Source organism: Cololabis saira, chromosome 4, assembly GCF_033807715.1.
Source record: "Cololabis saira isolate AMF1-May2022 chromosome 4, fColSai1.1, whole genome shotgun sequence".
NCBI classification, from domain to species: domain Eukaryota; kingdom Metazoa; phylum Chordata; class Actinopteri; order Beloniformes; family Belonidae; genus Cololabis; species Cololabis saira.
In genome coordinates, this window is record NC_084590.1 from 37,976,891 (window position 1) to 38,104,683 (window position 127,793).

The 127,793-nt window shown below is 39.7% G+C and overlaps 2 protein-coding genes across 2 annotated transcripts; both read left to right on the forward strand.

Annotated features, from left to right (window-relative positions):
• The first annotated feature begins 11,671 nt into the window (after positions 1–11,671).
• On the forward strand, positions 11,672–34,421 carry wdr95 (WD40 repeat domain 95). The gene is given in 28 exon segments (XM_061720574.1): positions 11,672–11,739; positions 12,089–12,341; positions 13,323–13,376; positions 13,452–13,535; positions 13,675–13,740; positions 15,198–15,372; positions 15,375–15,418; positions 15,501–15,586; positions 15,716–15,792; positions 15,867–15,928; positions 18,350–18,419; positions 18,914–19,150; positions 19,234–19,340; positions 19,620–19,771; positions 20,059–20,161; positions 20,260–20,377; positions 20,440–20,508; positions 20,610–20,664; positions 20,740–20,785; positions 21,034–21,084; positions 25,145–25,295; positions 25,415–25,510; positions 25,611–25,669; positions 26,359–26,491; positions 26,622–26,661; positions 26,987–27,075; positions 27,830–28,014; positions 34,293–34,421. Coding segments are annotated over 28 exon segments (2,859 nt in total).
• Positions 34,294–110,479, forward strand: b3glcta (beta 3-glucosyltransferase a). The gene is made up of 15 exons (XM_061719686.1): positions 34,294–34,576; positions 46,123–46,166; positions 58,479–58,518; positions 71,993–72,102; positions 84,051–84,127; positions 84,525–84,636; positions 85,829–85,965; positions 86,068–86,131; positions 86,838–86,969; positions 89,290–89,359; positions 92,422–92,535; positions 102,223–102,322; positions 102,746–102,865; positions 103,635–103,779; positions 109,540–110,479. Exons 1-15 carry the CDS (start codon positions 34,513–34,515, stop codon positions 109,705–109,707), a joined length of 1,497 nt encoding a protein of 498 aa, XP_061575670.1. The 5' UTR covers positions 34,294–34,512; the 3' UTR covers positions 109,708–110,479.
• Positions 110,480–127,793: the final 17,314 nt, after the last annotated feature.

A 127,793-nucleotide genomic window follows, 5' to 3' on the forward strand; every position in this document is an offset into this window, starting at 1 on the left:
CAGCAAGGTGCAAGTCTCCACATCTGGAGAAGCCCAAGTCCTTAATCAGACTGGTCTTTGTGGACTTTTCTTCTTTTTTTATACACTTTATTTTTCTATAATGTGCCACACCATAGTGACGTTCAGTATAACAATAACAAAAAAACAACTAAAATACATATAGACATAAGACAGACACCAACCTCAACATGTACACGAAAACGAAAAAAATATTAAAAGGACATATCTAAACAACAACAACAAACAAAAACAAAACAAAAAGAGGCATAACATGCCTTTAAATACTTTCTAACCGCCCTGTTACCTCCCTCCCCTATACATCCCTTAAACTTCACTTTCGTACTAAAATTCATATCACAAATCCTCATTTTCAACGCCCGGGCAGGCGGGAGAGAGGTTTGTCCGTCAAGACTCTTCTCCCTGGCCCTGCCCCTTTTCAACCTTTCCCCGACCCTGCACCTAACCTGGGACTTGCTGATTGGGCCAGAGCTTCGGGAGCTGCGTGCTGGCCTGCGGTCCCCACCCCTGGTCATCCCGTTGCTGCTTCCACCTGCCTGCTGTGCTGTTGATGTCCCTGACCCACCAGTCTGGCCCTCGGCAGGAGGGTCCCCCCTTATGAGCCTGGTCCTGCTCAAGGTTTCTTCCCTCCTAAAGGGGAGTTTTTCCTTGCCACTGTTTGGCTTAAGGTTTTTCTCCCACTAGGGGAGTTTTTACCTGCCATTGATTATGTAATAACTGCTCGGGGGTTATGTTCTGGGTATGGGTCTCTGGAAAGCGTCTAGAGACAACTTTTGTTGTATTAGACGCTATATAAATAAAATTGAATTGAATTGAATTGAATTGAAATTTCCATTCTTATTTCATAAACACAATACAACTAGAGGGAGAGAGGCGCACCATGAGAGCAAGTAGACAAGCAAGTACATGACAATACCTCCAAAGATAATAACTAAAAAAAAAAAAAAACGATAAACAAACAAAAAACATTAAGTGCTCCCCATTCAGTTGTTGACTCTTCCATATATCTATCCGTCAAATAATCCATTGACCGCCTCAGCATTAAGAGTACTAAGCTTTTAGGTGCAGTTAGATCTCTTCATGTCTTATACTATCTTAGTATTTCACCCCCATTTTTTATATAGCTCTCCCATTTAGCCCACAGCATGTGTCTCATTCGAAGATTTCCTCTGATTTTATACGTTAATTGCTCCACTGTGCAACCCCACTTGATGGGCAGGAAACTGTTGAAACTGGACACCAATCCGCATCTGATCCTCCGGGTCCTCTCATTTTTAACAGACAGACATCAAAGGGTTCGAGTCAATGGTCACCTCAGCTCATTAAAGTCACTTTCCACAGGAGCCCCCCAAAGTTCTGTTATCTCACTGGTACTTTACACACTATACACAAATGGCCGTAGGAGCACGAGTCCTGGCATAACATACATTAAATACTCTGATGACACTGTTATTGTAGACACTACTAACTCAGAGGGTCAGCTGCAGGCTGAGATGAACATTTTTGCACTGTCTGGACCTCACACCACCCAAACTAAGGAACTGGTTGTTGACTTTCGGAGAGGTCCATCCAACATCCCCACTCTGTCTGTCAACAATCAGCCTATAGAGAGGGTTGACTCATACAGATATTTGGGGACAGTAATTGACCACAAGCTCACCTTCCAACCTAACACTGAATCCATTTTCTCAAAGTGCCAGCAACGCCTCTTTTTTCTTAAAAAACTCCGTAAACTTCAAGTCCACCAATCAGTCCTGACAGCATTTTACAAGTGTTTCATTGAATCAGTTTTAACTTTCAACATAACAGCTTGGTTCGGATCTTTATCTAACATTCACCGCAATCCATTGAAAAAAAATATTACATTGAGCAGTAAAATAATTGGACAATGGATGCTTTACATTGATTGTGTGGTTTGTTTTTGTATCATCCTGTTACATATGTTAACTGTACACGCACTGATGCTGATGCTTTTACACAAATGAAGTTCCTAACGGATAAATAAAGTTTATTAGGGCCCGAGCACTTACAATGCGAAGGCCCTATTGTATCTGTAGGAATTTTTGTCGTTATTATTTTTCTTTCTTTCTTTCTTCTGACGAAAGGAGGGCCTTTTTGCCCCCCTAAACGTGCCCCAAAAGTCACCAAATTTTGCACGCAAGCCATGCCTGGCGAAAAATGTGATATTTAATGGTTTGCATTAATGGGCGTGGCAAAATGGCTCAACAGCGCCTAGAAAACTTTGTGCCTCAAGCCCCACAATACGGTGGCGATTTTGGTCTGTAAATTTTGGTGGGGCCATGCTGGAAAATCTTATGCAATCAGTATCAAGTGAGAGAAGGGACCACAGCACCTTTGACCACAAAATTGCAGCTGAATAATGCCATCATCACACAAACAGTGCCAATCTAACGACATATATTATCATATCAATAGCGTTACCAAATGGGCAGTGTTCAAGAGCTCATATCAAATACTCAAGATCGAAACAGCAACATGACAGCAATAAAAACACAATGCACAAGCACGACCGTGCACGAGCATGGCGTGTACGGCGCACATACAATACACAGCAATTAATATACAAAGCCACCACACAGAGTATACCACAGCCAAACAGCCATTTCAGCACCACAGACAGGTTAACAGCTCCATCAGCGTCGGGGAGCCCATGTGAGGTTGTGTCCCCCCCACACCCACACCCACACATGTATCGCCAGTTGCGCATTACACAAAGTCCACTATAATTTAAAGAATATACATGGTCAGTTCCACTATAAAAATCTGTTAGACTCACCGTTGACGATCACTTCTTGAAGAGGAATGATGCTCTGCGGTCCTTCATATGTGCAAACTTTTCCGTGACCTTGCTGTTAAAATCCAACAGTCCATGGATGAATTCATTTTCAATAGAAAGCATCGCCAAGGCGTTTAGTCTCTGCTGTCCCATTGTATTCCGTGTAAAAGTTTTTATTCTTTTGAGAGTGGAGAAGTTTATCTCAGATTCAGCGCTTGTCATCGGTGTGGTAATGATGATTTGCAGAAGTGACACTGTTTCGGACAAGACCTCCTGGAGGTTGTTTTCATGAATGGACTTCAGTAAAGAAAGTGCTGTATTGTTGTCATTGCTGAACTCACTGTGCTGGTAGAGGGACTTCAACTCAGTTTTCAGCTTCAGCTTGTTGTTTATTGGCCACAGTTTGAAAGCACATTCCAGTTCAGCCTTTGGAAAGGATTGCACAAATTTATGGAAAAGTCTGCAGTCAATGACTTTTGCTGCAATCAAATGGTCACTTTTAGTGAATCTGTCCTCCACTTGACTTAAGGCGATGTCACAGGCCTCTTTCATGACTGCAGCCGGGTTGGTTGTTTTCCTCCTTTTATTTCCCTCCTCTCCACTTTCTTGCGCAATCACATCAGCTCATTCCCTGAGTCGCCCAACGTTCTTCTGAAAGATGTCCATGGCCCGGTTGATGCCAGCTGCGTCGATGTCTCTTTTTTGCAGGACGCTGTATAATATGTCCACTTCTGGCATGAGCTCAGAAAAAAACTCCAAGAAGCGTAGAAATCTCGGTTCCTGCATGTGCATGGACAGACCATAGACCTCGCTGATGGTCACCCTGTCCCATCCCTCTTGTGTGCGAATGTTGTTCAAACACTCCTTTATCTCCTGACGGCGTTCCCACACAGCATTGACTGTCCTGCTTTTGAAATTCCATCGCGTGGCCGGAGGTCTGGGGATGCGCCGATCTGACGTCTCGGCAAGAGCAGCTGTTCTCTTTGGTGAGTTGGAGAAAAATGTGGCAAATGCAGACAAATCAGCAAAAAATACCTTCAGCTCAGATATTCTTGCTGAGCAGATCTGCTGAAGTATGAGGTTCAGCTGATGTGCGTAACAGTGCACAAAATGCGCATTTGGATAGCGCTCCTTGACCAGAGTCTGAACCCCGCGCACACTTCCACTCATAACTGCCGCTCCATCATACGTTTGTGCGCAGCACGATGACCATCTGTGACTTGCAGGACACATCCGTGGTCTCATCAGCCTGCACGGCGACAAAAGGTGCATTTGCCAACTGTTGAGCGATCTCATCTTTGTAGACACTGTACATGCAATCCAAAAGTTCATTTTGTATAATTGCTGAAGTCCCCTTGAAATAGGGTTGAGCATCGTAGTGGTTCCTCAGCCTACAGTCTCCCTCACACATCGTGTCAAAAATGCACCTGAAAATGTCGGGGTTTAAGGAGCCAGCAGACTCATCATGTCCACGTAGGGCAATTTCGCACTTGCCGCAAAGTTTAATACAGGTTAAAATTCTCCCAAGAACATACCTGTTTTCTTCCGTCTGTGTGTTGTGCTGTTCAATGCCACGTCGGTATGCACTGTCAAGCTGAGATGCAATATTTGCTTTCCCTAAAATACCTAGCTTGATGGCATTATCCACATGAGATGCACAGTGTAGCACGGCGAGTGCTACGGGGGCCGACCGACAGGACAGAGGACACAGGTTTCAGTGCAGGAACTCCGTTTATTTTCTCCAGACACACCCAAGACACACGTGCAGAACCTTCTCCCAGCAGCAGCAGCCCCTTTCTGCTGTGCAGCCATGACTTATCAAGCCAGGCAGGGTGGAGAGGTTGATTGGGGCCACCTGTGCCCTAATCAACCTGAGTGGCTGCAGCTCCTCCACCCTGCCACACACAGCTTTCGTGTTTTACCAGCCTTTCTGATAGATGTTTCAGATCGCTAAATCCTGTGGTTGTCCAGACGGTTTCCCCTCCGAAGAGCAGACAAGGAAAGCAGTAGAGAGCCTTTTTTGACGAGCTCCCGGTTAACCAGAGTTTCCTTTTGAACCATTCCTTATTAAATGTCCTCGTTCTGTCTTTTCCGGCTTGACAAATGGTTAAATCATCCGGTCGATGTGGTCCCAAAAGTTTTATTTCCAACTTCTGCTCAATTGATAAAGTGCTAAATCGCACACTCACCAAATAGTCAACTTCATTCATTTTGAAAGAATGAAACGTCACCTATCAATCAAAGTACGTATTAGCCATAGACGGTATTAGCCGAGCTAGCATGGCATGTGCAGAGCCCACCTTTGCTTCAGAGCAGCCAATGAGAAGTGCTCTGGGGCCCTGAGCTCCAGGCCCCACTGTCGTAACTAATGTGTGCGCTGTACACGAGCACGCGCGCGCAGCAGTTCACCAGTTCACAACATTACAGGCAGAGGTGACATCTCCGCTGTGCCCCAATGAGCGGAAACAGAGGAGGGGCTGGATCAGGCAGGGCGAACTATTTACACACAGTTACACTACAAAAAGTGTCAGCAGATGAAATTAAGTTGCATCAAATGAAAACTGCGGACATTTCATTGGAGACAAATTTATTATGAACTTATGTTTAATGACACATAATCTTCCCCTGCGCAGCAGCGCCCTCTGGTGGTGCCGTGCCCCACCGGCCCCTAATGCAAAGACGCCATTGGTCGCAACTTAAAGGTATAGTCAGTAATGTTGGAGAGCTAGCAAGATTTGAAAGTGGCACCTCCTCTAAGCCCCACCACCTCAACCCCCTCCCGTCAGCGCTCCGTCCAAAGCCACGCCCCCACAAACTTTGGGGAACGCGCATTTGCAGGAGTCAACAGGGCAGAGGAGAGCAAGTTTTCCAGGACATTTTGGACGGCACATTTTCATGTTTATTTATTGTTATTTATATTTTGTCATATTTGAATAAAAAATATAAAACGATAAATGTCTTTCCTTTACTATTTCAGCATAAACAAGCTATTACATTTCTCACCTTCTTACATGCTAAATGAATAATGACAACGAATGTGGTATAACACTTTGTTTTATTTAAAAAAATACAAAATAGAACAATCATAAATACTATTTTTACACAAGTATCTATAGTTTTGCCACCTCTGGGTGTCAAACAATCTGTATTTACACAAGAAAAGCTGTGTCCAGGGACAGCTGACAGATCAGGCTTTGCATGAGGTGTCATATAAATATTTTCATGGTGTCTGAAAATATGTATACATATTTTATTTATTTTTCATTTCCTGAAATATCTTACAAAAAAATATTGAACTTTTCCACAATATTCAAATTTTTGGATATGCACCCTGTATTTTAGATCATAAGTTATGAAATGGATTTTTCAAATGACCTTTTCCACATAAGTATGTTAGCACTTCATGATCAAGCTACAATACTGTAAGAAAACTCACCTAGCCCTCTGCTGAGTTGACTCTGCAAAAGCTCCTGCGTTGATGGGGCAGGGACACCTGACAGAACCCCATGTTGACGCGGATCGTCAGGCCTCTTTCTTGCGGTCCGTGGCAGACCCCCAGTAGCGGACAACCTGCGCCACAGAATCGCACTTTGGCTTTCTTTTTTTAGCCTTTTTAGCAGGGCGAGCCGTTACAAGTAACGCTGGAGGTGGTATTTTTGGCTGCGTTTTCTCTGCCATTCTTCAGCAAACGTGACTCGAGTGTGTGAAGTTTTCCGGCAAGATTTTCGGCATGACGAGTGCGCGCATGGGACAGAGGGGGGCGAGGGCGGGACTTAAAATGAAGGAATCTGGTTAGTTCTTTCCCCCCTGCCAAGCCTCTGGTCCTCTGACCAATCCGTGCCATTCGGTGCGCAAAAAACAGATTGGTCAGAGTTTTTACAGGATTAAAGCTGTCAGAGAGGTCAGATTTTTTTCTTTCCTTTTTCTGAACACATTATTCACTGGCTACTCTCAGGATGGAAGGACCATTTCACCGAGTATAACAATAAATGTTTTTGAATATGATTACAGACTATACCTTTAAAGAAAAGTCTCTTGGCGCCATGGCCGAAACCGAACGGCTTCGGCCATGGAAGTCGGCTATTTTTAATTAATTGCGTAATTTTGGCGCAATTTATGCCATTCCTTCGGCAGTTAATACGGCCCGAACCGTAAAGTGCACCCAGGTGTGTTATACATCAAAATATGCGTCTCCATCCTGCGACGACGCGCATTACTTTTCTCTTTCAAAAGCGTTACCATCCGTGGCGACGCTAGACGCTAGACGCCCCCTTCATCTGATTGGTCCATATTTGATAGTTCCCCAAAAGTCACCAAATTTTTGCACGCAAGCCCTGCTTAACTTAAAATTGTATACATTAATATAAAACAATAGAAAGAAAGCAGAACATCCATTGTGTAATAGTGCACATTTTTAGTGCAATAACAAAAGTGCAAACAGAAAGTCTGTAGAAAACATATTTGTGCCTCAAAGGCCATAATTGTAGGCTACAGTTGTAGTAAAACAGAAAAAAATTACTTGTGAACCCACAAGTTCAATGCCATTTTCCATTGGCATTTTATGACTATTTTTTGACTCTCTCAGTAATACGGGACAAAGTGCATCCCTTTTCAGCTCAATATGGGACGCGTACTTTAGTTTATAAATACGGGACGATTCCGTTTTTTCAAGGGACGGTTGGCGACCCTAGATTCAGATGACTTAATCCCTTTGGGAGGTTCCCTCGGGGAAATTGACATCTCCATCTCACACACACAGCACTGTCATTTACAAATCAAACACCCATATAAAGATAGTGACTGACAATCACTTACAAACTACAATTATGTGCTCATAGCCTGATCTACCTTTGCTGACACTGAAATGCTGTGGACATTCCTATGGAGGTAATTCCTAACGTCATTTACTCTATGCAAACGTCAGTTAGGTCACTGCAAACGTCAGTTAGTCTATGAAAGGCTAAATGAAAACACAAAGGGGAATTAAAGCACATTTATTTTTTTTTAAACATTTTCAGTTTATATACACGTTGATTGTCTTCAAGTGAAAAATTTACATTTTCTTTTTAATTTGTCATTTTCACTCATGTGGCTCTCTGGCATTCATGACTGGTGACACAGACGTGTGTTTCTTCAGCTGAAATAACTTTCAGAACTCGTAACTGAGCCCCATCCTGCTCCTCTTTAGGAAAGTAAATTCAGTTTCACATTTTTAGAGATATTTAAACGAAGTCTTCCCTTTTTGTGCAGAAATGTTTTCTCTCTCGTTACATCCATCAATCTCTGATTTGTTTTTCCGAGTTTGTTCCCGTTGTTGCCACTAATCTCGCGAGAACTGCCACCCAGGCTACAGCAGGTGGCAGTTCTTGCGAGGCTAGTGACAATTCAGTTTGCAGTTTAAAAATGATTATACTGTATTAAAAAAGGGTAAATTTACGGGAAAATACTAATACAGGAGGATGGCGGGAAAGAGGGTAAAATAGTTTCCCGGCCAAAACGGGAGACTTGGCAGGTATGATGTGATCTGTAAACTGCAAAATGTTCTATCTTATTCCAGTAGAAGTAAATAGTTTCAGAAAGTAACGGACAGTAACAACAAGATGTGCAATATCTTTATACCTCATACACATCCTACCTGCTTTTTTTTTGCACTGTTTTTTTTTCTTCTTCTCGTACTGTATGACTTTTATTTTTATTCCAATGTATATACTGTTTATATTTTTTAATTATATTTTTTTACTTTTTTCATCCTTCTTTCGCTGCATATGTGTGTTGAGTGTACTGCTGCTGCACAAAGCGAATTTGCCCACTGAGGGATGAATAAAGGACTATTTAATCTAATCTAAAAGTAAACTCCAAATAAATGTAGCATTATTAATGACATCATTTATCATGATATGTCAATACTTGCATTTATTTACAGTAGATAAAAGGGACATATAAAAATTCCCCTTTTCAGATATAAAACTACATGTTTAAGTTGTAGTTTTTAACTTGTTAGTGAATACAGAGAACGCAGAAGCCAGACTGAAGTAGTTTGGACATGTGTAGAGAAGTATTAGTGAATATGTCGGCCTAAAGCAAGGGTGGACAATTCTGGTCCTCGGGGGCCGGTGTCCTGCATGTTTCCGATGTTTCACTGCTTTTACACACCTGATTCTAATTAATCATCGTCATCAGCTCATGGTGCAATGAAGAAGGGAAATACCTCTAATACCTGTAGGACACCGGTCCTCGAGGACCAGGATTGCCCACCCCTGGCCTGGAGGAAAACCAAAGAGGAGAGTTATGGATGTAGTGGAAGAGGACATGGAGTTAGTTGGTGTGAGACAAGAAGAAGCAGAGGATAGGGGGATGGAGGCAGATGATTTCCTGTGCCTGAAAGGAAAAGAAAAAGGAAGAAGGAGCCTAAAGTGACCTAAATCTAAAAACATGTTATTCAGTGAGCCATTCAGATTTGCAGATTGATTTATATTGATTACAGACCAATATCAGAGTAGAATTATCAAGTCTCCTCATCGTTATCTAACTTCATATCATGCTGCATTTTGTTGAACATCAGAAATGTGTAGTGCAAAGCTGTATGATCGGGCTCAAATTTGGCACAGTCCTTGGCTGAAGGAGCTTGAGGAAAGTCAAGTGTCTGACTCCGACTGATAGAGACATTTCATTGAGATCTCACACAATTGTATCTGCCTATTAAAATTTTCCTTCTATGTACAATGTATATCCATCCATCCATCCATCCATCCATCCATCCATCCATCCATCCATCCATCCATCCATCCATCCATCCATCCATCCATCCATCCATCCATCCATCCATCCATCCATCCATCCATCCATCCATCCATCCATCCATCCATCCATCCATCCATCCATTTATGTATATTTAATTATTTAGAAGATATATGTGATAAAGTAAATGTATTATAATGAATAGATAAGTAAGCTATTTTATTGTTCTAGTTTTCATACTATTGTGCTGAGTAACAAATTACTGAGATCAGCTTATAACGGATAAAGCAACAGCTAAAGATGAAAATTGTCACACAAAATCCTAGGATTTACACTTATCTGGTGAACTTGTCAGAAAACCGTAAGACAACTTTTCACCTAAACAGAAGGGTTTTTCATTACTGTGGAAACAACCATTACTCATGATTTCAAAACTAAACAATGATCCCTAATGGCTACCAGAGGTTAAACCTTAAAGGCATTTAAAGATACAATTAGTACTTCACAAATGAAACTGACTTAATGTTTGGATTGCCTCATTTTTATTCCATCTCGGTTTACTTTAATCCGAGGAGTTATTTATATTATGGTATGTTATATGATTTTACAATTGGCTGTGATACATTGCATTGTACATATGACATTATACTTTCCACACATTTTTATCTCACTCTTGTAAATATACTTCAGTTTTCGTTTCCAGTATTGCCACCATTGTTGTAGAGACGCACATTTAAATTCCTCAGACATGCCTCCTGGTTCTTTAGTTCCTCTGGGCTGCTGGGAATGATTGTACCCAACATGAGAGAGACTTGTCAAGAACACTTAATGTTACAGAAATATAATCATAATGATCATAATGCATATCCCTTGATTGGATCAGAAGCATCAGGAATCAACATAATAGTGATTTCCATTTGGGTCACAGGAGAGTTGACATGCTCTTTTTAAAATAGTTCTCCCATTTTTGTCAAACTATTTTAGACTGCTGCGATTAGTGTGTTTAATTTTTGTCATGTTTGCACTGATTAAAAAAAAGAAAAAAGGTTCCTCAGAGAGTGCTTACGGTCCTATATTCTGTTTGGAGATGGCAAACAGTGGTGGGATCCTTATTAAACATCTCACATAACAGAATTTGTCCAACAGCCAAATTTAGCTTCAGAGACCCTGAGCACAAAGCAGAGAGCAGGACTGAGCAGGAATGTCCCTGGGACATGTCTCTGTCAAAAATCAGTAATCCGCTGCTGCTGAATGTTTCTACCAGTAACTTTGGTCATAAAAAATGTTCAATTAGTTATAATGTATAAATATTAGGGTACACAAGGGGTTAACAACAGATTTATTTTTTTATTTTTCTTACTGTCCACCTCCAAAACACATTAATATAATAGGATTTACCTCTTTTATAAGCACTCTGGATGTTAGTGTTAAGACTCATCAATAAACTTTTGTCTGTGTCCACAAAGATCGTGGCTAAGAAAAGGAAGGTTGACATTAGGGTTTATTTTAATGATGAAAGTGGCTTAGAAAAAAAAAACAAGTTTCTCACAGTAAACAATAATGACAGTGTGCCAAGTGTTTCCCTCACTGTTCATATTGTTTTTATCATTCTAGATTTTGGAAAGTCTTGTGCAAGACTTTTTTTTGGGCTCCAAAATATGGGGAAAGTGAAACAGCCTCATCTGAAGTGCAGTGCTGACCAGAGTGGGCATGAAGCTGGCTAGAGCCACTATGAACCCTACTGATTATCCGTTTGGCTTCCAAGTAAGTAAGTTTTTGCTGGAATATGGTATAAAAAACAATATCATACATTTTAAATTAAACGCCTCACAATCGTTCAGTATATTGTAAGTTTTGAGCATCTTTTAACATGTTCCGAAAACGGGTTTCTCTCTGCATGTTCAGAGTCATGTTTTGAGTCTCGTAGCCGGAGTTGTCACTGTTGGTTCCCTAGTTACCGTGACGTAACTAGGAAACCAGCTCAGGTGTAATAGTAGAGTGAGTGTCAGGTAGACGGACGTTGGAGCTGTGGGATCAGTGTCTCCTTGGAGTGAAGAAATGTTCAACACTTGATTATTTTAATTTTTACAACACATATAAATACAGGGATTATCAAGAATGCCAATGAGGATAAAGGTTCGCTCCTCCTCAGCTTTGGGAAGATTAGAAACACGTCATGTGACCAGGTATTTTGTATTTTCGGGTCACCTCTTTAAATGTAACATGTTTTTGTTCAATGTTATTCTGTTTCAAGTGTCTTTTTAAGTTTTAATATTTTAACTTAGAGACAATAAGAGCCAAAGATGAGGCCTTGCCTTTTTTCTTAAATGTTTGCTGTTGTCATGATGCTTGCGCACTGAGAAGTCATGCAGGACGTCTGGCCATATGAGAATTATAATCACATTACTAAGATTAAACATGTAATGGTAATGTGAAACTTCTAATGTCAGAGTTTTAAAAGTGATGGCTGAGCTTCTTTCATAAACTTCAAACAAGAGCCATGCACACATTTGACCAAAATGTCAAATTCTGCAGCATCCTCTCTGAAGCAGGAGGTGCAGCGGAGGGAACGAGAAACATCCCCGGGTCACCGGGTCAAGCAGGGAAAGCAGATGACTTCTCAGCACATCGGTGGCAGCATGTCAGCGAGGACAAAAGGGAACAACCTGAATGGTTGGCGCGAGAGCTACTGAAACAGAACAGACGGAGACACTCAGTCACACTTGGAGAAAAACCTAAACTCATCAGACCACAGCAGCACAGCATTTGTTCCATTCGCAGCCTCAAGGTAACAGTTTCATAATTCAAACTTTTATGAAGAGAAGTCAGCCTTTTTATTTATATCTATAAAAAGGTCCACATGATATAATGTCATTCTCGCCAGTCTTCTTTTCCTGAACCCACACTTTTAGAGTTTCTACTTTTACCCTGAAGATGTCACTAGAGTGCCACAGTGCTTAACCCGACCAGTTTACCCCAACTAGTAGAAGGGATCTAATGTAATGCCAAAAAAATTACAATTTAAATTAGGTTGAGGATCAATTTACTAGTCTTGACAGCCCAGGAAGGCTGAAGGATCATGAGAATAAACATATCAGTTGAGCCAACTACTTAAAAGCTCTGTCTAATAGATTCAGATTTGAGCTTTCAAGCTGACAGGAATGATAGAAAGATGCAGAAGGCCGTGTGTTGCAAATGCACCAGCTCCAGTTTGTGGGTTTCATTTGCAGATGTCTGCCACACTCTCCTGCTTAATGTAACAAGCAATGTGCCATAACGGATTAGGAGGAGCAGGCTGAGGAGTTCAAAGTTGTGCAAAGTATTTGAGTTTATGTGAGTTCTTTCAGTACTTCCATCACCGATTAAGCAGTTATCGCCCCAATTCAGGGAATACTGTGGGGAAACTTCAGCTCTGGTTACATCCTTGAGGAATTAGGCTGTTTATCCATATTTTTTTTATTTTTTTATTAACGGTAGATCAAAAAACTTAATGGATCAATGACCAGCTGCTAGGAAACTACATTAAATGTAAGAGGAACCATTACTGCAGAGGAAGTGACCTGTTATGTGGTTCTGATGGAGTCAGTTTCGATTCATTAATAACCAAAGTTGGAGCTAACCATTAACTATAAAATGTTTATCGTAAAAATACATACTGAAAACAAAAGGAAAGGGCATTTCACGAAGTTTTATTTTGGTTCTTTAACATACCGTATATATAATCATCATGCATAATAATAATTATCAGTATTTCCCCCTCCTTATCAAGATCGATGAGAGGACGTCACTCAAAGACCTCCAGAGACTAAAGATAGCTTTTGAGGTAAAGTGAAAACTCCATCTCTTTTTAAAAACACCATCTGTTTATTCATATTTGACTGTACTCTTTCTTCTAAAGGAATTTGATACGCATGGCTTGAGAGGCATTGATGAAAGGATTTTTGAACACATAATGAAGAAGTGCTTGGGTTTGCCCAGCACGGTGAGACGCACCGACTCTTCTTTAAATAGCTTCCTTTCAGAGTTTCTGTGCAAGTTTCTAGTGTTTGTAATTACATGATTTACTAAGTAAAGAAAAAAAAAGTCATTTTTCCTTTATCTATTTTCTTTGGATCGCACAGAGCAAGACACAGCTCCACGAGTTATTTAAAAAGATTGATCACTTCGATCGAGGAACGATTTCATGGGTGAGATGATATGTATGCTGTATTTTTTGCTCATGAAGTCACTTTCCTTGTTTATTTTTGCATATAATAACCAGGAATCTGCAGGAAAGAAGCTTGGCTCCCATGATCTGCAACAGGCATATTTTTTGCAAGTCATAAATCAGTCAGGATTTGTGGAACAAGTGCTCTGTTGACTGTGCACACTGCATTTGTCTTGTTGTAGCCCTCTAATATGGTGTCAATGATTTTGAGCCAGATTTACTATCCTGGGCAAATTAATGTGCGGTCTCCATCCATTTTAATCCTGTACAGGGTCACGGGGGCCTATCCCAGCTCTTTACAGGGGAACACCCTCGACATGTCCTCAGTCTATCACAGGGCCACTTAAATAGACAAACAGCCATACACACTCACACCTACAGGCAATTAAGAATCATCAATCAACCCAACATGCATGTTATTGCACCGTGGTGGAAAGTTCTCAAATAAAATTATTGCTTGTGCGATTCTCTATTTATGTTGGCGAGGTTTTAAAACTATGCAGATCTACAAGGGACGGCTCAGGCAACTCTTTTCAGCATCGACCAAAAACATCTGCCAGCAGCAGATTAGTGCTGAGTTGTCAAGAAACAGCTGTTGACAAAACATGAGGTTGGAGCTTCTTTTCCAACAGGGACCATATAAGCACAAACTTGATTAGCTGTTTAACTTTTTGACTCAAAAGAGGAATAAATAGCAGTTCCACTGAAATTATGATGTGTCTATTCAAACAAAACACACAAAGGAAAAACACGAGGATGTTGCATGACTTGTTCTTGTTCAATTTTCCACATTGTTTAACATTTCTTTCAGCAAGCAGCAATCTAAAAGTTCGGATGACCCTTTTATTTGGAATTCATTTTTTCAATAATGGAAAATTTCAACTTTGCCACATTCTCTCCACATAACTGCGACAGCTTTGTCAAAGTTGAACACCTGCTTTTAGTTACTGCAGTAAATATCAACAAAGTTGACAGGGAATTACAAGGGCAATGTTTAGTAACTCAGTCTGCAGTGATTTGTTTAATTAATCCAGGAATGAACTCTGAACTGGAGACGCCCATGAGTATACCTGAAACAGGACCAGGTGCAAAAACGTGTCCAGACCTGTCCATAAGTCCAGATGTCTAGAGCTCTCAAGTTCTCAATTACTACTGCAGTACAGAATCAACTGGTCTGTTAATCTGCACCTTTGTCTTTGTTTGAATGGTTGAAAAATGTATGATGTTAAAACTGTCTTAGTTTGTACATTTGTAATGTATAAGAAATCTTTATATATCCGGTTTAAGATCAGACTGGGATTTTACTTTCGATTTTTAATGCAAAGCCCAAAGCTATTTAAATGCATGTATTGATAAAATAGCGATGACAGTCCATGAACCTGCAGTGTAGACTAAATGAAAATATGAAGATCTCTAATGCACTGTAATATGATACAGGGTGACGTCTGCACACATGTGCTGCAGCAGTATTACGAGAAGGAGGAAGCTGTGAGACGCAGCAAGCAGGTGGCCTTCAGGCTGCCAGCCACCATGAATGCCTGCGGTCACGGCGTTCCTATTGTCAACATCTGATCCGTTGGTGACGACACCATGTTAACAGTGTGTGAAGATGGGTTTGGAGTCCTGAACTTTAACCCCAGAGGACCAAACATTTGTTTGTAGGTGTAAATATATGTAAATGTCTTCTCACGTCTTTCAAAATGTCTCATTTGTAAAATCAAAGTTTGTTTTTTGTTGCAGAGCAAAGGAACTGCTAAGAAAATATCAAAGTGGGTTAGTGATTTTGCTCTGATGTTGAAGTACAACAAGTTGATCATTGGAACCGGGTAATGACAAATGGTGAAATAAAATGACATAGCCTACTGTAATTAACTATCATTGATTCATTTTGTTTAAAGCACGTTCAGATTGTTTTGTCATCATTGAATAAAGTGTTTGACTCATTTCTGTTTCAGGGACAGAGAGATCCAATTTTATGATCTCTCCACTTTAAAGCCTTGGCATCAGATCAGTGCCCTGGACACAATACCTACCTCTAACTTTAGACTAGGTGAGCTGCGACATTTTAGACAAGCTAAACCATTTTCAACACATAAATAATCATTTTCTCCTTGTACTGTAGCGACACTGGCCATGACAAATGCTGCATCCTGTATGGAGACACAGAAGTGGGTCCACTTTAAAAGCTTACTCCAGTTATCGACCAAACATATTCAGCCGACACACTGAAAAGGATCATTTTATGTTTGTGTTGCAGGATTTGTGACCATCATTTTTATAACCTCTGTTAAGTCTGTCCTCAGGTAATTTTGCTTCTAAACTTTGTCTAAAGTAATTAATGGTGTGGAACTATGGTGAAGACTACATGGTGAAGACAAATCCTTTTTAAATAAACAAAACAAAATAAACTACAGTAACATAACAAAAGTGCTGTCTTGTTTTGTGTACTTCTCAGATCATATTCTTGCCAGGTTAAAACCACCAACTTTCTACACAGTAATAAGTAACGCTCTTAGCAACATTTTATAGAAAAAAACACATCAACAATGCCAATTATTTAAGTGGTTTTACTATATATGAAACTACATATATATATGTTTATATATATAATTATATATTGTCTGCTGTATAATTATATTGTCCCCAGTACAAAAATCCAATCACTAATGAGTCAGTGGTCTCATAGTGCTAACTAAGCCTGGATAAGCCTGCCACTATAGGCATGGATATATGGCAAGTGTTGTGTTATTTTGGGCATCCAACATAAAACTTGCAATGTGCCAACTCATTCAGTTGAACACAGCAATTCACCTTTTTAACGCCCAGAAAGGGAAAAGCCATAATAAATTGCTTTGATTTTTCTAGCTTGTCCCTTACCCTTCTTAGTCATTCAGTTCTTTTCAGGTTGGTATGAATCAAGAATGACCTATTAAACATAGTTGAGCTGTGAAAAAATATCCACACAAATATCATTTGGAAAAATTTCATTTAGCTTTTTGGTAAGTCCTCTTGTAGTTTTTCCAGATTTAACAGTGCGTTGTGATCCTTCCACACGCTACGTCCGGCCAGAGAAGCCCCACCCTGTCTGGTGAAAACAAGCGGCCTGCTCACTCCTCAGGTTAAGGAGGAGACCTGAGCTCAGTGCAGGACCTCCCGGGGTTGGTAGAGGATGGGCAATGCCCACCGTAGCTTAGGTAGAGCACTGGGTGATGAAAATGGGGGAAAAAATCGATAAAAAAACCCCCAAAAAAAACAACTTAATTTGGCATGCAGAGTAAAGGCTCTTTAAATGCTCGTCAAGTCAGGATATAAACCCACTTAACATTCTGCCATCACCACATTTGAATGTAATGAGGTCAAGGTGATCAATATTTCAATCACCAGGCAAATTATTTGTTTCTTATTGTTTGAAGGTTATTCATGGGCCTCTTGGCAAAACCCCAGCAGCAGGCATTCGTGCTCTTTTTAATTAAGAATAGCTTCCATTTGGCTTCTCTGTCACAAAATATCGATTAATTGAAAGTTGCTGTTTATTTATAAGATTCTTCTGTTTCCACAAACAATTTCTGGATTGCATTTATAGTGCAATCATTGGCTACATTTGATCTCTCATCACTCACTTTGGCTGAAAAGATTATTGGTGCTTCCAGGCGTCTCTTGCGCTTTTAGTCTCTTTAAATATGTCAGGACTTGTATCATACCCTTCCCCAGATTTTGTGCCAAACCACAATCCCTGCAGGTTGGGGTGTGCTGACTCTCAGTCATCTGGGTCATGGTAATCCTCAAAGGCTTGAATCAAGGCAAATGGACTTTCCTTTTCTTGGTTCTTGAGGACGTTTCACTTTCTATCCAGAATGTATCGTCTGTTTAAATTGACTGGAGGGGAATTTACAATTTATAAGCTGTTGCAGTCATATTGGGTCAGTAGAGGCTTCAGTCTGGCGTAAGATGGTTTGGTTACATGAATGAAAATGTGAACCATTGTGAAACTGCCTGGGTAGGAGAGTCACAGCTTTATTGTAAGTGCTTTATAGGGAAACCCTGTGGCCACACCCCCATTTATTTACTTATTTATTTTTATTTGACATAGATGGCTTCTTTAACTTATCTTTTCCACTGTCAAACGTGTACATTATTGAAGTCCAGTTGTCTTGATTCGAGTCTTTGAGATGTCCCTGCATGGCTAAGCACAATTATCTTGACCTAATTGGATGATTTCACTGGTGTATAATGTATGAAAACAGCTGTAGTGTGTACCCACGTAATTATGTGTAATGATTTAGGCACATTTGGACTCCAGGTATAAAGTCTGATATGAGGATGAACCAGAGCTCAGTTGCAACTAAATCATGTTGATGGGATATTTAAGTCTTTTGCATTTGACATAACACAAATTATGACAACAAAAAAACATTTTTTTTAAATGATTAGCCTGAAACAAAATGGGAACATGGGCAAACTTGTTTTGCTGGCATGTCTATATTTAATTTCATGCAAGTGGAAACTTAGAATATCTGCAAACATTGCAACAACTGGTTCTGCTAAGTGGTGCAGTTTTTACTTTTTCAAACTCTCCTCTCTTAACTTAGGCAAATTATTTCCACACTCTTCGAGCGGTTGTGTCCTCGTCAAATGAAAAATCTTCTTCTATTGTTGTAGGTAATTGCAGTCTTGCTTCTTTTGGGGGGTTTTGGGGTGCATGTTCAGCACATCAGCAAACAAGCCAATATTTTTTCAATGTTTTCATTTGTATTCAAAATTCATTCTTAGTTGTGGGTGCTGGTGTCTGCACTAAGAAAGACAAACAAATAATGATGCTTCCTGTAAACATTATTTAGTTTGGACTGTGCTGTGATTAAAGTCTGTTAAACATTAGGCGGCCTGCTTAGAGAGCTTTGAAGGATGACTCACGATGACGCATTTATCACACATTTACCGATCAATGGCAGTGTGTGTGTGTGTGTGTGTTGGTGACAAAGAGAGAGAGAGAGAGAAAATGATCACGCGGTGTGTGGGCCTGTTTATAACCATGGTCATTTATTCTAATAATGACTTACCCTTTCTCAAAAAGCTGGCTTTGATTGATGCTGGAACCACAGTCTTGTAAAGTGATGGTTTTCATTTAGTTTCTTTTTATTCTTTTTTCTCTCAAGGCTGCATGCTGCCTCCAATTGATTTTGTAAAGCAGCTGAAGGAGATCAGAGAGGCTTCCTGTGATGGTAAAACTAGGAAGAAACGGCTGTAAAGCTGGACTCCGCAGGCCCGAGCAGCGTGTGATCAGACTGTCTTCACCGTGTACAAAGGGGTGAAGACTTTTGACCTCTGTCACAGTTTGCTGGCTACTGCAGGCATGGACAGGCAAATACGCTTGTGGAATCCACATTTTTCCGGGTGAAGAACCAGATTTCAAGGGGGTTATTTTGACTCGAGTGCCATAGGCACCTTACCGCCTACTGATGCAGCTTCTCTCTGTAGGAAACGACTGGTATTCTGAAAGGCCACTCTGCTCCCATTTTCAACCTGTGCATCGCGTCAGAGGACGGCCACATCTTCTCCGTCTCCACAGATGGCGCAGTAAAAGTGATTCATGGCTTCTTTTATTTTTTATTTGCTACATCCATATAAGGACCCGATTTACAATGCACATTATAAATCCAATGCAACGTAAAACATATATAGCTGTGAACAAGTTACTGCAGGAATTAATAACAATGATCAAGTATTATAACACTCATGGGAGTCGGGCAGTACCGGTACCTTTCAATTATTTTTGTATGAAATCATTCTGTGCTTGAGTTAATTCTACCTCACTAAAACATAAAGTACAAATGTGAGTAAACCTTTGTGCTCTTATTTCAGATATGGCACATTGAGGACCAGTGCTGCCTGTGCACAGCAGACCCCAAAGCCAGTGGGCTATATGGCGATATACTTGCATGTTGCTATTCCCCTGCTATGAAATCTGTGTACATTGCAGCAGGCTGTATGGCTGTGCTGACGCTGAACTTAAGGTTTGTAGTCTTGTCTTTGTGGTCTAATCTCTTCTATTCTCGGATTCTATGCTCCGAAGATGTTCCTCAGGTGAACTAATTTAAGATCAATAGCTCATCAAACTGTGGAAAAAAAATAAATGGAAAAAGCAACAAAGGTAATGATTCTGAAGATTTCCAACTGGAGGATTTGACACCCCTTTTCTCTCTAAAAATAGGATTTAACTGTTTGTTTTTGTTCTGCCTGCAAACCTGACCACAGGGTGCTAAAATAAATGTTACTCATTAATTTTGTTTTGTTTTGTCAGGCCACGGCTTCACAGTCACTTCACTGAGTCGCATAATGAACCTGTAACGTGCTGCGGCTACAGCGAGGTGTTTCGCCAAGTCGTGAACTGCAGTGAGGGGTCGGTGAGTAAATGAGAGTTTGCAGCATGCTGACCGCCTCAACTCTGGAAACAGACACATAACTTGTTCTAGTCATTAGTTCAAGCTGTAGGTGGGTTTAGGTGGTGAAAGTATGGGATTTTGACACTGGGGATCAGATCTTTGAGTTTGGTGGAGCACAGGATCTGACCGGCATCACATGCATGACTTCGGATTCTAATGGGAGGAGGTAGGATACAGTATATGATATACGTTTTTTTTTTTTTTTAATTATATTCAATCACTACTTCATGGTATGTTTTGTGGAAGAGATGGATCCTTAAAGATCTGGAACTTCAACAATGGTCAATGCCTGAAGACATTAAAGAAGAGTAAGTATTCTAAGATAAGTTTTTATCGCTTTCTTCAATGAAAGAAGGTAACACCATTCTGAATGGTAACAGTTCAAAAAATATATTAATATTTTCTCTAGACAGTAAATGCCATGTGGTGTGCGACTGCATCTTTCTCAAAGTTCACAGAAATGTGTGAGTAATGATGTGAAATTTGGTCTCCATTATAACTTTAAATCCTTGCTGAGATTCTGCAACTTATGTTTGAAGCTTTATCATTTCTGTTGGAGGAGACCGGAAGATTGACATCTATGCAGTAAGTAACAAAAGACATAACTGAGAACATGCAGCATCTTTGTGAGTTGTATTTCTGAACCCTATTCCTATAATTTCTCCAGTGCCTTCTAAAACTTTTTCATGCAATAATGAGCCTATCATCAGAAAATTGAAAGAAAGGTTTTATCATCGTATGATGTTTCATAAAAAAAAATAAAAAATTGATTATTCTGAGGCATACAGTAAAAAAATCTGTTGTTTTCTGATTAAACGTCTTCATCTTGTCAGGACATTCCCGAGGATCCTCATCATGTCCAGCCTTCATGGCAGGAAGATCTGGTGAATATGAGCAAAAAACAGGCAGACCGAATCAGTAAATAAGATTTGTTTAGAGGTATTTTTGTGTGAACCTGCTTTTTATTCTTTCGTTTAGCTTGAAATAGGTATTTTCTGCGTCCTAAATTATAAACTATTTTATGCTCATGGGGATGAAAGTGTTTTACTTATTTATTTAATTATTCAAAGTTTTTTGCTTTTTTTTTTAGCATTTTGTCCATCCATCCATCCATCCATCCATCCATCCATCCATCCATCCATCCATCCATCCATCCATCCATCCATCCATCCATCCATCCATCCATTTCCTTATTTGCCATATTTGTTGTCAGCTAAAAGTTTGTTTCAAGCATTTTAGCTTAATTACAATGTTTAGATATTCTTTTAGCCAATGTTTATAGGAAGGGTTGTATTTTGGCAAGACAAAATACAACATTCATGGTGCGTTTGCTCATAGCTGTCCCTGCCTTACTCATCTTTTCACATTATACTGTGCAGCGGGGTGCAGGACAATGTTCTGTCCCCTGTGTGCCTCAGTTGCTGTTACACCTGAGGGGTTGTGAGAATAAAGTTTCACCACTTCTTATGTCCTCATATGAAAAAGACACACAGAGGACATTGTGCCTTGAGAATTTCCTGAGATTTGCTCGTACCCACTGGCTGGCAAGTTAAGAGAAATGTATCCTGCTGTGCCGCAACATCTAGAGAGAAAAATTGAACTGAGGCAATAAGATTACCTCTATCTTCTTCTCCAGATTCAATTTTGGAATGTATCTTCTTCCAATTTCCCTCTATTTTCCCAAACATTTGCATTTATCCAGGAACATAAACTGTATGTTTTTTCCGATGTCATTTTACTATCACTTATTATCACTATTGGGTTATGTGATAACTTATACATGAGAACCCAAAATCCTCTATTTAAAACCACCAGGATGTTTGTTGAATTACTAATGAAAATGTAGGTCAACAGCTTTTTACTGTCAAATCGACATCAGTTATCACTACTTCACTGAGCGCGGTGGCAAATTAATTGCTTAATTTGTATTCATATTTCATAGATTTTCTGACTGCACAAGAATAAATGAGGGTCAATATTATCACAATTTGGGTTTAGCGTGAACTACATCTCATTTTGTTGATGCTTACCTGTATCAGGTTGAAGATGAAGCTAACTTCAGCTGCAGGATAAACCACAGGTTTTAATGCCAGTGGAATAACCTTTAAGAGGTCACATCATTTTTTATTTTTTTATATTTATTTTAACAGCACAGGCTTCATTAAATGAAACATCTAACATCAAAAAAGCATGCTGTTCTGTAGGTTTTAGGTTTTTTGTTTTTGTACTTTATGAATCATATATTTTGTTATGTTCTACACTTTAGAACAAATATTATGTAAAATATATGTGCAAAAATATTATACAAATAATAATTCGAATATAATCCCCTGCTGATGTAACAGTGAACAAGATTCCGGTGATGCTGCTTTGCTTTCCGTGCACGTGTTATTTGAGTGCCAGCAGCACGGTGACAAAGACAGAGTGACAACACATGGATGTTCTGCTCATATAATGACTATAATGGTCTATCTTGATTTATTGTGTTTCAATTATTACTAAAAAAAAACAGAAGGTAAAACTGCTGTTATATTTGCCACTATTCTGCATATATCTAAATATCGGACAAACTCAGATTTGATGGTGAGGAAAACTAAGTATCGTCATTATTGACACAGAACAGATACTGTATCAAATATCCTCTAAATCCATCATGTAGTTGTTGCTAAAATAATCATGTTTCTCTCAAAGCAGCTGTAAAACACACACTCACATGCGTGCAAAACATAATTTTCTTCTGTTTTGAAACATTTATCAAAAAAAGTTACGCTTTCAGCTATCGGATAAAATTGTAATTTGTTTTGTTTTTTTGAAGTTGAATCAAACTATCAAAGTGATATTACAGCTTCTTTATCTGATTATTATGTGTAATGGGATCTGGATATCTCTGCCCGCGGGGCATAGTTCAGTCTGCAAAAGCTGCAGGAGGGAAGACAGCTTCTGAATGATGTACCAGACGAGGTGACTTGCAGAGCCCTTACATCTTTTTCAATATGACTAGTGGGATCTTTTATTCCAAAAGATATCAATTAAAGCCATAGAAGAATAACATAACAGTGGCCAAAGAGAAAAGTGACCTCTTTGATTATCTACAGAGGGCTCTCTTCAAATAGTTTTTCATTTATGACCTGCAGGACGAAGCTCAGTGGCTTGTTTTTGTTTTATGTATTGGCCTCTATTCCTTTAATCATTGAGCCTATTTTTCACCGAGAGTTTTTTTCTGCTCCTACAGATGGTCAGTGTTGTGTTGCATTTCATAAAATTTTTAAAACACGACCCAGTTGAGCTAATTATTTCACTTTGGCATGAAATATAATGGAACAGTTCCAACAGCCATCTGCTTTCCTTAATTTGGCTCCTGGTGTATACAGTTTCATGTTGGCAGTTTCACTCCAAGCAGATTTTCTCGTCGGGTCACTGAGAAACAAGCTCACACAGAAGAAGATGAACCACTTTGTATCAGGAATAATGTTTGACTGTCTGTGTTCTCGTGAGTTTGATATTGAATGAACTGTTAACGTACATGTTGCTCACTTGGATAAGTTGTTTAAAGCAGAGTGAAAACTCTTGTAAATTAATTTGAATATTTTTCAGACAGGATGTTTATTAGTTTCCCAACAGCTTTACTTCAAATCAACAGTTTCATTAAGGTATTAAGTAGCAGTCAGTAACCGTTTGGACAATAAGCTATTCTGTGAGTTGTGAAAACTTAAAGTTAGGTAAAGTTATGGCTCGAGTCAGATTTGAGTGGACTCAAGTGCTTCAAGTCAATGATTTTATTTTTAGTTGCTGCAGTTTTGAGGCTGATGCTTACAGCCGCCCGGATGAGCCATCCAGTGTCATGTGGCTTCTACGAGCCATTCAGATTCGGCGCATTTTCGTTATGTAACCAAATTGCAAACCACGCCCACAACTATAAAACCGTGTAACTGCATGCGAGCGTCCGACTATCGCGTCGCACTGCGTGACATCTGACGCTCTCTGTCCATCTCCCTCCAGCAGCTGCCACTTTATTGAGGTTTTTGTAGTGAAATGAGGAGGTATCATAGAGATAACTTCTCATTTCAACTAACTGGATCAGCCGTTCCTCATCCATGACTGTTTCCTACAGCGCTTTCAACCGGCTTTCAACGCCAGCGGCAGGAAGAAAATAGAAGCAGGGCGTCCGACAAATGTTCAGCTCAAAACGCCGCGGCGCGCTGCGGCCAGTTAGGACAGTCCAATAGAAAATAAAGCATTGGAATTGATTTTGTCGCTGACGCTCGCTCGCATCGCATAAAGCCTGATTTATGGTTCCGTGTTAAATCGATGCAGAGCCTACGCCGTAGGGTACGCCGTAGGGTATGGCGTAGCCTACGGTGCCCTACGCCGTAGGCTCTGCGTTGCTGTAACGTGGAACCATAAATCAGCCTTAACTCCACCGGCCGGAGCTTCCACCATTTTTTCGTAGCAGTGTATCGTGTCATTCGCGTCATCGCGTCAGGCAGCCAATCAGCACAGTGCCTCATTATCATAGCCGCCCCGCCCACTCAGAATCCCACATAGAGAATGAAGTTAGAAACGGTAAAGATAAAGACATGGCCCAGAGGCTGAATTTCTCATTTATTTAGAAAAAACAAGACATTCAAGGCTGTTTACAATAGACATTAAAGGTCCCCTTTAAGTTCAATAATTTAATTTGAAGTAATCTTTAAGTTACCTCCATTAGCATGATGAAATGTATATTTTCCATCTAGAAAGTGCTGGGATTTTAAAATGAGAGCATCTTCCTCTGCAGTAAAAGATGGCTCTATCATATCGCTTTGACATGTCCCCATATTTATGTAAACCGAGCTGAAGAGATACAAAAGAGACATTTTATTTTGTCCAACCCAACATAGGACTATGATTCTTTCACATCTAACTGCAAGACTCTTTTAGAGAGACTTTTCTGTTTCTCCTCAGATAAATGGCCATAAATTGGAGATCCTTTATGTGGTACAGTATCCCCCATCGCTCCTGGCCACTAGCAGCAAGGATGGAGAGATTATAGTGTGGGATCTGGTTTCTGGACATATACTCTGCCGGGTAGCAGCGCTGCACAAGAATGCTGAAGGTGATTTCGGAACTTCAAAGTGAATTATTTATATATTCAACTCACATGTTATCATAAGGTCTGATGAGACCAAAACACTGCATTTATCTTGTCTTTTTTCTCCTCTTTTGGTAACATAGGACTGGATGCAAGCGTTCCAAGCATAATTTTCCTGCAGAACTCCAAACTGCAGCAGTTTTCCTCAACCACCTTTCTCCTGTCATCTGGAGTCAGAGGTCAGTGCCACGAACAATTAGAATTACGCTGCATGATTGCACTTTACAATCTGACATGCTGGCTTTCATCAGTCTTAATCACATATTCCATCTTTTAAAGGCTGTGTAGATCTCTGGAATGTGCTCGGTGGAGGAGGACTTGTGAGCAGCTTCAAAGCTGTGAGATATTTTATATTTATTTACTAGGAATTTTAGATTTCTCTCCCTTTTGGCACTCCAGGAGAAGAGTTTTTTCTGTCTCTTGTCTCCCATAATTGATGAATAAAGAATAAGATCATTCATAACACAGTGTTTTTCTGCTTTGCAATGTTTTTTTGAGAACAAGATTCCTTCCTTGCAGGTAGGATAATGCAAATTGTGGACTCGACGGGTGCATGTGTGGACATTCGGGCAGTTCTTCATAAAGCTCTAACATACACCAATGGAAATCCTCAAAGACAGCAGAAATTATTTTACTGCACCATATGATGCAGGTAACATCAAAAACTAAATGAGTTTAGGCTTTGCTATTACATTCCCCAATGTGTTCAGGTACCTACCAGCTGTGGTTCATACGCTTTGATTTATTCATGAATGCTTTCTATGCTTGGATGTCTGGTCCTCTCTTCTTCTTCTTTTTTTTTAAATTATTTTATTTATCATATTATTTGGAAAAGGCTGCTATCTAGTGGAATATATTAACTATGTCTTCAGAGAAGGAAAGCTCATACTCCGGGGAGATTTGATATTGTTTGATGTCACGGTTTAAATTTGTCACTTTTGTTCTGTTTATTTGAGCAGAAGAAGAGACTCAACCGAATAATGACAAGAATATCTATTTTTGTCTTTTTTTAATTTGCATTACTCAGTCTAAATTTAATCAGAAGATAACAAAGCTGGTTAAAACAGGCAAGGAGACACTGCTGTACGCAGTTGACAGAACTGGTTACATTCACGTTTACAACATGGTGAGGTTCGACCCTGAGATCAAATCACCCAGAGGTTAGTTTCACAGTTGTTGGGTTTTTTTTTTTCAAAATCTGGCCCTGCAGTGAAACTATTAAGAAATATTATTTGAGAGCATATTTTCAGAGTATTTTTTAATCTCCATTTTTTTTAAATATTCCCTCAGCTGAAATCTCCTGGCGTGCCCACACCAGCATAATTACCGGGTATGTAAACACACAACGTGCCTTAGAAATGTATCCGTTCGAGCTACTGTATCAACTACTCTGCGACTGTTGTCTAATAGCAGTCAGACTTGTTGTATACATGACTTTGTTAGATTTATTCTTAAAAAGAGCCGTTTGTAGCAGCTCCCTCATTTGGTGTGCTGCTGCATGCAAAGGTAGTCTGTAGGAAGGTCTTACGCTGACAAGGTGAGACGCTGCCTGAGGTACGATGCCGTCAGACATTTAGACACACTGGATAATTAAAAGGGTTCTGCCAGAAAACACTTCCACACATTTCAACAAATGTCTCTTTATTCTGGTCCAGCCTGCAGATTGTTGACAGTGATCAAGTGGTGCTTACCTCATCCACCGACCATACTGTGCGAATTTGGAGTGCACAGGGAGAGTACATAGGTGACTATACACATAATACACTGCAGTCGCCATAGGCTATTCTCAAGGATATTGATGCTATTTAACTAGTAAGTTAAGCTGAGGCTCCTTGTGGTCTCCTCTTTCTGTACCTGCTCGCTGTGCATGTATCCTGTTAACCTCAAATGTCCGCCAAAAAGAGTTTACAATGGCAGCAACACAGTATATTTGCTCAGAAAAGGAGTAAACAACCTTCTTCTACGTTACTGGTATTGTAGTACCAAGTCAGGCTTTATTTTGATACAGGACCTATTGATCCTAACAGCTTGGTTTTAAGGTTGCAATGCATATTTCTACGAACAAATCTACCCTTACACAAACCAATCGCTGAACAGAAAACTCGAAGGATTCGTTTTGAAGTCCTCACACAAACGTTCTGCAGAGCTACAGATGATTGTTTTTAAATTGTGGCGACTGAGCAGATTAGAGTCTCAGCTTCAGGGATTCTGGTAGATGAATGTATTCATCTCTGGACAGAGCAAGGCTGATTACTGCACACCAGGTTAATCCCACTTATATTATCACCAATCTACTAAACATTCACACAACTTTTAAGATAACTGGTCAGAAAACAGATGTGCCAAATGTTAATTTATATCACAATCTTGATGTGTTAAGGATACAATTATTTTTTAACTACATTACTGCAGTTAGATTTCACCGTATCAAATTCATGCAGCTTCATAGAATACAATCTGGGACAAAGGTCCATTAAAATATTGTCCTCAATCTACAGGGACCTTTGGGCAGCGTGTGATCTGGAACGTCCACATCTCCTCGTCCTGGATGCATCCTCATATACCCTTCCAGGTTCTGACTGATCCACTTAGTATGCCGGATTTTGACTTTCTGAATGAAAAATCGCATCACTCAGAATCCATCAACCCTGACACGACTGAGGCTGATAGAGGGGAGTTAAAGGTGAGCCACATTATTTAAAAAATGATGATCTGAGACGCTCATCTTTTCGTCTCTTTTTCCTGCCGGTGTTAAACTGAAGCAAACGTCCTCTGACATCCATCAGTGACATCCATCAGTGACACTGACAATGAATACGATTAGGAAGCACATATTACCCAGAGGGCTACAAGTCTGGAAGAGACCGGATTGGTACCATCTCAGCAGCACAGATTTCTGCACATATGCACCAGTTCTACACCAGGCTCTTCTCACAAACTGTCAGACTTAAATTTAGGGAAAGTGTGGTTTCATCGTCGTTTCAGACCCTACGCTGAAGTTGTTGCGTATACTAAAATGCAATTGAATCACGGCAGACTAAAAGCTTTTAACGACTGTGAATCCACTGCACACCAGTGAACCACCTGAACCCTCTCCTATTGTTATTGATCCTTTCATGAGCCTCCCAGATTCATCTGAATAACATGAGATTATATTGATCAAAACCAAGAAATTGGGTCAGTTCAACATCTACTACAATACTATAATGTTGGTACGAGACTAAGCCTCCGTGTATATTATATTGTATACAACTGACTTTTTCCTGTAACAGACCGGTGATGGTACAACTATCATGGTATGCCATAGATGAAGCATAAAATGCTACTATATTTATACAGATTTAATTAACTCAAAAAAAGACTACACACAAGAGAACAGATGATAACATGCTGCTACAGATAATTCAGGCTCCTCTTATTGGTACTTTTAAATACATTTCAGGGCTTTAGCATCTGTTTTCTTGTTTCACATAACGTTTTTCGGCTGAAGCGACAATAAAACAGCGGGAAAAAGCAATATATCAACTTTTCAAAGTATAAAAACCTTCATTCTACTCATGTGCTTGATATGGATGCAAAACGTTCCCTCACAAGGTCATTCACACATCAGCAGAGATGTTGAGCTAAATGCTGGCTACGCTTATAGACTAGATATACGGCTTATGTTGTGGCTGAGACATGGTGTCTCCACATTTGACACACACACACACACACACACACACACGCACACGCACACGCACACGCACACGCACACGCACACACACACACACACACACACACACACAGTCATCTAATTACAAGTTCTCAGTTTAGTAACAGCTCTGTGTATTATTGTGGCATTCCTTATGAAAATCATGCGATTTCTGGCACATTTTAATGTAATTTATACACATTTTACGTTTTTTACATGCCTTTTAGGATGAAATCTCAAATGCGTCACTCAAAAGATATCAAATGTGATTATCTTTTGCCAGATGTGACAACAAGTTGTCTAACTCCAGATAAAACTAATCTGGCATGTTTCTTGGTATAAATGTGTAAACAAGTTTACAGTGGGAAGAAATGTTATTAAATGTCCTATTTTATAACCTGGCCCATCTTTTAAAGTAGATATAAATACTTCAAAGGGTACTAAACTACAATCTTTTAACTGGACATATCATAGTTCAGAGGATATCTTGTATGTACAAGGGCTCGCTAATAGACGATGATTGTCTAATTGTTTACCATCCATTGGTTATCTATACCTGCTTCTTCCTATTCTGGAATAAGAGGTCTATTGGAGCTTATCCCAGCACTCTTTGGACCAAATGCAGGGGTAGATCCAGGACAGGTCTTGGATTGAGTCCATCACATGGCAACCCACTTTTCACAATCATTCCACTGGGTAATTTAGAGTAACCAATTAGCCTAAATCAGTTTTTGAATGTTGTTGTGGTTCTTTGAATGATGGACAGCCTTATTTTTTTGTCTGCTTCTTACTTTTCTTGGTTGTAAAAATACAATTTAAGTGATAAAGACTCTACTTTGCCTGAAAAACTGTTTTAAATCTTTGAGTTACGACATATTATACGTGCAAAAAATTCATTATTCATCGTGTTGTAAAAGGAATTTTGCATGCCTTATATTCTTATTACATGCTAAAGTACTTTCAGAGTTGTACTTTATTTGATGAATACAGATGAATATGTGTCTCCTTGATTTGGGTGTTTAGCAGTTTTTAAGCAGTTTCACGGCCCTGACAAAGTCGGCGATGTATGAATTGGAGATGAGATTCATGAGAAGGAAACATGGGTTAGTGGTAAAAAAGAAAAAATCAAAAAACGTGTTGCTATTTAGTGCTTATGCAGCTGAAATAAAGTGTGATATGGACTAAGAAATGAAGGAGTGAGGTGTAGTCTGTAAGTGTGTGCACAGAGCTGCATTTTGTGTAGTCAATCAATTAAATTGTCACCATGGTATTTGTGTTTGGCTGGGCAAACCATTCATAGAAACGATATCCACGGAGCTCCTGAAAACCTGCAATTCATCATCCTTTGCCCACCCACACAAGTACAAACACACACACACATCTCCACACACACGGATACACAAACATGCTGGAACACTCCCAATCCATCTCTTATTTGTAGAGTAAAGGCCTGTGCAATTAAGTGTTAACAAACAATAATTCACAGAGGACAAGCTCTACATATCTCACTTTTTTGATGATTACAGTAACAATTAGCACTTGTCTCTAACCCTGAAACATAATTACACAGATTTACACACACACATATACATTCAGAGATGCTAAAGAAGCTGAATTATTCAGAAATGCCCAGTAAATACAGATTCCTACAGGGAAGAGGACAGAAAGGTCATCTTGGAATTGAGTGGCAGAAATGTTTTATCATCCACAAATACATGTTTTAATGAGACTGAAGTTGTTTGAAAATGTTGCATTAAAATGCAATGTAAATGACAATGTCATATTACACTAATCAGTATTTAAGGAGACACCCCTTAAAGAAAACTCTGATCTGCTCCAGTGAAACTGAACTGCAGACAATTCCTTTTATGTGTGAGCCGCACAAAGTGACAGTCAGTGTCCAATAAATGTGCTCTTTCATCCGCTGTCACTGGAGAAAATGAAAACCGCGTGTGACGCTGTCTTGATTCTGTTGTTTTGTAGTTTTGTTCACAAAGCTGGGCTCATCTGTCAAAGTACATCTGAGCAAACGTTGCCTTCTCAATGCCTTGGAAGAACTGCTTTTGCACTGACATGAAAGAGGAACGTCTCATCTCAGCGAATATGAACCACCCATGTGGCCAAAGTGTGGCATTTATTTAACTTAAAAGCTAAATCAGCTTTAATTCACCCCCCCGCCACACACACACACACACACACACACACACACACACACACACACACACACACACACACACACACACACACACACACACACACACACACACACACACACACACACACACACACACACACACACAAGTGTGGCCCAACAAACTTGTTTGTTTCAATGGTGCTGACAAGAAAAAATATTCTCTCTGTTCTTACATAAATTCACATAAAAACTAATTTCATTACACGGTGGCTCGCAGCAACAGAAAGCTATTATTTTGGCCTGGTATCATAACAAACGCTGCCAAACATGATCACATTCTCTATGGAACAAAGGAATGCAATTACGCAACTAGCAACTTAGTTATTGAGCTTTTTTTGTTGTTTTTTAAAAGGCCCAGGACACCTACACACTGTTTTCCGTTTCTGTTGGTAATTGAACCCCTGTTCACCTTATGTTGGAAATAATTCATACAACATTTACCCACGAGACTCACCAAATCTCACAAGTTTAAATGAACTCAAGGGAATTTCAACCAGATGCCGATACAATATAATTTGGTCATGCTCATAATGTTGGAAGAAGAGGCCTTACCTAGTAAAATACACTATAACACTGGCTTGTTGGACTTTCTACAGGCGTTTCTCCAAACATACACATGTGGTTCTCTTATATGACACATAGGTTTTGCTATTTATAATGACCCTTTACTGTTCAAGTGTCCAAACTTGACAGTGACAGTGAGTCAGACTGACACCATCATGGTTTAGGCAGCTCAGCTCATTATTGAGGTATCTGTAACATCACTATTGATACTTTTATTTTGTGAAATATCTTTTTTTTTGCTCTCTTTCTCTATTTCTCTATTAATATGTGGAAGAGAACAACAGCTCTGTAAAAGTCAATAAAAATGCAACAAGGTTTTTGACAAAAATGTCTCTTTTTTCATGTGCAGAAAAAATAAAATAATTTAGTGCTTTATAAGTCAACAAAAAGCATTGCAGCAAACATCAAGAAGCATTCCTTTGAGGTTTCCCATGTTTGTGATGGACTGAAATGATTTATTGTAGCCCCTGCGCTCATTAGCACTGTGTCATTAGGTATATCAGGTGTGCCTAATAAAAGGGGCCCGTGAGTGTACGTAGAACCAAGACATCCTTAATAAATATTACACAGTCACACACGCTTCTTTTTCTGCTGAAAGCCAACACTAACCTCTGGAGCAGAAAAATAAAGCCAACGTGGAGATACCATACACTGCGGTACCTTCATCTGCAACCTAACACTGGGTCGTAAAGGGAGTCACTCCCAACAAAGGTGCTACATCCCCCTTGCCAGACAGAAATGACAAAAAAAAATTGGGAAAATTGCAGTTCCTTGACTAACCACTACGAACTGGACCCTAAAGCGAGTCAGTCTCCATTAACCACCACGTTAAAGTGTCCAGAAACAAACATATTTCTGCCTAAACATATCTAGATATCACATCCAAGGGGGGTAAAGTGCATGAATCTTAACAGGTAAGTTATTATTGTTTTTTTTGGATGAAAGCTGCATTAAAAGTCTTTGGTAGTATAAAGCTATCATCACTTTAGCACTTTCAGCAAACGTGACTACTGTTTTCATTTTATTTTTATTATTATTTTTATTTATTTACTTTTTGTATTATTGCTCTTGCTTACTTTTATATTTCAATTCTTTTTTTTTTTCACTTAAGAGAGCCAAGTGAACCAAAGACAAATTCTTCGTGTGTGCTGACATACCTGGCAATAAAAGCGATTCTGATTCTGAGCTGTGACATATGACCTAAAAGGGCATAATCACTCCTATGTTAAAGATAATATGGCTTGTGCTTTAAAATGCACAAACTGACTCAAGCTTCCCCAGTTAAACACATTTCTTTGGCTTATTTCACCTATACCAACAGACCAAGTGGCTCTGGGTTGCAGCTTACCTAAGCAGCAGGCCACAGGGCTGGTAGATGGCCTCCTGCTCGTTGCTCGTTGCTAATGAGGTTCCGCAGTCTTTTAGATTTAGAAACACAACTTCAGGGTGCATTTTCTCACAATAATCTGACTTTCCAGTTCAAAAACATGTTATCTGGTATTTTTCACATATACAGAAACCTGTACAGAAACCCTAGCCCAGGGGTCGGCGCCCTAGTGGCTCCCTGGAGCTTTTCCAAAAATGTTTGACCTTTTTTTTTCCTCTTTTTCTTCTTATTTTTTTTTCTTTTTTTCTTTTTTCCTTTTTTTTCCCTTTTTTTCTTCATTTTTCCTTTCCTTTTTAATCTCGACATTTCAACTTTTTTCTCAAAATTTCAACTTTTTTCTCGACATTTCGACTTTCTTTTCAACATTTTGACTTTTTTCTCGACATTTTGACTTTTTTCTCGACATTTTGACTTTTTTCTCGACATTTTGACTTTTTTTCTCGACATTTCGACTTTTTTCTCAACATTTCGACTTTTTTCTCAATATTTCGACTTCCATCCATCCATTATCTATACCCGCTTTATCCCTTGCGGGGTCACGGGGGTCTGCTGGAGCCTATCCCAGCTCATTTCAGGTGAGAGGCAGGGGTTACACCCTGGACTGGTCACCAGTCCATCACAGGGCCACATATAAACACACAAACCATGCTCACAACCACACTCACGCTCACACCTACGGGCAATTTAGAATCACCAATTAACCTAATATGCATGTTTTTGGACTGTGGGAAGAAGCCGGAGTACCCGGAGAAAACCCACGCAAGCACGGGGATAACATGCAAACTCCACACATGCAAAATATTTCGACTTATAGTGCATAATGAAAAAAAATCTTCACCCAGTTTTAACTAATATAGATACATGCTGCATGTGCTGCCTTCATTCTAAGGCTTATACAAGACTTTTTTTTGTGTTTTTGGTCCAATATCTTTCAACATTTTGGGTTGTCGACCCCTGCCTTAGACTGACAGATGGCAAAATTAGGTCTAATAAACAACTCCCCTTTTTAACTGGTGATGCATATATATATATATATATATATATATATATATATATATATATATATATATATATATATTTATAGTGGCTCCAGCAGACTCCAGGAACATCGTGCTCCACATACAGACTGTAGTTCCAGCTGAAGTGGCTCGTCCGGCCAGCAGAGTGCGTCCCTGTGCCTCGGACAGAGCGGTGAAGATCCACCAGGGCACAAACCCACTCCCCGTCTCCCGTGAAAACTGTGACAAGGAATAACCATTCTTTTTTTCTTTTTTTAACACTGTCAGAGAGCTCATGTACTGCTCTCTCCCCCTCAGACCCACGGCAGGCTCAGGACTCGGCCAGGATGCTGTCGAGCAGCCCCCGCGTCGCGCACAAAGTGGCAGGATGTCTGATTTCCTTCTCCTTCCGTAAGTGCTCACTTTACTTTCTAATCCTCTCGTCGGGAGTCTCGGAGCAGACACACAGCTGTGTGGCTCGCACTGGGGACTCTCCCAACACTAAACAGTTTGTCCTGTCTCTGGGAAGAAGCGGTCGAGGGAAAGACGAAGCTGGGTTTCCAAGTTGAAGTGGACATGAAGCGGAGAGCGTTTTTCTCAACGGAGCCATGATCCGCTACAACTTCCTAACGAGTTTACCAGCGATTTGCTCTTTGCACCGGCCATGCGGGTTTGCGTGGACCAATGACTGGGAGATTATTTCAGGAGTTAATCACATGGAGAGCGTTTGGAAGCTCTCCCCTGTGTAAATGACCGTATTTGTTTAGCAGTCCGTCTCCCCGACCAGCCCGACGCATCGACGCTGCGCCGGCAGGAGGGCAGCCTGCGGACCGGTGTCTCCCACCGGTGATCCCACTAACTTTATTGTGTTGGCACTCAAGTTACTAAAGTAGATGCAAAATGTAGTTTAAATGTCATTGGATACTGTTTTGATACTGAAAACGGTGAAAAGAATCCCACAAAGTAATTAAAAATCCCTGTAGGTTGGGCTCTTATCTTTTGTGACATTGTAATTTATTTATTTAAAAACAGGGACAGTGCACAATAAGACATTCATCTTTTGCAAGAGAATATGCATTGTGCCAGGTTGTAGCAACTTGCTATTTTTCACCTGTAGTCCCTGGGCAGGTTGATGGAATACTACATAAAAATGAGTATAGAAAAAGAAAAAAATAAGTAAAATAGCAGAACAAAGCAAAAAGACCATAGATAAAATAGATAAATAAGACATGGAAGCAGATTCCCCCCCCCGACACACACACAACACACTTCATACACACTTGTCTTGACAGTAACCAACGCTTGGCCAGATGTGAGAAGGTGTGGGGACTTGTACATGAAATAATGTCGGTTGGCAGAGTATTGCATTGAGTCATTGCAATACAGGAGAATGATGACTTCCCAAATGCAGTTTTGCGTTGGGGTCCACGACACTCACCCCTTGTAACAGATCTTGTTGTTCGTGTTGACTTCTCAGAGCAGAGAGTAACACGTTTTCTCAAGGGGGGAGCTGCGGCATTTTGGATAATTTTAAAAAGTAAGCAGACATTTGAGTGCTTTATCAGATTTTCAAAGTTTAAATTTCTATCCCTATCTACCCCTCTTCCTATCTATAAGAGTTTGGCAGGTCTGTACTTTTACAGCATGGATAAATAAATGCCCAAATAGCTAAATTTACCCTAATATAGAAAATGTGTTGAATTTTAACATCTAATAAAAACACAAAACAAGACCATGCATGCTTTACACACACACACACACACACACACACACACACACACACACACACACACACACATGCAGACAGGATGGGTCCAGTAATAGGTTACTGTGGTGGCTGCAGATGTGGAGTGAGCAGGATCTGCTCAGTGCATCACCACATGGAGGTCCATGTCTGAGCAGAATGAGATAAATGCTGATCACAGGGGAGACCTCCTGACTTGCTGACAAAGAAAGTGCGAAAAAAGGGAAGGAAAAGAAAGGGGGGAAGACAAAACAAACCAAAGCTCACAAGTCTCTAGATATACGCTGCAAAAGAGTGCAACATCCGACGTGGGAACTGCCACAAGAAAAGAAACAGCATGTACAAGACTGAAATCTTAATGTTGTCAGAAATGATTCTTTGCCACGCTGATTTATTATCAATTAAATCCAAACTGAAGATAATTGGTGTTTATCCTCTTTCCCTGCCCACTTTACACACGATTGTATTCCTGTCACGGAAGACCGTTCAGTTTGTTGGGAATGCAAAGGAAGGTTGTAAAATATCCACAGAATATTACAATATACTAGTCTTAGTTTCATCTACTCATAACTAGATAAGGACATAATGACATGATTAGGATGGGAACAATTATTAAAGATGGTGTATGTGTCTAAAGTAAAATACAGTCTGGGTAATATGTGGTTGTGTGTGCGAACAAAAGCTGCGTTTGGTAACAATCCAAGCACATTCAGCTGACCATCAAGCCCTCACAAGGCTCAGTTTGTCCGGACCTCGTTGATGTAATATTCATGTCTCTATCTCACAGCATGGCCATGGTCTGGAGGGGGGCCGGTTTTGGCACGCCGCTCCCTGCTAAGACTGGATTTCAGTTGTGTCGTCCATGAAGTTTCATCTGACTGTCATTTCTAATGTTCACTGGAGGGAATTGCAGCTGAGAGTGATACTGTCAGGATGGGAAGACGTTTGAGGCCTGCTTGAGGCCATACATCACTCCTATCACATGTGACACGTTTCAATTGTGGCACTTGTGGTTGCTCCACAACGTCTGGGTGTGCTTGTTAATTGTGTACATAGGACAGCTCTGCAATGCACCAAGCTGAGTTCAAACCCTTAAAGTCGAGCACTTTATAAAATAAGACTGTTTTTATTTGAACACAGTTGAAGCTTTGAAATGGTACATTTTTGGTAATTGGAGATTATTGTATTATTTGTCAAACTCAGTGACATATAAAAAGATTTAGAGAGATGGGGGTGAGCTGAGAGCTGAGCCACAAAGCACATCTCTTTATTGGGACCCTCATATGTGGTCACGAATTTTGGAAGACATGAAAATCAGAGCCATTAAACTGTGAAACAAGTTTGCGTTAAAGCATCTTCCTGCTAATACTATGCAAATACTAATGACTTATAAACACATAAATGACACATAAAACATGTGTCTTTTTGCTGAAGGCCTGTAGGAACCAGACTCAAAAATAACATTTGGGGAGTTTAGTATATCTATGAACCAAACGCAAGTACAGTACTGTATATTAATGCCATACCATTAGGTGCCTTTTATTCTTCTAAGGTTTTACTTTACAATAGGCTTAATCTCATTTAGATTTTTTTTTGCATACATCTCATTTATAACAAAGAGTGAGCATGAAAAAATACAACAACAAAAAAAAGGTTGTTGGCACTGTGAATCAGTTTGAAGGGGGGACTGCAACTACCTTGCAATATCCTGTTATTGAATTTCATCACTGAAGAGGATTTAGTCAGGAAAAGCCCTGGACCAAAAGAGAAAAGCAAACTTTTTGCCAGACACGATCATGGTAATGAAGGAGGAGATTGAAGACAGCCGACGCATATTATCTGATGGATTAAATTGTGGGTGGACAAATAAAGCCTAACTCTAGACTCTGCTGCAGAGAAATGGAGTTGTACTAGTTGTACTCTAAGTTATTTCACCTTAAATTAAAGGGTATTAAAAGAGCAGTCATAGCATACAAAACACCCTGCATCTGGTAATTAATGCCTCCCACCTTTAATCATAATTCGTTACACTTTGTGTCAGTAAAACTCATGCAAGTTTTACTACAGCTTCAGGCCACGTTCAGATCGGTCATTAGAATGCATCTTGGGTAGTGAATTCACAAGCAGGCAGCTCTAAGAAGGCTAGTAAACACTTGGCAATAACACGTCTATCCAATTGCTTCTTGAGTGACCACCTTTGATATGATCACATTTCCATTCATCCATTTTCTTCATACGCCTCATGCTGTTCAGGATCATTGGGGGGGCTCGAGCCAGCCCCAGCTGGTATGGGAGAGAGGCAGGGGACGACCTGAACAGGTTGTTGGTGCATCACAGGGCCAAAGGGACAAATGAGACAAACAACCACGTACCAGACTCTCTCATATGGTCAATTTTGAATCACCAATCAAATGAATGGGCCTGTTTTTGGGTTGTGACAGAAAGGTCAAGTACCTGGGGGAAAAAAAACAAACAAAAAAGCACTAGAAGACCAGGATTTTAATTGGGAACCTTTTTGCAGTGAGGCAGCATTTCTAACCACCTCACCATTGTACTGTTTACTTCCACATTTATGCCTACTACATATCCAAACACACATGTGGACCATCTGAGTCTGTAAAAAGCATGGGCATTAATGTTTTTAACCGAAAGAAGACGGTAATCTTTGGTCTTACCAGAAAGAGGAGGAAGAAGACACATCTTGTGTCCACTATATATGAAAAATAAGTCCACATTTAACAAGACTGGACTATCTTCTGTTGTGTTTTTAAGTTAAATCAGACCTACAAAAATGTTCAACACGTGCAATACATAGCCCAGTCTTTTTTAACTTTGATCAGATTTGTAGACATTTTTATCACACCACTGGTGCACAAACCAATACCCACTTCTCTTGATGTGGTGGATGGTTGCGTGTTGTGTCTCTCAAGGCAGCCAAGGAAATTTGCATTCACACTATAGGAATGTAATTTCCCAAAACCAATTCTGAATGCATCCTCAGCGAGTACTGAGTGTACTCTCGCCAGTATTTAGTGCTTCCCACTTATAATGAGATCACCAGGGAAGCATGTTAATACCAGGTCTTACTTGCATCAGGCCTAGACTTTATATAGGATAATTACAAAGTCAAAATGAGGTTTAAAAAAACTTCCTGTCAATACTAAAAAGGGAATATTGTGTGTTGTGGATTGCAACCTAGAGAACCCTGTTTCTGCCAGTAAATCCAGCTCTGTTAACATGCATACGCATTTCCCTCTCAGTTCCATCAGTTGCAATAGTAAAAGCCTTTTTTACTTTACTGAACAAGTGCCTTGTCTCCTTCTTCTTTGGATCAAACCCATGTTGAGTTTTCTCTGCAGGAAAGTAGGAATCACCCTGGGTGATGGGTGAGAAGGTCAGGGATTTAAAAGAACTTCGGGGTCCGGCTGCTGATTTGGCTCAGACTTTGTCTTTTCAGCACTGCTCTGAATGAGCAGCTGTGTGCTGAAGGACAAATAGCTGTCTGGAAGTGTTAGTTCTTTGATTAAGACATCAATTAAGCTTTGGTCAATAAAGCGTTAAGCAGTTGGAGAGGGTGTAACGAGATGATATCTTAATCAACAGTGTAAAGCTGGGCACTGTGAAAAGAATGTGACTTACCACTTCCTTAAAGCTATCCAGCGCTGAGTATTAAGTGAAGAATAATATATTTTATGAGAAAGGATTTCATTCACGGTGCACTGGAGGTTTTTATAATGAGTTAATTTAATAAGTCATTGATACATACATGATATGCAGATGTAGAATTACTGGTGTCTTAAAAACACATTTTTCATTACAATTGTTATTTATGGAAAGCTTGTTGACTGTAACACCAGTTCTTATCATACTGGGCTAGCAGAAATCCACACTCAGCACTGCAAATGCCACAATGAAACGTTAAGAGAGTGGATGAAAAGACTGTTAATTTCCTTGTTTTCATTCATTCACTCTTTCAATTTCACTCCCTCTTTACCATGAGGAAGCTGGAGTTACCTCTTGCGTTGTCATCCATAGGTTTTTCTGAAGAGTGATTTTGAAGCCTCTTTTTCTTCCTACAGTATGCTGCACATGGCGGCACTATCAGTTCTGGATGCCGGCTGGAACAAGCCCACCTTAGTTCAGTCATTGCAAGTCAGCTATAACGTGCTTAACTTATGCTAATCTATGATGCTAATTAATATTAATTTACAGTCATTTAGATCAAATCTGGCTAAAACAGTTGCAGTTTGCTGCTAAAATGCAAGGGGGTATCGGATTTTGGAAGTATCTCTCATGATATCACGTGAAACTAGGCTGAGTGTTTAACGTTCAGTTTTGTTTTTCTGTGAGAGAGGGTGATGTTGGAGTTGGAGCTGAGCGACTAGGAGCAGCAAATGCTTTTATTGCAAACGTTGCATCGTAAACCAGAGCGAAGCCATGCTACAAGGTGGTCCGATACCCTTTGAGCAAATTTATCAGAAGGGCCAAAGCAGAAAAGCGAAGTGCCAGAAACGATGCAGTATATTGGACCAATCACAATCTTTGTGCTCTGCATCTTGTCGAGATGTAGTCAGAAGTCTTTGGAGGTGGGCATCAGATGACTGAAGCTCTCTGGAGGGGGATTCACGTCGACATAGAGGCTCTGTTGATTTAATGGAAAAGCATAAATCAGGGTTTAGAAATCAAAGTGACCCTGGTCAAGGTTAGAGAAAGAGCATTCTTTCACACTGCGCTTGTTATTTTTGATGTGTGACATTTTGATGGTTGCCATAGGCAGAATATGTCAACACAATAGTTCAAATATGTACAAGCAGGCACGACAGGAACTGATGCGTACTAATGGGAATATGCTGCACTGGTACCCAATGATACCCTGACGTTGCAATACAGTACATGGACATTATCCTGATGTGTACTGAGCTGCAGTTATGTGGTCAGTTTGTTCACTGCAACCTTTTGGCAGTTTTGTGGGTTTTTTGTGGTGTTGACAAAAAACTGTATTGAAAATGAAAAAAAAAAACTACTTACTTACTTTCTTTTTGAGGAGGTGGATACAATATGAATCCAGGTTGAATGGCTCAGAGCCTTTTTGTTCAGTGGTCTCAGAAGTGGTTTATGGATGGCAGCCAAGGAATATACATCAGCATAGTGGAGCCACACTGATTTTAGGTGTTATTGGTTTGGCCAGATTAGCTGTATGTTTCCAAACTAATGCGGCTGCAACTCAGGCTCTGCACTATTCAGTCAGTTTTGAAGCCTGTCATCGTCTCATTTTGACTTGAATATTCCACATGGACATAAGGATTGCGGGAGCTCTTTTATGGTTGCTGTGGACTGCTAATTTGCATTTGTTAATATAATACACCTGCATACCCGCCTTGTAAATGTGATTTAGTTACTTCAAAGGTCTTTCATGTGGTGTCTCTCCATTTTCTTTCCTTTTCACTTTGCTCATTAAATTCTGGATGAAAATACAAAGTCAAGTGATACACCGAGCAACCATTATATAAACAAACCAGTCTTTTTCTCTGGCTAATTTCTGGCAACTGTGCATCTTCTTTTATTGCAGCGACAAGCCTTCACCTAAGCCATCAGAGCTTTAATCTTTTAAACTGATTTCCAGAATTTGTGACAGGAAAGAAAGCATGGTCCCTTTTGTGTGGCTCAATTGAAAACATGGTTGGAAACAGCAAATCTGATTATTCAGGGTGAAGAGAGGATGAGATGGAGGTGCTCCCATTAACACTCCTGACATCATTTAGGGAGTTATTCCCCTCCTGCCTCTCCGGGGTGAGCCATGCAGAAATAATAAGTTTGAGCAGATGCAGCAGAATGCAATGTGAACGTGAATGTTTTCCTGTAGCAAGCCTTGTTTCACGCCAAATGTTGCATTTTTAATACAGACAGAAACTGGGATGCCAGATGACGATGCCGTCACTGCTCACTTTACAGAGAACAGGGTTTGTGCAATCTGATTCTCTGTTTGTGAGCCTCGCATAGCTCTTGGGATTTGCGGAAATAAGATAACACATTTGGCCTAAATTGGATTTTTGTGGCTTGTAATCAAAAAGGAAGCAATTTTATTTAAATTGTCATATTTTCAACACTGCACAGTTAAAAATGTTCCTTTCAGATTCCATTATATCTGACTGTGCACCACATTTTGTAATTTTTCTTTTTCGGCGAATGTTTAAGGACTCTGCTAACATTTAAAAATGAGTAGCATAAATCTACTTTATCCACACCATGTTATAACTTTTGACAACGTATTCTTGACCCCAGAGGCAGCAGTGTGCAAAAGGACTTCTGCTGAAGACCAATCTATTCTGGAGCTTTTATCATATGATTGTTGTTTGAAAGTCCCCAGTTGTTTAACTCAGGACCTAATTGTGGGTATTTGACAGAGTCTGCTTTGATCTCAGCTACACAAACACAAAGCATTGTGACTGTCTGGCAGCGACAGAGTCACTGCTGCATACCATTATGTTGCCTAAATCACCAAATAGAATGGAGTGGCTGTGACTAAGGTCGTCTATTTGCACGTGATTCTCATCAGTGCTTTGATATTGCCTCTGTTTGTCTTTATATGGTCAAGGTTTGTGGGCCCGTCTTGATCAAACTAGAACTGCATTAATCAAAGTGTCATCAGCAACTTCTCCTTTGAACAGAGGATCATATGCTTTCATCTTAACCTGTCTTCTGTATCTTCCTCTTTTGCACCAACCAATTGCATATCCACTGTCACCACATCCAGAAATCTCCTCTTTGGTCTTCTCCTTTTTTCTCCTGCCTAGCAGCTCCATCCCTCGACCAATGTATTCACTATCCGTCCTTTTTGCATGTCTGAACCACCTCCATCTAGCTTCGCTTCCTTCATCTTCAAGATGTCCAACCCTGACTATTCCTCAGATGTGCCCATTTTTATATCATGTCCATCCTCACTCTCAAAGAAAATCTTTGCATCTTCAACTCTGCCACTCTAGGTCTGCTTCTTGTCTCTTGGTCAGTGCTGCTTTCTTCAGGAAAAAGAAAAGGACTGGTCTCTCAGCCGTCCTTTTCCCTTTACTCCCGTTGTTACTCTTTAACACAGATGGTTTCAGGTGTTCTCCGCCCTGCATGCACTTTCCTTTTCATGTTTTTTTCACACTCCCTGTTTCTCTATACAGTTAAACCCAAGTACTTCAACTTTTGCACCTTCTACTCCTTGCATCCTTACTATTCTTCTTGCTTCAGGCTACAACTGACCTTCAGTCCTCTCTTTACAGCACACATCTCAACCTCTCCAGGTTCAATTCCACCTGCTCCCTACCTTCACTACAAATTACAGAGTCAGCTGCAAACATTATAGTCCTAGGAGACTCCTGTCTAATGTCATATGTCAACCTATCCATCACTACAGTAAATAAGAAGGGGCTCAGGACCAAGCCTTGAGGGAGTCCCACTTTCATCAGAGAGCCATCCGTTACTCCTACTTCACACCTCATAGTTGACATTCTTCCCCACATGTCCTATGCCACTCTTTTCAGTCACATTTTTGTCTTTCATTTCAGATTGCCACATGGAATCCTTCAGTTCATCCCTGGGCTCTCTGCCTATTCTTGTGTGAAACTCCTCCCGACCCTCCCTGTAGATCTCCATCAGCAGTCTGAAAGCAAACACATTTCCAGTGCTCGTTCTTGGCATCAAACCATTCAGCTGCTCACAAATTGCGACCACTTTTCTCAACCTAACTGCCACTGCTCCATCCTAGATCTTTATTGACGGCTTCATCAGTTTTATACCAAAGTATTTTAAGTTCCAAAAACAATCCCATCATTTAGGACAGGGATTGTCAACCGGTGGTCCGCGGCTCTCTGGTGGTCCGTGGCGGTATTGCAGGTGGTCCATGAAATTGTAAATGGAAAACAATAATAATTTAAGAAATATATATTTATTCTTTAGACTCAATTTATTTTCCATTTACTATTCATTTGTGTGAATTATTTACCCATCCAAATTATGTCAAATGAGTGAGAGTGAACTTTGTAATATTATAAGCTTCTTGGCTTCCTATTGTTCATTGACGTTTTTTTTTAAATTTTTTTATAGCATAAGGTGCGTGCAAATATGAATAGTAAATGTTACTGATTTAAATTGGACTGAATAGAGATGAAACCTGAATTTTAAATATTAAAGATTGAAACTACATTATTTACCATTATTGTAATCAGATTACACCGTATATCAGCATCACTGAAATTGACCTGATGCTTAATCAATCACAACGATATGCTAATATTATTCATATATTTATTCAAACAAGGCCGTTATAAATGTATTCTTTAGACTCAATTTATTTTCCATTTACTAATCATTTTTGTGAATAATTTACCCATCAAATGAGTGAGAGTGAACTTTGTAATATTATAAGCCCTCTTGGCTTCCTATTGTTCATTTTTCATTGACTGTTTCTTGTTTTTTGTTTTGTTTTTATAGCAAAAGGTGCAAATACAGATATACACTGATGCAAATAAATAGCCTATATAGGCCCATACTATTTTTTTTAAAAGCAAGGTGCAAAATAAAACAAACATCCCCAAAAGCAGTGGTCCCCGAGTTGCTTCTTGGTTATAATGGTGGTCCCTGGGACAAAACCAGTTGAAAACCTCTGATTTAGGACCATACAGACTTTAGTTTTTTCAAATGTAAAATATTTTTTTAAATGAAAAGGCTTAAGGTGTGATTAGTATTTTGTACTCTATTTTACATTTCTTATGTGTGTTAAAGCAAACACAAATATTTTCCCCTAAAGGTCCATTATGCATTTTTCATCCCTGATCATACTGTTAAAGCACCGCAACAGAGTCATTTTACTTTGATTGTGATTCCAAAAATCTCTTAGTCTATTAGATTGTGACGCTTAAATCTACTATTTTCCGTGTGCTGTGGTGAGCACCCTGTTTGGTCTCCGCCACCTTCTGATCCCCACTGTCTCTGCTGTTATTGGCTACCTTCCCAAACCAATCACTGCCAGTCATGTGGAACGGCAACTGAGACCATTGGAGGATGTTTTGTTTTTTAATTGAGTCTCATCCAAAAGGGGGCATCTGCCCCATGGGGGGCAGATGCATGGGGTTGGTTGATCTGTGCTGAGGAACAGTCAGCGGATGAAATGAATGCTGCAGCTGCATAAGTAGAAAAGAAATCAGGATGCTCCTATATGACTGCTCTTTCAAAACCTTTATTTATTTCTTAATTAAAATGACAGCTTGGCAGCCTGGAAACTGGGTAAATGTCAGTTTAATCAATTTTGAACCTATGAAATTTTGTGAAAAGCATAAAATGTGCCCTTCTGGCTGGCAAATCTGGACATTTTTAGAAAACTTGTCTGCTTCCAGTGTACCAGGTGCTTTTGTGATTAAAATAATTTGGTTCATTACAGTTCTCATTTGTTGTGAGGTGGTGGATTTTTTTTTTTTTTGTTGCACTTTTGGCTCTCAGTGCTGTTTGAATTTAACTGCTTTTGAGTGATTTACACAGAAGCTTCACCTGTATGAAAATCTGATCATAAAAGCAACATTGCTAGAGATTGTGTCAATCTTATGAAAAATGAACATTTATATCACATTTTTTTTGTAGGGGTTTATTTTGGATTTGACAGCCCAGCAGGATTTTTAGCTGACTTGACCTTTTGAAAAGAAATAATTGATGTTTCAGCTCAAATCTCTCAGTTCTCCACTAATGGGTGTTGTGGCCAGTCAAGGGAGGTGATTTAACTATTTATCTCTTTAAATTAATCAAAGTCTGATTTAAAGCTGACTGATATTGAAGTGAGAGCTATCTGATTTAATATATTTGATTCTTTCATTAATTCTCAGGGACATAAATGTTTCTGATGTATTGATTTAAAGTCTCTCTGGAAATCGTTCTGCAAAGAACTTCTTGTCTCAGAATCAATGGCAATGCAATTGGACAGATGCTCTCTGGGCTTTAATCACAAACTTAGATGGATGGGTGGTACGCTGTGCTCTCAGTAATCCAACAACAGCTCCGAAATATCATTTAAATATGTCTTTATTGTTGTGTTTTCTCAACCCTGTAATATCTTTTAAGTAGAGAGGGGAGTCTGAATAAAAAAAGAAAAAGTAAATAAAAAAAGGTTTATGGCTTAGTTTCAGCTTATTGCTGTTTGTGCAGTAATCTAAAGTAATATAATTTCTCTTCATTATTTCAGTTCTCATCAACTCTGCTGCCGGCAGCTTGGGAAAAGGCTCTCAGGTAAGAAAATCAATCGACTCCCATTATCCTTTATCTGCTGTTTGAAAATCAGTGCTAAAACCTTGTTCTCCTTCAACCTCCTGTCAGTGATTATTACTCACTTCCAGGTTTCTTAACCTCTATTAAAGCCTTAGTTTCCTGACTAGCAGAAATAAACAACCGTGTTTTCCCCCCCTTTTTTTATGGATTAATTATTGGCCTCTAGATTAGAAGTTTGATTTGCTCAGCAAAAACACGTTCTAGAGGATTTTCTTGCCCTCTCATTTGCTGTAGTCTGCAGTTGGCGCAGGATAAATAATTAACATGTTCAGTTGCTCTACTTCTTATAGGTGTGAGAAGATGTTGACAGTAAACCTCTTGGCGGATGTGCTTACCATTACAGAAAATCCTAAACACCGTCTTGCTTTTTATTGAAGTCAACTAATTCCTTCCCTATAGAGGAAGTCTTGTCAATTAATTTCTTTCTCATAAAAGATGCAGCTATGCGACCAAAGATGCAGCTATGCGACCAAACCTCCGGAAAACATCTTATTTCTCTGCTAGATTGTATTAACGACACCCAAACACAGACGCTGGTCCCTCATTGAAACTTCAGTCGATTTTTCTTGTAAGATCATCGTGCCACATTGTCGGGGTATCCGTGCGAAAGTAAAGCCTGTTAAATCATAATATCCCTTTTATATAAAGGAGCCATTACAAATATCCATCTGTCAAAATGATGAAAGCAGCGATTCAAATGTATCCGTTCAAGAGAAAAAAATCCATTAGAAGAGTTTTCACAATAATAGAAATATAGGCATGAATAAAGTTTATGTGTAATGTTCTGGAAAAGAAATGACATGAAAAGATGGGGGAAAATGGTTTATGGACTTCTTCTATTTTTAACTTAACTGTTATACATTTATTCAAACACAGGTCATCAAAACGCATTTGAAAAACGTATTGTTACTTATTTGTGCCTTCTTTATTGTTGGCCCTTGCTTGTGGCTGCTGGTGGTTTGTAACGGACTCAGTGGTTGTATTCTGGTTAAATCCAACAACGAAAGCATTTTTTTTCCCCAGTCCACCTGCTTACAGTGAGTTTCTTATTTGAAATCTCAAATCTTTGACGGGTTGCCCAGAAGGCATCCTTCGCTTTGCATTAGGTATTTGTTGTGTTTGATAACAGGCATCTATTTTTCTCAGTAAAAGTGTGGACAATAATTCACCTTTTTTGGAGCAGAGAAGAGCATCATTAACAAAGTAAACAGGAATTTGAACAGAAATGATGTTGAGACCGTAGCAGGACACTTCACCGCCATTTCCAAGGAACAACATTTACTTGCTAAAGAAGTATTGGCTTCTGAAGTGGATAAAAAGTATCTTTTATTTCAAATTTCAAAATGCCGCAGACTGAGGCGGTCAATCACTGCTCAGTTCACTTGGTGTTCATGTGTTTCTACAGACATGCTTTGCGCCCTGAGGCAGCTTACCTTTCAATACCGCTGTAGAGTATGTCGGCGAGAAGATTTCAATCTCAAGAGAATCGATCTGTCTGAGCTTGAGGCTATCTGTTTGGTATGAAAACACCCAGCTGATTGGTATCTCAGTTATAGATAAGTTTCACATACGAGAACGCTAAACTATTCATCTGACTCCACTTATAGAGCTGCGTTAATGTTGTTAGTAGAAGTTTGAGAGGTAGAGTCTAAACTCCCGCTAGTGTCTGTTAGCAGTACAGGCCTCCCTAGATGGTTATACATACTGCAGTTAAACTTTTGTTAATTATAATAACAAAACTTACCAATAAAAAAACAACAAAGAACTACTCTGTGGTCTGAAACATCGGAAACCAATGCTATGTAGCTTCCAGTCTTTGCACTCCAACATTTTTGTTCCCATTTGATTATAGTAATCTTTAAGTGGTAGTGATGTTTAACAGGTGTGCAAAACTGGGGAGCTTGAACTGGTTATGGATACTTTGGAAAATCAGGGAAAAAAGAAAATCACAGCAAGTGAGAGGGTGTCGCGTCTAGGCTTCTGCACATTCTACCCAGGCGTCCTACCTCACCTGCACCTTCTTCTTCTTCTTGCACTATTTGAGCTTCTCTTGCGAGGGGTCCATTCGGACTTGGCAAAGAAAAAAAAAACATAATGTTCAGTCAGTACATTTAATTCTTCTACATAAACATTAAATGGTTAAAATAAAAGGTCGTTGGGGAAAAATATTCAAGCTTTTCCTCGTTTCAGTCTCAGATAACATTAGGTCATTGTTTGTGTCTTTGTTTTAAGCCTGCAGTTGGTCGACGAAGCTCCGATAAGAGGAGACAAAGTAAACTCATGATGTAGTTTAGACATTTGAATTAAAAATATATATATATTTAACCCTCAAAAATAAATGTTAATGATTAATGCTTCTAGTTATTTATTCTGTCCATTTGCCCATTGATTTAGGGTAACAAGCTGTTGAATCGTACCATCCTGTCTCTAAACATCCATCAATCCATTTTCCATACCCGCTTTATCCTTTGCAGGGTCACGGGGTCTGCTGGAGCGTATCTCAGCTAATTTCAGGCGAGAGGCAGAGATACACCCTGGACAGGTCACCAGTCTATCGCAGGGCCTCTCTAAACATCTATCTGTACAGACCAAAAGTTTGGACACACCTTTTCATTCAAACAAATGGAGAAGTGTGCCCAAACCTTTGGTCTGTACTGTGTGTACTATGTGTGTATATATATAATATATATATATATATATATATATATTCTCCCTCTTTACAATATAAAGAGGGAGAATAAACTTTGCCGGCCTCGCATCTGTATTGATTACAGTCTTGGGACTTGAGAATGTTGCCCTTTTTCCTTTTTTAAGGTTTAACATAACAGGAATTAATTTAGAAAAAAAATGTGTCATTAAGAAGTCTTGAGGATTAATACAATATGTAATTTGTACGACAAATGTTCATTATGTTTTCAACAAAAACTGAGCTAAAATAAGAGGTTTAGGAACAGCGAGGGGCAGATAATCAAATATACTTGATAGTTTTATTATCACTAAATCCCACTGTTAAAACAGAGGTTTTGGCCATTTGCTGGTCTGCATCGATCACTGAGCGTTAACCCAAAGCCATGGAGGACGAAGGCCTTAGCAATTATCTTACAGAAGCAACAATTGTTGCTCATTTATCTGGGAAGAGATTTTATGTAATTTCCAAACAGTTTGGATTCATTAATTCTACCGTGAGAAACATTATTCACAAGTGGAAAGCATTCACGTTGCTAATCTCCTCAGATCTTCCCCGGAGAACACATTCCAGCAAGTTCACCTAATGATCAGACCATGAAAGGCTTTTCCTCCTTAAATTAGCATGGCAGCACCGCTTAGATCTGCAAACTCTCCTCGACAAAACCCCAACCTTCATGGGAGAATATCTTTTGAACAAATAAGAATGAAAGGTAGTCGTTTCACAAACACCCTGTTGTCAAGCACAGTGGTGGAGGGCTGATGATTTTGACCTCTTTTGCAGCTACAGGACCTGGACAGGTTGCAGACGTTGATTTATCTATGAAGTATTTTGCATGCCAAAGTATCCTCGTGTTAAATTTAAGGACATTTGGCAGCTGAAGCTTGTCTAAAATGGGGCTGTGTGATGGGACAATGATCCAATGTACACCAGCAAATCAATGACAGAATAACTGGAGATGACAGTAACATACTGTAGGTGTTGCAATGCTGCTGCAGACTTCAGCACCTGAATGAACTGAAGCAGAAAAAGTGAAAACTGAGACAAAATTTCTACACAGGGATTTAAGAGATGGATAAAACTGTTCCTGTTCTTCAATTTAAAGCTGCTGAAGGTGGTTGTGCATGAATCATTTGGGAGCACTTCGCTTTTTAAATGCTGCCTATGCAATGTGGTTTAGTTAAAGGGGACCTATTATGAAAAACACGTTTTCTCTTGCTTTAACATATATAAAGTAGTGTCCCCTCAGCCTGCCAACTCAGAGAACCAGATCAAATTCTGCAGTGTCTGTACAGCCACCCGGATGAGCCATCCAGTCTGATGTGGCTTCTACGAGCCGTTCAGGTTCTGCTCCCTTTCGTTACGTAACGAAAATGCGATTTACATAGATTGGCCTCCGATGCGTGAAACCAACTAACGCCGGAGCTTCCGCCATTTTTTTGTAGCGGTGTATCACGTCATTCAGGCAGCCAATCAGCACAGATCCTCATCATCATAGCCTCCCCGCCCACTCAGAATCCCTCATAGATAATGAGGTTAGAGAATGGGAAGATAAAGACATGGTTCAGAGGCGGAATTTCTAATTTATTTAGCAAAAACAATCAAAAGCTTGTTTTTAAGACATTCAAGGCCTGTTCAAAATAGGTATTAGATGCCATAATAGGTCCCCTTTAAATAAATAACAACATATAGTGCAGTTTGTCATGTTGTTGCTCATGAGTGGTATTTATTTTTAAGAACTGATAAAAAAAGAGACAAAAAAACAGTTATTTTTTACTGTCTTCTAAAAGATAAATCCTTACAATTCTAAAAGCTCTACCTTCTCTTTAATGTAACTTGTAATGTAACCTTTGTTTCAGCTGCTACTGTTATTTGAAAGCCTCAACCAAAACCAACAGTAATGCAGCACAATGCTCAGCACATCATCTCCTGCTGAGGGTCGGCCGGTGTTGTGTTTGGAATATCGACATGCCAGGCTTTGCAGTTGGATTGATGCAGTATTTTACAGGAGAATGTTGATAGATTCTGGGATAGCATACTGGTAGTGAAAGGATTTAGAGATTTGATAGTATTTATCTGTGTGACCTTTTTCTCCCTAGACATTCTATCTGACATTTCATGTGAGCCCACAGAGCATACCGTGACCCTAAATAACTTGCACAGCGGGGCTTGACCGTGGCGGTTGTTCGTTACTCTGGGCGACCAGATTTGGACCACTGTCAACTATTTAGTGCAGTCTGGTCACCTCTGTTGGCAACCGTCGTCCAGTGCTTAGAAAAGCAAAGCCAACCGACTCCCTTTATGCTGTTCCAACAACGTGAGAGTGGTCTTAGACAACTATGTCGCTGTGTGAGAAATTCTAAAATCGAGGATAATGGAAAAAAATAACACGAGAGGCTTATTTATCAAAGAAAAACAGGCCGCTTGCACAACATCAGGCCATGTTCTTTTTTGATAAGACCAAAAAATGACCACAAACTTCATTTAAAAACTATATTTGGACTTCCATGTCAGTGAGGACAGGCGAAGGGCCTCGCAGCCTCGACAGAGATAAGCAAAGTTAAAATGAGCTGGGGAACTTTGCACATGCTGAATGTGCAAAGTTCCTGAGACTTCCATTGTGCTTCCAGCTCATTACTTACTCTCACTCATGAAGCTGTAAATCAAACCGGCCTTGCAGGAGTTAAACATTCAGCCTCTTTTAATTTACCATGCTAATGACATTACCTTGCTAATGTTTAATTTAAATGTGCTGGTGTTAGTCCTTCATTCCCTTTTTCTTTTTTTTTTTGATGAGTAATAAATCTCAGCCTCCTAATCAGATCCTTGATGCTTGTTGCTACGGATACCTTCCAAGACTATAACCGCATTTTATGCCCCGTAATGACATATTAAAGTCGCCTTCACCGGATACATACAATTATTGAGTGTCACTGGCCTTTGCTATCGAGACCATAAAAGTGAATAGCAGCAGCTGCACTGATGCGTTCTGGCATTATCTAACAATAGGCAGCTTTTACAAGTGATATTACTATGCCCTGCACCCAGTACCATCTCGACAATTGCAGTGGCACAGAGGTGAACGTGGTCTGACAACTACATGTTTTGCCTTTCTTGCAGAGGCAACAAACAGTCAGTTTCTACAGACTTATCACTTGTAGCTCAGGCCATGGTGTCAGGGTTGCAGAAGTAAGACTCAACTGCAGGAGACTGGGTGGCAGGAATAATCAATCAAAAGTCATTTATTTAAACAAGAGGGAACCACCAAGGCAGGATATTAAAAAGAAACAAAGAAAGAAAGAATGGAAAAAATGTGAATAAGCCACAAAAACAGTGAAATACAAACGACAGAGTGGCAATTGATCAGCAGGGAAGAAAGGAAAAGGCAGGACAACAAATAAACACAATAGCAGGTGACACAATAAGGGAAGACATCAAGAGACAGGCGACAATAATCTGGGAAGACAACAGGAAAATGTCCAATGTCCAACTTTCCTACTTCCAACTTCCAACAAAATCTGTTGATTAAATGCCGATATTTATTAATGAGAATAAAATACACAGTTAAAGGAGCATGAGGCTCCTTTTAAGAAATGAGACTCTCTAGCGCCACCCTTCGCCACGACGGCCGTCGGGGGTACTGCAGCCAACAGTGAAGCCGGCACGGGAGAACGGGGAGAACGCGCATGCAGCGTCATGTGACGTCACATCTGCAGTACAGCGCCGGAAATTCCGGCCCGGAATTGCAGCACATTTTGCAGCACACAGCCTGTTCAAGGCAAAGGAGAGATACACTAGAGGGCTCATTCTTTTGGGTTTGGAACGCTTCATCTGACATTATTACTAGAAAACTTAAAACGTATACGAATGTTTTTCATAAATCCTGCCTCAAGCTCCTTTAAATAATAAATAAAATGCATAGTTTTTGTGTTCTAAGATGTCATAACACCTTGCTTTAATTGATAATTAGTGATGTTAAAAAGTATGGGCAGAGACATAAAAATGAAAAATAACATTGAGTAAAGATGCGACTGCCTTCAAATTTCGACTGAACATGTATCACATCTGATCAGATATTGCTGAAGCTTCAGTACAGAAATAGATTTATTTAAGCTGTATGTCAGCGTAAACATTATTTCAAAACTCTGCTGTGTTGTGTTCTGTCTGTGCCACGTGTGTGGGTTAATTTAAAATCAGAGGTAACTGACAGAAGTCATTTCTGCCGGTTCCCTCACTTTTGCGGTTTATCAAATTAATTTGGATTGTGGTTGCACCCATCCATCAAAACAAATAGAGCAAATAGATTGAAGGTATTTTTGTTTCAGTTTCAGTCATCCCCCTTTTTTTCCTTTTACGTGTGACAGTATTGGACTCAGCTTCTGCTATTTTCTGCTGCAGACACTCCTTGGACACAAAAAAGTCAGATTTCTCTCCTCCACAGAGATACAGAGGCAATTCTTCAGTAATTGATAGGGAATTCAAATTGTTGTTAATTTATAACCCCAAAACAGAAAAATATGGGATAATATGGAAAATGCAAATGTAAAAAAAAAATGAATTGATGAAATGTGTTTTACCAGAAATCTTTTGAATTCTGCAAGCCAACTGGTCTGTTGTTTTTCACATGAAGCCCGTTTAACTTTATGATATGTTGTCAGTGTCAGCACAATGACATGCACGCGCATTTTGATTCATGCATGCAGCACGTCAGGTACTTGGTGGTAATGTTGTTGTGAGGGACCTTCCAGTCCAATAATACAGTACAACAATGGACACAAGGAAGTGGTTGCAGCACTCTGCTTGACACTGTTTCAAGAAAGTTCAGCACCAGAACTCGCCGTTAAGCTATTTTGAAGGTAAGCCACCGTGCTTCATGATTTTTTTAAAGGGGACCTATTATGAAAAACATGTTTTCTCTTGCTTTAACATATATAAAGTGGTTTCCCCTCAACCTGCCAACTCAGAGAAGGAGGAAAGCAACCAAATTCTGCAGTGTCTGTACAGCTGCCCGGATGAGCCATCCAGTGTGATGTGGATCTACGAGCCGTTCAGATTCTGCTCCCGTCGTTACGTATCGACGGAGCAATTTACATAGGTTGGCCTCCGATGCGTGGAACCACACCCACAACTAACTCCGCCAGCCGGAGCTTCCGCCATTTTTTCGTAGCGGTGTATCGCGTCATTCAGGCAGCCAATCAGCACAGAGCATCATTATCATAGCCCCGCCCACTCAGAATCCTGCATAGATAATGAGGTTAGAGACTGGGGTGATAAAGACATAGCTTAGAGGCTGAATTTCTAATTTATTTAGCAAAAACAATCAAAGGCTTGTTTTTAAGACATTCAAGGCCTGTTTAAAATAGGTATTAGATGCCATAATAGGTCCCCTTTTAAGGTGATTTTTTTTTTTTTTGTTGTTGGTGGTTTTTAGATAATTCTTTGATCAATTTACAGTGTGAGTCAGTGGAGAGAAGGAGTGGGAGAGATGTGGCTTTTTGCATGTGAAAAAATAAAAGGTTAATATTTATTTTTAATTGGAAGCTTCAGTTGGAGCTGATGTACAGTGAGTTGTGATCATTTGGATTTATGGACAGCAAAATTATGTGTAACAGTCCTGACTGATGGACCCAGATCTTGTTTTTCAATAGAAAATAGACACTGAGAGCACTTATGTCACTTAAGATGAAAAGGACCATCCAAACATTTATCAGACACAAGTCCAAAAGGCAGGATCTGTGATTGTATGGTTGTGTCAGTGCCGTTGACAACATTTATGCTCCTGTGCTGTAAAGAAGTGCATCGAGACTTTAGAGCAACATAAATTTCCTCCAAGATGACTTCTTTTAAGGGTACATCCATGGATTTTGCAGTCCTTTTTCCCATGAGAGAATGTAGAGAATTATGAAGTAAAGAACTGTGACAATGGTGATGTACCAGATACCTTAAGAGTTATGCAGGAACGGGACAAAATAACAATTGACATGCTTCAGTGCTGAGTATCAGAACATCTTTTCAGCTTCACAGAAACATTTGTTTTGGAATGTGTTGCATGCCTGCAATTCAAGGAGGAATATTTATTACAGCATGGAAGGAAGTTGACATCAATAAATATGATTGGTCTATACCCTATAAAATAGTCAATGCAAGAATAAATGCTTTGGTGGGAATATCCATTTTCCATATAGTGCCAACCTTTTCTGATTTGGGGTTGGATGAAAACTATTTGCATGATCAGTTCTTTGAGCCATGTTTTGCTGCACTCCAAAATGCATATTTGGTTGTTATGTAATTTACAATAACAACTTTGAAGGTGCACAAGAATTTTTATTTTTAAAGCAAAAAACACTCCAAAATCTTCAGTGTGCATTCACTTTTTCCCTTAAAGTCAACAGTTTAGAAAACATTTAGCTGTAATCACAGCTACAGTTCTTTGGGTTTTCCCTCTATATGCTTAGCACATCGGATATTTATGCATTTATTAATGCAATACTGCTTCAGCTTGCGAAATTTTCTAAATTGGATTAAATTGTGTGCTTTGGGATCATATCACAAGTTCCAGATATTTGCCTTTTAAATACTCCATTGTAGGTTTAATAGCATGTTTGAGATCATTACCCTCCCACCCCCCGTCTGCATATATATTAATGGTTAATACCAAGATTGGCAAAACCTAAATGCCACATATATATGCAGTTTAATTTTGCAACAGGGTGTGTGTGTGTGTGTGTGTGTGTGTGTGTGTGTGTGTGTGTGTGTGTGTGTGTGTGTGTGTGTGTGTGTGTGTGTGTGTGTGTGTGTGTGTGTGTGTGTGTGTGTGTGTGTGTGTGTGTGTGTGTGTGTGTGTGTGTGTGTGTGTGTGTGTGTGTGTGTGTTTCCTTCAACAGCCCTCTTGACGGTCTAGCCATATTGTATTGATCCCTAGAAGAAAAAAAAGAATAAATAATTCTGCCAAAGGGGACTAAGCTCACCGACGGTGAGACGTGAAAGACCAGGAAAGAGGGGGTCTTTTTCCACTCTTTCCTGAGATCATTATCTTGATAGAAGTTCAACCTCCTTCACAGTCGCACAGGTTTTGTTAGCATTGATCTGTATGCAGCTCCCGACGGAGATGCTCCGATTGTATAGACCAGTCCTGGTTTTTCTGAAGCTAGTAAGGGAAAAATAAACCTCTTATTTGTTAGGACTTGATCTTTTTTTCCACAAATATATGAAACAGTCAGCAAGAAAAATGTCTTTGGCTATATTTTTTATTATAATGCCACTATTTCATATCAAAACTTGGTTGCATACTTGATGAGATTGCTATAAAAGCTGAGAACAATGTTAGACACATGTTTATGTGAGGCTTCATGTTTTCTATCTGCAGCCAACAGATGTCTGCTGCTGGCATATAATAACATAACCTGTCGATTCTGAACCTTTAGTCTGTGCATTCACTACGGATGTCCGTGTATGTGTTTAATAATTCATTGTGTTGGAGTTTTGAGGTTTTGCATCTTTTTATAGCTGCATAAGAACTGAAATTTCAGTAAAATCCTTCAGTGTTCCTTCAGGTGACTAGTCCATGTAAACCTCTGAAGGAAAAGGAAAGCAGTTTCGAAATGTGTAAATAAGTAGAGTAAGAACATAATCCAAGTATCTTAAGGAGGTGTTCATACTTTAAAGTAGCATTTCATGAATAAGTATACAGCGTTGCTGGACGCATTTGTACATGACAGAATGAAATTAGATCCATGATGTTCAGGCGGCGTATGATTCTGAAGAGTAAGCAGGGTGAAAAGAGTTTAGGAAAATAATCAGAGAATTTATCATTTTCATATCCCAGCAATTACTGCAGATGGGAATCTGCCAGGATTAACTACAAGCATGAAAAAACCAGTAATTCCCCAGTCTCGGATTATTTAACAAATGACACAGTGAGTTTAGCAGGAGACCTCTTCACCACGACTCTTCTTCTGCCTAAATAATAATGTTTAAACGAAAGCAGAGACTTTCCTTTCCAGGCTCAATATAGATGATGTCATTACAGTTTATAACAGGTCATCACAACAAAGAACATAGAAACTAATGTATAGACTGAAAATATGCGGAGGTTTTTGATAAAACTCATTAGAAACAAAGGGCTTACTAATATGAAGTCATTGTAAAAGGAAAATGGTAAAAAGATCCATAGTTGTGCTCTTACTGCCCTTATCTAAATAGGTGATGTTGGCTTAGCAAAGGTTTTTCTGTTTCCTCGCTGCTGAAGAGTCAGATTGGGCTGCAGGAGAGAGGATGAATGACAAGTGCTACTGCACTGCCAAAATTACCATCAGGTCCAAAACTCCTTCATTTATTTGATGGTTATTTTCCTCTAGTTTTGAGCAGCTTCTACTCTGTCATAACTTTTAGTTTGACGTGAAGAGATTTCTATCAGGGTACTAGTCAAATTGTTATGAGCTGAAGAGGACACCTTCAGTTTTCTTTTTGTTTTTTTCTTTGCTCTCCTGGAGGTCCCATCTCCCTTCAAACAAAATATTTTCAAACAAGGACTGTGAGTTGATTAGACAGAAACCTTGTGGCTATGAGTAATGCTGCTGAGTCCAATTAAGCCAATGTACCTATGAATCCAGTCAACCCGATGTGATCTTCGCTGCCTGTGCATATATTTGCCTCTAACTCTTATCACCTGAAAGATTCAGAGTCACTGACAAATCAGCTGTGAATATATCTGGAGAGCTGCTGAACTTATTCTGTTAGTCATTTCATTCATGTTTAAATGTTGAGAATTTAAAATCAGAGAAGGTCAGAGGAAACGCATCCTACATACAAATAAGTCATATGCAGTTACAACAGGGATATGTGGCAGTTCATGGCAGGAACATTTGCTTAATTGCTAGGTAGCTCCTAATTATTATTACATTATTACAGTTCCAAATCATATAAATGAGTTGAGTTATACATGTACAAGCCGGTTGATGCAGCCGCTAAGAAACTATTCTGAATTTATGATTTGCTTACAGTGAGTTCTCTGAAGCCTGCAACAACTCACAAGTGAAATGATTGTTAGTCTGGAGGAAGCCATAAATCAAACTCTGTTTGTCATCTATTAATACTGTGCCGCTCTGGCTCTTGAGCTCCACAAGCAGCCAGAGTTTGCACGTTCTTCCTTTTTCCCGAGGTTGAAAGTTTTCCTCTGAAAGATCAAGGTTTTTTAGAAAAAAGAAAGTTCCTCAAAGTTCCCCTGGCTGGTGATTGATTTACTCACCCCTCCATGGTCTGCAGCGCGCAGACAGCTCTGGAGGTGGAACCGTGCCGTAATTGAGGTGAATGCGCAGAGCTTTAACGCTGCAGGCACAAAACCCACACAATTAGGAAGGACTAATGACGCCAGGTAGCGCCTATTATTGCTCCACAAAAAGCCGCAGGGACTACTATAGTTTGTATCATTGATTCTTCATTAGTGATAAGGAAGAGGAAATATGGTATTAAACAAATAATCACCAACTTCACGCAAGCCATTTGTGTGCTGGCAAAACAGTGAATATATGTGAGTCATTTAATGAAGCCGATTGATTGAATCATCAAAGACATCTCTGTGTTTTCAGAGCCAAGATGAGGCGGATGCCATTCACAGCAGTCACCTGGGTAAGCCCTCTTTTTCTTTTTTAATGGGTGTAAAAATAAAGTCAACAAGAAAGAAAGAAAAATGTAATAGTCTTTGCATGTCAGGGGCCAGGGCTTTCTGAGAAAGAAAGAATAACAAGATAACAAATTTGTATTTGCAAGGAGGGTACCTGAAAAGCACATTAGTGAAGTGCAATTCAGAAATAAGCCTTCTCGGAGCAGTTATTTCTGGGGAAATGTTTAACAAAGATATAATGGCATATCGTTGCAGATCCAGGATCTTTGTTTCATTAACCCTCACACACTACAGAATTATCCTGCAGTCTTTACCCATTGACACTATTGTTTAATATCTCAAAACAATATTATGTATTCATAAAATGCATGGAAACCTTGTGTATGTTTACTAATGGCTACATTTTTATAGCAGGAGATTTGCATCCTTGCGTGTGAAAGTCATCATGTCTTGCGTGGCATTTATTGTTCAGAAATTGAGGATTTGATGTGCATATCTCTTCAATCATAAATCGTATGTCTTGAATTGAAAATTGATGGGTGGCATGGAATTAAAATGTCAAATGAAAACGGCAAAATGGGCTTTTGTTTGAGCCTCACCTGGAAAATTTATCACTCACTTACTTCATAAATATAGTTCAATCTCTTCACTGATTTGACAGCTAATGGGATTTTTATAAATGGAGCAAATAAAAAGATCTCTTTAATGCCATTCATCCTTCAGGGGTTTTAAATAATCACCATATTGGAGTGTTGTTTTTTTTAAAGGAGCCTTCAATGGAGTCGGAGCTCTTTTCTTTCTGGACTTCTGTGTGTTCTTTCAACTAGTAGATGTAGTACAAAGTACAAAAAAACAACTTGATAATTCCCCCATTGAGCACGTCAGAACAGAGATGTGAACAGACAGCTATTTGAAAAATTGCTACTGACATTTATTTGTTTTTTTTTTGCCACGGCCATAGTTTATATAGGAGAGAGAGAAACCCCTCCTGCAGAATGTCGCCTCGTTATAAGAATGAATCACTCCATCTGTTATTTCAGGCGGATCTATAATTGAATCCTCGATGGAGTTTGTTGTGACCACGCTGCAGAGATGTCCTCTGCAATGCATGCATGCAAAAGTCTGGGCATCTGCGGTCTAAATTCAATCCTGGTGAAAAGTTAAATGATCAGCTGGAATCGATTCATCACATGCCGAAGTGGCAAAGTCAGGGCCCCCACTGCTGAAACCAAGCCTCTAAACCAGGGCTCTTCAAGTCCGGTCCTCGAGGGGCCGCCGTCACGCATGCTATGGTTCTGAACACACACTTGGACAAAGCCTTGTTCTAAAGGGCCACAATCCAGTTATCATAGTGTCAAGTCCCAGGTCCGGATGAATGGCAGGGCTGAGTGACAGAAGGCATCTGATATAGAAAAATTATGTCAGATCAGAATGTGAAACACAACGATCCACTGTGGTGACATCTGAAGGGAAAGGCTGAAATAAGTTACTTCTCAATTTAAAGGGGCCCGATTATGAAAAACACATTTTCTCTTGCTTTAACATATATAAAGTGGTCTCCCCTCAGGCTGCCAACTCAGAGAAGGAGGAAAGCAACCACATTCTGCAGTGTCTGTACAGCCGCCCGGGTGAGCCGGAGCTTCCGCCATTTTTTCGTAGCGGTGTATCGCATCATTCAGGCAGCCAATCAGCACAGAGCCTCATTATCATAGCCCCGCCCACTCAGAATCCTGCATGGATAATGAGGTTAGAGAATGGAAAGATACAGACATGGCTCAGAGGCTGAATTTCTACTTTATTTAGCAAAAACAATCAAAAGCTTGTTTTTAAGACATTCAAGTTTAAAATAGGTATTAGATGCCATAATAGGTCCCCTTTAAGTAATCAATAATCCATGATTTCTAAAACATATACATTTAAAGGTGATTTCTTTAATGAGTTAAGATTTTTTAGGCTTATTTACTATAAAAATAAAGAAAGTTAAAAAAAATGGTATGAGATAAAGGTTAGGTATGTTGAAAGGCCAATGTACTTCTTGCATCACTTGTAGAAAAACATTAGTCTTTTAAAGCTCTTAATTTGTAACATGTCGCACTTTTTGGGATTTAATCGTTTTTCAGCTGAATATTTAATTTGTGACATTTGCATATGAAGGGAGTGACAGTAGGATTTTTGCGTTCAATTGGAACTATATGTCTTGAAGATTTCCACCTAGTCTTCAAAAAAAAAAGACTTCAGTTGTTTATAATGTTTATGTCAAAACTTATTACACAAATCTGCCCTAAAATGTTGAGGTGTCAGTGTCATATTTAGACTCTGGAGTGTCTTATGGTGATCAGGTCATTCTATACTTTAAGGTTTAATAATAACTCGAATGTTGTGCACATTTTTGTGCCTCTATATCTTGAAAGCAAATGAAAAGCCTAAGAATTTTTGCACCCATGTCCAGCTGCATATATTGCTTTTATTGCTGCATACGTTATCTCAGCAGCACATAGAGCTGAAACCTCGGAGCGTAAGCTTCCAGCTATCTGTGCTATTTAAATGCCAGAGGAAATCGTCCAAAGCAGCTGAATATATTGCAGATGGTTTCTTCGAATGTGAGTGCTAAAACTTGCTTAGATGCATATCTTCTCCATTAGTGCCCTGGGCTGTGTTGAATATAACATAACCTCCCATAGCACATCCAAATCCAATCAGTTTTCTCTGTTTATTCCCTTCATTTTGTTGTGGTCTTTTATTGTAGCCCCCCAGTATCTACAGTGCACTGTAAGCTTACAGGAACATACTCCTTCAATTGATTTATTAAGTTTAAGTGACACATTTTTACACAACCGCCTCCCCATTTCCACTTTTCCTTTCTCTAAATCGTTTTTTATTAAAGAACATTCAAAACGGGCAAAAACCAGTGAGCATCATCATAATCCGAAATTTGTTCCACCTACTCAGTCCGCTCCATTTATTTCATTCCAGACTGATGCTCTCAAAAGGAATAGAAAAAAGAAAGATGTATTATTTGCATAGTGCCTCATCCTAGAAGCTGCATAATGAATGGTAATTTAGAAGTCGGTGCGTTTTCGGTTAGGGTTTGCAGTCTCTTCTTTAATTGTTTCTGAATGATAACAAAAACTAGGAGGAAAGCACATCTCACTGAATTAAAAAAACATATAATTTTAATTCATATTTGGATTTTGCTGGTCAGGCTGTGCCGTAGTCCACTCATATGAAGAAAAATTGAAGGGTATTTGAGAGTGAAAATACTGATTTGTTATACGCCAGGGAATTAAAGTGCACTTCTTGTGTGTTTAGGTGGAAGGACATTATTAAGTTGCTGCTCTGTGGAAGTATATTGTTGCCTTTCATGTATTATTTTATTCATGAGCAGCATTTGTTGGCATTTTATTTCGTTTTATGTATTTGTAGCTTGCCATGATTGTTCATGAACTTCAAAAGATAAAAATTGTGAACGGAACCGGTCCTATTTGACTTTAGAGTCACATCACATCCACATTCATCCCTAATGAGTGTTTTATTTATCATTTATGCTTCCACAGTGAACTAACAAGTCCCCATCAAAGCCGTGAAACATGCTTCATGACCATCATAACCACCAGCCTGCTCTTGTTGTACAGGTCACTTAAAAAAATCCTCCTGCTCCTCTTGCACGTATGGCGGTATCACTCCTCAATATTTAAGCTCTCACGTTCCCCGCAGCTGCCCCAAACCTTTTTCATGATGTGCCACGGCTCAGGGACTTTTCTGAACTCTCAATTGGCTTTTTTTTTTAGATTAGACCCCATTATTGTCCCTGGATGGAGAACGCATTTTTAATGCGTGCTGGGGAATGTAAATGCAAGGCGTGTTATTGCCTCCGTTGTGCCTGAAGCAGGGTTGGGGGGGGGGGGGGGACGACTCGGGGCGTCTATGAGTGGTAATGTGTAACATGATGGCCTGCTGTCTGTTTGCCTGGCCTCGCTGCCTTCACCAACATCAGAAGAGCTCGCTGGATGCAGGAGATGGAGCGGGTGGTGTGGCGGACCCATGCTGAGTAACAACAGGATTTTAGTAGCGACTTCACCCAAATCGTGTTGCACGAATATGAGCAGCAGTCTCCCTCTGCCACTCCTGCTGTTCTGTTCAATGACCGCAAGGAACTTCCTTCTGAGGCTCTTCAGTTTGTTAATGACCCCAGTTTCGTTCCCTGCAAAGCCGGGTGTCTGTCATTTCAGTAGCCAGCTGCAGATTACGGGTTCTGCAATAAGCCGATTTATGACACCCACGGCTCTGAGAATGTGGAGCTCGCAAACATCCTCGTCCTTTCATCAACAGATCCCACCCATGACCCTCCACGCCGCGTCACTTTACACTAACATTAGGCCTGACCTGCGATGAAGTGTACCCTCAGAGTTATTGGTAGAGTCAGCTCAGCACACGCCTCCCCATGTCAGTTGATGTAAAAAGGACAGGCGGCATGCCAGATTCAGGTGTTCAGGGCCTAATTAGATTTCTGTACCTGTAGACTAGGGCTGTTCGATTTTGCCCAAAAATAAAATCTCGATTTTTTTTCTCTCAAAATCCGATTTTCGATTACGATTATTTTGTGAATTGACAAAAGGCAAATAAATGATTTCAAATATGCTGTTTTTTTATTGAACATTTGCCCCATTGGGCTTTAAGTGCAAACTTTGCTCTTATTAAACCAAAAATGAATGAATAAAGTCCAAAACTCTGTAAAATAAGTTGAAAAACAGTTTTAAAAAATATAATAAAATATAAAGTTTTATCTCTGAAAAACAAAATCAGCAAATAAGTACTTGCAAACATACAGTAAGTTATATTTCCAATTAAATAAAACAAGACATTTTCTAATTAAACTAAACTGGGTCTTTGCATGCTAAATAATAATGCAACCCATGAAGGAGGTAAAGGTGTGTAATGTCAGTCATTACATTTGCTATTCACATTTGCAAGTTTTTTGCAAGGAACACGAGCCGGTCTACCGCATCTGTCTTGAGGGATGCCCGGTGGCATGTTACAACGCCCCCTCCTACACTAAAGAGCCTCTCCCATGGGGCACTTGTCGCAGGTATTGAGAGGGATTTCCATCAATCATTAATATGGTATCAATCATTAATATGTGTGCAGACAAGGTAAAAAAAAAATTAAAAAAAAAAAAAAGTGAAAAATCGATTTTACGAGTTTCACGTTTTAACATCGTTCTAATTACATAATCGCGATTACGATTTAAAATCGATTAATCGAACAGCCCTACTGTAGACAGGTACTTGGAGTCACATCTTATGAACAAACTTCTCCAGCTGCCTCAGTTGTCAAGGCTTTCTTCTCCAGACTGAATGTTTCAGCTGTTTTCCACAGCTGTTCAATGGGATTTAGATCAGGAAGGACACTTCAGAATGGTCCATAGTTGTATTCTTAGCCATTCTTGGGTGTTTTTCGCTGTGTGTTTTCAGTCATTTTCCTGTTGGAGGACCAATGACCTGTGACTGAGACCAAGCTTTCCAACGCTGGGGAGCACATTTCCCACCAGAATACATTAATAGTCTGCAGATTTCATTAAGAGTCTGTGCCGGGTGCAACAAAGCAGCTCTGAGACATAACCGAGCCTCCTCCATGTTTCTCATTTTTGCCTGTGTGAACCACAAAGCTCCAGTTTGGTCTCATTTGTCCAAAGGAGGAGCATTGTGGTTTATAGATAAGCATTTTGACAAATCCCAGTCTGGCTTTTTGATGATTTGCTTCCAACCTTGGACTCCTCAGTTGTCTTCCTTTAAGTCCACTTTGGCTGAGACAGTGACGGATGGTGCAATCTGACATCGATGTACCTCGACCTTGCAGTTCACCTTGAATCCCTTTGGATGAAGCTCTGGGCTCTTGCTGTATGATTTGTATTACCCTTCTCTACAAGTTGACATGGCAGGAAAAAAGTGTTACTGACTCCTCCGCCACCATCTAATATTTATGCAGTCACCTGGATCCAGCTACTTTAGGCCAGAGGGTGTAAACACATCTTCAGTGTTCACAAGATGTTGACTGAACTCCTCTTTTATATTTATTTTCCCTGTTTTCTTCCCAATTTTCTTTAGAATGCCTGGCTGCTTGAGTGTGACAAATCCCTGCTGTGTCTGCTTTCCTTCATTTATATCTCCAAACACAACTAACAACGTGATTTTCCAAAGTCAAACAAGATCAGGCGGCCATCCCAAGAAAAGTCAGAAAAAACCCTCAGCGTATGTAGGCAAAGGGGCTTTAAAATCGTTTACCATTCCCAAAATTCTGCCTTTTGGAAAGGAGAGGAAAAACTAGTTTATTTTCAAGTGATGTCTCATCCTGTTTCGTTTCATTTGATAGCATTGTGGGGATTGCAAGCAAAACCTAGAGTCTGTTAAGAATTAATTGCATATTCTTCCTGAATTATTGATATTAAGTGAGGTTTAAGGGTTGAGTTCAGCGCTCATTAGGCCCCGTTTACACGTAGCCGGGTATTTACAAAAACGGAGGCGTTTTCATGCGTTTTGGCCGTCCGTTTACACGGAAACGGAGGTCAAAGTCACCAAAAACGATCATTTCTGAAAACTCCGGCCAAAGTGGAGATTTTCAAAAACTCCGTTTTCCCGTTTGCGTCTAAACGGAGGAAAACGGAGATTTAAGCTTCAGAACGTCACATTATGCACCAGAAACTCACCAGCGTCATGTGTGCGACCTGTGTTTACAATTAGTTTGGCCACCGTCAATATTTTCTTGTATTTTACCTGTTTAATATAAAGTCACACTTAAAAGTAACTCCCCCCCCCCCGTCCAGCCTCCTGCTCATTCAAGCCTGTGAGCGCGTCAGCCAGCAGCATGAAGCCTGAATTATGGTTCCGCGTTAAATCGACGGCGTAGGGTACGCGGCGACGCGCAAGGTACGTGCGCGTCGCCGCGTACCCTACGCCGTAGGCTCTGCGTTATGTAACGCGGACCATAAATCAGCCCTTAACTGGAAGTTACACACGTGTCATTTGTTGATGTTTTTCCAGGATTCTGATTGGCTTGCATGACGTTAAGAGCGTTTTCATGCGGGTCCGTGTAAACGAGGATTTTTTTGAAAACGTAGAGGGGAAAATATCCGTTTTTGTAAATACCCGGCTACGTGTAAACGTGGCCTTAGTCTTCAGGAGAAGTGTCCATGGAGTCATGAACTCTAAAGAACCTCTAAAGAATGTGATTAGCATAAGTTAGAGGTGTATTTTAGTTGTTTTATTCTCCCTCTGACGTTTTACGCCTCGCATCTGGTTTGTTTTTGTGTTACTACTTGGAGAGAATTGAAATATGATAAATCTTTTACAGGGAATTTTTCCCTCTTGCATGCTTCTCTTTCTCAGGCAAAGATTTTTCTTGTTTTTTTTTGCGCTGGCAGTGCATCTGTCAATCCCTTTGCTGGCATTTTCCTCATTTCATTCTATTTCTGTCTTCTTCTTCCTGTTTTCTGTGTTCCGCTCCATATCTTATGGGAAGATATTTGTTATATTGACCCTTTTCAGATGTAATCTGAAAGTTAAATACTCCATACTCTCTATTGAGCTTCTGCAAGGCAATTAAAAGTATGTATTAACATAAAAAGGAGCCTGATGATAGAAAATCATTCCGCCCTCTGCATGATCCACAGACCTGTGCCATGCTAGATGATCACCACTATTGAAGATAAATCATTTTTATATCTAAATCAAACTCAGCCAAAGAAAGCTGGCTGTATTGAATCTGTGCTTTCAGACTGAGTATCTGTGGACTGACTGTTAAATCTTACTTCTCGTCTGTGTCATGTTCATGAGTAGCTCGGTCGACGAGTAGTGTCTGCAGCACAGCTTGCACCACTGCCTCCCCCGATTTGAACCATTTTGGAGGTGAAAAGGGAAGAGATAGAGTGGAGAATTCACAGGAGAAGGATAATTGTGGGCCATCTTGTTTCTGTGAGTCCAATCATATGAATCAGTGGAGTGAAGCAGGCCTCACTCCACCATGATAAAGCAGCGAGATGGAGAATGAGGCTGTTGACTATGGGGAAGAACTATTGACATCTGCTGTCCTTGTAATGTTGCCACATCATGCATGTGCTTAGTGAAAAATGGGAATAGTTATACTCCCGGCTGAAATACACATTCCTGTGACAGCTCTCCTGGCTACACACACCTCCTTTACAACACTGATGGAGGTGACACAGCTGCAGGACTGCCTAAAGGCAGCAATTACATCGGTCTGTGTCTCTGTGGGGCTCAGCCCAGGCATAAGCGCTGTGTCACCATGGGACGCTGCCCTTTGCATATCTTCAACAATATATTGATTTTTTTTTTTTTTTTTTTTTTTTTACACTTTTCTCATGTTTGAAGGTCTACGAAGCCTCAACTTGCCTCGACTGCACTTGTAACACTCAAATGTGCATCCTCTTCCCGAATAATGCAGGTGGCTGTGTTCAAGTCACAACATTGAGTAAGGGTTGCGGAGCAAAGCTCTATTTCAGAGTTAAAATACCCCATTTGCTGACTGACTCAGAGCGGTCACATTCTGAAGCACTTAAGAACACACGTAGACCTCTGCACACCTCCACATATTCCCTTTAGTCTGGCTTTTTTCAACAGTTTGGCGACCTCAGTCATTTGTCATTCAGGATGCCAGTATTTTGCACGTGCTGCATGTTGGTGCTTCGTACTGTAAGTGTACGTTTTATTTGTTGTAGTATTTTGCTGCCACGGTGCATAAATGATGTGAAACTGAGTCTAAAAATAATTCAGATTTATCCAATGATGCCCAGACTTCCAGTGTCAGCCCATCTGGGATCCCTTGAACTAACTGCTCTTGCTGATACTTGTAGTGTCTTCCTTCCAATACTGGTACTTACAATGAAGTGCTGTGTGTTCAAAGGCTTTTGAAAGTCATGATTTCCCTCTGTGAGGTTGATTTAACTCTTTCCCTTTTCTGCTTGTTGGTGTAGAAGTCAAAATCGTCCGAAGAGTCAGGATAAAGAGTCCTCAGTCAGTGCAACTGCAGTTTTTGTCCGTTATTTAGCTCTCTTTTTTTAAGTGTAACTTAGTCCTTCATCCATGCATCCCTCCAGCAGCCTGAGCAAAGAGGCCCAGACCTTTCTCTCCCAAGCCACCTCTTCCAGCTCGTCTGAGAGGGTTTCCCAAGGTGTTCCCAAGCCTGATAAGAAATGTAACCTCTCCAGCATTTCCTGGGTCTTACCTGGAGAGTCTTCCTAGTTGTACATGCCCACAGTCCTCCTTAGGGAGGCGTCCAGGATGCACTCCAACCAAATGCCCAAACCACCTCGGGTTTCTCCTCTTAATGTCAAGAAGCAGTGACTCTACTCCGAGTTCCTCTAAAATCAGAGCTTCCCACCCATCTGCAAAGGAGAGTAAGTCCACCCTACAGAGGAAAATAATTTCATCCTCTTCTATCGATGATGTCATTCGCTCAGACACTACCCACAGTTCATGACCACATGGTAAACAAAGTGCCTCGACTTGGAGTAGTTCTCTTCACCACAACAAATTGGTTCACATTACTGCAGTCTAGGGCTGGGCGATATGGACCAAAAGTCATATCTCGATATTTTCTAGCTGGTGATACTCGATATATATCGATATTTTTTCTGTGCCATAATTGGGGTTTCCCCCAAAGCATTATAGCATAGCATCTCTGTTAGCTTCATTTTTTTCTGAGGCAAACCCTTAAAAAACAGTCAGTTTTAATACAAAGCCTCGTGCCAAATGTCACACAGGTTCCTTTATTAACAGAGGTCTGCACAATATCAAAATGTATAAAACAAATGAAATAAAAATAAACTGCCTGCATATATAGAATAAAAATGCTTCTTGAATAAAATAAAACAAATATCCCTTTCCTGCATAACAATTAAATTAAAATACACTGTGCAATTAATACAATGTAGACAGTAACAGGCAGACTTTTCCACTGAGGTTGACAGTTGTGCAAATAACAAAACATTTGTGCAAATCTCAAATAAAACATTCAAGTCAATTTGTCACAAAATAAGCTATATCAAAATCATTAAAAAAAAAAAAAAAAAAAATGTAAATCGATATAAACGATATTGTCTCGTACCATATCGCGTTTGAAAATATATCGATATATATTAAAATCTCGATATATCGCCCAGCCCTACTGCAGTCGCCATAACCATCTGCCCGTTCCTCACCATTCTTTCCACACTTAAGGGCAAGACTGAAATGTTTTTGTTATCCTACATTATTTTATTTTAATCTTGTTATATCTGATATTTAACTCATTTTCTTTACAATTTTTAGAAACAATGCCAAATGTAATGTTGTCTGCGCTCAGGGATGGGATGCGCACATTTTGCAACACTGACTCCAGAGATCCACCCTGAGATAATAAATCCTAATTTAACCCTGCCTACAGGTCAGGGAGCTCTCAGCTCACTGCCACTTGGCAAAATCTGCAGTTGGCTCCAAGGAAGTGTCATTATTGATTTGTGTCAGTTAAGTCACAACACTGCAAGGCCGGTGGCCAGGTCACTACGGCCCTGCTTTTACCTACACTCGCATTGATGTTCAGACACTGTTTGGTTCATCAACACTGATTCTTTAATCCGTATCATCCTCAGTATTCTTACCTCCGGATATGTTAAAGCAGCCAACAAACACTCAAAGCTTTAAATGCAGAGTTTGCCATGGGCCAGATGGCGGTGGCCTTTATATAGTATTTTTGTGCTTTGAGAAAAGAATCTCATAAGACAGAAGGGAGGAGGCGGAATTGCCTTATTTCTCATTTTATCCAATATATTCCAAGGCTTGTGCAGACTTTTTTTGTTGTTTTTTTTCTTTCTGTGAAGTGGCCCCTGAGGTATACTGAGCTTTGAAAGATAAATGAACACTGAAGTCACGTTATTTTTTTTTTTGTTTTATCGACCTGGCAAAATAAAATAATTTGCACTGATCGGACGGGAGTTTTTGGCTGCATCTCCCCTCAAACCTTCAATCTCTTTCATTCAAGCCACATTATTTTCCAATAACAGAGGTATCCTTGAATAATTTCCTTTAACTGCCAAAAAAGCGCTTTGTTGCTTCTTTGGTGCCAAGGTGCTGCTTATATTCTTCCCATCATTAAAAAAATAGAAAAACATACTTTCATGTCCGGAGTTAGTGAAAAACGTCTTCTACTGCAAACACACCATTATATTTTGTGATGGGGGCATCAACGGGGTGATGGGGGCATCATAAGTAAAAAGTGCATGTATTATCTTAAATGCATGGAAACAACCCAGCTAACACAGGGGCAACATCCTATCAGAACATAAGAAACAGTCCTATCGTTGCCAGACACTTCTTCTCCTCAAGATGCGGGGTTCACTTTCTAGATCTTTATTTGTTGAAGTCCAGATCCATTACTGTACAGTTCCACCGTTTCCCTACAAATATAAAAGGGCTTTGTGTCATGTTTGGCACTAAGTGCATTTCTTTTAAATCTTTTTTTAAGCACAGCTGGATGTATTGATTGCCCTGTTGCACGGCCACGAGTATCGAAGTATATTGCAGAAAAGGGCATTTTGAACGGAGAGAAGGACGGAGTAACGATGGAAGGGTAGACAGGAAGGCACTACAACAGGATTTTTCCTTTTCCACCCTTTTCACCTCATTGTTTGATGATTAATCGAAAGCCATTAGTGGAGTTGAGGCCAATGAATTCTGTTTTAATTAGTTTCTTTTTTTTACCTCTCTTTCTCCTTTGCTTTGACACGGGGTATGCATTATCTGTGCAATGAGAAATTGGCAAACTGCTAATCTGATTTTGCCTTTAGTTCCTTCCAAGCTGGTATTGCTGTACTGTGCAGTATCAAGGGGCTGTTGGCTCACCTGGAGCCTTAAGATACATTGCTTTATCTGAAAGTAAATGTGCACACACACACACACACACACACACACACACACACACACACACACACACACACACACACACAGAGAGTCTCTAATTGAGCAAACTCAGCAGAAGGACATTTAGAGGTGAAGTAGTGGAAGTATCACTGAGCTCAGCTCTCAGTGCAGGTTAGATCTGTTCAGCGATGGACATGCTGAGATTTAGTGAGTAATTTCCTCCCTTGCCAAGGCTCAAGGATGAATGGGATCTTTGTTATGATCCAAGCAAAGGAGTTTCACACCCACCAAGCCTTAATTAAAAAGATCTGACAAAGATACTGTACTGTCACACAGTGTCTATCCCTGACCTGGACAGTGATATCAGGACACAGGTGGGAGTAGGTTCAAGTGGTGTAATTGAGGCACAAGTAATCTGTCAACTTTGGACCTTCTTCTCTCTCTCTCTCTGTAAAAATTTTGCACAATTTCTAAATCAACACCAGATTTTTCACTCCTGACGTCTTCATTTTTTTTAACATTTTGAAACATTAAAACCCTCTCATTCATCCAATTTGGCAAGCGCCTTCCAAGCAGTCCTTCCCGTAATTAAAATTGATGGCCATATTCAGCGCAAATGCTCTAATTCTAAAATAACAGAGCTGTAAAAGCCCTGTGAGATCAGTCGCTGCACTTCTGATGGTCATGAGAGGCAAACATAGGTGACATACAGTACCAGCGTTTTTGAATCTGAAGTCATCTCTCCTCTCATAGCTCTAAATCTTTGGAAACCCTTGCTGTTATCGCAGTTATTCCAGCCAGGTTCTGTACACTTTATTTTGATGTGAGGGACATCTTACAGGATTTAAGAACTGTCAGATTTAATTATACAGAGCTGAAGACACACAATTACGTGGTTTTTTTTCCTTCTTTTTCCAAATTCTTACACTTGGCCCTATAGTCTTGTTTTGTGCTGGTCTTTAAAGCCTCGAGGTTTTACCTCAGACCTTTTTTTTTCTTTCTTTTTTTTCTCGAGCCAGTGTCGTTGTATATAGATTTATGTCACTCTTCCTGCCCTTGTTCACATGGAAACAACCCACAGTTAGCGGAGCCAGTGACAAAAATGGAATCTGAACATTATTACAAGATTAATGCAACCTGTATAAGAAGTATTTAAAACAGACAGTGGTGAGCTTATAGCCTCCTCTTAACCTTGGCCTTTACATCACAGAAACAATACTGAGGTTTACTGCTACTGCAGCTGTGTAGCTGAGCCAGAAGTGGACAGCTGGGCTGTGTCAAGCTTCTGGCTGTTACTGCACCTCAGAGAAATGTTCTCTGACTGCTAATCTTTTATTAAGTAAAACAGTCTGGGCTGTGACATTTACATACTCTTTCCCAAGTCAATTAAGCTCTTGATGCGATGTGCGGTTATTATCCCCAGGCCCATAATGAAGATTAACCAAAGTCACCTTGGTTACTCATACTGGGGCTCTTATCTTGGCTTGCTCTGAGAAGGTCTTTGATTGCTATGATCCCCTTTTCAAAGTGTATGAGCATTCCTACATCTCTGTCCTTTGCATTCCTGCAGATCTGCAGGAAATCGTATTCGTCATCCAGAGTCAAAGCAACTCCTTCCATGAGAGGCAGGCGGAAAGACGGAGAGCCGATTTACTCCAGCAGGCACATAGCTTGACTGAGGTAAGACTCGAGCCAGCTTTCACTCATGCGCACATGCTTTTATTTTGTCAAACAAAGAGCATATCAAAACTCCTACATGACATATTTGAGGAAAATTTTAATTTGATCATAACCTTCACTGTCAAAAAAGTCACCCTAGAATGTCAATGCTTATACAAGTTTATGCTGCAGGGTGTCACCGTGGTTTGTTAAAATGATTTAATTGTCAAATACATTTAGTTTCAGAGGGAGATGGAAAGGAAGACTGTGCTTTTACCATCTGCGAGTCAGTCTTGTAATTCTCCTAAATTTTAAAACTTAATGACAGCATAAAGAGTTATTCATGATACCCATCTTGCAAAGTAGATTTAGATCTGGAATATGAAAGTGTAGTTTTAAAATATGCAACAGTCTCAGCTCCTTGTGAAATGTTGTTAGTTATTTCATGGAATCAGGAAATCTGTTGGTGACATTCTGAGGGAGACTGAGGATACTGAGCCGAAATGGGCAAATTCTGCACTTTCTTTCATAAAGTGGCAATTGTGACCCTCCAACTACCTAAAAGTAAGGGTGGAATGGCCTTGCCTAACCTTAAAGAATATTTTTATGCTGCTCAACTCAGGCCTCTGGCCTGTTGGTGTAAACCTGACTATGAGTCTAAATGGCAGGAAATTGAAAGGGAAACACAGGGTTATCAGACCCAGATATTGGTGGGGGATAAACACCTGATGGGTGCAATGAAACATACTATGAACCCAATAGTTGCATTCACACTAGAAATATGGAGGGTTGTAATAAGAAAATACAAACTCAAGGGGAATATATGCACTTTGAGGTGGTTCACATACGATCCAAAATTCATACCAGGGGCGCTCCATCCAGTATTCAAAGAATGGACACAAAAAGGAATGACAGCAATGTGTACGGTTTCAGAAGGTGAGGAATTTCTAAGCTTCCAATAGCTAAAGACAAAGTACGGCCTCGAAAATAACGACTTCTATAGATACGTGCAGTTAAGAGATTATTTCACAAAAGAGATAAGGCCAGTTGCATCTATAAACGAGGTGATTGGAGTCATTGTGGATGCATACAAACACAAGGGGTCTCGACCCATCTCTGCTTTTTACCAAGTTATGGGGGAGAGCAGAGGGGACTACAAACTCATTAATATGGAGGGAGTTCTGCTGGAAAAATCTAACTCGATATTTTATAACACCAAAAATAAAATCTAGGAAACTCGCCAGTCGCCACACAACAAAACTGCTGGAGACTGTGTGGGAATGTGGAGGCAGACCATGCACACCTCTCCTGGAACTGTACAAAAATTAAAGGAGCTTGAGGCAGGATTTATGAAAAAAATGCGTATACGTTTTAAGTTTTCCAGTAATAATGTCAGATGAAGCGTTCCAAACCAAAAAGAATGAGCCCTCTAGTGTATCTCTCCGTTGCCTTGAACAGACTGTATGCTGCAAAATGTGCTGCAATTCCGGGCCCGAATTTCCCGCGCTGTCCTGCGGATGTGACGTCACATGACGCTGCATGCGCGTTCTCCTGTTCCGGCTTCGCTGTTGGCTGCAGGAACCCCCACGGTCGTCGTGGCGCTAATGAGTCTCATTTCTTATTCTTGCCTCAAGCTCCTTTAAGATATACTGGCAAAATGTAAATTTAATAGTAAAACACATTCTGGGATATGAAATCCCAACTACTTGCCCCGTGATGTATCTTGGGAATATTGGAAAGGTTGTAACAAGAGTAGATCTGTATTTGACTAAAGTGTTACTCACTGCGAGTAAAAAAGCAGTCACAAGAAACTGGCTCAATGTAAATGCCCCGAAACAGGAACAGTGGTTGGAAATTGTCCAGGAAATTTGTTCTATGGAAAAATTGACATATCTTTTAAGGATTAAAGAGAATGTATTTGAAAAGAACTGGGGAAAATCGAGTACTTACATGAGACGTGACACGAACTGAACAAATGCCGAGCAGTGGACGGAATAGAGGATCATCTCCAGACAGTTTGTTAATGTTATTATTATTGTTATTCTAATCTGTAACTTGTTTGCAATATTGTTTTGTTTATTTACATGTGAAAACATAATAAAAATTTGGCAATTGTGAACTGTGGTCGTGAGATGGTGGCAAGATCCTAAACCTTTGCTTCTACTCGAGACAGTATGGATGGAGTGTATCTGGCCTAAAATGTCATCAGATTACATTTGATTAGTCAGAATTAGTTTTCAACTGATGGTCGATGACTTCAAATATCTTAGGGCCCGATTTACTAAGATCCTAAATAAAGAGTACTAAATTGCGTGTGCACTGAAAAAGTTTGCGCGTGCTGTTGTTGCGTGGTTTGCGGGTGATCAACTAAGATTGCGTGCGCAATTGATAACAGGTGCAAACAGCAGTATTTAAATGAGGTGTTGCGTGTCTTAAGGTTTGCGAGCGCAAACTCTGCGCCATGGAGAGTGGATGGAATGCACAGTCACAACAAGTCACAAGCGCAAAATGAAATTTGACGAGTTGGAGTTAGAGATATTAGTGGAAGAGGCAAATAAACACATTCATGAACTACAGCAAAGAAATGTAAACATTACCAAAAGAAACGCAATATCGGAGAAAACCTGCGATAGAATAAATGCAGTTGGTAACACAAAAAACGGAAAAACGTCTGGTTTTTCATATTTCAATTTTAGGCACAGATCAAAAATACGAAATAGAAAAACGGGCCACAGGACCGAATTTGATTTTAATATTGAATTGGTCGGGTTTGCGTGACCCGGCAGTGCTCGGCATGATCTGAGGAGAAAAAGACATCGGCTATATCAGACGCAGAGCTGGAGAGCGCTTTGATTCATCTATTTATGAGTTAAGTTTTTATTCAGATGTCCACAGTATATTGCAAATATTATATATTATATATTATATATTATATATTATATATTATATATTATATATTATATAGCAAACACTGACAGTAAATGTGTGACAGACGGGACCATCATATGGCCGAAAGAAGGCAAGCTGCAGTCTGTATGCGCTGATCACTGACACAGCGGGTCGGAGCGGATTTGGTCATGATGTTTAACCTGTGTTTTGTGATTAATAAGCACGGGTTTTAATTAAATGTAATTTACGAAGGATGATTTCATGTTCAATAAGATAAGTAATCAATAAAATACAAAGTTTTGGCACAAAGGCTTGGCCTGCTTGTGGGCGAGTGGAGGGGGGCACAATAAGAGAAGGTGGCAAGATATAAGGCGAAGAACTAAAGAAAAAGTGGCCTTTGATAAAACTTGTGCAACCATTTTTAAAATAGCATGCAGCAGAATAAAGACTCTCTCTCTGCGTATTCTTTGATTTTGGATGTCGCCTCCTTGCCACAATAACAGCAGCAGCAGATTAGCACCTTCCTTTCGAACGTATTAAATACAGACGCAATCACAATACGCGCAATTACTTTCAGGCTTGGTAAATCTCATTGCGCGTGGTAAATTGAGCAATTTGCATCTTCCCCTCCCAGTATTTAGGATTTCTGGCGGGTACGCCCCTTATTGATTATTCATCAGGGCAAAAGTACTAACTGAATTGCGTGTGCAATTTTGCGCATTTCAGAGACGCAGTCGTCTTTGCACGCTGTTAGTAGATCAGCTGGCACTTTGGTTTGCGGGTGCTGTCAAGTTTGCACAGGTTTTTACGCACGCAAACCTTTAGTAAATCAGGCCCTTAGAGTCCAATTCATAGGTGGGTTTCTATTAGCAAAGGCCTTGGGAAGTTTTGTGGGTCTGCATTACCAATGAGAATCTTTCAGAAGTTCCTTCGGGCTGAGGCAAGCCGCTGCCTTGGGTTAGGTGCTTCAGTGCAGCCCTGGAAAACTGCTTGGTGGGATGTTGAACCAGTGCTTATGATGTTGGTAGAAGAAGACATTGTTCAACCCTCTCAAGTTCAAGTTTTTTCTCCTCATTCATCACAGTTCTCACCATTTGTGCAAACTCAACAAAGAGAAAGATAGCAACCATCCCAGTTCTGTTTCAAGCCACTCTAGTCTTCTACTCTTCCAGTTTGCTTTTCTCCTTTTTTTGTAGTTGACTTTTATACGTTTTTTTTATTCGTGGTTGTAAAGAACAAAGGTGGTGCATTACTGCCACGAGTGAAATGGATTGTTGCTTTGCTTGGTCAGTGGATCCTACCAGGACCAATGCTGTAATGGAGACCCAACTGCTGAGAGGACTTAGGAGGAAATCCCTGTTGCAGTCCATCCTCCTGGGTTTTATTCCAATCCTCCACTAATGGAATTGCTCCTCGTGACTGGGAGAAGTGGAAAAAAAGTATATCTGTGCAGATTCTGCAGTGAATGGTTGCATTGAAAGTTCATGTAAAAGGCGAAGCTGTCCATTAATCTACGATCCTGCTCTCAACACCAATGAGTTGTTGATCCTAATCAAAAGATTATGGTCGCAGATAAGAAACAGTTTCCTTTCAAAGGACGACTGGGCTTACCATTTTTGTGATCCAGCAGGCAGTTATTCATCCAGGACAACCTTTGGACACTACTAGGTGAGGTCTTTTGCTAATGTTCCAGAGAAAATAGATGCAGGAAACACTGACCTTGTTGTTCCTATAAAAGGCTGATTAAAGTAGCTGGCGAAAGGGAAGTCGGGGAGTCTCTGTATAGATCCTCTGTTTCATCTATGAAGCTTTGATTTATTGCTATGTTTTGCTCTAGTCAGGAAATTTGGCTTTCACTTCTGTTCTCTATTTATGTCAAAGAACGTTCACTAAGGGTATTATTAACAACAACAAAAAAAGCAAAAACACATTTACACGTCAGAATGCTTGTCATATATTAAATCCAAAGAGAGGTAGATTAAATATTGTGTAACACATGAGTTATACACTCACCAACCACTTATTAGGCACACCCTGTATTCTTAATAAAATGAGTGTATTCCTTTTAGATAAAAGGTATTAATTTAGCATCACTAATCATTGCGGTAAATTAGTTGAAGCAATTGCACACAGTGTTCACTTTATCAGGATTCACATGTGTTATTTTTAGTGATTCATGTAGTTTGTCATTTATTCAGAAACATTATGAGCAAATGTTTTAAATGTTACTTACAATGAGTCATCATATAACCTTTTGTCAGAACAAATAATGTGTCATGCCATTCAAAGTCATGGTAAAGCATTAATGAACATGCTTTGTGTTTGTGAATCTGAGAATTTGACTTGCTCACAGGCACTAAGGGGCATGTGTGTGCTGAAGGCACTCCCATTAACCCTGCAGCAGACATGAGTTTGTTTTAACGCAACCAGACAGCTCAGGGGCCTTTTTTTAAGAACGGAGGTTCAACAAGATCTTGAGTTAAATACTAACTCGGAGTCGACAGACCCTGTGATGAGAAACTCAGTCGCTGGTTTCAATTCAGGGGGTTTAGTGTCAAGTCTGAGTCTGTAGGCTGCAACTGAGAGTGCACTGCAGCTATATAAAAAAAAAAAAAACATCAGTGGAGCCCTGGACCAGGTTGTGTTCACCAAGAAATTCACTGTGGTCACAGACTCTAGGTTTAAGTTACCTCAGGGTCTCAAAAGAGCTTAAGCTGACCCCCTTTCTCATAGTTTAGTTACCTTGCTATCTGAAAATAGAAAATCCAGAGCTTCCCTCATTTCAGGTTCAACATACTCAAGAGTTTGCACATAACCCACTTTCGGAAATAGGCCCCTAATGTGCAATGACAAAAACAATAAATATTTAATGCGTTCTGAGCACATTCAAGCTCTGTCACAAGGAATGATCGAGAGGACTTTCCCCTGTATGAGTTCAGATATTTTGTTTTGTAAGGACTGTTTTTCTTGTACTGTCTTCAAATACTACTTCAAATACTTTTCATCACTTTATACGATTGACATTAATTACCTAAAAAGAATCTAAGCACATGTGGCAGCATTTCTGAGCATGAACTATTTATGTAGAGTCAGATGGATACGGTCCATGTACTCATTCACAGCTCAGCCACTTAACCAAGTTGTCATGCAAAATCACCAGATGTAAAATGGTCTAGAGGGCAAGGAAGTTGTTTGCCATCTTCAGCTCCCCATTCATGTGTCGCCACACACAATCAATCCACTGCTTGCTACTTATATTCCCATTAAACCCATGGCATGTTAGATAGAAACCGAATGAAGGAATCTTAGGTTTTCTGCACGTTCTGACATCCAGAGAAGATTCATTTGCATGAGGAAGTCAGTTTGATGGCATAGTTAGGTAGTTCTGACATAAATGCATTGTAGATTGTAGTATTTGTCCAGGGTTATATTGAAGATGGAGTATGTGGCCATATGTAAGAGGCATTTTTCATTTTATTGATTAAGACAGATAGTTATCTACGTGTTCTGAAATTTAAAACGCCTGTCATCGGTGGAGGCGCTGCAAAAAAGCATCCCCATTTATTTAACTTGGGCTGAAGTAAATGATCTGTCACCTTTTCTGTCAATCAATCAGACTTTCTGCTTCTTTGCATAGTAGTCGTAGTGCATAGTGCATTTGTCTCATGCACACTCAGTGCACATGACCGGATCAATATTGGAAGCTGCAAGAAGTAAAACAAGACAAGATAACTTGCTGGTATTTGTTCCACTGCATGCAGTTAACAAACTAAATCATTAGAAACTTCTTAAAGGAGTGGTGGAAAATACTTTTCAAATATTTACTAGATGCAGACTAGTTTTTTCATCGTTTTTTTCCAAAGAAACTGAAGGAAAATACCTTTAGTTTCAAGTGGAGTACCGACGTAGCACAAGCTGTACCTGCAGTGAGGCTTCAAAATCCTCAGAAAGGTTGGGGGATTTGTTTTGTTCTGTTTTTTTCAAGTACTGGATTTACATGAAGCATGGTTTAACCTATAATGATAAGTTTCTTTTCTATAGTCTTTTTCATAGGCAAACTATTTTCTTATTTTTCTTCCCTCTGGGAAACTGTTTTTCATTGGTCGACAACCACTGCGTTGTGTTTCTGCTGATAGTGCAAGTATTTATTTAATTACAAAGTGTTGAATACGTATTATCAGTTGTCCATCAAATTTATTGACCATGTGAGGTGGTGGACCAAATATATGGATTTGTATTTTTAGTGCTGTCAAGCGATTAAAAAAAATTAGCATTTAATTCATTAGGATCTGTAATTAATTTCTAATTAATCTATTTTTTAATCTCACCTAAAAATTGCTGAGAAAAGCCCTCAATTTAAGATGTTTTCCTTTTAAATTCACTACATTATTTGGGCGGATCAAAAGATTGATATATAACAACAAAAAAGTAATTTATTTATTTTTTTAACAGCCCTGAGCAGATGCAGTCCTAGCCGTTTACATCCACTTGGCAGGAGCATTCACCATCCTCTCTGTCGCAGACGTGCGCATGCGCGGGCTGCTCTCCTCCAGTCTAGTTTGGGGAAGAGCGTTGCCGTGGCAACATCGTTGCTGCTAACGTTAGCTGCGGCTGCGCTCGCGACCGGGTGCTTTGCGTTTATGTGGCTAAACTTGAGCTGCTTCGGTGGTGAGCAAAGTCCTTTCCACAAAGAAAACACATCACTCTACCTTTATCAATGGTGCTGTTGGGCCGTTTTAGAAATCTAAATTCCCCATTCACTGGACCGACAACTTTCACATGCTCCTCCATTTTCACTTCTCTTCTCCGCTACTCCCCGTTCCTCCACGTGCCTGTCCAGCTACAATGGGAACCTACCAGCGTAGCTAAACACGCCTAAACACAGGGAAAGCCAATCAATGTCCACTTTAAGGTGTGGCTGGCCATTGTTTTCCACCTCTAACAACTGAAGCACAACAAGGCCATCGCACAAACACAGATTTCATGATAAAGGCAACTCACAAACAGAAACATTTAGGTTACAGATTAAAGATTAAAAAAAGTGGAAAAAATATTAAGTGATTAAAAAACATAACGCGCTAAATAAGCCTGTAATTTATTAATCGAAATGAACATGCTAATTTGACACCCATATGTATTTTATAATGTATTTAAGTTGTAACCATGGTTAAAATAGGTTTTCAAACTAAATGTATGCTTTATATCACAGAAATGAATGAATGATACTGATGAAAAAAAAAATAAGTGAACTCTATTTCATCTTTCTAAGCCAACCTTCTTCTGTCTGCCACTTCCCTCGTAAACACAATATGAATTACAGTGACTCGTCCATGACTTTACTCCCACCTCCAAGGCAAAAGGCAGTTTGCAGTTGTGCCATTTCACATTCTTACGGTCATGGTCTCGGGGCTCCTGTGGGATACTGATGGATTAGATCCAACACATTACATCAGTTTATAGCTGCCAAAGAGACCTTTGGAGAAAGCACTTTCAGATATATTTTAAAAAGACTGAACACAGAATAGAGAAAACCTTTTATTGGTATTTCTTATAAAGAAATTCAACTTTTGTTGTTCGGCTTACACTACTGTAAGTCGAACGGAGAAAATTCTAGTCAAAAGCGTCGTGTCATAAAATATTGATTTGAATCCATATTCTGTGAATTTAATCTGCCTCATTGTCACAAAGTATGTGAAATTTTGAGCTGATCAAAGGCTGAAACTGTTGTAATCAAGCCTTTTTCATCCACAACATATAACAGTTTCATCTTTAGCAGAGGGTTCAGTGATAAGCATCGACCTATACACACACACACACACACACACACACACACACACACACACACACACACACACACACACACACACACACACACACACACACACACACACAGGAACTAGTGTAGCCTGTTTTGGCTCATTGCCCATGTTTCTGCAGGCTAACGTCCCTTAGAGAAAAAGGTATTTCTTTGTCATTTAGCCAATTGTCGTGTCCACAGAGACGCTCTGAGACTACAAAAGGAATGAGATGAAAGTACAACCTTTAACTGTGCTCGTGGGTCATGTTTTTACATGCAATCCTGTGCTCCATGAGGATGACGACTATATATTTGTGTATTTAGAAAGCTGATGAAAACTAAATAAATAGTTAAATTTACCATTGTTGTGGCCTCTTTCGACTTGACTTGACTATGAATATCTTTTTTTTTCGTGCCGGAGCTTCTTCCTGACCTGACTCTGCTGCTTCTCTCCATCCTGACCTCCCTGTTGTTAAAATGTTTGTATCTTGTTTCTTTGTAACAGCTCTTCTGAATGATCCGCATTCTTTTTCCTTCCGAGTGATCGGTACACCGTCATGTCCTTGCGTAGCTCTGCATTTGTCTGTTGACTTGAAGTTTGTACACATCTTGTATAAAACCTCTTCTTTTGTGGGGTGTCTTTATCAGAATAATGTCAATAGTTTTGTGAAGCAAAAACCCCTCTAAAAGAAAGAAAAAACAGCATTGTTATCTGTGGACTTTTTACATTTGTCAATATTGTACGAACGTTGTTGTCACTCTCCAGTAGAGAACAGGTTTGATAAAACATCATTTATATTCATCATTATGTGAATCTTTTCAAAAAATAAACTCCGAAGTAATTGAATTAGAGCAAACAAACTCTAACTGACTAATAGGGATTAATAAGTGTAAGCACGTTCAGAGTCCTTGCTTTAATCAAACAGACAGTTTTTCTACAGAGCTGCTCAGCGGAGATTGTTCTCGTCGGCTTCCTGCGTGGCAAGTAGAGCGTGTTGTAATGAAGCACAGCGTCTTACGCTCTGCTGCTTTGTTTTCCTCGCAGTGTGAAACGGACGCTCTCTCAGACTAGCCTGCATACCTTGTCTGTCCAGTCTTTCGCCACAGAAAAGTCTCCTGGAGCATTTCCCCCTCTCATTCTGGGGAGATTTTGCCTTCTAATCCCTGGCATGTAATATCCTGTTTGGTTTCAGCAGTGTTGTCCTACCGTAGTTAATGTCTTTGTGTGTTACCAGGCAGTAGCAGAAGGAAATGGCAAGAATGTATTACTCAGATCTGTGAATCACATGAAAAATATCCTGAAGCCAGGATAACATTTTGTTAAAACTCAAAATCAGAGCCTCACTGTCCACATTACCACATTATATCATGTTGCTGCTTGATGGTGTTTCATTAAGAATCAGATAGTGAAACTGAACTAACCTTACCTGTTAATGACTTTGTGTGGCAACTTTGACACGACACAGAAATTCTCAACACTGTTTAAAGTATTTATTTCATTACCTGAGATGCCAAGGTTTAGTAACAATAGCTTATCTATACCGTCCTCCCGAACCTCAAGTCACCAATTCAACATTACTTATAGAGGCCCCAAGCTCTGGTCTGACTTAAACTCTTCACTGAGGTCCACCTCCTCCCAATGCATTTTAAAAAAAAACCTAAAGGAATTTTTACTTTCCACAGGAACCTAATTTACTTTCTCTACTCGACTTTTAATTTTATCGACCTTTAATTATATATTCTTTCTCATTGTTCTGCTTTTGTCACATTTTTTGTTCTTTCTTTGTGTTTTTTACTATTAGTTGTTTCAAGTACTTGAATTCCTGTTGCTATTGATCTTTGTCTTTTGTTGTTGTTTAGCTCATGCATGCTGTCTGCTTGTCCTTTGTTTTGTTTTTTTGACAGGGGTGGAACCTTGTATAAGTTCGCTATAGAACTTCGTTCCCTCCTTGCGCAGTGTTTCATGCATCTTTTTGTGCTAAATTAATAAACTCTAAACTCTAAACTCTAAATGTGATACATATATATGACCATATCAACCTAAATGCTTTGTGCAAAAGTTTCAACTTCATAAAGTGAAGTCATTGGAAACAAAGAGGGTCAGGGTTGAAATATTACAGCAGTTTTCATGTTGTTGTTTTTTCCTTTAGGGGTCATCATAGCAGATCACATGCTTCCATCATACGATTACTTTTTTCATTGTCTTCTGTCACACCAATCAACTTCTAATCTTCATTCACCACATCCAGATATCTCCCATAATTCCTGCCTGGAAGCTCCATCTCCAGCCTCCTCCCACCAATATATTCATTATCCTCCCTCTTTGTGTCCAAACTATCTCAATCATCCTCTCTTACTTTCTCTCCAAGATGTCCAACCCCAGCTGTCTTTCTGCTGCTCTTAATCCCACCCATCCTCATTACTCCCAAAGAAAACCCTAACATCTTCAACCCTGCCACCTCCAGCTCTGACCCCCGTTTCTTGGTCAGTGCTGCCATCTCCATAGACGGGCTGGCATCTCGTCACTCTCATAGACCTTTCACCTTGCTCTTCCTGCTGCTCTCTTATCACGGATAACTTGAGATACTCCTCTCCACCTTGTCTACAGCCTCTTCTTCATCTCTTTTCCACTCTCCATTGTGGTAAACAGTGAAGTCTAAGTGTTTAAGCTGCCATTAAAGTAAACAACACATTCCCTCCAGCATGTATCTGCAGAAGCAGTGATTATTAATTCTGACAGTCCACAACTACACAACACAATTTGTATTGTTATCCTGCCAGCTACTTCCTGCCGAAGAAATAGTCCCTTTTTTCTCTACTTTCTGTATTCTATTTGTGGCCTGCGACCCCGTCTCACTGTAAAAGTGCACATCCTCATCTTCATTTCAAAAGGAAAAACATATTTTTTTGGTTTGTGTTATCTCCTCCTGAGGCACACAGATGCCTGCAAGCAGTTAGTCCACTCCGACCAGGCCCTACATTCACAGATGTGCCACAGGAAACAGCATCTGTGCACAGCCAGACAAAAAAACACAATGCCAGCACTGCCAGCACTGCCAGTCCGCACATCAGAACTGTCAGACCTAATGTACTGTATATGATTTGTAAGAATTTAGCTTGAAACTTGCAAAACAGTAAGGCAGACAGTTTCTTTTTCTTTGTCAGGTTCAACAATGCGTTCCTGGTTGTTAAGAAGCTTCTGTAAATCATATTTAGCTTTACTGTTTGTAGCAATGGATCAGTTACTGAAAAGGATCTCTGTTTTGTGTGCTGTATCTTTCAGAAGCCGCCGGCGGTGTTGCTCCTCCACAGTTTGTCAGATAATGAGTGGGATTGGAGCATCCTTCCTCTGCTACCTTCGTAAGTACGCTTCAGTCCTCGGTGTTCGTAGAACATGTGATGAACCAAATATTTACCCAGCTCCTCTTTTATATAAGATTTATTGATGCGGACAGGATGATGGAAAAAAGTGAGAAGTTTTCTTTAGGTTTTGATGATAATTGTCTGTATTGATCCCAGCAGTGTGGTCAATACAAGGACTCTTGTGAACATTTAGACAAGGACAGCTGGCAGCAGGCTTATTTGTAGCCTGCCTTTTCCTTAATAGTCCTTATTTTCTTTGCTAAACACCACAACACTTGGAACTGGTTGTGTCAGGAGCCGCAGTGAGGTTGTCACCGGTACTCAGATTTAGTTGTTAAAGGTTCCAAATAATCAGCTGTTTGATTTTCATTTTATTTTTTATTTGTATTCTCAGCTTGTCCCATTCCTTTGGGAAAAATTCTTCCTGGATCGTATTTCTTGAGGAGGACGTAAATGTGAAGATGGATACCCTTATCCGTGTCCTGGCAAAATTTGACAAGAGCAAAGTTAGCACACTTTATTCATAATCCTTCATCTCATTTATTTCTCTGTGTTTGCCTTTGTCAAATTCATTAGCATGAACAAAGATTCCCGTTTCAAGCTTCAGTTCTTTTATTTGATCGCCACCTCAAACAAGACACACTTCCTGGACTTCGTGCTGTGGATCCTTCACAGCTGACAAATTCACTGAACTGCACCAGTGTCGCCTCTCAGACATGCTGCTCCGGTCTCAGTCGTCGTCTCAATTTAAACTCTTTTCACTCTCTTCACCTTTGGTGAAGCTGTTTTTGCTGTAAAACCTGGCAGGGTTGGTGGAGTTTTAATGGATGTTGCAGAAAAATATTATTTGTAACAGGATTTATGCTCAGTTTTATCACTGAGTTTTCGCTTCAGATATTTCTCTTTTAACAATTTTTGAAAACGGTTCCACTAACCGGGGCTTTACCTTTTTTTGAACTCAGCAGTTATTTTTCTTGCTGATTGCATTCAAGCAGATTGTACTGTATTTTACAGGGGCAAAATTCATAAATTATGATGTCACTGTAAGCATTCGTAAAAAAAAATCCCTTCTGTCAGCAAATGCAAAGGTTTGTTCTTCCTATTTACTGTCACATCTAAACCAGATACAGTATTTTTATTTTTTAAGGCTAAGAGGGATTTCCTTAATTGGACACACTTTTACACCCACACTCTGAGGAGTAGGGGGAAGGGAGGGGCGGTATACCGTCCTGATAACGTGATGCAGAAAATGAAAAACATCTCTCTCAAAGGTTCTCTTTCTAACTTCGTTCGGTATCTCATATATAATGAAGATCTTATTCTTCATCAGTGATCATGTACTGCACTTTGATCAGCTGTGGTTGTTTTAAACGTGTTTAACAAATAAAATTGGATTGGATCATGACATGACAACACTATTTCTATAACATTAAACCTTTTGAACGTTTTATGTTATAACTGATGTCTTTTTTTTCTTGAAAAAAATTCCAAATTTAATTTTCACTCCAAAAATGTCAAATATAAGGTTAAGAGACTTTTTACCTACAATATTCTGCATGTTTGAACCTTGAGAAAAATTAAAAAAAAAAACAAAAACAACTTTTTTTTTCTGACACTGATTGTGAATTCTCTTAACTAAGCCAGAAGCCTTTTTTTCCGTTAATACTTTGAAATGTGTCTCTTAAACATATGTAACAGGAGTGGTTTCTTGGTAAGCCGCTGTACGATAAGGAATCGACCATCATCCATCACTACGCCTTTGCAGAGAATCCTTCCGTCTTCAAATATCCAGACTTTGCTGCCGGTTGGGCCTTGAGCATCCCTCTAGTTATTCGGTGAGTTTGACCTGTAAATCTCTTCGTTTGCAACCCAAATAGTTAATTTCATATCACACAGGATTTCATAAAACAGCTCTATTTTGTGCATCTTTACTCCAGGCTTGCAAACAAAGTGAAAGATGAACCACTAAAATCTGACTTCACTATTGACCTAAAACATGAGGTGAGTTGAAGTGCACTTTTTTTTTTGTTAATGCTTTTCAAACAGTTTTGCTTCTCAAAGTCAAGTCTATGCCAGTCTTCTTCCCCGTAATCTATTTGCACAAAAGGAGGAAAGCATGAAAGTCATCTAACCTTGAAGTAAAATCTCATTACTTTGGAGAATTGTCATGGTGCGGCGTTGAGGCTCTTATTTTTATCACTGAAATTCAGTCAGGAAGGCATCGAGGGATTTGGTTGAGTAAACACAACATCAGACTTATCAGGTTCAGTCTGGGAAAGGTGTTTTCAGTTGTAGATGGCATAAGTTCTTTTTCACAGAGATTCAAATGAAAATACAGACTGCAACAAGGAATTTAGTTGATCCAGTTCTTTGTTGCGAGATCAGCTCATATGTCAGTTTCAGTAAGTTTATTTGGACAAATGCCACCCAAATCATATATTGCTCTGCCGGAGGATTTTCTCCTGAGTAATACGTGAGTGAACCCATGGATTTTAGTCTGTTTTTCATCAAAAAGGCGTGCAGTTGTTTCTGTCAGATGTCTTCTCTTCTGTGCTCTACTTTACTTCTTCTGTTATATATTGAATTAATTTAAACACAAGAATAAAATTGTATTTATTATACAAGGACGCGGGAAATCTCAAAATCATTTCCCGAATCCTGGTGTCTGTGTTAAGCCCAGAAACATGACTAGATGCTGTAATTCCAGATTGCTTTATATATCTGGGACGGTGGGAAAGGTCCTCATCTCACTGCCGTCCCTGAATTGTGCACGGAGCCGCAGGACTCTCCTCGTGCCCTCAACTGTGCTACGACGCTAAGCAGGGAAGTGCCGCTGTGTGTGAGTATCTGCCGGCTCACCGTCACCTCCACCGTCAGCAGAGGTCAGAAAACCCAGTGAAACTGAATGACCACATAAAACTGAAATGTCTTAAGAGTGAAATACTTGCAGCCGTGTGATGATCTACTATCCTCAGCTTTCATGCTCAGGGCTGACTGTTAGCAGCACCCGCGTTTCACAGCCTTGCATGTTATTGCTTTTATCTGCCAATCAGTAGAACCCAATCCACAAAACAAAAAAAAGATAAAAGTCTTGAGCTTGTTTTTGCCAAATTAAATTTAGTCACCTGCCAAGTTAAAAATTATTCCTTGTTGCTAAGCAACATCAAATTGCGTTGTTCTCAGAGTTGCATCAGGTAGTTTTTTTTATTATCACCTTTCTTCAACTTCATGCGTTTCATTATCAACGAATCAATGTAGAGTTATGTTGACAGAAGCAGGCACACCTCGGCCTTTGCCTCTCCTCTTGTCTGATTTATCCTTGTACCATATCAGGGCCGAGGAAATTTGAATTAAAATGAAAATTTCCATTTTCCACAGCATGAGACAGCCCTAACGAGCGCTGTGTTTCCCCGTCTCCTTTGTTCTTTTAATCCTCCGTGTTTACCACGAACCGCTAAATGTATGTGACATTATTTTTTGTGTACATCATTAAAATAGGTCTCATCATACAAATGTTATGTAAATAATTACTGTTAGGTCCAGAAGTATTGGATAATCAAAAGTGTGGACTTTCAGCTTTAATTTTTAGAGGTTTCAGTAAAAACATACCATCATTATTTAAGAGTTACAGCCAATTCAAGCAAAGAGCCTCCATTTTCAACAGCTCAAAAGTACTTGGATGATTGACTGAAGAGAAATGATCTGGCCAGGTGGGGTCCATTCCCACATCATGTGTCAGACACAGGGGAACAGTGTTTTGGTATGGGCATGTATGGTCAGGCTCACTGGTATTTATTGATGGTGTGATAGCTCACTGATGTTGCAAGATAAGTTATGTGAAGTATAGGTCTATTCTCTCAGCTCACATTCAGGCAAATGTTACAAAACTGTTAGGATGGAGCTTCACAGTGCAGATGGATAATGACCCTAAACACACTGTGACAAGACAAAGACATTGAACCTTTTTCTAAGGGTCCACTCAGTTGCTTGATCAGTCAAACAGAACAGCAAAACACAAGCACAATCAATCAGCAACTGAGGTTAAAGACAAAAAACTCCCCGTAGGAAACAGAGTTTGGTGTTCTCTGTGGGCTCCAAGTATTGACGGCAGTGGACTGTCAATTATTTTCATGCATTAAAAATTGTGGTTATATTTACAATTAAGTCACTTTGTCCAAATACTCTTGAGTATCTAAAAAAATTGAGGTGTTAAAAAATTCCAACATGGTGCAACTCCTTAAATAAAAGTTTTCCAAATACTTTTTAGCTTCATGTCTAAAGGCCTCCTATATGTGCTCAAATGGGCTCGCTGCTGGTAGTGGCTGCACAGGTTCAGTGTTTCTGTACCAAAATAAACATATTTTTACAACTTTATTGTATATATATTTGAAAGAATGGCAGAACCTGGTTTTCTTTAAGGCCGGGGATTATGGTCTGTTTGAGTGTGTGTGACTGGAAAAAAATTATTTCAGTGTCTCATAAAGAAATACTTCTCAACTTCTGAAGAAAGATACTGCAGAAAAGATTTGAGAACAATACAAAAAGGCACTTGTTCATTTTTTAGGATTTATATGTTACTGTAATTAATCAAATGGATGATTAATTTCAGACGTGCATGTTCCACATTCAGATTTTCATCCTCCCGTTGTGGACAGCAATTTTCCTAACAAATTGATTTATCACACTTTTTCTAATATGGATTACATTTTTTTAAATGTGAAAACAAACATTTTTAATTTGGATTATTGCTTTGTTTTTAAAAAGCACAGATGCTACAAATGTAGATCAAATTCATCATTAAGTTTGTATTTGTCTAAAAAACACCTGCACATTTATTAGCTTTAGACTGAAGACAAAATTCATGACAGCAACCATGATTCAGGCCTTCTATACGGAGGAGATTGACTCCTGCCCCACTTTACCCCCGTTGACAGCGGAGATAGGCTCCATTAGACCCCGTGACCCCAAGTACGATTGAAGCAGGTTTTAAAAAAACGAATAGACTGCTGAAAATAAACTCTTGCTGGTCATTTGAACCCCTAACTTTGCCTGAAAGCCAAATTTCAAACCTTTTGGCTGCATACAGAATGCTGTGTTTCTTATTGTACTGACATCGTTTGTTAATTGTTTTTATTTAAATGTCCTGTTTTTAATGAAAGGGGGAGCCTGTAGCGAAAGAAGAAGTATTTGTTGCTGTGAAAACGTGTAGGAAGTTTCACGAGGAAAGAGGTGAGTAAGACTTGCTTCAGACATCACTCAATGTCTTTCTTAAATGTTGCACATTTTTATCATGCTGGTTTCAGGTAATGGATTTGTTTTACCTTTAATATATGCAACCGTAAAATGCTTTTTTTCACTATTATTATTATTCTTCCATTACGTCTGAAAGGGTTGAGAGTATAACAAAAGTGTGTGTGTGTGTGTGTGTGTGTGTGTGTGTGTGTGTGTGTGTGTGTGTGTGTGTGTGTGTGTGTGTGTGTGTGTGTGTGTGTGTGTGTGTGTGTGTGTGTGTGTGTGTGTGTGTGTGTGTGTGTGTGTGTGTGTGTGTGTGTGTGTGTGTGTGTGTGTGTGTGTGTGTGTGTGTGTGTGTGTGTGTGTGTAACTTGTTGGCACACTTCCCAAAATGAAGCTTTTCTCAGTAATGCTCCTAATAATTCACCTGTACACTGAAGAACATTTAAGAGGTTAAGAGAACACATTAAATGGCAAATAATTTAAAAAGGAATCAGATAAATAGTGTACTACATTTAATCGATGCTTAAAAGTAATCTCTCGTATTACCCTAATTACCTCTTTCTTTTCTGAGCTGCTCTGATCACTTTGAAATGTAACCGGATGAGAATACGTTCTGGATTTGTACATCAAAGGTTATCTTTGATCTATAAAGATACATGAAAATGTTACACGTGTTTAAACCTCCAATCTTATTTATCTGGAGGATACTGATGTAAGGTGAGTTTCAGTTTGAACATTTAACATTTAAGTGTCTTTGTGAGTTTTAGTAGTAGTTTTAGCAGTGCTGCGTCACGTGAGGCATTATAGGAATTTGATTGTTAAGATTATGTGTTTTCATTAAATGAAAGGTCTGAAGATGTTCACTCCTCCTTCCCTCTTATTCTTTTTACAAACTACCGTATATACATTATGACAGCCTCCTTTCAAAGTTTTTCTGAACATGAATTCTTCTTCTAACACAGTGAAGCTTGTAAATAAGTGCTTGGTGTGGTTTGAATGTTGTGGTTTACTGTAAAATACCAGGGTATTTGGGGCTTAATTGCTCAGGTTTGGTAGCGTAATTCCTTGATGGACACACTGACGATGAGCTGGATTTCTCCTTATCCTTAATTACAAGGTTTAAAAAAAAAAAAATGTTATGAAGGTTAAGTACAGCTGGAAGCAGCTGCTGATGTCTGGGTACCCAGTGTTTCTGTCACAAATTGCTCTTGCTGGAATGTTGAAACAAATCATGATATTGATAGCCCTAAAAACTAACTTTTGAAGGTTAATGAAGATAATCTTTATTTAACAAGCAGCAATTCCAAAATTAGTGATTTTAAATGTTAAACTACTAAACGGCCAGTGCCTCTTGGCCTCATTCAGAAACCTTCAAAAACCGCCAACACACTCCTTACAGAAAAAAGTCACATGACACCATGTAATCACAGGTGGATGAATCTGATCACATTTACAAAAATGACACGTTACAACATAATGGGGCTCATGTGATTAACATTTCATTATAAGTTATCCCACTCAGGGCCTGATTTACTAAAGGTTTGCGTGTGTAAAAACGTGTGCAAACTTGACAGCACCCGCAAACCAAAGTGCCAGCTGATCTACTAACAGCGTGCAAAGAGGACTGCGCCTCTCAAATGAGCAAAATAGCACACGCTGTTCATTTAGTACTTTTGCCCTGATGAATAATCAATATGGGGCGTACCCGCCAGAAATCGCTAAATACTGGGAGGGAAAGAGGCAAATTGGTCCATTTACCACGCGCAATGAGATTTACCAAGCCTGAAAGTTATTGCGTGGATTGTGATTGCGTCTGTATTTAATACGTTCGAAAGGAAGGTGCTAATCTCCACATGCAAAAGGAGAAATATTTTATTTGAATGTTAAATCGAGTATTATTCAGCAAAAGGTTGACACAGGAGGCACATTCATTTTTTTTATTTGTGATAATAAATAAATCACGTTTTTTCATGGAGAAAAAAGTGTTTCTCATTGTGCGCCTATACTTGTTCTGCAGTTGTCATACCCCGGTGTTGTGCCGTATTCAGCACCCCTGCCGTGAAAAGCACCCCCTCGTCTGACAAAAATGATATTCTCATAGTAAATCGGGCCCTTAGAGTTTATATAAACCTGTAGAGTGCCTGATATATTCCTAAATGTGCCCAAGCTGTTTTAATTTTGAGTTTTTTTCCCCCTCTTTTCTTCATATAATCACATAATATAGAAGAGTTCCTCTTTGTAACAGAATATTCAAGTGAAACAGCTGCCTCCATATAAATTACTGAGTCATTCAACTTTAATACAAATTTATCTGGGAATTTATATAGTTTTACATGTGATCTGGAGCAGGGTTTTGTTTGGTTTGGGTTTCCTTGTTTTCTGCTTTAAAATCTCTGGGCTTTTATTGTTGATCCTCTGAGTTTTTCTACAAAAGTGTTGATTTTCTCATGTTGTCCTTATTAAGACTCTTTTCCTCAAGTCAGTTTGTTTTCCTTATCTTCTCTCTTGTGTGTTAAGTGGTTCGTCTTACTTCCTGTCTTATCTTGAAAGCATTATTCCTTGGTTTAGGTTTCCCTGTTTAACCCCAGTCCTGATTGTTTAGATCAGTGTCTCGTCAGCCCCTTCATCCGTCTCTGCTGATCTGTTGTCGTACGGTTGTGTTGTGCTCCATATCGCTTGCCTTGTCCCAGTTTGTTGTTTTTTTTCTGGTTATCCTGCAGTGCCAGTGCTTTAATAAAATAACCCTTATTTGTGTTCCAGTTACAAGACAATGACGCTGCCAAAGCTGCTTAGACAATGATTGAAAATTGTTACCATTTGTAAAATGATTGAAATATATTGTGCCATTTTTGGATTTTTTTTTTCTTTTTTCCAACAATTGGTATATCTTCCGTATATGATACGTTGTTTTGATGTTCTCAAAACCAGACAAGAGTTTCACTTGTATGTAGTAATTTTTGGATCAGGGTAGAGTTTATATTGCAGAGAGCAGCAGGTTTGCTTATTGTTAAAATGTGTCAACAACAGTATATTGATTTCTCACCCCTTTGTTCCAGTTCCTGTAATTAAGAAGACCTGGGAGAAGGATGCGATATTTCTAGAGTACTACAGTGACCACGCTGATCCTTCAATACCAACCATTAATTTAGGAGTGCCAAATACTGAAAGAGGTGAGTTTTTCCCTTTACAGCCTAAAAACTCTTAACAGCAGATGCAATTACTGGCCTTATAATATGGTGCAGGCTTTTGGTTGGACATGAAAAATGATCTAATAATCTAAGATTGAAAGTTATACAACCCTAACCCCGGTGAAGAGGATATTATTCATGCCTATCATTGCTCAAGAATTGAAAGTGAATTGAGTGGAATTTCTCAACATTTTCTGCCTTAAAGTTTTTATAGCACCACTGAGAATGACTGAGTCATAGAGAAGATTCAGTCATGCTTGCATTTTATGATTCATTGTAAAAAAAATTAAATCATTGCATCCTTTTTTTTTCTCTCCATTTTCCCAAAGTAAGAAATAGATCCGTACCTCCTGTTTTTTGTTGATATCTTGCAGCTTGTCTCTGGTCAAGATCAGTGAGTCTAATTTTCATCCCTTTTTCAACCATATGGGGAATTAATCTGAAATCAGACCCAGATTGAGCAGTATCAGTTATTATATATATATATATATATATATATATATATATATATATATATATATATATATATATATATATATATATATATATATATATATATATAGTTAAAGTGCTTTTCAAACAAAATTAATCTTCCCTTTGTGTCCCTTATGACTTCTTCATGATAACTTCAGTGTCCTCAAAAATAAGTAATGACTTTAAATGGGCACACTAATATACAAGCCGTTCACTTTGTCGCTACAGTGCATCGTAATATACAATTTGACAGAAGTGAGGGTAATATTTGACATATCATCTTAATTTCTGTAAGAAAGATGTAGCATACTCCAGCTAATTAGGGTCCCTGTCCAGAAGGATTACATACAACAGGTACAGAATAGTTTGTTTGTTTGTTTGTTTCATTTTATCTATTAATTTTTTGATTGATTTAAAGGAACAACTGAACTGATATTGCAGCATTCCTGGTACCTGCTGTTCCTCCCAGTCATAGCGTGCTACTGCATAGCCTACATATAAACATAGCTGCTTAGCCACATGGATGCAGATGGTTCAGCCTATTCTAGCACAGTTCCCTGAACCACTGCCCCACCTCAATCTGAGCAGACCACATGCCCCAACTGCATGACTGAGACCCAGGAGCCTTTTGGCCAGTTTCTTCTTGGACTCTGGAGACCATGGAATCTGCTAAATATCGTTCAGTTGTAACTAAAAGAAAATAATTCGTCTTCCACAAATAAAAAGTGGTGGCGGTAAGTGTACTAATACGTAATGTTCTCTGATTGGTTCATCGTTACCTGTGATAGCGGAAACTTGAAGTTTGTGTGAGGTTGGAACAACGTTGTATTCCAACATTTGATTATAAATGGATAATGATATAGATTTGAAAATTGGGTTTACGCTAAAAACTTAATGGGGACCTATTATGGCATCTAATACCTATTTTAAACAGGCCTTGAATGTCTTAAAAACAAGAAATTCAGCCTCTGAGCCATGTCTTTATCTTCCCATTCTCTAACCTCATTATCTATGCAGGATTCTGAGTGGGCGGGGCTATGATAATGAGGCTCTGTGCTGATTGGCTGCCTGAATGACGCGTAGAAAATGACGGAAGCTCCGGCCGGCGGAGTTGTTGTTGTTGTTCCGGCCAGAGTTAGTTGTGGGCGTGGTTTCACGCATCGCTCCATCGTTACGTAACGAAAGGGAGCAGAATCTGAACGGCTTGTAGATCCACATCACACTGGACGGCTCATCCGGGCGGCTGTAGAGACACTGCAGGATTTGGTTGCTTTCCTCCTTCACTGAGTTGGCAGGCTGAGGGGAGACCACTTTATAGATGTTAAAGCAAGAAAAAACGTGTTTTTCATAATAGGTCCCCTTTAACATTGGCTTGACCTCTAATTATAGTAAGGTAACATGGACTAGATGTTGGATGATGGTTGCTTGCTAACACTAGATAATTAATTATCTGACGTTGTCTGACGCTGCAACCCATATCCAACCAAGGACTGACTTTTGTACTTTCGACGTCGTGCTGCTTAGTTATTTTTGCAATTGCCCCTCGGGGATAAATAAAGTTTTTCTGAATCTGAATCTGAGTACAACGTCCCCGTGTCACCTGGAAATGGTCCCACAATCAATCAAGCAGAGCAACTTGTCGCTTACCAAAGTCACCCTAAAAAAAATTGACAGATTTTTGAGCGTAGTGTAACACATAAAATTGGTTTGAGGTCAGTAAGCACAACAAAATTCATACATAAGCCGCACACCTGCCGATTATTTAGAAAATGAAGGATTTTAAGTGCACCTTATAGTGCAGAAAATACGGTACTCTCTGTTGTTGTAATGATGCTCTTGAACCCGGTGAAATTCTCCTGTGACAAAAAAAAATAAATACATTGTTCAGGTAATGTGGAGGCACCGTGTGAATTAGATAAAAGATCTTTCAAGCGAATGGAGTTTTGTTCTCTACTAAAGCAAATTTTTTGCTTGCTTGTTGGGACATCCTCCTTCTCTAATAAGGTCCAAAGTGGTGTGGGGTTCTCTGTGAAAAAACTGTTTAAAGGCAGAACATCTCATGAAAGCCTGAGGTACCTCCCACATTGCAAACAGCAGAGGGTGCAGTGTAGACAAGAACCATTCTTGTGATATCAAAAATGTTTGAGTATGATTATTTAATTTGAAGGTTAGACATGACTGCATTGAGATGGATGGATGGATGGATGGATGGATGGATGGATGGATGGATGGATGGATGGATGGATGGATGGATGGATGGATGGATGGATGGATGGATGGATGGATGGATGGATGGATGGATGGATGGATGGATGGATGGATGGATGGATGGATGGATGGATGGATGGAGTTGCTTTTCTATAACTCCTGGATGAAGTGGAACCTACATAGGAATTCCATTGGTGTGACAAAAGTAATCTATTCTTCACATAGGCTTTTCCCTGAGGCAAGGTTTTGAGTGTAGCTAATGTCATCATTTTAGAACGATGATGGAAAGTCCTTGCTGCCAGGTTTTTCTGCCAAGACATCTCATCTGTTTAGGCCTGTCCCATCCTTCATCGAGTGCAGGACATCTTTATCATTCATTCACCATATTTAGACATTTTTTTTCCATAAATCAGTTTGCATCATTGCATGGTTCAATGGTAGAACCGGATACAGACATGCCAGATGTGACACATTTGCACAAAAAACAAGAGCCGGGTTACCACTATGATAATCAGAAAGCGTATGAATACTCTCAGCATCCAAGGACAGACTCTAAACACAGCACAATCTGTCTGCTGTAGAGCATTTCTGCTCGTTTGAGACACAAACCAAAGTTATTCTACAGTCTGACAAGTCTGGTGGCTTGTGCTACAATATTGCACCACAGACCTCTTATGTTTCCTATTAAAAGGTTGCTCCTTTGTCTCCAGACATTTTTGGTCAGTAGAGTGGGTAAAGGTTGTTGTTTAAGGAAGTTTAGTCCTCCCAGCCTGAGTTGCTTTGCTCAGGCAGGTTACTCTTGTACCAAGGATGTGTTTTGCAACCTTTTCATAGATGCAGAGAAGGGTGCAGAGTGCCACTGGCTACTTCTTGGTATATATGAACTTGAATATATAAGAGCTGTCTCTCATCAAGTCACCTTTTAGTTTTAAAGTTATTTTTATCAGTCCAGATTGTTATTGATTCACACTGTATTTGAGTCACCCCACCTGCACTTCATGGTTGTTATATATAGCAGACGGTGTCATCCAGTCAGATGCACAACCAAGTTATGCATATATATTGACATTGATTTTTACTTTCCAAAGGAAAGCTAAATACAAACTAGAATTAACAGAGAAAAGTGAACTTTGTTTTCATTTTTTTATTGTGCTGTTTTCTTTTATTTTTGGCACTTCGTTGTTCTGATCACTAATTTTTTATTTTTTTTTAATTCTAGTTATTCGAAGGAAATAATAAAACATGTGTGTACTGTATGCCCTTGTTGACAAGATTATTTCGTGTTTTTTTTTTTTTGTCAATATCTGTGAATCAATAGCTCAGAAACTAAAACTAACTTATTTTTCAAAACTTAAACTAAATCTTCTGGTGACCTTGCCGAATTTAAACTAAGCTGAAATAATCCAACATATAGAAAAATGAAATAAAAACCTAAGATTTTAACTAAGATAAGAACTAAGAAAAGTTTTCAAAACTATTATAGCTTTACGTGGCAGCAATAATCTAGCATACTTTGGAAGAAGTGAAAACACTCTTTGTGCAAAGATGCAGCATACTTGCACTGTACACTCAATGTTTTCATTGGTTATGAAAACAAACACCTCAACAGTGAAATAACTGAGAATGAGCCGTGCAGGGCTCTCACTCAAGTTGTTATAATCATTACTGCATGCAATGTGTTTTTAATGCAGTTGATGCTTTTGTATGCAAGCTGCGTTATAAATAAAGCTCAATAAAGGTAAAAAAAAAAAAACTCAGAAAACACCACAGGAAATTTTAAAAAACACTCACAACAAATATAAAGTTTTAATAACTATATTTTTGTATGAAAACATCTTAACATCTTTCGCTTGTGGTGTGAATTGCATTGTGGGATACTTTGCCGTCTCAAGTCTACTCAAATCCAAGCGCGGAACATGTAACTTTTTGATTGACGCTCGTGCGTAACTAAGGGTGCTTTCACACCTGTGTCCCGTTTGTTTTGTTCCGATTCAGGGGCTGAACCGATACAGTTGTTCCGTTTCTCGTTCGTGGGGTTTGTGTTCACAAGGCAAACGTCTGTACCGTTTCAAAGCTGTTAACAAATTCCATGCGCTAACCAGCTGTTCTCTGATTGGTCAAATGAACGCGGAAGGAGTTTCCTCTTCCGCACCCCGGGATAAACAACACGCCCCTTTCAGCGCAGCGCAGACCGCAGCCGTTGGCTTTGGCTGATTTATGGTTCCGCGTTACACCAACGCAGAGCCTACGGCATAGAGTACGGCGTAGGCTCTGCGTCGATTTAACGCGAAACCATAAATCAGGCTTTACCCATTCATTTATGTGCGCTCGGCGCAGACCGGAGCCCGGCAGCGACGAGAGGGCGCCTGCTGCAGCCGGGTTTGGGCTGCACAAACCCTGCCCGAATTGAACATTGTTTAATTTCAAACAAAGTTTAATTTGTGCCGTGCTGGGAAGACATCTTGCACGTCCAATAGGAGAGGAGTTGGTGGAGGTTGGACCGACTCCTCTCCTTGCGCCGCGGCAGCACACACACAATGAATGAATGGAGTTGTCTCGGTTGCTGTGTCAATTATGTTCTCACTCCAAATAAAAAAAATGAACCGTTTCAGGTCTCGATTGGAATCGGGCCGAGACCACCTCTCCCAGGCGATCTCGGAACGCTTGTTTTGTACCGTTTCAGAGCGCGATTGCTGTGTTCACATATACCAAACGTTCCGATCTTTAGGGGGAAACGTTCCCTGTATCGGAACAACTGCTTGAAACGGTACAGGTGTGAAAGCACCCTAAGATTTATTGCAGTTCCTAGACCGGCTGCTGGAGGCAGCAATAACGAGTCAATGCCCATTGACTCCGATGTTAAAATGTTCAACTTTTAAGCAGAAATAAACATACAACAACTGGTTCCAACAAACATTTGACAACTTTGAGGGGGTGAATTTGTTTGTATCATGCCAGGACAATTTATATAAAGCTTTACATTTATTTCTAGTATGATTGATTGACAGTCGGCTCAGCCAATGGGTAACTGTTATCACTCATCCGTAATCATCAAGCTACCTGGCTTAGCGTAGAAAATATGCATTTGTATCAACCCAGCACTGTCGAGTCAATGCGTTGAACGGTTTATAACACTGTAAATATCTGACTGCAGCTCTGCAGATAACTTGGCGGGGTTCAGTTTAAGGAGATGGGAGGAAATCTAGCTTTGATTGAAATACGGTGGTTGTGTTCCGTTTCCAAGCAACATTGCTTCGCCCTGCATGAAGAAAACAGACTTCACAACCAGTGTTTAGAAACCAGTGGGTCACATGACCTTAATGCTTCCTCCATTGTTTTGTACGGTGCTCAAGACTCCACTGGATGCATCCTCGAAAAAATGGGTGAACCGGGAACACATCTGGGCAAGTCCTCTATTCTTTGTTCCGATGCGTTCTTGCGAATTTAAACAGTACTTCTGCTGCAGATGATGATGTTTCACAAGAAAGCGAGAAAATAAGTATGCATAAGAGTGCATATTGAAAAAAGGCCAAACACATGATAGAACAGACTATAAATACTGGTGTATAATTACAGGTGGAAATCAGACAGCAAGTATGTGCTGATAACAAATCAGAAGGTGTTACAAACTCTAAAAAAAGAGTAATAGGAACAACCAGTTTACACCGGGGTTTAGTGGAAGGCAGCGACTGTTTGATTGGCAGGATCAAAACACAAACTGCTAGAATGCTAGCATGGTAAAAACATTATTCCACTGGGAACTGAAGGAGTGGAGCTTATATGCTTTAGTTATTTGCTCATAAGAGTAAGAAGTGGGTCCGGTGAAAGAGGAGAACAAGAAAGAAGAAGGCAGGATGTGTATGACATTAGAAAATGAAAAAGAAAAATAACTCGTGCAGTTATCTTGTCTGCTCCTTCCATTGGAGTGTAAAATAAATCATACTCAGAATATAAAATCGATGCCTAACCTAAGACCAAATTAATTTTCTGTGCAAATTGGAAAACCACACGGCTAAGTACACAAATCTGTGTAGTTAGCATTATCACGACTAGTGTATGTTGCGTCTTTGAAAAGTCACTGATGCGTCTCTGAATAGTGTCTTCGTCTCCAGATGGTGGAACTTGCGTAGACTTGGAGGTTTATTAGAGAATAGTAAAAAGGGTCGTGATGGCATATGTGCCCTTGGGCGACCGCAGTTCCACTCTGCAGCTTGTAACACATTTTGAACATGCAGCTGTTTGGAGCCAGGCATCATTTGACTGAGATTCTTGCTTAAAACTCATTTATTTATTTATTTATTTATTTATTTATTTATTTAGGAAACTCAAAATCTAGGAGAAATGATTTAGCCTGTCTCTACTCTCCATCCACTGAATGACAGCTTAGACTTAATTTAAAATGGAAAATGTGAAGTACGAGGCTTGTGTTAGAATTTGAGAATAGAAAGTATCGCTTTACACAATAGACTTGTCGCTTTTGTTTGGTTTTTCTCATGAATTGGTTCAACATTCTTTTATTTAGTTTCTCTCTTTAAAACTGCAGTAGAACCATACACCGTTTACACAACAAGCACAGATTTTCACAAATTGTCGTGGAAAAAGTATCTAATACCTCCCTGTATACCGGTAAATGCATTTTAACCATTAAGTGACTGTTTTATCTGACTAAGACTGAAATAATATAATGATACTCAAGGATGTCTCGACTTAGTGAACTGAATTATTATTTGCATGCAAAAGGGTCAAACGTATTTCTGAGATTTGATAAAGAATGACGCAGTTGCTAATACAGCAGTTTCACCAGAACTGAGTTGGTTGGTTTGAAAGAAAATAACATGTGATTTCCTGTAAGAACCCCTGCAGCTGTGTAAGACAGCTAAACCCAAATGCAGAGGCACAATACTGGTCTGTGTACTCACATTAACTCATGAAGAAAATAACACATTTCAATCACAAAAACATTGCTGAGCATCAATCATAAATTAAAATGAACTCTGTATGAAATCTGAAATAAATAAATTTTCATGCATCTGGAGCACTTTCAAAAGAAGACAGTGGTGTGGTTTTAAACTCTTACATCCAGATTCTGCATAAAGTCCATCAACTAGAGCTCAACAGATTTGACATTGTGGTGTACTGTATATACGGTACAGTATAGTACAGTACAGTAAAAAAAAAAAATGACAGCATCAATCTGCATAAAGCCACTTTAGTTATCACATAAGTATGTGATGAAATGATGTATGATTGAGTTGAAAGAGAAAAGCTTAAATGATTGAGAGGTGCATAATTAATTTTTTTCTCAACTCCTTTCCCAAGGACTTCAAGGTTCATTTAAATCATTGTTGAAAGCATCCTTGAATGTCTTTAGGCTTCAGTGTGGAGTTTGCATTCATCAACATTGCATTGACCTGTGCCCTCAGAGCAAAAGAAAATAAACCTATAAAAGAAAAAAAAACAAGTTAAGCAAAAAGATGCTGGATTGTCCAGTGTGTGGGTATTAATTATCCATTCTGCCACTAAAAGCAAGGTTTGATTATCTTTTAAGATCATCAGGTGGATCACCCTAAAATATGAATTCTTGTTCAAACAAACAATTATATTTTATTTTTAAAATAGATAAAGTAGATAAAGCATCGTGATCTCAAAAATGTAGATAGTCCAAACAAGTAAGGGGAAGGATGATGCAAGGCCCTGAAACTGGAAAATGCCAAAGGATCTTTATACAGTAAATACAAATTCTGCAATCTTCACGGTCATGTGGGTTGTTTTGCATCCAGTGTGTGGAGGCCAAAAAAAAAAAGGAAAACCAGTCCATTTAACGGCACATGAGCGAAGACTGTTGTTAAAACCAGTGGAGGTGTGTGGGTGGCAGTTGATCAGTGGGTAAACTAGGTCGTCCATCAACCAGAAAGTCTGCAGTTTAATCTTCAACTTGGGATCCTTCCAGCTTCCAGAAATCACCTGCTCCCCCTGGAACTAAAATTCCCGGCATTGTCTAGATATCCGTCTTCATGAAGCATAGCTTTAGATATTATTCCTGTCAATAGTTCAAGGTGTCCTTTTATTTTTTTGATATTCAAACACAAGGGGGAAAAAAACATCTTTGGGTGCCTTATAAATAAAACAGTAGGGTCTCAGTATTCTTTGTGATGCATGCCACCAGGGGTTTCTATGCTTCAGCTCTCAGCCCTAATGGTCTGTAGATATTTGGATTCTGATGGGTGTATTTCCTTGGGCTCCATGTGAGTTGTTTACTACCACAGTTTTTGCTTTCACGGGCTAGCTGGGCATTTTGTTCCGTCTGGCAGACGTGTCAAACACGCCGAAGTTAAACTTTGATCTTCCTGACCCATCACGCCAAACTCACCTTATTATTTCTGTGAGATGTCAGAAGGCAGGCATCGGCTTTCTTTCTGCTCGCAAAGGATACATTTTTGAACTGGAAAGGTCAAACAGGAAAATGTGTTTGAATGCGGTGAAGTAGAAATGTTGATAAAAATAACATACAGAGTTTTAAGCTGAGACCCATTACACCTGAATTCACTTGTTTTATCTCTGAGGTAAATGGTGTGTGGCGCCCACAAGCAACTGTAATGTCGAGGCTTATTTGAGAAAAAGGCAGAACCTGCTTAAATCCATTAAAAGAAGTGCATTGTATTAGATTTGCATGCCAATTCTCTTTATTGGCTCCACAAAGTCTCCCATCAAGAGAATCTTTAATCTGGACCTTAACATTTTTTTACCCTCTTCTTTCCCTTCAAAGTATCTTTTGTTAACAAGATTAATGATTGTAATTTTTGTCGCTGTTGTCCTGTGTGCGTGTTTGTGTGTATTCAAGCTCCGTGCATGTAAATAACTGCCTGTACCAAGGCTGTTTTTCTTCCTAACGGTGTAATTTGTCTTTGTAAACCAAAATACAGCACACGGTCAATATGTGATTAACTTGTACTGGCTGCCCCATTGATAACACGTCTCTATTTGCAGGCCACTGTGGGAAAACATTTGCAATCCTTCAAAGATTTCTAAGCAGCCAAGTCCCGAGCACCAAGTGGCTCCTCATTGTTGATGATGACACACTTATCAGGTATAATTCCCAGTTTTCTTATACTTTTCCAGTTGAGACATAGTGTTTCAGTGTTTAAATGCTTTCCATTTATCCCAGAGCCTGACTGACATTGATTCATACCTTCTCAAACAGTTCTGTTTCAGCCTTGAGAAGGTTTGCACAGTCGAAGACAGAAACGCTTGGCATGAAGTCACTATGAGAAAATGAGTTCCAGAGGAAGTACTATCCCGTCGAGCATCTTAAAAGCCCGGAATATAAATTCGCATCCAGCTAGATTTACTTTCAGCGGGGTTGCTCCTTCATGTGGAACCCTCTGGATACTGCCGGAGGGAGTGCAGTTATTATAGCCTCTAAATGGACACTTTCATAGGCGTTTAGCCACACGCGCCTGTGCATGAAAATGAGAGCGTATGGGATGAGTTTGTGTTGCACTTTTTGCAGCCTGCCCAGACTGCAAGCGTTGCTGAGCTGTTACAACCCCTCAGAGCCGGTCTGTCTGGGAGAGCGGTACGGCTATGGCCTGAGCCAAGGCGGCTACAATTACATCACAGGAGGAGGAGGGTAAGTTTTACAGCTCAAGCGCTTTGGGCGTAGCAGTGATGAAGATGCAGTGGTAGCACAGGAACTATAAAGTGTGTAATGAAAAACCTGTTATCTTTAAATTACAGATAAGCCTTTTCAGTGTGGTTTGTAAGCCCTTCTGAGGAAAATCTCACATGCAAAGGCTGCACTGGTGAAATATTTAGAGTAAATCAACAGTCTTGTCTGATCAGCTGATACAAGGCGGGAGGTCGATGCTTTTCACAATTCTTCCATAAATACCAAGTGTTGATCAATGCAAGAAAACATATATTGTTCAGGTGTAATTAATTTTATTCAAATTTCACCAACCTTGTTTATTCACCCATAATGCAACTGTTTGAAGTTTGCCCTAGAACTGTTTATATTTTGCCCATTTGCCAAAATTCAGCAGACATATCATGAGCTGTGAGTGAGCCGTGTGAGGAAATCTATTTAGGGAGCCTACTGTTCCTGTGACACCTTGCAGGTCTACAGCTGCCAGTATTCTCAAACTGATATCCTCAAGATAGTTTTCTCAGGCAATGAGCAATATTTCTGGCAGCTTTTTTCCTGTTTAATTGTTTCTCTCATTTCAGAGGTGTGATCTCAGCATGCCATTTCACTCTACCCCGTTGCCCTCCCACCGAATGCATAAAATGCACGCCACGACATAGGACGATAGCCGAATGATATTTTCCCGTCATTTTCCTGTTGATTTGCAGTGTAATCAGAGTGGTTTCATCTATCTGTTTCAATGTGTCTCCTGCAGAATGGTGTTCAGCAGGGAGGCTGTGGTTCAACTTCTTAAGAGTGGCTGCAAGTGCCACAGCAATGACGCGCCTGATGACATGGTGCTGGGAATGTGCCTCAACGCTCTCGGCCTCGCCGTCACGCACAGTCCTCTCTTTCACCAGGTTGTACTCTTGAAATTGATATGATTTCTCAAAGGCAAACCTTTTTTTTAAGAAATACCTTCACCTCAAGAGATTGGTTTTATTTATTCCTTTGGTCCAACGAATTAATTGCTATACTTACTGGTGATGCCAACAGAGCATTGTAGAAAGAAAGCAGTCTGATTTCAGCTATATAGCAGAAACGGATTAAAAGATTAATCACAGTCGCCGCCAGCAACACAAGTGGTTAATATCTGTTATTCAAAAGCCCTGCACACCCACACAGGTTCCTGCAGCTCTGCTTTTGACAAATTAAATTCCTATAATAGATACTGTGTTTACGAGGAGATGAGTGTGAAAATCATGATTCATATCCTGGGAAAATTTTGCTTTATAATCATTTTTACTTTGGCTGAAAAAAGGATGGAAAACGACTATTTAGATAGTCGTCTTTTTCCAAGATAATCCACAAAAGCCATCGCTGCCTCTCCAAAGGTTCGCGGAGACAAACAACAAAGCTTTCGATCATCAGTCGTCTGGTCAGATGAAATGAAAACACAGCTGTTAAGGCACAGGGGTGTGTTGGAAGAAATGAAAAGCATTCAGCTTTGAGGATATCATTCACAGGGTGTTGGGAATGTAATGCTTGGGGGTTTTCATTCAGGCACTGGAGCTATTTTAGAATGACCTTATGAGTAAAGACGACTGGAACAATTCAATTTGCATGTTAAAGCACATTTCTAGTCTACTCCACTTTGTTTTCCACAGCAGACATCTCAATGTGAAAAGGATCATCCACTTGTTTTTGCAATAGTGTGAAAAATGTGATGACAAAGAGGCAGGAGATTTTGTGACTCGCAGTACAGGAGGTTTTGATGTTTTTTTTCAGAGTGAGCAGAACAACTGTGCACTACAGATTTTACCAGCAGTCAGCAGAGAGAAGAGAAGGATGTGCAAATCTGTACCGTCAGTTTATAAACTCTTGGATTACGAATTTGCACACATGGATGGTATTCTTACACACAGGAGATAACCAAATCCCACGCTATGAAACCTGGGGCCAGGAGTTGAACTTTGCTCTTTGATTTCTAACTTCTTTCTTTTTTTCTTTTGTGAACCAAAATGTGACCCAGTGTCAGCAGAATTATTATTATGTGACTATTTTATATCGGCTCAGCTCATCTGGAAGACGGGCTGAGGTAGTCCGGATGATGTGCCTTCATGGGTTTCTATAATAGGGTAATAACAAAATGGATAGGTTCAAGTTTCACCACAGAAGAAGCCATGCATTATCAAGAGACAGAATTTAACACCTCATGTCACAGAAAAGGACCGGTCTATAAATTAAAATTTAACAAGGGTATGAATAGTTTTGCTCTGCATATAAGCTTTTGGAGAAAGATAAGTATAAAGCGGTTGTTGTTGATATCGACAGAGATAAATCTGCTATCACTCCATTAAAAAAAGCCCACAAAGGTCAATCTTGAAGTAGTACACCATGATACCAAACATCAGTGACAACTTTTACCCCCTCAAGTATTCAGGCTGACTATAACGCACTTTAGTTTAACATGTTACTTAGGTCAAATTATCAACATTTCAAAGGGTACCGACTAATTTGTTGATTCCAATTTCATTGATTTGTTATTTTTTAATAGTTCTGTTGAACTATAATTCAAAACTGATGTCTGATTTTCATTAGTTAATGTTCAGTGAATCATTATTTAGTGTTACTTTTTTCAGTTTCAAGTCATTTCAGGTGCCATGTGGGGTTTTTTTCCCAGGAAGGGTACCAATAAATCTGTCTGTGTCTGTGCTAATCAGCGGATGAAGCAAACTATATGAGATAGTGAAGTCTCCTGAAAACCTTTAACACAGCTGTTTCGATATGTATTGGAGGAAAAGCTAAGTTATTAATAAAACAAATGAGTTTACATACGGTACGAGGAGCCTTTAATCAGAGTAGCCTGATGGAACTTGGCCATCCCTTCTCTGTGATGGCTGATTTCAACTGCACTTGATTAATTGATCGTCAGCAAATGTCAGCACCTCTATAAAACCTGAAACATTTAGGTGTGAAAGTATCTAGGAGGAAAAAGACATCGACAATATTCTGATAGAAGTAATTGTTGTTGCCTTTCCCAGGCAACAGCCAGGCCCTTTCCAGGCGATGTCAGGTCCATCATCCTACAGTGTAAAAGATTATTCACAAGTGGGGAAAAAAAGAAAATTAAACTATGTGTTAATCTTCACAGTGGTAGACGTCGATAAGAGTTCACAGCAAGGTCAGACTGTGCAACGCTTAGACAAATTGCAAAATAAACCCAAGAGCTCCAGACACTACAGGCCTCAGTTATGTTAAATATCATGACAGTACAAGAAAATACTGCATAAATTAGGCTTCTTTTGAACATTTGTCACAAGAAAACCCCTTTTTTCTTAAAAAAACCTAGCAGCATGACTCATGTTTGCAAAGTTACATCTGAACAAACCAGGAGACTTCAAAGAATGATGACATAAAAATTCTCAGTGCATTGAGATCTAATTCCCTCTTTTTTCTTTTCAACAACAAGAGTTCCTTTTGGGTATTAAAAAAGTACCGTTCAGATGAGTTTAATTCAGTATTTCCCCATAATGTGTGGTGCCACATTTGATGAAAATGAAACAAAGCACAAGCTCTTGATGTCAAGTATCAGAGATGGTGGTGGAAGGGTCATGGTGTGGGCTTGTTTTTCAGCCACAGGAACAGGTCACTTTACACTCATTGGCATGCAGAACAGCCAAAGAGGCCATGTGCTCTACAGTTGAAGCTGTGCAACCGGACAGTGAATCGCAGATTAAAGAGCAAATATGCAACAAAATGACTGGAAGAAAGTGTCATAGCAGCCCCAGAACCCATATCTTTACCTAAATAAAAGGCTGTGACGGGACCTTAGGAGAGCTGTTCTGACAAAAACTCAAAAAGAGTTATCTTGCAAAGAAGAGTGGCCCAATATTGTTGCACATACGTGTCTGATGACATCATACTTCAAGTTAATCATACTAAAGGTGGTTCTACAAGCTAGTGATTTGTTCTCATGTTATTTTTTCTTTTTCTTCAAGACATGGATACGACTCTTTTTTTTTTCCTTTCCTTATGGTACCGATATGTAAAACCATGTAACTTTTTATATACATAAAATCTTATATCAACTGACGATAAGTTCCTCAGTGTTTTCAATAATACAGTGGGGCAAAAAAGTATTTAGTCAGACACCAGTTGTGCAAGTTCTCCCACTTAAAAAGATGAGATATACCTGTAATTTCCATCACAGGTATATCTCAACTATGAGAGACAAAATTAAAAAAAAAAGACATCCAGAAAATCACATTGTCTGATTTTTAAAGAATGTCTTTGCAAATGATAGTGGAAAATAAGTATTTGTTCAATAACAAAAGTTAATCTATATACTTTGTTATGTACCCTTTGTTGGCCATGACAGACGTCAAACGTTTTCTGTAAGTCTTCACAAGGTTTTCACACACTATTGCTGGTATTTTGGTCCATTCCTCCATGCAGATCTCCTCTAGAGCAGTGATGTTTTGGGGCTGTCGCTGGGCAACACAGACTTTCAACTCCCTCCAAATATTTTCTATGGGGTTGAGATCTGGAGACTGGCTAGGCCACTCTAGGACCTTGAAATGTTTCTTATGAAGCCACTCCTTCGTTGCCCGGGCGATGTGTTTGGGATTATTGTGATGCTGAAAGACCCAGCCACGTTTCATCTTCAATGTCCTGCTGATGGAAGGATGTTTTCACTCAAAATCTCACGATACACGACCCCATTCATTCTGCATGATGTTTCCACTCCCATGCTTCACAGTAGGTTTGGTGTTCTTTGGATGCAACTCAGCTTTCTTTCTCCAAACATGACAAGTTGTGTTTCCACCAAAAAGTTCTATTTATTTCTATATTTATTTTGTTTCTGAAGGCTTACATATCTTGTGCTAGTACGCATCTAGCATAATAAGTTGTGGAGGCACCGCGCTAATTATTTCCTTTTTCCCATTTCAATATCAAGTCCCTTGTTAACTTGAGACCCCCCAGCGAATTCACCATCTTAAAACTGAGAACCTAGGACCTGTTTAATTTTATTGAGTGTAACTACGGTGTATATTTTAAACGCCAAGGGAAAAAGGGGTTACATTTACTCACCGTTCTTGTGATCATTTTTACCCCACGGGGTGAGATCTTGCGTGGAGCCCCAGATGGAGGGAGATTATCATTGGCCTTGTATGTCTTCCATTTTTTGATAATTGCTCCCACAGTTGATTTCTTCACACTAAGCTGCTTACCTATTGTAGATTCAGTCTTCCCAGCTGGTGCAGGTCTACAGTTTTGTTTCTCACGTCCTTTGACAGCTCTTTGGTCTTGGCCATAGTGGAGTTTGGAGTGTGACTGTTTGAGGTTGTGGACAGGTGTCTTTTATACTGATAACTAGTTAAAACAGGTGGCATTAATACAGTAACGAGTGGAGGACAGAGGAGCCTCTTAAAGAAGTTACAGGTCTGTGAAAGCCAGAAATCTTGCTTGTTTGTTGGTGACCTTATTAACCGAGGAATTTACCAATTCATTCAGTAAAAATCCTACAATGTGATTTCGTGGATTCTTTCCCCCAATTCTGTCTGTCATAGTTGAAGTGCACCTATGATGAAAATTACAGGCCTCTCTCATCTTTTTAAGTGGGAGAACATGCACAATTGGTGTCTGACTGAATTCTTTTTTGCCCCACTGTACAGTATGTGAATATGAGTATGTGATCTAAAGTTGAGAGATGACTGCATAAATATGAGATGAAATTAAGGGAAACACAGTTCTGCAGGTGTTCAGTGCTTAGCAACTGTAGGCTGTACCAGATAACAAACCCCAGACGTGGCTCCCTGTGGAAGTGCACTAGACGTGAGTGACAGGAAGAGAGACACCCTGGGACAGACTAGATTTCTTTGTAATGCATCCTTCACTGGCCTGAAAGCCTCATGATCCCCGAGGAGAAGCTGGAGGATGCTGTTAAGGATGCAGCGCTGGCCAACTTCCACTAATGCTCTGACTCACAGGGATGGAAGGATGGAAGAATGGATGGATATTGTTGTTTGACCATAACTCTTGGATGAAATGCAACCTGCATAAGAAGGACAATAAAATGGCAAAGTCAGCTATTCTCACATATACCATCATATAAACTTCATCCTCGGGAAAGTTTTGAGTGTACATTTATTTTCATAAAAAAATATCTAAGATGTTGTTTTCATTAATTTACAGCCATACATTAAAGCAATTTAATCTTATGGTATGCATCATTTTTACACACAAAACTTAATTGTTTTATAATTGTTTTTGTACGTAATGACAGTAGTATGTCATGTCGTTCATCTGAGGTTAAATCTACTACACAACAGGTACAACATTGTGTAACTTGGGTTAATTTGTCTGATCTTGCATCAGCAACCCTAACAATGGAGATCATGATAAGGCAGTGCTTTTAGATGTGTGTATCTTTTAATTTAAAATCACAACCGAGGCTTCCAGCATAAGTTACCATGGTGATATCCATGAAACGGTAACAAGTAAAGCAGCTTTGTGGCACTAAAAGTCTAAAGTTCAACCTAAAATTACCCCCACTTAGCCACTGATGCTGCTTGTTGGTGCCAGTAAGGATCAGATTATCTGCGTTGATTTATTTAAGTTTTTTTTGTTTATTTTTCATGAAACTGTAAATAACCAGATTTCCTGATTCCTTTCAGGCCCGGCCGGAGGACTACGCCGCAGACCTCTTAGCTCACCAGGTGCCCATTTCTTTCCATAAACACTGGAACATTGACCCTGTGGCTGTTTTCAACAAGTGGCTTCAGGAGGACTTGAAGGCTAAATCTGCAGATGAACACAACAAGGAGGCTAAGATGGAGTTATAATAAGCGCACAAACGGCCTGAGCGAGTGTGTGTGGGTGCAGTGTGTGCCTGTGCTTCTGTGTGTTATGTCATGTAAATATTATCTATTCATAGATGTAAATGTTTTTTTCGTAGTTCATATTGACATGTTAACAAGAGGGACCACGAGAGAGAGAAAGAGAGAGTGTGTGTGTTTTCCTGACTGAGGTGCTTATCGAGGTTACTTTTCATTTTGGAAGTATGATTATGATGTGTATATTTATATCATAAGCAATTTGAACCTTGCAGAGGAGTGTACTTTTTTTTTCTTTGGCATACTGTTAATTTTAAAATGATCACAAAATGCTGTACATTGTGCTCTCTTTTTACATAAAAGTATGAATATTTAAAACATGTTTTACTTTTCACTTTCATCTGAGGCCTCTTAACAGGCATTTCTTTATTTATCGGGCTGTGTGTAAATAAAATGGTTAATGTTAGGGTAAAGGACGGGATTTCTAACCAAAAACATGTTTTATCTCCTCACCATCCGGGAGCTGCCATGCGGCTCAAACTATAACACCGGTGGCCACAGGCAAATATTGACAAGGGGAGGGTTCATGGGAATGGGCGTGGTCATGATGTCATGATGTCATGATGGGGCGTGTTTTTTCTCAGATAGAGCTGGAATCTGGAGATTTTCCTTACTTTTAAAGGTTAATTGTAGCTAAGACTAAGATGGAAAAAAATGAATAATGAACTATTTGTTGCTGCTACTAAGTGGTATTAAAAATCTATGAAGAATGATGAAGGTTTGTAATTACTGTTAAAATATTCCCCAACAAGAAATTGTTGAAATGTCCTTTTGAATCAAAGCCAGAAGAGATGAGCGACCTTTACTTTAAACTCAACATTCTCATTTATTGGCTTCATTCATTGTTTAAGGAGGGGGGAAAAAAAATAAAAAATCACAGACAGCTTTTCTTGTAAAACGTTACTTGATATACTGAGGTGTGAGGCAGAAATTGTATTATTAACATCAGTGCCAATTTTTCATTTTGCCTTTTTTCTCAGTCTCATATAATTAATTGGCAGGCTGAGTAATTTGCTGACCATTATTGAAAATCTTTCAGAGGCTTCCAGCATCAGTCGGGGAATGAAATATTTCTTCTTCTGGCTGTTTGTCATCTTAAAAAATGTAATTGCTTCTATAACGCTTCACTCTCATAAAAACTGGAAGCAATTGCCACCCTGTAATGGTGACAAAAGCTTTAGGAGAGAAAAAAAAAGAGGATAATATAAAGCTTCATATTACACTCAACGAATACAAATACGAGAGAAGTCATTACAGTCTATGAACAGCACGTTGTAAAAAGAGAATGAGCTTTTCTTACAGATTTTGTCAGCATTGTGATTCTAAATTTGCACTATCCTAATGGCACAGTAGGCTGGCAGGGGTTCATGAAAAGTCTAATAGCTTCAGGCATGTGAAGCAGGGCAATCATTCAAGTAGACATCCACTAACACACCTATGAATTGTAAGCTATTTGTGGAAAACGCATTAAACTCCTAGTGGGACCCACAAACATATGCAGTAATGAGCGTTGGTGAGATAGTGCACTGCACAGCAAAATCCTCATCATAAATCAGAGAAGCTAAAACGTGCTAACGATGGGTCAATTTTTACAGTTTTTCTGCAGCGATGAAATTGGCCATCCATATAGTATATATTCTTACTTTTTCTTTTATGTTTGACTTTATACACTTCACTGAAGTTTGACATTTTTCTACAGGGTGGCCTCTTATTTCCAAATATAAAATCATATTTTGTTTGTTTATAAGGGAATTGAATATAATCTATGATGTTCATTCACTATATGCACTCACTCAGCAGATAACTTTATCCACTTACCCCCTTGGGGGAGCAGTGTGGGGTTCAGTATCCTGCTCGGTAATATTTAAACAGGCCTGAGTTTAGAACGATGTTGAGGAATTGAATCTGTAACCCTCCGATATAAAGATGAACTTCTGAGCTTTAACTACCACATACATCAAACATATAGAGTAGCTTTGATGACTTTGAATTCCAACAGGAAAAGATTGAGACCACTTCTCAGGTTTGGGGCTTCCAGGCTACTTTTGATGTGGAGGAACTTTTTTCTAAGTAAGTTCAGTGCTAATATAGTTTTTATTATTGTGCCTGTTTTAAGCTTCTGCGAGGCTGGTTGTGTCACGGCAGCTGCTATGGTGTGCTGGTTTCAGCAACTTTATTTCGACCGTATTGCCTCTGTCTCCCAGTGGTGTGGCTTTGCACATTACAGCATACAAAAAAAAGGCCTTACCTGACTGGATCTGCCACTCAGCTGGAGGTACAGGCCATGGTTATACCCCACCTCGACTACTGCAATGTCCTCCAAGCTGGCCCACCAGGTCGCTGATGAAACCCCTACAAAAGGGCTCAGATCCGACCTCTGTTCGCACACCGGTTACCTGTGGCCGCTCAGATCAAACACAAGTTGCACAATTCGCTTACAAAAGTGACTTCAGCTTTTTTAAAGTCAATTTCAAAGACTCATGTCTGCATGGTTCCTCAGTGGTGGAGCAAGCTACCCGCTGCTACGAGAGCACGTCCGTCCCCTCTACCGTTCAATAAGCTCATGAAAACCTTCCTCCTCTAGAAATCCTCCTATCATAAACAACTTTTATCTCTCTTACCTTTTTACCCACAACTGAATCTTCTCTTAACTGCAATCAACGATTTTACTGCTGCTTCATTGTACTTCCTCATTTGTAAGTCACTTTGGATTAAAGCATCTGCAAAATGTAATTTAATGTAATGTTTCTTTGTATAGTTGTCATTAGAGTTGAGGATTTCCTTTTCAGTTTCTTTGTATAATGTTTTCTCCTTGGTGGTAATCTTCAGTGCTAAAAAGCGTCTCATACTGGAAACTTACATTTTGCCTTTTAAACTGGATATGGATTAAACCAGCCATTTCCATATATTAAAAGGGTCAGATACCCCTCCCGTTCACAACCACCACCGTTACAGAATGCACCATATCAAATCTAGGAGCTTTTATGCGACGACTCAGACAATTCAAAACAACCAAGATGCCGTCTCTGATCGGTTGTATCTCTGCCAAGCAGTGTTGGGGTAGTTACTCAAAAAAAGTAATCCATTACATATTACTAGTTACTGTTTAAAAAAGTAATCCCTTACACTACTTAGTTACTGGTTGCTGAAAGTAACTAGTTACATTACTAGTTACATTACTTTTGGATTACTCCGCAATATCACCTGAGCTGCACCATAACTCGATTGCCAATGAACAAAATATACACTTGTCTCAGAAAATTAGAATATTGTGATTTTCTGTAATAACAACAAAATGTCATACATTCTGGATTCATTACAAATCAACTGAAATATTGCAAGCCTTTTATTATTTTAATATTGCTGATCATGGCTTACAGCTTACGTACACGTACGGTGTGCGTCGCCGCGTACCCTACGCCGTAGTCTCTGCGTCGATTTAACGCGGAACCATAAATCAGCCTTAAATCAGACAAGTGTTGCGCAACGCGTGAAGACGCATGAAAGGCAAGTTTGATTTTCTTTTCTGTTCTCCCATTCTACATATAGCTGAAAAGCTTAAAGTAACTAAAGTAACGTATTTTGTTTTGTCTTAGAGTAACTATAACGGGATTACCCAAATTACAACTGTAACGCGTTACATTACTGCGTTACTGGCGAATGTAATCTCGTTGTAACCCAACACTGCTGCCGAGTGGTGTCCTGAGGCAGTTTCTCCTGCACCCGTGTGTTGCCGTCTGGATTTTAAAGTCAACTCCAGAGGAACCAGAAACATTCTTTACAAGATTTTTATGTTATGTACTAATTTATGCATTTAGAACATGATAGTCTTTCCCTCATCAGTAGCCTCTGAACATTTTATGTACAATGCATCTGTCTGCCTTGTTCATATGTGTGGGTGCGGACGTGTGCGTTTTATACCAACCAGGAATAACTTGCATTCACGTATATGTTTTTAATTGGTATCCTAGCTGTCCTCTCAGCAGGCAAAGTCATCATGAGTCATTTTCAGGGCATCTTACATGCAGAGATTGGGTTATTTGTTGCTTGCACTCTGCAAATGCACTTAATTAAGGGGTAAGTTTACATCTCACACTTTCCACTTTAATTTATGCTCTTCAACTGACATTTTGGAAAAATATGCCATGGCCAGTGAGTTGACATTTGTCTAGGCAGTATGTTGGCAACATCACATTTCAGATTAATTGCCAAGACTCATCAACATTCCTTCTTTTACCTGACAGTTCTGTGGGAGTTATATCCAAACTTTGATGAAAACATCTGCCATGTAACTGAAAATCTTACAGTGGGTTAATTGGGAGCAGAAACAAGAGGATGACACTGTATTGGAAATCTTTGCATGTGTTAATCTCATTCCTCCTTTTAAAACTGATCATTGTAGAAATTGTTCAGCTTGTCATCATTGTTCACTTTATAATTATTCGAAAAAGTCGAACGTGGGATCGTATTAGAAATATGCATTGAGATTATTCAGAAGCTACATTTGAATAAAAAGCCTTTTTGAGCAGCAGCCGTTCTGGATAAAAAGCATTTGGAGCGTGATGAAATTTCTGTCTGTCTGGACCAGACCATTGTTGTCCACGCTTTGAACATGAGGACATTTTCCTTAGAGGATTCTTTTGACCAGCGAGGCCTCCAGAGTGGAGGAGATGAAGAGCTGCTGCAGTCAAAGCCACCTCAAAGCTCCCTTTTCACATTTCTGCTTTTCATCTTTTCACCAGAAAAACAGTGAATGCAAAAAAAAAGAAGAGCAACTTGGACATCCTCCGCCTAAGCTAATTAAACTTTCTGTTTTGCAGTTTGTTTTTAAAAAAGATGTTGTCTGGGTCTGCACCAAATTCAAATGTTATTTAGTTTTTTTTAGTAAGCTTTTCTTTAAAATGTGCCCCATAGTCTTAGTATCTGAGCACTACAGTATCACAAGTTGTAGCTCTTTTTTGAGCACAGGTAAGTAAGTAGTAATAAATGTCCACATTTTATGTCTCTTTATTTTCTGAAACCTCTGCCAATGTGCATAAGTGTAAGCTATGAAACTTGACTGAGCAGCCATGTTCTTAATTGCAGGTAAGAGGAGTGTTGAAGGTGCAACTAAACAATCTTTTGTCCAGGGGGCCCAATAATTCAACAATTCTTGTAAAAATGACCGATGTGTCGTCTCAATATTTACTCAAGAGTTTGTTCAGGTAACCTATGAGGTTTGGGAAAAAAATACTTTGGTGCAAAATACACTTTTTACAACAAGCACAAGTGTCACCATGTGATGAGGTGGGAGAGACACTTCGACATATTGAGATTTTCCATCTTCGCAGTGACAGAGATTTGAGATGACATGTATTCTTGCTCAATTGGAATAAAAAATGGCACTTCATTTCAGTTTTTTTTTCAAAATGTAATTCTTTAAGAGCACATGTTTGGTTGTTTGCAATAACTTGCAATGACCAACTTGAAAACTCTAACATCTACAGTAACATAACACAATCTTATCTGTTTGTTTGTGATCAGTGATTGTGTGAGGCAGTACTCGAGTTGTAAAAAAGAATCAGGGGGGATGGTGGATTTTATCATATGGGGACAGATAATTTGTGCTGATTACAAATAATATAATATATTACAAATAATAGCACTGACCAAAGCACCTGCAGAAATACTGCAGGAATGACATAGCAGCAGTTAAATGCAGCCTTCTGTAAGCTTTAAATATCCACTGGGCTTACATCTTGGGTTTTCTGAACTTATCAATATGACCCTGTCCTTCACAGGATAAGTAAAATGGATCACTGCAAAAACTCAAAATCTTAACAAGAATATTTGTCTTATTTTTAGTTAAAATGTCTCATTTTAGTAAAAAAATCTCATTACACTTAAAAAAAGACTCATCACTGAAAAAAACAACAATTTTCACCTGTTTCAAGTAGATTTTCAGTTAAAATAAGTAGAAAAATCTGCCAGTGGAACAAGATTTATTTGTAATGAGAAGATAAATCTTTCCTACTTATTTCAAGTGAAAATTTACCTGAAACAGGTGAAAATTGTCAAATTTATTTTTCTGGCGATGACTCTAAATGTTGAAATAGCAGTAAAACCACATTCATTGATGAAATGACATAAGGGATGGAAAGTTTTACAGGGGGGATGATTTTGACCGTTTTTATTTCAGGGGGGATGCCATCCCCCCTCATCCCCCCTCAACTCGAGTACTGGTGTGAGGTATGCAGATCTGCAGGGTGCTGTGACATCACATTCCCAGATTAGAGTAGGTTTATCCCCATGTTATGCCCCCCAGTCCACATCTTGCTGCATCTGCTGTACTTCAGAAGTGAGTCGTGCAAAGCTGTAACATGAGCCGCTTTCTCACAGAGATCCCTTCTTCATTCAACCTCCCCTCTCCAACTGTGCGTAAACACAGTGATCCCACACAGGTGTGCTCTTTCACAAGGCATTACAGTATTCTTCAATATGAAGGCAGCCTGTTTTTAATGTCTCTGGCCACTGACTGCTATATTTAGTCAGTGCTGAGTAAAAAACAGGGTTGATTAAACGCTAGTAAGAACAAAATGTTTCTATCTTGTTGTTTTTCTCAGACACACACAGCAGTCCAGGCTTCAGCTTCCCCGTCTGTGCTGGTGTTTGTCATTTTAACCACGGATGCAGGAGACAGCTTTAGTAGGAGGGAGATGCAGGTGGAGCCTCCACAGTAACAGGGTTCGCTGGGTAGCTACTGCCTGGATAGAGTGTCAAAGTTCAAAATGCATTCAGTCCTGCCACTCTGACTATACCAGCTGAAAACCTGGTGCTATATGTTCCACAGTGTTTTACGTTCACTCACCTCGTGGTTAGGCATTCTTACTACTGGTATGGGACTAAAAATATCAGCAACATGTTGTCACATTTAGCTCCGAAACATGCTTAAAAAGGTGGTGTGAAATTTTGTAATTCTTTTTTTAGCACATTTACAACATTTGTTGACTTTGAAATATACTAAATAGTTGAATTTAAATAGGAGTTTGCATGTTTTCCCCGTGCTTGCGTGGGTTCCCCTCGGGGTACTCCTTCCTGCCACAGTCATTCTAGGTTAATTGATTATTTTAAGTTGCCCGTAGGTGTGAGTGTGACTGTGTCTGGTTGTGTGTATATATGTGGCCCTGCGATAGACTGGCAACCTGTCCAGGGTGAACCCCTGCCTCTCGCCTGTAATTAGTTGGGATAGACTCCAGCAGACCCCCGTGACCCTGCAAAGGAGAGAGAGGTATAGAAAATGGATGGATGGATGAATTTAAATATTAAATGTTACACCTAAATGTCAAATATGAAATATCAATGCTAAATCTAGATGTTATATCTAAATCTTTCAGGTGAAAGTAAATATTTAGCTAATATGCTAATATGCCTTGTAATTGTTGTTTTTGTTGTGTGACTTGTGTGTCTGCAATTGTAATTTCTTTTATGCTGCTGTCTTGGCCAGGCTTCCCTTGAAAAAGAGGTCATTGTGTCTCAACGGGACCGACCTGGTTAAATAAAGGCAAAATTAAAATTAAAAATAAAATGCAAATTCACGGTAACTAGAAGTACCAAAATAAAAGCTCCAGTAGGTCAACTGTTAAATTAAAAATTGAATAGAAACTAACTTATTGGGAGAAATTAACACATGGACATACACTATAGTAATAAAAAGGCCTTAAACAATTCAATTCAATTCAATTTTATTTGTATAGCGTCTAATACAACAGATGTTGACTCTACGCTTTCCAGAGACCCAGAACATGTTCTGGAACAAAAACTTGTTTGGAGAAAATTTGACGTCTGCTGTGAGTTTTTGGTGAGTCTGACGTGTGGCTGTTAGTCTCAAGCAATAATGTGTGATTAGTGATTTAGGTGTAACACATTTGATTGAAGTGAAAGTTAACAAATATTGTTGTAAATTTGCTAAAGAATGACTTTGAAAAATTCAAACCAGTTTTTAAACATGGTTTTGGAGCTAAATGTAACGGTAATAAAATGTTGCTGTTATTTTTATCGTGAGCTGCTTTACAAACAGGGTCCTCATACATTGGTGCATCCCTCTCTGTCCCCATGACCGACGGATTTCAATCTTGGCACAAAGTTTGCTCATTCCTCATTTAGCATCCATTAGTGGAAGAGGGCGCATCAGCAGCTGAACCAAACGTTACAGCGTTCTGCCTCCCTGAGAGTGCAGTGGGTTGGGATGAAGGGGCTACGGAGGTGGAAGGAACAGGCTGTGTGAACGAGGCCACTGATTTCAAAGGAGGAGCATCTGAGAGAAGAAGGAGTGGAGGGGAGTTGAGAAGCTACCTCAGACCCCAAGAAAAAGACAAAGGAGAAGTTTTTATACTTACCAAAGGAATTAATATGGAGCACACAGTTAACACGACAGACTACCACTTAATATTCATCACCATGGCTGGAAACTCTTAATTCTAGTCTTTCAAACAAATCATACACCATTATTCACATTTTATAGTAGCCCTACTTTGTGCTCTGTGGACCAGAAAGAATTGTGGTCAGATTGAACAGTAATGCACTGTAAGTTAACTACATGCGACTGTCTGCACGTGCTCAGTGGACTGCTGTGAACAATGGTAACTTGTGACAGAATTTATCTTTTTTATTGCATTTTAGCTACTTGAAAGTTCATATACATTCATACTGTGAGCCATTGTGTTTTAATGCGTTTCCATTAAAGTAATAACAGTGATGATTTAAAAACCAACCCTTGCTTCTTTCTCTCTCTCTCACATTCCCACACTCAGGGCCAGAAATTCAAGTTTTAAAAGCCTGGAGTGTTTTTATTAAAATGCATACAAAAGCCTTAGAGGCATCTAAAATCTCTTTCTGCCCAAGGGACATAGTACTAATGGTATGCAAACAAACACATTAACTGACCATAAAGATTGTGAATTGAAAAGGTGCTCTTCACCAAGAGTCTTCTCTTTGCTTTTCTTTTCAAAATCAGAATATCACACCGATGAAGAATGCTGACAAGCCTAACAAATTGGTTGTGATGGTGTATATGTTTAAGCCACTTTGTGTCCATGCAGTTTAAATCTCACAATAAAGTCATTGTCAAATAACCATACTGAGCATAAGAAGATTGTGTTTGAAAAGTGCAAATTGGATATAGATGAGGGGTTAAACCTCTGCAGATGTGGGGGGAAATTGTTAGAATTAAGGACAGGACGACCAACATCAAGCTCACACTTAAAATGCCATCATCTCTTAGCCATCAGTTATGCAAAACTGCTTTTATATCTCGTCCCATAGGAGGGTTTTTTTTTCTAAAAAGTACTGTCATATTGTCAAACTGCTGATTGTTAAGATATTTCTAAATGCTTACCGTCTGGCTCATGCCTATTCCAAGAAAAGAATGGAGTAGGCGAATAAATTCTATAGATCTGTGTGAGGCCCAGTAGAAAAAGAGAGGACACAAACAATGTGTGACAGCACTGTAAAAATTGCAATTATCAGCATCCACTATGGAAAAAAAAAAAAAAAACGCCACCTATTATTGCAAATAGCTTTTCAACATAAATAGAAAAGGAGAAGCCAGGAAAGAAAGATAGACAGGACAGAATGTAGATTCTGTGCATTAGAGACCCAGACAATCATCTGTGTTAATAGGTTTTATTGGCATGGGAACAATGGCAGCATACCTCATATTTTCTCTTCAAGCTGCTCCCTTCTGGGGAGAGATTCTCCAAGATGTGATGGAGAAAACTCAACAGTCCAATAATTCTTCTTTAGTGTTACTGTGTAACTATGAGCTTAACTTCACCAGTACTGAAAGTTTATGTCAATTAGACATAAGACACAACTAATTTAATGTAGGTAGGACCATTTGGTATTCATGGAATTAAGGGACGTTAATAATTTGAGCAAGCTTACGTTGCAGGAATTTTGGGAGTGTGGGAGGCTTCACTCCCAGTCCCTGAAACAACCCCATCTGTATGGAGGCGTAACATGACAGCAGAATTGGGGGAGAGTTTTCTAGTTCTGCCATGTATAAAGTTTGCCTTGTGATTTTTCCTCAAGAAACTTGACAAGCAACACCTAGCTGTGACCGACTCCTTCCACCGCAGTCGAAAGATTACGGTGACTGCTGCAGTCACTGCACATGTCCCTCAAAATCTAATTCAGCCTGATGCCTGTGACGCTGCTGCACCAGGGGAGCGACTGAAATCTGAAAGCGTACTGTCCATGACAGTAATGTTATATGCATGTAATGTGTTTAACCACGAAACTGTTAAACACAGTTATTTATCATGAAATAAAAATAATCTCTAGGTGCTGCACCGGTGCCTCGTTACTGTATACAGTCCAGTTGCTCTGACAGGTTAACCCCATTTGTCCTTGACACGCTGCGAGTGCAAATGGCCAGCTGCTCTCATTCATCACAGCAAGAAATGAAATGAAATTTTGAGAGGTGGAAGTGAGTGCAGTATAGCCACTTGTAGTATTTTTAGTCTTTCTTAGTCTTTTGATCAGAGGCAGAGCTAGAGGGGAGGCCGGGGTAGCACTGGACCCCCTGGAATCTGATTGGTCCCCCCAAGTGCCACCCCAGATGATAATTGACATATCAGGGCACCGGACACGTCTTGTCGAAAGGAGCTAGCTGCATTTTGAAATCAGTGACTCCTGACTGCTATGTCCCTCCTGTACAGTAGTTGGCGCTATGTACCGCAAAGAGTTGTAATCCACTTTATTAGGAGAAGAAGAAGAATCGCCACAGAAGAAGAGGAAGATTTGAATTAGTGTTCACACGTTATCTTTGCTGGAGTGCCTGGAGCCAAATTTGAACTTAAAAACGGCTAAGAGATCGACAAAATAAATAGAGGAAGAGGAGGAGAAGGAATAAACTTAAATTTATATATACACAAATCTCATCTCCTGTGCTTAATATGTACATTTCCACATTTAGAGACTCCAATTGCAATTGATCGTTCTAAAAACTAATTCATTGTCATAGTCTGTGGACCCCCTGAATAGCCTTGGCCACCCTCTGGCCACACCAAGGTTAAAAGTCTAGCTCTGCCACTGCTTTTGATTAGCCTCTCCTTTCAAATCAGTGTTAAATCATGGTCTTTTTTTTCTTTAAGTCCGCAGTCAGCCATGAGTCCGCTGATGCATCCCTTCCCGTGTAAGGCTGTGCCCTGCATTCTGAACAGGTCCAAACTGTAATAAATCCTACAATCACAAAAACATTGTATTGAAGCACCAGTCCTCAAAAAACACAAAAAATCTTCATGGAGCCAGGATAGCATGCATGTTAACGTGACCTCCATATATTCTCAAGAATCTAATCATGAATAAAAAAGGGCAATTTCGTCCTCGTTTTTTTGGTATCATTAAGTCCCTCTTCAGCTTGTTCCCACTTTCCTTCCTGGCTTCATATGTAATTTGCACTTGCTGCAAGTGCTTTTTTCTTTGTGCTTCTACATGCACTTTTTTTGTGTTATAAGTTTCCCTTCCAGCATCCGTGGTAAAAAATTGTTAATAGTTTTAGACCAGATTTTATATTTGGTCAGGCAGGTTTTTAAGGTTATGAATGGCCTTCATTCATGAAATATTTGGTAAACAGTGAGTACATTTTCAGATGAACCCCCTCCTTGCAAAAAAAAACAAGTGCCCACATTTTTACCTCTACCTGGTGGAGGTAAGATAAGTTGCGTTTCCTCGTCTGACCACTATGGACTGGCTCTAAAAGTGAGTCAAGAAAAGTACATTTTGTGTTTGTTAGTGTGATTTGTTTTTGATTTGTTTGTTTTTGTACAACAAGTAAAATTAAAGCTGCAAGCAGCGATGAACGGGCCCTCGCACTCATGGCCACCGTCCCCCATAAGCATATCAGAAATGACACCACCCACGACTCTCTATGTCAAACCATTCAAAAGTTATAGCAGAAAATAGGGACAACCAATCAGAAGAAGGGGCGGGGATAATTTTCACCAATTATGGTCAAGGACTCAATACCGAGTCCGATGACACCACCCACGACTCTTTATGTCAAACCATTCAAAAGTTATGGCAGAAAAAAGTATTCTAGGGGGCGCTGTTAAGCCGTTAGGCCACGCCCATTAATGCAAACCATGAAATATCAAATTTATCGCCAGGCCTGGCTTGCATGCAAAATTTGGTGACTTTTGGGGAACTAATGGCGCTTTTCCACTAGTACTTACTCAGCCCGACTCGGCTCATCACGCCTCTGCCTGCCTGTACCCGTTTTGTCCCTGTTTGTTTTTCCACAGCCAGGTGAGGTGGGCAGGTTGGGGTGAAGCTGCTGTGACGTACTCGATTGCGCAACCGCTTTGTTCATGTCGGCACAGATGAGAAATCAGCTGGAGCCGCAAGCGGCTGAGAGTAAAACAGAGCGCCTGTGGATCTGATCCTTCCTTATCACACGTCTACATTCCTTTTTTAATTCTCTCCTCAGCCACCATGTTTATGAACATCTGCACCTTAGAGTTGGATCACCAAACAGACGTTTGCAGTGTATAATAAAATCGCTGCGAGCCGCGAGTTGTTCTCGCGCTGACTCCCGCTTCCTGATTCAAACATCTGATGGCCCCGCCCCCCGACCAATCAGTGGCGTGGAGCCGGGCGGAGGCGAGACTAGTGCAAAAGAACCTCGGGAGAATGGATACAGAAAAAGTATCTGCTTGGCGCGGCGTGGCCCGCCTTGGCCCGTAGTGGAAAAGCGCAAGACGGGGGCGTGGCAGGTAGAAGCAAGCTGAGCAGGTACTAGTGGAAAAGCGCCATATCAAATATGGACCAATGAAGGGGGGGGGCGCGTTTTGGCGTCTAGCATCGCCACGGTAACGCTTTTGAAAGAGAAAAGTAATGAGCGTAGTCACAGGATGGAGACACATATTTTGATGTATTACGTTACATTACGGTTCGGGCCGTAATAACTGTCAAAGGAATGGCATAAATTGCTCCAAAATTACGCGATTAATTCAGAATGTTCAAAATGGCCGACTTCCTGTTCGGTTTCGGCCATGCCGCCAAGAGACTTTTCTTTAAGTTGCAACATGATACAGGTGTGTACCGATTTTCGTTCATGTACGTCAAACCGTATTATGGGGCTTGAGGCACAAAGTTTTTTCTGTCTGAACCAATCAGATGAAGGGTGGCCGCGCTTTCTGGCGTCTAGCGTCGCCACGGTAACGCTTTTGAAAGAGAAAAGTAATGCGTGTTGTCGCAGGATGGAGACGCACATTTTGATGTATAACACACCTGGATGCACGTTACGGTTCGGGCTCTGAAGCGGCTGAAGAAATGGCATAAATTTCGCCAAAATGACACGATTAATTCAAAATGGCCGACTTCCTGTTTGGTTTCGGCCATGATACAGGTGTGTACCGATTTTCGTGCATGTACGTCAAACCGTATTGTGGGGCTTGAGGCACAAAGTTTTCTAGGGGGCGCTGTTGAGCCATTTTGCCACGCCCATTAATGCAAACCATTAAATATCAAGTTTTTTGCCAGGCCTGGCTTGCCTGCAAAATTTGGTGACTTTTGGGGCACGTTTAGGGGGGCAAAAAGGCCTTCCTTTCGTCAAAAGGAAAATAATAATAAGAATTCCTTCCAATATAGGGCCTTCGCACTGTAAGTGCTCGGGCCCTAATTATATGAGCAGCAAATTTTTCATGCTGACTTTTGAGCATAGCTTGATCAAGAAGTGTCCAAGAGTGAAACTTAGCTGCGATCAGACAGCTTGTGTTAACTGAACATCAGTCACTTCACATGTCACCACCAAAACAACATTTCAGTCGGGAGGTTCTTTGTAAATGTTTGCTGGCAGCTCTGCAGCTCTGCAGCTCCTCTGCAGTGGGTCGGCTGGAGGCACTGGGAGTCCATCCAGCAGAAATCTGTAGCATCGCAGTCAATCACCTTTCCATGCTATAAGGTCCCGACTCCCGACTGCAACAGTTGTAGCCCAGCTGAGCCACCGCGGGTCCCAGCTGAGCTCTGCTAGTCCTCATTTTAGTTCTGGCAACACTCATTTCAGATTTGTTTCAGTAGTGACATTTGAAATTAGGATGTCTGGACAGATCGTATGAGAATCACTGTAAAGCAATATGTATTAGCATAATAGGTTAGCTTATGCAAGCGAATGTAGCTACCTGTGGCTGAAATAAGGTGGGCATGTACAAGCTGCTTCCCAAGTTGGCCTGTCCAACCCATTTGCACACAGAGCAGTGCAGTACAAGTAAAGAGGCATCAAAACCACTCTTCCGAAAACCTATGGGTAACATGACAGGGAATTTGTCCAGCTCTTATTATAGTCTACGCTAATAAATGACTCTGGGTTCACAAATGCCTTGCAAAACTTGTAGGGGTTTTTTTTATAAGAAAGTGTGTGATCCTGAATGCTGATTGATTGCAGGTTGGGAGCACACTTTCGTTGCTCATTAACTGGCATAAATCCTGACCCAGAGACCAACAAAGGAGGTGTAATTGTGCATTTTCATCAGGTATGTCTACCTGCAGACATGACGTATGCTTATGGAAACGAGAGAGAGCAAGAAAGATTTTTGTCAACATGGTGTCGGATGTTATTTTAACTGAGGTTAATTTAAGGAATAAAAGTCCCTGCTGCAGAGAACTTATTATCTCTAGTAGCTGAGAGACTGCTTGACTTGACTTACCAGCAATTATGTCATAAAAACCCCAGTGTCGTGCCTCCACAAGAGCCAACAGCAAACTCCTCTGTTTGCTGATGACTTTCTGGACCTCTGGCACTGAAAGACCTTGTTTCACAACCATGTTGTGCAGGACACAGCAAGCCAATATTATTTTGCACAGCTTATTGGGTTTATGGATCATGGTGCCACCGCTTGCGTCCAAACATAACCACCTCGCCCTCGTGACACCAATGGTTCCCTCTATAGCAGCCCAAGTGTTGTATGGGCGTCTGTAAGTGTCAGAAAAGGATTTAATTAACCCACCGGCGTTTTCAAAAAGATAATCTGACTTTTAAATATCTTAAGCACCCATTGATTAAAATGAATGTGTCATATTATTTAATTTACGCTCATGTTTAAAACATGTGTTTTAAAGGCATCTGCATAATGTGAAAATAATAGTCCACATCAGGCGTTTCTGTTTTAAAATCTGAACATTATAAGCATTATTTATGAGCACTCTTCATTTATACAAGCATGGTTGGTGGGAGGTGTTGTTCATTGGTATGAAAGGTTTTGAGCTACTAATATTTTTCAAGACTGCCAAAGCACGTGTAAATTTCACTCTGCAAACAGTTTATCCACAAATCAATTCTGCACACATTTCATAAATGAGTTATTGGACTCAGTGAAAGAAAAACAAATGACTGGAATAATTTAGAGAAGAAATATTTCTCATATCTACTCTCACATATGGTAAATGTAAGGAAATAACTATGGTGAATCATCACACATGTTTGAAATTTAAAACAGTTTAATAAAGCCATCAGTGGCTGGAGTGGTTGTGACTGGCATAATTCCTGCATGGGCACACTGCCAGTAAAGAAATAATAATACCTATGCTAATAGACACATGCATTTAAAGTTTTTGTACCTTTTCAGAATTAAAATAACTGGATGCACAGGGATAAATTTATTCAGCTCAGATTGAAAGGGCTAGTGTCCATTAACATGACTAAAATTGCTTTGGTATTACATTATCTTGATTGTCTCCATTATTATTTCTCTGGCTGCATTAAAATCTTCCCTCATGTAAATTCATACGGCAGAGATGAAGCCAGAGTGCAGAAACATTCAACAGAACACTGCATCTAGAATTTAATCAAGTGTGACATTCAATTCAGAATGATGCGCTGTTGTTTAATTTGTCCTCCTCTTATAAGGACTCAGAAAGGAGGCAGACGTGGTCAAATGTATTCCTGAAAGATTTTTTTTAATATATTAATCTCTCTGCATTTGAATATAAACAATGTAGGCTCAGTTTGCGCGCCTGCTTCCAATCTAAAATGTGTTGTTGTTTGAATACCAGAGATTTTGAAATATTGCTAATAGTGCCATTTTTCCGTTTCTGTCTAAATGTCAGCAGGACTCCTCGATGTTCATAAAACTTCCTGAAGGAATAGAGCACGTTCAAATCACTCGGGTCCGTGTGTAGAATGTGGTTTCGCATAATATTTCTAGAAAAAATACATGGACCTCACTTGGAAAATAATCAGTAAAAATCTCAATTCATTTCTCGGCGTTAATGCCGTCACAGATGAGTCAGTAACCTTTGCCAGCCTTCCGGTGTTTCTTTTAGAAATATATTGCTTTTAAACATTTGAATAATTTTAGCATTAATTCTTTGACAGACTGCACATCTTCTGCCCATCTTTCTTCCTTAAAATTCTCCCTGAGTTGTTATAAAGCTGCTATATGATACTTTTTGATAACACCTGAGTACAATGTACATGTATCACACCCATTTTGTAGCTTATAAGAGATGGTGAGTATAGTATTAGACTACTGACTGTCAAGAAAGACAAACGTGATGCGTTGTTGCGTGATGCGAGAGTGTTTTAGGTAAATGAATTGATCTTTGATCAGTTTCACGAAATATGGAGCCCTGTCATTTACTAAATAGTGTGTTGAAGTATCGAATACACTTTAAACATCTCAGAGCAACACTGGTCATAAGGTGAGAGAATTGGAACAACGTCAGAAAGAAAGTCGGAGATACCGACGTGTCAGGGATACAGCCTGTTATGTTTTTAAGGTTTAGGGCATATTTAAAAACACATACTACCGTACATATAAAAATCTGTGTGTGCAGTATACTGGTCATTGTTTGTGATTGGTACTCTATTATAAATGTGATGATGCAACAGATCAACCTAAGCTGGTCAGGTGATCACTGTGAGCAGCACATTGCATTATGGGATACATTATGTCAGTGAACCTGGTCCTACATTAGAAATGTTCCCAGAAGGACCACACCTGTCTGCGTCTTTTTTTTTAGCATCCTGCATACACTACATGCTACATTTTGACAAAATTAGCACGCGTGCACGTGCAGGTTGTTTTGTAAACTCCTGCTTTGCTTCATTTATGGTTTTATTTTTAAAGAGTATTGGCCTTATGTGTAATTTCAGGCTTTGTTTCCTTTGCTTTAAGCTTATCTGTCCCTGCAGATGTCTGATCTGGCTTGGTTGTTGCTACCTTGGTCTCATCAGCCCATGTGTGTGTGTATATGGTCCTTTCTTCCTTTTCTTCCTCCTTTATCGGTCTCCCTGATAGTCTCTGTGCTGAGCTCTTATTAATCCAGCCTCTGAACTTTTCATTGTGTTCCCACTATATATATATATATATTTTTTTTTTTTTTCTAGCCACTTCAACCCTTTCAGTTTCAGGGAGTTGTATTAAAGTCTTCTACTCCACTAGTCCCTGCCCACTGTGTCTTGCACTCATGACCCAACTGCATGGTGGAGCTGAGGAAGATGTCAAGGGTTCATGATGATGGATCAGCAGGCTGCCAACCCAACGGTAACAATGTCAAATTCTTCTTTAATGAAGAACAGATACTTGAAGATCTACTCACTAACAGGGAAAGCGTGCAAACACTGGGATAACCACCCTCTCATTTCCTCTGTAAACCTTTTCCACCCAGAAAACAATCGGTTTGCTTACGTTTGAATAGGTTTTTATTGTACTTTGGTCACCTCTGTATAAGAGACTGCTGACAAGGTCTGCTCAGTGTTTATGCTATAGCCATTTGAAGCCTAATTAAAAACATTGCCGGTCTAATTAGAAATCTGTTGGGCTGTGTTAAAGGACAGAATGGTCCATTGGTAGAAATACAGTACGCAATATCTAATGCAGCAAAATGTAGTCTAAATCTACAAAATTGCTTAACCTTATTTGACTTAGTAAATTGAATCACATGCTATGTGTACAGGAGTAATAGCTGAATTATACGGGCTATGAGGAAAATATATTGTGTATAATATGATACAATTTGTCTGCATTAACGTCATTACAAATGTGCTGTGGATAAAA

Coding starts and splice junctions, on each gene's coding strand:
- b3glcta (XM_061719686.1), top strand. CDS start 34,513: ATGCTGTCGAGCAGCCCCCGCGTCGCGCACAAAGTGGCAGGATGTCTG. Junction 86,132..86,837: donor CTATTGACCTAAAACATGAG/GTGAGTTGAAGT, acceptor CTGTAATTCCAG/ATTGCTTTATATATCTGGGA. Junction 89,360..92,421: donor GAAGTTTCACGAGGAAAGAG/GTGAGTAAGACT, acceptor CCTTTGTTCCAG/TTCCTGTAATTAAGAAGACC.